Here is a 125,876-nt window from a genome sequence, read left to right as displayed (position 1 = left end):
GGATTTATTATTTTTTTCATTTTTCCCTGTGAGGACTATTTTACTTTATGATTTCCAAAGAAAAAAACAAGTTGTAGTCCTATTAATCCACACAGGATGCCTCTTTACATTAATTACTATACTACTAACAGTTTTTTTTTTTTTTTTGCAATGCATGTTACATTTCAAACAAATCTCAAAGTGCTACAGTCAATAGAAAAACAACTGATAAAATAATAATGACATTAATATGCAATTAAAATACACAAAGTTTTTGAGGCAATTAAATGCAAGAAAACTAAAAGCATAAAGCATTTTAAAGGAGACCATGAAACGTTGGGTAAAAAGGAAGGTGTTAAGGTCTGGTTTAAAATGCGACAGGGTTTGTAGAACCCCCAGATGTGGAAGCAGAATGTTCCACAGCCAAGGAATAAGGCCTGATCTCCTATGGTGTGGGATCAAGTTCTGTGAATGTGTAGAAGGTGTTTTAAATAACATGGCATGTTACCAGAGAGGCACTGGAACGTAAGCAGAGAGATTTTGTAGACGAGATGGGCAGAGATGGGAAGCCTGTGAAGAGAACAAAGAATGGGGAAAATATGTTTGTTTTCTCATCAGGATCCTGAACGTACTGTAATTTCTGTAGGTTCTCACCTGGAATCCCAATGAGAAGTGCATTACAATTGTAAAGTCTGGAGGACTTGGCATGGATGAGCCTTTCTGCATCAGAGAGGGAGACTGAAGGCTGGAGATCAGCAATATTTCAGAGGTGGAAAAATGAAATGTTGCATATGGCTTTTAAATGTGAGCTGTGGATCAAAGATGACACCAAGATTGGTGACCGTACTGGAAAGGAAAATGTTCTGACCAGAGAAGGCAATGCTGAGAATGTTTTGTTTAATCTGATGTGAAGAACCAGTTTGAATCGTTTCAGTTTTTGAGCTGTTAAGGTGGAGAAACTTTTGCTGCATCCATGCGTTTATCACCTCCAGTCAGGCTGTGAGAGTAGAAAGGGAGGAGAATTGGCAAGGTCAAGATGGAAAGGGTGGGCTCTCAGACACATTGCTACCAAGTTTAGGGTACAGTTGGGTATCATCAGCATAGCAATGAAATGAGACCCCATGGCTGCTGATAATATGGTTAAAAAGGTTAAATTAAAAAGGTCCAAGAATTGATCCTTGAGGCACACCACAGGAGACAGACTGCCTCAGTGACCTGAAGGCCAGTGGAGAGAAGATTGTAACCAGTCCAGGGCCAGTGAGTCCTACAAGGTGCTGTAGGCGGTCAAGAAGGACACGGTGGTCCACAGTGTCAAAGGCTGCTGACAGATCCAGAAGAATGAGAAGTGAAGAGGAAAAGCCACGATCAGAAGTCATCAGCCGGTCATTTGTGACCCAGACTACAGCTGGTTCAGTACTACAGTTGGAGCAGAAAGCGATTTAAATTTCTCCAGATTTCTGTTGGCATGTATGTGTTTTCTACTGAACTTTAGCATAAAGAGGGAAGATTGGAAATGGGTCTGTAGTTTGCCAAGTCTTGGGGGTCCAGGGTGTGTTTTTTTAAGGAAAGGTTTGATAATAGCAGATTTCAAAGTGGGGGGAATGTGACCAGATTGGAGGGATCTATTCACTATGGCAGTAATGTGAGGACTGAGGGAGGCAGCATGAACCTTAATCAGGGCAGCAGGGTAGGTATCAATGGCACAAGGAAACATCTTCATAGATAAAATACCATTAATTCATGACCATGGAGTGAATATGGAGAAAGACCAGTCGATTCCAGCCAATCAGCACAAAGATGCCTAGCTTCACCACAGAGGACTTTGACAAGCCTCTGCAGAAAATCGCTGTTATGAGCTGAAAATCCACCGAAGTGAATGTGGAGGTAAACGTTGGATATGGAAATGGAACATCTCTGCCTGTGATTACAAACAGTGACAAAAAACTGACGGAAATGAGAACTAGCCCCCTGGAACGCTCTGGGCGGAACGCCAAAAGATCAAGAAACCCCTCACCTAGACACAGAAAACTGTCCGACATTACAGAGAAATGCCCTCACTGTCCCAGGATAAAAGAACAACAACGTGATATTATCAGGAGTGAACCAGCTGGAAATGCTGGAATTCCACTTCGAAACAGATTTGGAAGCTAATCCATCTCCTGACAACAATCAGAGGTATGGCGACATCTTTGTTCCGTCTAAGCTACCAGAGAAAAAACAAAATCCTGCAGATTTTGTTGGTGCGGCTGGCGGAGCCTCCCTCTCTGGGTGGTTCTTTGGAGAACGGGGGAGCCGACTTCCTGGGAGGGCATGTTGTTCCCCCGTCATTTCCTCGCCATCCCCAGACTCCCCCCCCCCCACCCCCCTCTGCCTGCTCCATCATGCTGCCACACATGCGGGAGCGTTCACAGCCACAATCTGGTGACATCCTTTTATTGTACAACTTAGACACTTTGATTTATAATAATCTCACAGACACACATACGTAGGGGATGAATTGGGGGAGGGGTAAAGACATCTGGTGGGGGGGGGCTGATTGTGTAGGCCTCACCCCTGATGGCTTCCTCTGCCTCTATTTGTATTTTGACATTGAGGGATCTGGGTGGGGTGTGTGTAAGGGGGGTGGGGGGTGCTGGTGCCGGCTGCCTTCTGGAGGGGGGGGGGGGGGGGGCTGGGCACCCCCCTTTTGGCCCTCCCTGTTTCAAATGCACTTGAAAGCAACATGCAACAACACGACATTTGAGCAGGCAGGCGCAGTTTTTTTTGTTTTTACACCCCTGTTCTCCGATTGCTATCTGGATTTTGGGGCCTGGAGGAGGAGCCACAGGGTGGGGGTCAGCGTTGGGTCCTAGCGGTCGGCGTTCTACTCTCCCCCAGAATATGGGTTTGGGCTCACGTATGGAGGGGAGGGTGAGGGGGAGGCAGCGTGTCAGGGTTTGTTTGGTGGGTTCTGATTGGCCCCATCTCCAGGTGGGTCATCCAGCCTTGGGGCGGGGGGGGGGGGGGGGGGGGGGGATTAGGGCCGGTGTATGGACCAGGTAGGTAGGATTGTGGGTACTGTTGGGTTTTTGATGGTGGTGTCCCCCCATCCTGATGATGGGGTTCACCTCCTGGCTCTGGGGGCTGTATTACCCTCTGGGGTGCTGGTACCTGGGAGTGTAGGATGTGTTTGGTTAGTGCGAGTGTTGGTACAGCGTCCCTTATTTTTTATGGGTAGGAGTGTGTGCATGTGTACGTGGTTTGTGTGTGCCTCTTTGTCAGGTTGGGTTTGAACTGCCCCCCCCCCCCCCCCCCCCGGTGACATCTCAGGTCTCCACTGGGTGTGGAGCCCATCCTCCTCATCTGGCTCCCCTCCGCTGGCCGGCACCTTGACCCACTGGTGCCATGGTGGTCCTCGGTTCTGGGGCTGGATGCTCCGGTGTGTGCTGGCTCACTCTAGCCGACTGCTTTGCGGGCTCTGGGCACTGTGGCTCTCCGTCGGGGGCCTCGGGTATCTGGGCCCATGGCTGGACCCCACCCCCCCCCCCTCGTTTCTGGCGTAGCCTGTTGGCTCTTCACCACAGCTCCCGGGGGCTTTGGCACTGTGGCGGTTAGGGGTTTCGTGGGGCGCTCTGCTCTCCCCTGGGATTGAGGAGGGAGCTACCCCTGTGTCGGTCCCTCTTGGGCCCCTTTGCTATTAAGACAGAGATTCTTAACGCCACACTGCCAGACAGGACATGCTAGAAAAAAAAATTCTGGGAGAAAAGATGTCTTTTCAGAGAGGCGGTTTCTCTCTGCAAATTGCTCCGGTGCAAAACGCCCCATTTCCAACATGTTCTGTGAACTGTGCATTTTTATAGATGAGGTTTTTACCACGAGAGCAAATATCTGAGCCTGGCTTGTGAATCTTCCTGCTGGATTCTTTGCTTGTTTAAATAAATCTGAAGCGCTGACTCTGACCGTGCTGCATGACGTAGTCGACCACACCAAGCCCTCAGGTTGTCCCTGTGGTCCTGCCCCCCCCCCTCCCCCTTTACTTCTTTAAGGAGGGTTTCCCCAGTCTGGGGCAGATCATCCTCTCTGCAGCAAACAGCAGCTTGTTGGCAGGCTGTGGTCCAGCCTAACTTGGAACCTCTGGCCTCAACCAAACTGTTAGTTTTAGGCCCATCTCTCAGCTGCCTTTTATTTTCTAAAATCTTAGAGAAAGGCATCCTTTCTTTAAGATTTAGAGAAGGATTAGATGACCATCAAATCCTAGAGGGTTGATCTGTATTAAAACACAGAATCTGTTTTAATATGAGGTTTTAATGGTGAATAATTCTGATCTTCTTGAGCTGACCGCTGCTTTCCATACAGAGGACCACAATATTTTATTATCTTGTTTTCAGCACCAAGTGGGTATCTGTGGTATCGCATTAAACTAGTTTAGGTGTTCTATGACAAAACTATGTGTGTTAGAGTAGCAGATTGTCCTCCTCTGTCTCATGGGGCTCCACAGGGCTCAGTCTTAGGCCCCTTGCCTTTTCCCTTCATCTACTCCCTCTGGTGCAATACTCAGGAAGCCAGAATCTTTTTCCATTGTTACGCTGATGACAGTCAGCAGCACTTCATGCCTTTTTATATTCCGGCTGGACTAATGGGCTTCGCCTTGGAGTCAGCCAGCGTCTCCAGCCGGTCCAGAAGCTGCCCCTCCCCTGGCTGCCTGTCCCTTTTAAGATTCTGTTAGCTGTCTTTAAAAGTTTAGCCGGTGTGGCCCCGTCTTACTTCTCTGAGCTGCTCCACTCTTGCTCCCCTGGTTGATGCCTCAGGTCAGCCGAGCAGACGCTCCTGGAGGCTCCTGGGGTCTGAAGGACGCTCTGAGGGGACAAAGGTTGTAGCGTTGCTGCTCCACAGCCATCAATATGATCTTCCTCTCATAATCAGACCAGCCCCTTCATCGTCCACATTTAAAGCTCTTTTAAAAACACTTTTTAATTTCTTTGACTTTCAACACAGCCTGAGACTTTCTGATTTTACTCTCATTGTTTTATTGATTCTATTAATTTGAAAGTGTTTTCCTTGTTTTACGTTTTAAATGCTTCATCTTTCATATGTGCAGTACTTTGTTGCAGCTGTGCTTTATTAATAAATAAAGTCTGAATTTGCTGCGCGGTAGGTTTGTACAGTCGTTGCAGTTTGTTTAAGCTGTTTCTTTGTTGACGCAGAGACTTGGTTAGCATTGTGTTGCAGTTCTGCGATCATCTCTCACTTCGCTGTACGTCAACTAAGCAAATGTTACTAACCTTCCATGTCTTTGTATTTCTAAGCACTTGCAGCTTCGGCTGATGTCCCCCAGGTGCTGCAGCACGTCGCATACAGCGCTGTCAAAGCTGCTGCACTGTTAAATGCAACCAGCGCTGCTCATTAAAGCACAACCCAAACAAAAGCCTTGCTGCCACTCCACAATCAGAAAACCTTAACATTTGGTGATATATTGTTAAAGCTTGACTCCGCCCACATCTGATCTTTGAAAAATGATCTTAAAGGAGGCGGAGCCTGGTGGACCAGAGAGTTGGACTACTAGAAAAATCTAAATAGATGCTAAATATGCTAACGACTTCTAAGCTAATATATCACTAACCTGAAAATTGATTGAAAAATCACTAAGCTCACTATTCCACCTCCCTGTGGAGGAAAATACGAGACGGAGTCGCTTTTATGCCCCACAGCGGCAGACCTACTGACGCCAGTTTTTCTGGGTGATGTCACAGTATCTTTTGAGCCAATAGGATTACTGATTCACAATTCAATGCAAGACTCTCGTTAAACCTGAGGAGACAGTTTTAGACACAAAAGCAGGATTTAAACAAATGTGCAGTAAATGTGCAGTAAATTATGAAATATTGACCAGAACATGTAATAGTACTACAAGACATTTGCTAATAAACTGTTAACAGTGTATTAGCAAAAAAAGTGGATTTGGGGGTGAGTCCCCCTTTAAATAAAAGGCAGCTGGACTAAAGTAGCCTTTTGGATGATAGGCGAAACATCTTCAATCAGATTTATCAGCTTTAATTACCAAGTTGCAACCAGGAACTTGACTTCAATGCTACTTTGTTCTAACATTTATTTATTTTTGGCCTTTATTTGACCTGCGCAGTCTGCAGTCAAGTTCTCCAGAGTCCTGCTGAGGACCAGATTATTAGACTCAGGTTGAAGCAGAGACACGTGGAAAGGTTGCAGGACACCGGACCTCGAGGGTCCCTGCAGTGGGGCAACAATCCCCCAAAAAAGAAGGTCTTGAAATGGTCTAGTCAAAGCCTTGAATCCCATTGAGATACAGTGACAACCTCAACCAGATCCAACATGCTGGAAACCCTCCAGTGGATAAATTAAAGCAGTTCTGTGTCACAGCCCAGTCCAGGACAACCCAGTCCCACCAATGCTCCCCCCACTGCTAGCAACCCCACCCAGAGCGACCCCCCCCCCTGGACACAGCGGTCCACTGAGCGCTGCCAACCCCTAATTAGGTTTAAATCCGGCAAGAGCTCCACGGTTTTTATTTCACTGTCGGTAAATATTGGACCCAAATAAAGAAAAGATAACGATCTGAGAAACAGCATCTGAACACCTTCAGCTAACCGGTTCTGCTCCTTCGATGCAGCAGCAGGCTAGTTTGATCCGCTTCTGCTCAGCTGGACTCTGTGGTCCGTTAGGTCGGCTCTGTTAGAGACTGGCATATAGAAATATGTGTTCGCATGACAGAAGAAAGTTCAAAATACTCTGGAACAGGGTTCTGGTTCTGACGGAGTAAGGTTTTAAACTTCCACAACCAACATGCAGATACCTAGAGTTAGTTAGTTGTGGTTTATTCATTACTAGAGTTAAAGCTAAACTGTGTCAGGTCTGAAGTTCCTTATTCCAGGCCTTCTCGTTTCCTGCTGTGTAAAGTTTGAAAACTTCACCCTGAATTGTCAGAAAGACACTAAAGCTTATCTCTTTGCAGTGTTTCCTTCTTTGAGCAGGTTGCAGAGAACCGGCGGGCAGACTGCAGAACCACAGCAAAGATGTGCTGGCGTTTACAGTCTGTCAGCTGATCTGCTGGCTGCTGCTGTCACAGAAAAACCCAGAATGAGGAAGTTCTGTGAATCTTTAACCGCCAGAAGAGTTACGACTCTGCATAAATGTGTTGCTGCATGCATTTGGATGTTTGATGCAGAATCTAGGGTAACATTTTAAAGATGAAACTGAGCTGCAGTCTGAGGGGAAACATTGCGGTGCATGTAGACACAGGAAGAGGTCAGGTTTTCTTCAAAGAATATGAAAAATCAGTCCCAGAGTCATTCAAATTCTTTGGCGCACACATGCAAAACACTCAGACCGCAGGAAAATAAATTAAAAACTGTTCTAAAAGCTTCCCACAGGTTGGAAAACGACAACACTAAAGTCTTCTTAAAAAGGTCCTTTCTACAAAGACTGTAGTCAGAAATTGTTAATAATAATAATAATATCCCCTCTCTGGAAACGCTCATGCAGAGGGTGACTGATTCAGTTTATCGATGAGGACAGAGAGCACAACTTCTTCTTTTCAAGCTTCACATTCAAATGATGGATTTCCTGTGCAGTCACTCGACAGCGAGCATTTTACCATATAGGGCTGCCACGGCGTGTCACAGGGCGACAGGAAGAGAAAAGAAGAAGTAAGACAACTCGCTGCTCAAGTCCCAACTTGCTGGCAGCTGAAGAGTTCAGGCTGGTGAGCACTTTAGCTGCCAGAGCCCAGAAATGAGCCGGGCCCGTCTGCACTAGACGTTCCGATATCTGCTTCTGTCTCTGCCTGCTCCACGGAGAACAAATAAAATAAATGCTGCATGATAGGAAGCTCTTTACTGAGGGGTCGTTCTGTTGAATAAAACCTGTTTTAGCTGAATTTTCAGGCAACAAACCAATATTACAGCCACAAACTTCAATGTACCTGGATTTTAGGACAAAGTAGGTCAGAACTGAGAAGTGGACAGAACATGAATGGTGGTTTTAACATTTTTACAGAGAAATATCTGAAAAGTGTGGTGTGCATTTGGACTCTCTGAAGAGAATCCCCTGAGCAGGTCATGAATCAGCAAACAGCTGTGTGGACCTGAATCTGAGCTCAAATGCAGATGTTCTGTTTCTGGCCTCAGAGGAACCAGAACAGAGAAGCTACCAGGACCACGGGACTCTAGAATCAGGGAATGACAACTAGTCACGCAGGTGAGAAGAAATCCAGAAGAAGCCATATAGAAGACAGAGCAAACAGGTGGAAGAATGCGATCTGGTCAGAGGAGACCAGAACGGAGGTGTTTGGGCCGCATGTTGCACCTTATGAAGGAAAGCTAGCAGCACTCATCCCCCACAGCCCGTCCCTACAGGGAGACACGGAGGTGGCCGTATCATGCTGTGAGAACGGAGATCCCAGATGTTCTCCAGCTGGTTCACAAAGAAGAATGAGCAGAAACGTCAGTCTGGAGACCCGCAGCCAGAGGAGGTTCTAGGGAGTTCTGACCCACTCCTGAATTATTTTCTATTTTGTGTTGGTCTGCCATGTAGAATCATAATAAACTACATTAAAACCTGTTGTTGGAAGGAGATGAACGGGATACTGAAGAGTTGCTGCATTTATAACCATCAAACCTGGAGGAGAGAAACATCGTCAGACGTTTTGCTGACGTTCAGTCTGACTCTAACCTGCCCTGCAGAGGATCTGCATCTGACTCACAGTTATCCCTCTGTTTGATGCCTGTAGGCCCGCCTCCTGTTTGGACTGTGAGGACGTCCACTTGTTCTAAACCAGCGGCGTCTTTGGTCTTAATGGCCCGCCTGCAGTGATATCTGACAGCCTTAGGGACAGAAAACAGGGAACAGACGGAATGAGGAGACGAGGATGTTGGTGCTGCTGGAAGTTTACATCCATCACAGACATGAATCTCACATCACTTCTGGACGTTTAATACTTCATTAGCATCAGGATCTTCACGAAGGACCAGGAGCCACCAAGGATCTGGCCTTCCATGACCTGGACGATGATGGAGTATCAAGCATGGAGCGACAGTGGAGAGGAAAACTCCCCTTTAACAGGGAGGAGAACCTCCAGCAGAACCAGAACCAGGCTCAGTGTGAACGCTCATCTGCCTCCACCCACTGGGGCTTAGAGAAGACAGAGCAGAGACACAGAAAGCTCAGAAGCTCACATTGACCCAGGAGTACTTTCTATGTTAGAGAAGACAGAGCAGAGACACAGAAAGCTCAGAAGCTCACATTGACCCAGGAGTACTTTCTATGTTAGAGAAGACAGAGCAGAGACACAGAAAGCACAGAAGCTCACATTGACCCAGGAGTACTTTCTATGTTAGAGAAGACAGAGCAGAGACACAGAAAGCACAGAAGCTCACATTGACCCAGGAGTACTTTCTATGTTAGAGAAGACAGAGCAGAGACACAGAAAGCACAGAAGCTCACATTGACCCAGGAGTACTTTCTATGTTAGAGAAGACAGAGCAGAGACACAGAAAGCTCAGAAGCTCACATTGACCCAGGAGTACTTTCTATGTTAGAGAAGACAGAGCAGAGACACAGAAAGCACAGAAGCTCACATTGACCCAGGAGTACTTTCTATGTTAGAGAAGACAGAGCAGAGACACAGAAAGCACAGAAGCTCACATTGACCCAGGAGTACTTTCTATGTTAGAGAAGACAGAGCAGAGACACAGAAAGCTCAGAAGCTCACATTGACCCAGGAGTACTTTCTATGTTATATTGTGATAGAGGATGATCTGCCTCGTCCCACTGGGGGTCAGAGAAGACAGAGAAACTCAAACTGTAGAACACGGCGGTGGCAACATCATGCTGTGGAGCTGCTTGGTGCAAACATAAAGGAAGGATTACCTCCAAACTCTTCATGTTAAACCAACAACGAGATGTTTGGACGTTAGAACCGGAGTGTCTGGCCCTGCCCCCCCCCACAGGGCTAACCCTTCCCGCTGTGCCGGTGGGCTGCAACCTGCTTTAGAACTGCTGATTTTGGAGCGGCTCCGGCTGAATTACACAGACAGGCAGGTCCGTCTCCTCACAGGGGCGACATAGGCAAATGTCTAGGGTGGAGAAAAGAAAGCGGCCCTGAGGACAGGTAATAACTGGAGCAGCCGGGCGGTGTCTGCTGTGGGGGAGGAGCTGTGGAGGGAGCTAGGGGGAAGTACCTGCAAGGTGTGCTGCTTTCAGGCTAAATGCTCAGAGCTCCGTCTTCTGTTTCAGACAGAAGCAGCCATATCAGTTCCTTCAGTGAACAAACAGCTTGTAGTGAGATTGATTCATGGCAGATCCTTCCTGCAAAGGTCTCTCTCAGGTGGAGATGCAGGGCACCTGAGGAGAATATTATGGAAAGCTGTTTGGGACACAGTCCATAGATGTTCCTGCCTCTAGCTCTCTGCAGAAAGTCCTCCTGGATCAGAGCTCCTGTGTTTTAGTCAGAAAGACTAAATTTAGACTGAAAGTCACGATCCAGTCCTATTTTTAGGTTTGGAGGCTGTGGAGACACACCTAGCATGAAAATGATTATAGATCTAAGTTTACTTTCCTTATTAATCTTTAATCTCAGTGTTCCAGCAGTTATGATTATTGAGGGAATATCCCATAATGCCCAGCAGGATGTGGGAAGAACAACAACAGCCAAGAAGGCTGAGACTGTCCCAGCAAACATCTGGACCTGAGGCAGCGCAGGTCCAGATGTGCAGCCCACCTCCAGAACTGCTGCTTCTTTCTGCACGGCGGTTTGCACAAGTGAGGAGGAGGAATGCGGTTCTTGTTCAAACTGCTCTGCTCTTCCAGGTGAAACAGGCATTGCAACAGTCCTGCTGTCAGATCCTCAGGCTGCTGTTGCCAGACCACCAGGGAGAGGCAGAGAGAGCTAGGCAGGGCGTAGCAAGGCCTGCTTCAAGACGGAAGCAGGTAGCAGGTGGAGGTGGGTGGACCATGTAAAGGATCAACTTTATTGTTAAATGAAACAAAAGCCTAATCCTCACCTGGCATTAAAATGCAACCTCAGCACGTCATGGGAACACGAGGCAGACAGGTGAGACCCTGAGGAACACCTTTATGGATTCTCTCAGACTTCTGAGCAGGAAGTGCTGCAGTTTTAGCGGCCGCTGATGTCAGGCCCTCCAGCCGTCCTGCCTGCTGGATGTGGGCAGATGGCAGCGCGTCACAACCAGCAGCCAGGGCCTCCTGTCCTGAGACAGAGCTGCTGCAGAGCAACACACCCAGTTCAGAGCTTCATGCCCATAAAAGGCATTCTTCAGCTGCAGGTTCTGCTGCTGGTTCTGCCTCCCTGCGCGGCTCCTGGTCTCCATCTCCTGGTGGAAGGCAGGCCATGCATCTCATTCATGCTGCTGCTGGCCTTTCTGTGCAGAGAAGTTAGAATAATGGCACAAGAACTCTGAGTGTTGTTGTTTTAATCAATGTTTGAAGCAGTTTTCTGTTTCATTAACACATTTCTTTTATTTTACTTACCAGGACAGTGCATATTGATGATTATACACCTGTAGAGTTAGCCAAAGGCTAGTTTTCATCTGTAGTCCTGTTTGCCAGTGTTACAGCGGCACCATAAAAAAGCATAAAATATTACAAACAACTGATTAAACAGGACTCAAAGCAACATGTTAGAACAGCAAAAAACAAACAATAATACAAGTAAAATTAGTCAAGAGGAGCAGCAGTTATTTTTAAGCACAAGCATCCGTAACAAAGGGTTTAGTAAAATGATAAAAACGACAATGCAAGAGTCATGGGTTAGTGAGCAGGTTAAAACATTTGATAGAAACAGAATAAAGTGACAAGCATTGTTAGTAAAAAATGTAAACATGCAGTAAATACAGTTACCAAAAGGTCAGAGTTATTCTTCTGGTTATCAATAAAAGAACATTCTAGATGAGAGCAAAATAAAGAATATGTGTTAATGGCTCTGATGTGGTTACTTTTTATGTGCAAAGCTTCATGATTTGTGGCCAGCGTGGGTTATTCTATGTTTAGCAATGTGTCTCTTTAAAGGTTCTATGCATTCTGGCTCTTCGGTGTCATTTATTGTAAAAATGACTCTTAATAGAAGGATAAAAGTGACCAGAGTCCCTGAGCAGAGCTGCAGCCAGGATCTGATGCTCTGCAGGTGAAGCTGCACATTTCCTGCCTCTACGTCATCAGGAAGGCAGACATGAAAATAAAAATTATATTTTCTCTCACTGTAAATAACAAAATAAAGAAATGAGTAAAAACCTCTTTGGTGAATCTGCGGATGACCCATTTTTGGCAGCATGTAACCAAACAACGGGTGTTTGTGAACGTAGCACAGTGGAGGAGGAGTCCTGCTGACCCCGCCCCCAACACCACGGCCCAATCAGAGCAAAGAAGGTGAAAGACGGCGTCCTGTGATTGGCTGCTGCTGCTGTCAGCTGGCCCAGCTCCACCAACGGCCTCCACCTTCATGCAGGATCTGCAAAGCTGAGGATCTGCAGCCCTGAACCAGGTGAGCGACTCTGGCGCCCTTATTTATCTCACTTGGCCCATTTTCAGCCCTGCATGGCGGGCCGGTCCCCCCCCTGGAGGGGGGGGGGGTAACCGACCCGGGGCTCAGCTGGGCTCCGTTGGCTCCAGCTCCGCCATCAACGGACAATGGAGGCGTGGATGCGCGCGCAGCCTGGGCTCACACACACGGCTGGCAGCCACTAAATAATATCAAGTAATATCTGTTGAAAACTGTTTTCATGTCGATGAAAGAAGGCGAAGATAAAACTGACGGCCTGCTGCTGCAGGGCTGGACGCTGCGGATGGTAAACAGGACCGTGTGACGAGTCATGTGACCATCTGACAGTGGCCCCTGCAGACAGTGGCCCCTACAGATAGTGGTCCCTGCAGACAGTGGCCCCTGCAGACAGTGGCCCCTACAGACAGTGGTCCCTGCAGACAGTGGTCCCTGCAGAGTGTGGTCCCTGCAGACAGTGGTACCTGCAGACAGTGACCCCTGCAGACAGTGGTCCCTGCAGATAGTGGCCCCTGCAGAGTGTGACCCCTGCAGATAGTGGCCCCTGCAGACAGTGGTCCCTACAGACAGTGGTCCCTGCAGACAGTGGTCCCTACAGACAGTGGCCCCTACAGACAGTGGTCCCTGCAGACAGTGGTCCCTGCAGACAGTGGCCCCTGCAGATAGTGGCCCCTGCAGAGTGTGACCCCTGCAGATAGTGGCCCCTGCAGACAGTGGTCCCTACAGACAGTGGCCCCTGCAGACAGTGGTCCCTACAGACAGTGGCCCCTGCAGAGTGTGGCCCCTGCAGACAGTGGTCCCTACAGACAGTGGCCCCTGCAGAGTGTGACCCCTGCAGATAGTGGCCCCTGCAGACAGTGGTCCCTGCAGATAGTGGCCCCTGCAGAGTGTGACCCCTGCAGATAGTGGCCCCTGCAGACAGTGGTCCCTACAGACAGTGGTCCCTGCAGACAGTGGTCCCTACAGACAGTGGCCCCTACAGACAGTGGTCCCTGCAGACAGTGGTCCCTGCAGACAGTGGCCCCTGCAGATAGTGGCCCCTGCAGAGTGTGACCCCTGCAGATAGTGGCCCCTGCAGACAGTGGTCCCTACAGACAGTGGCCCCTGCAGACAGTGGTCCCTACAGACAGTGGCCCCTGCAGAGTGTGGCCCCTGCAGACAGTGGTCCCTACAGACAGTGGCCCCTGCAGAGTGTGACCCCTGCAGATAGTGGCCCCTGCAGACAGTGGTCCCTGCAGATAGTGGCCCCTGCAGAGTGTGACCCCTGCAGATAGTGGCCCCTGCAGACAGTGGTCCCTACAGACAGTGGCCCCTGCAGACAGTGGTCCCTACAGACAGTGGCCCCTGCAGAGTGTGGCCCCTGCAGACAGTGGTCCCTACAGACAGTGGCCCCTGCAGAGTGTGACCCCTGCAGATAGTGGCCCCTGCAGACAGTGGTCCCTACAGACAGTGGCCCCTGCAGAGTGTGGCCCCAGGAGCCACTGCAGTTAATATGCACAGAAACACAGATTTAAAAAGCTCCTTATGAACCAACATCAAAAGGCTTTTTATCAGGCGTTTAACGGTCAATGAATGGATTTATTGAGCCAAAGGTTTCATTCATACATACATATATATATATATATATATATATATATATATATATATATATATATATATATATAATTTCCGCTTCTGTGATGGCCAGATTTTGTATGGACTGGAAACTGCTGACTGAATGCTTGAATGCAGTTTATAGTCTAGTCCAGGGGTCACCAACCGTTTTCAAACTGAGCTTCTTGATGGGGACCGTGTCCCATGGCAGGCTGCCAGGACTGACCTTTGGACTAAAGAGTCACCAATAAACATATTTGCAATTCTTTTTATGAAAGATATTTTCATTTTAAATCTAAATAAATGTAAGTGTGATTACAAAAGTAGAGGAACAGACTAAAACAACATTTTAGATGCAGCTCACTGGAGGGTTGTGCTGGTGTTAGAAGAGGCCTGGGGGCCCCACATGGTGGTGACCCCTGGGGGCCCCACATGGTGGTGACCCCTGGGGGCCCCACATGGTGGTGACCCCTGGGGGCCCCACATGGTGGTGACCCCTGGGGGCCCCACATGGTGGTGACCCCTGGGGGCCCCACATGGTGGTGACCCCTGGTCCAGACCAACTCGCTGCTTTTCATTCCTTGGACACTGTGAAAACGACCAAGTGCTGACTTTGCAGTCTGGGCTGTGATGCAATGCTGTCACATGACCCCCCCCCCCCCCCCCCCCCCCCCCCCCCCCTCACAAAGGGCCGCTGGATGGAAACAGAACAAACCAGTTTTATTACTGAGGCCTGTTGCTCCTGGCAGCTACTCCTCACAGTGGGAAAGACAAGAGAACATTCAGGTGAGAAAACGCCTCCTGAGCTGAACTGGCCCTCAGCTGCAGTCCCAGCAGACCTGAGATCTGCTGCAGCGCTGGCAGACCAGGGCCGCCGCTCACCGAGCAGCTCGCTCAGAACCTCTCCAGAACGGGCTGTGGAGACCTGCTGTGTCTCAGAACCTGCACCTTCAGGTCTGCAGCTTCCAGAGGTGTGGCAGACGGTTCCTGCCGGTAAGCAGGTAGAAAGCAGGAAAGTGCGGCGCTGCAGCACCGGAGGTCTCATCACGCTTTGATGAAACCACTGAGGAGACGCACGGTAACTCTGGATCTAATGTCTTTGCTTGGTTCTTAGGAGCAGACTGCAAAGCATCATGGGTAACAGCGATAGCGCGATGGTGCAGAAGCGAATGGCCCGTTTTCGGCCCGAGGAGCGGACCGTGATTGACGGCGTTTTTGACAGACTGCAGGGCGGTTCTGGGACCAGCACCGGAGCAGAGAAGAGCGTGAAGCTGGAGGCGCTGCAGGTCAGTGGTGCAGAAGGTTCTGCTCAGGTTCTGTCCCTGCAGCAGATACCATGAGGTCCGAACGGGCCGGGCTTCCAGCGTACCGACCTAACCCAAAGTGTTCTGGTCCCAAAGCAGCATCGATCCCCCCCCAGTGCTAGTAATGCTGCGCTGCTGCGGTCCGGTCAGCTGGCTGAAAGAAGGCTACACACGCTTGGTTCCTTTCTGGTCCCCCCCCCCCCCCCCCCCCCCCCCCCGCACCATTGTTACGAGGGGAACCGTGGAACTGGATCCTCTGTGACTCGGATCGGACCGCTAACTGGTCCAGTTAGTCCAGCTGTTCTGTTTTTTACTTTTTGGAATAACTGTGCAGCTGTAGAGCAGAGCAGCAAAAAGGCTAAAATCCACAGATCTTTAGCAGATAAAGAGTCTTTGTTGATGAAATAAAAACATTTATGTGCTTATTAGGGTTTTTCTGACAGGACGCCCCCTAATGGACAGGGACTGCATTTAAATAGTGTAAAACAAAGAACATTAACAGCTAAAACATGATCAGTTGTGGAGTCAAATGTACTTTGGAGGGTTTTATCTCCTCTGATGGAGGATTTAACTTTCTATAGAAATCCTGGTAGTTATTCATATTTTTTACTATCTGTCCCTGCCTGGTGCAACATATTAAAGGTTATTTATTTAAAATGATCCTCAGCTGCTTCATCCTCCCTTTGTGTTGGATTTCATTACAGCATCCTTTAATCAACTAGTCGTATGTATGCTGAGAAGATCCATCAGTGTGATGTTGTAATAATCTAGTATAGATTATTAGATGCTCTGCCAGCGGCGCCACACACCGGCTCTGCTGGGCCAGACCGGACCTGGTACTCCTCTAGAGGAGGCGCTGCTCCATGATGGAGGAAGAGCTCCTGCAGGACCTCCCTGGTGGGAGACGGTGGAGGTTCTCTGGGAGGAAACGTGCTTCTCCTCAGGGACAGCGTGTGTCTGATGTTCCTCTCTGGCAGGCCTCCATGGGGGACCTGGCGTCAGACTCCATGGTGAGGAGGATCTATGGGTGCATGTGCAGCATCGACCCGGCCCAGGCGGCTCCGGCAGACCCCGGGTCGACCGAGACGACCGGCGCCGCCTCAGGAGTGGACCGGGAACGGCTGCTTGTGTTCCTGGCAGACACCCTGCGAGGGACCGCAGAGGAGCGGGCGCCACTCGTCGTGGTCATGTCCCACAATGCAGCGGGAGTGCCTGGCGTGGTGACCTGCGAGCAGGTGTCGGCGGTGAGCGGAGGGGGCGTTGAACACGCAACCTGTTGAAGCGTGGGTGTGTGGGTCGACCCAGATTCACGGTTCTGCTTCTCTCCACAGTTCCTGCAGGAGCTGATCTGCGCTGTAGTGCAGATCCTGACCAGCAGGGGGCGCCTGCGGGGCTGGGAGCCCGGCCAGATGGGCGACACGGCGCTGGGGGTCCGACTCCTGGCAGAGCAGCTGTGCTCTGAGCTCAGAGCTTCAGGTGAGCCTCCGGCTGTCAGACGGAACCGCTGCAGAACCGCTGCAGAACCGCTGCAGAACCGCTGCCTCGGGTCAGACCGGAACCGGTTCTGTGATTCTGGTCATTCTGGCTGCAGAGCAACAAAAACCCAAAGTCACATCTCAGAAGTCAGGATCGATAAGAAGGAGGTTTCAAACAGAACTGCCAGGACTCGGTACCAGGTCTGGGTCTGACCTGCTCCTGCATCAATGCAGGAGGAGGTCAGCCTTTGGTTCTGCTCAGGTGTTCTGGATCATCAGAACTCTGCATTGATGGTTCTGGTGTCTCTCGTCTTTCTCTGGGCAGTACTCTGCCTGGTTCTGGTCCGGCCCATTTGTTGCCCAATCAAGCACATTACCACCATGGTCAGTGGACCAGAACCAGCAGGTCACTTCACTCTGGACTTCAACCAGTGTGGATTCTGACTCCGGGTCCTGGTGACTTTGGACACTGAGCAACAGTCCGGTTCTGGTTCTCCTCAGCCCGGGTAGGAAGCTTGTAGCAGAGTGGTTCTTGGTGTGCTGATCCAGTCCACTCCTGGGGAAGCTGAGTCCTCTCGGCTGCAGGTCTCCTTGTTGCAGGTTTTCCTTCCACTCAACTTTCCCGGCGCAGCCTCAGGCAGGGACCTGCTGACCTGCTGACCTTCAGGCCTTCAGACCTGCTGACCTTCAGAGCTTCAGACCTTCTGACCTTCTGACCTTCAGAGCTTTGGGGCTCCCTCCTCTGGGGCCGTCAGTGTCGGGGCTGCTGTGCCGTCAGCAGGCGTCCCCATGGCGCTGGAGGCAGTATTTAACCATTTAGAGGTTAAAAATGACCTTTTTTTTTATCTCATGCAGCATTCTAAATTTCTGAGCCAGAATCATCAGAATGACCAGAAATCAAGCAGGAATGTTTCACTCTAGGCGTGATGGATCTACATAATCCACCAGTGTTACTTTCTGACGCGAGGGAGAAACAATGTTGACCCTTTTCAGCATCTTCTCAGTTTTAGAGCCTGTAACCGGTGCTGCCTTGTGTCCTCAGAGCAAGGCACCTGTGACGTTTCCTGTGTGGAGGAATGGATCTTCAGGGTCCCCCAGGTGTCGCAGTACCTGGAGATCCTGGTGGCCGAGGGCCTCAACGTGTCGCTGAATTCGTGGACGGCGCCGACTCTGCTGCCTCCATGCAAGGACACCCACTGGAAGGACCTGAAGTGTCTGCTGGACCTTCCCACCCTCATGTTCCTGGCACCACAGGTCAGGGGCTCTGGATCCGTTTGGTTTGGGTTTACCAGAACCCAAGCACTCATTAAGCTGGAAGTATCCGTGCTTTTTACAGATCATATGACATAGAAAGTACTCCTGGGTCAATGTGAGCTTCTGAGCTTTCTGTGTCTCTGCTCTGTCTTCTCTAACATAGAAAGTACTCCTGGGTCAATGTGAGCTTCTGTGCTTTCTGTGTCTATGCTCTGTCTTCTCTACCATAGAAAGTACTCCTGGGTCAATGTGAGCTTCTGAGCTTTCTGTGTCTCTGCTCTGTCTTCTCTAACATAGAAAGTACTCCTGGGTCAATGTGAGCTTCTGAGCTTTCTGTGTCTCTGCTCTGTCTTCTCTAACATAGAAAGTACTCCTGGGTCAATGTGAGCTTCTGAGCTTTCTGTGTCTCTGCTCTGTCTTCTCTAACATAGAAAGTACTCCTGGGTCAATGTGAGCTTCTGAGCTTTCTGTGTCTCTGCTCTGTCTTCTCTAACATAGAAAGTACTCCTGGGTGGATGAGAGCTTCTGAGCTTTCTGTGTCTCTGCTCTGTCTTCTCTAACATAGAAAGTACTCCTGGGTCAATGTGAGCTTCTGTGCTTTCTGTGTCTCTGCTCTGTCTTCTCTAACATAGAAAGTACTCCTGGGTCAATGTGAGCTTCTGTGCTTTCTGTGTCTCTGCTCTGTCTTCTCTAACATAGAAAGTACTCCTGGGTCAATGTGAGCTTCTGAGCTTTCTGTGTCTCTGCTCTGTCTTCTCTAACATAGAAAGTACTCCTGGGTCAATGTGAGCTTCTGAGCTTTCTGTGTCTCTGCTCTGTCTTCTCTAACATAGAAAGTACTCCTGGGTCAATGTGAGCTTCTGAGCTTTCTGTGTCTCTGCTCTGTCTTCTCTAACATAGAAAGTACTCCTGGGTGGATGAGAGCTTCTGAGCTTTCTGTGTCTCTGCTCTGTCTTCTCTAACATAGAAAGTACTCCTGGGTCAATGTGAGCTTCTGTGCTTTCTGTGTCTCTGCTCTGTCTTCTCTAACATAGAAAGTACTCCTGGGTCAATGTGAGCTTCTGTGCTTTCTGTGTCTCTGCTCTGTCTTCTCTAACATAGAAAGTACTCCTGGGTCAATGTGAGCTTCTGAGCTTTCTGTGTCTCTGCTCTGTCTTCTCTAACATAGAAAGTACTCCTGGGTCAATGTGAGCTTCTGTGCTTTCTGTGTCTCTGCTCTGTCTTCTCTAACATAGAAAGTACTCCTGGGTCAATGTGAGCTTCTGTGCTTTCTGTGTCTATGCTCTGTCTTCTCTACCATAGAAAGTACTCCTGGGTCAATGTGAGCTTCTGTGCTTTCTGTGTCTATGCTCTGTCTTCTCTACCATAGAAAGTACTCCTGGGTCAATGTGAGCTTCTGAGCTTTCTGTGTCTCTGCTCTGTCTTCTCTAACATAGAAAGTACTCCTGGGTCAATGTGAGCTTCTGAGCTTTCTGTGTCTCTGCTCTGTCTTCTCTAACATAGAAAGTACTCCTGGGTCAATGTGAGCTTCTGAGCTTTCTGTGTCTCTGCTCTGTCTTCTCTAACATAGAAAGTACTCCTGGGTCAATGTGAGCTTCTGAGCTTTCTGTGTCTCTGCTCTGTCTTCTCTAACATAGAAAGTACTCCTGGGTGGATGAGAGCTTCTGAGCTTTCTGTGTCTCTGCTCTGTCTTCTCTAACATAGAAAGTACTCCTGGGTCAATGTGAGCTTCTGTGCTTTCTGTGTCTCTGCTCTGTCTTCTCTAACATAGAAAGTACTCCTGGGTCAATGTGAGCTTCTGTGCTTTCTGTGTCTCTGCTCTGTCTTCTCTAACATAGAAAGTACTCCTGGGTCAATGTGAGCTTCTGAGCTTTCTGTGTCTCTGCTCTGTCTTCTCTAACATAGAAAGTACTCCTGGGTCAATGTGAGCTTCTGTGCTTTCTGTGTCTATGCTCTGTCTTCTCTACCATAGAAAGTACTCCTGGGTCAATGTGAGCTTCTGAGCTTTCTGTGTCTCTGCTCTGTCTTCTCTAACATAGAAAGTACTCCTGGGTCAATGTGAGCTTCTGAGCTTTCTGTGTCTCTGCTCTGTCTTGTCTAACATAGAAAGTACTCCTGGGTCAATGTGAGCTTCTGAGCTTTCTGTGTCTCTGCTCTGTCTTCTCTAACATAGAAAGTACTCCTGGGTCAATGTGAGCTTCTGAGCTTTCTGTGTCTCTGCTCTGTCTTCTCTAACATAGAAAGTACTCCTGGGTGGATGAGAGCTTCTGAGCTTTCTGTGTCTCTGCTCTGTCTTCTCTAACATAGAAAGTACTCCTGGGTCAATGTGAGCTTCTGTGCTTTCTGTGTCTCTGCTCTGTCTTCTCTAACATAGAAAGTACTCCTGGGTCAATGTGAGCTTCTGTGCTTTCTGTGTCTCTGCTCTGTCTTCTCTAACATAGAAAGTACTCCTGGGTCAATGTGAGCTTCTGAGCTTTCTGTGTCTCTGCTCTGTCTTCTCTAACATAGAAAGTACTCCTGGGTCAATGTGAGCTTCTGAGCTTTCTGTGTCTCTGCTCTGTCTTCTCTAAGCCCCAGTGGGTGGAGGCAGATGAGTGTTCACACTGAGCCTGGTTCTGGTTCTGCTGGAGGTTCTCCTCCCTGTTAAAGGGGAGTTTTCCTCTCCACTGTCGCTTCATGCATGCTCAGTATGAGGGATTGCTGCAAAGCCATCAACAATGCAGACGACTGTCCACTGTGGCTCTACGCTCTTTCAGGAGGAGTGAATGCTGCTTGGAGAGACTTGATGCAACCTGCTGGGTTTCCTTAGAGAGGAAACTTTCTCACCAACCTGGAGGATCTGATGGAAGCTGACTTTGGAAAGAACCTTGAGATGATGGGATGTGTGTCATGAATTGGGGCTATATAAATATATATATATAAATAAAATTCAACCCATCCATTTTCTGACCCGCTTAATCCCTCATGGGGTCGCGGGGGGTGCTGGTATCTCCAGCGTTCACCAGGTGAGAGGCGGGGTTCACCTGGACAGGTCGCCAGTCTGTCGCAGGGCAACACAGAGACAGACAACCATTCACACCTAGGGAGAATTTAGAGAAGCCAGGTAACCTAACAGTCAGGTTTTTGGACTGGGAGGAAGCCGGAGTACCCGGAGATGCACAGGGAGCATGCATCTCCATGCAGAAAGACCCAGGGTTGGATTTGAACCCAGAACCTTTTTGCTGCAAGGCAGCAGCACTACTGAAACATTTAATTGAATCTGGATCACCAGGAGTTCTGGTTCTGGTTTGTAGACTAAATATGAATGTGCGGCTGCACTAACATTAATATTTTATTTAAAGCAGCTTGTGGAGCTTCTGCTCCTGTAGTATCACGTTCAGAAGTATTCACACCCCTGATGTTTCTCCTCATGCTTCTCCATCTAACCTCCACCTTCAGGAGTTTTTATGTGCAGGTAGAGGAAGGACAATTATGGGCTGCAGAACATCTCAAGCTCAGTCAGATTAGATGGAGAACATCTCAGAACTTCAGTCTCGCCACAGATTCTCTGTTAGACTAAAGTCTGGACTTTGACTCGGACATTCTAACAGGTAAAACTGCTTTGATCCACCTGAGCCGTGGATCTCTGCAGCGCCTCCAGAGCCACCATCAATGCTCTCCTGGTCCAGCCTGTCAGTCCAGGTGGACGTCCATGTCCTGCTTTTTTCAGCCGGGGATCAACCAGGATCAAAATGAAAGTTGTTTAAATATTTAATTTCTCTGCAGGCTGTGAGGAAGAGCTGAAGACGAGGGAAATTGTCTTCATCAACGCCGGCTGCTAAAACATAGTTTAACAGAACCGCTCGGCGGCTCAGAACCTTCAATTAAAAGTCCAAACTAATTGGGAACAACTCATCAACTGCTTTGCTGCTTTCATGTCTCCCCAGTTACCAGACAGCTACAGCGCCCCCTGGAGGCTGGTGTTCTCCACACATCTGCACGGGGAGAGCTTCACCAAGATGGCGTCGGGTCTGATGCACCATGGTCCCACCGTGCTGCTCATCAAGGACACGAAGGGTCACGTGTTTGGGGGCTTCGCATCACAAGCCTGGGAGATGAAGCCTCAGTTCCAGGGTGAGAGGAACCGCCTCCAGCTGAGCTTCTCTGCCTCTCAACCACTAAAGTTAGACTAGAACTTGGAAGGTTCCTGTTATAGCTGAAGTTCTAGCAACATTATTATCAACCTTCCTCTGAAAAAAACAAAGTCGTGTCTCGTTCTCTAAACCCAAACATAGAACCGACACCGCAGACAGTTCTTAGTTTAATCTAGGGACTAAATTCTTAATTCAGTTTAAATCAACCAGAGAAGCAGAGAAGATGGTTGATGCCTCCTCAGAGGTAAAGGTCTGCAGCAGCGCCCCCTGCAGGCCAGGAGACCTCAGCAGGTAGATTCTGCTCTGACCCGTCCTGTAAACAGCATCAGGACTGGGAGTCCGGTCCAGTTCAGGGTTCTGGTTCTGGTTCTGACGGTGGTGAGCTACACGGTTGCCCAGCTGCCCTGGGTGGACTGACAGAACCGCCGGCCCTCTGCCCTCCCCCAGCAGGCAAGGAGGGTGAGGTGGACTGAGACCACCAATGTGGGATTCAAACTAGCAACCCACCGGTTACGTGATGAACTTAGCATTAGTAGAATAGTAACATTTATATCAGAAATATTTGCTCTTTAAATTATAAAACGTGTTTCTGAAGTTCCTCTACAACAGAAATATATTTTAATATTTATGCATTTAAAATAAAAATAATGTCAAATATAGGGGAATAAAAAAACAACACAGCTGAAATAAAATGACCCGCACCAGCGTGAATATATGAACCTAGAATCTATTTGTCGCATTCTGATGTCGTATTAGAGTCATTTGTGCAGATTTACGGTATGTGGAACATCATGGCTGTGTTGTTGTTAGGGGGGGGGGGGGGTGCAGAGGCAGCAGCCTGGTTCCAGGGTCTCTGCTGGTAACTCTTCATGTGGTTCCTTCAGCAGCTGCAGGCTGACGGCAGATAGGATGACGCAGAGGAAGCAGCCTGGTGCTGTGGACTGTAACCTCATGTTTCTGCCAGATCTGTGTCATTTGTATATTTGTCTGTTTGCAGGTGACTCCAGATGCTTCCTGTTCTCTGTGTTCCCCACGCTGAGAGTCTACACAGCCACAGGATACAACGAGCACTTCATGTACCTCAACCAGCACCAGCAGACAATGCCCAACGGACTGGTGAGAGCCAGCGGCTCAGAGCAGCAGATCTGTGCTGCTTCATGCGCCTCACTGTGATTACATGACAATCCAGCCTCAGCACCACAACCAGCAAACGTTGTGGAGAGGCTCCAGAGACGGCTGCATAGGTTTGGGCAACAGAAAGCTAACAGTTTGGGGAAGCAGCTGTTTACGTAGAAGCAGTTTTTGGTTGTTGGTTGGACTCTGTCTGTCGGCGGCCCACATCTGCACTTGGTAGCACTTTCCCCCCCTTCCTGCCCGTCCCCACATGGGTCAGGCTACAGGTGAGCCGTCAGATCCAACGCTAGAAACGAAGATGCCATTAATGCAGGTGGAGAACACGTGCAGCACGTTCCTGCTGCCTTGCTCCTGGGAGCCTGCCTGACCTCTGTCTGAGACCGGTCTATAGCAAAGCATGAAATAATGTAGGAGGAGGATCAGTTTGGGGATATTTAGCTGTTTTTATTTACATTTGGTCAAATAATATGATGAAAATAATGAGTGATAAATGAAGAATGTTTGCAGCAAAGCCGCTCAGCTAGCTGCTAGCAGCTCTCTGCAGGGGTTCTGATGATTTCTCTCATCGCTAGCTCCCTCCATCTCAGGCTCAGGTCAGGACGGCCGGGCCGCTCCAGAACTTTAGGATAACCTCTGTGGTTTCTGATTTAGACCAGAACCACTAAGGCTGATGGCGGGTGTGAACTGAAGAATCCTGAAATGGGATCAGAGGTGCAGCTTTTTGAGCCATTTGACTTATTTGTCCCCCTAAGCAGTAATTCTACAGAACTTTTAGATGATTTGTGATGGTCTTGGTTTAATAAGACCCTTTAACAGATCTACTGGTGAAACGGCAGCCCTGGCTCCTTCGCTCCACATTGACTTCATGGTATTTCTCCTCTGGTCTCCTCAGGGCATGGGGGGCCAACATGACTACTTCGGTTTGTGGCTCGACTGTGACTTCGGCCGAGGCCACAGCCGTGCACGGCCCAGGTGCACCACCTACGGCAGCCCTCAGCTCTCTGCAGACGAGAACTTCACCCTGGACTCGGTGGAGGTGTGGGCTGTGGGGAACCCACCCCAGCCGGCTGAGGTACTTGTTGTGCTGCTTAATGCCATTATTCCTCTGGGAGGCTAGGGGTCGCTGTAGCGACCGGTCGCTAAATCAGCTAATCCTAAAGTTATATAAAAAACCTTTAAATCAACATTAATATTCCATATTAATGCGGTAATAACGCTCATAGCACTATTGAACGATGGTGGAGCAAAACGAAACAAACTTTATGTTTGAAACGAATCGTAGTCGCGTGTCCGGGAAGAGCAGAAGTTAGCCGGAAGCTAATAGCATTATGCTAGTGGACATTCGCCGCTAACTTTAAAATGCTCCGGCTGTATTTTAGTCAAAATGAGTGGACCAGATAACACAAACATCAATATCCCATCAATGTATAAAACCCCTGTGGAGATAACCTTTGTTATAACCGTAAAAACACACTTGAATTACGTTAGCAATGACCTGGTTCGATGAATGCTAGCGGGAGCTACCCTGTAAGCTCCACAGGTTTTAAAAACACGGTGAAAACACATTAAGTAAATCATTCCATATAAACCTTTTAACTCTTCCTCTTTATTTCTCTGCCAAACCTGTCGGCGTCTCTGTGTCCCTTCAATTCACTCTGGGCGTCCAGATGGAAGCAGTGGAAGTAGAGAGGGTGAACTCCAGGGGAGAGCAGCGTCCATGCGGCTATGAGCTAGTCAGAACGTGGCAATCAGAGCAGGCCCCTCCAGGGTTCTTCATGCGGGTCTGTAACCCGGTAACAACGGCGAGTTCAGCTCAGTTGTAATTTTTACCCAAACAGTACGGCCCAAAGCGGGTCGGATCCGCTGCTTAGATGATTGACCTGCATTAATGCTCCTCAGCTCCCACCTGATGCTCGTCTAGATGTGGCAGAAACGGGAAGATTTCCACCTGATTCAGGTACTTCCATCGTTTTTGGAGGTCATGTTGTATAAAATGAGATTCAGTCTCAACCAGATAAGCTCCGACTGATGAATCAACTCAGCGCCTCCAGAGAAACTGACCTGAGTTTTAGTACCGTTTGGTTTGTTGTTGTCTATTGAAGACGTTTGTGTTGCTGCTGCTTATTTTCAAAGAACGTTTGTTTGGATACATCCTGGGTTGTGGGTTAAACGCCGCAGGGCGGCTCCATGCATGCGGCCCCTGGTCTCAGCTCCTGGCTGAGTGGATGGCTCTGAGGGAGCGCCGTCAGCTGGTTCTCCACATGCGTCCTGAGGAGGATGCAGTCTGAACTGATCTGGACCGTAATATTCAGGCCCATCATAGACACAGAGAACCCAGCTACGCCTCCGCTGCTTTACATTTCCATCTGTTTCCTTTTCAGCGCCTCTGACCGTCTGTTTGCTGTTTCAGGCCGAGGAAGAGGAGGGGAAGAAGAGCGTCCTGAACGTGGATCCAGAAGTTCAGGCCATGATGGAGTTAACAGGGAAGACTCTGCACAGCGAGGGATTCAGTGAGCTGGAGGAGGACTTTGACTAGTTGCTCAGACCCGTCTCCACATGCAGATAGAAAGTGTTCTCCACCTCGGTGGAGTTTAATCCTCACGTTGATGTTGGTGTTTGAAGGGAAGGAAGCGGCTCAGACCTGCAGCAGCTGGTCCTCCAGCCGCCGCCTGCAGCTCCCACCTCTGGCTGGGCTGCAGGCGGCGGCTGGTCGCTGTGAAAACTCTGGCTGTGAGTTCACACTTCAGGTCCGCTGCTCTGCAGAAACAACAACCGTAGCTGCCCCTCGTTTTTAGAAGACGTTCTCTGTTATTGATGATTAGTTTGTGAAAATCTGAACAAAGTGATGTTTTAGTGCTTTAATTGTGGGAAAGTTTAATCAGGAAACGTTTACAGACATTACAAAGCGGATTCCTCCTGAAAGGCCCAGCTGCTGCTCTTCTTCTGCAGACTGATCCATACCTGAGCCCGTTTGGGCCCCATGGAGGTCTGCAGACCAAACTAATACTTTCACCTTTCCTCTTACCCCCATCGGGCTTTTGTGCGTTGGTCCGATCCGACAGAGCACTTCCAGTTTCATGACCCTGATAGGAACACTACAGAACCGAGCCATGTTCTCCTGATGTTTCATTTTAAGCTCTGAGGATCTGCTACAGCGTTTCAAACCCGGCTGCTGGTTCTGGTTCTGAGGATGCAAGAGTCAGAACCTGACAGTCCAGAACTGACACAGAGCCAGAGCTGTGATGTTCAGCAGCAGCTCCTGTGTGTCTCTGATTATTATTATTATTATTATTATTATTATTATGGATCATATAATCAGCTTCTCTGCAATGTTTTCTTAATAAAGCTCTTGAGTCGTCCTCCTACAGCACTTGGGTCCATTCAGGAACCGGTTCTTCAAAGGTCCACACTGAGCTGGGAGTCTAACGAGCTCTGAAGCCGTGTGGACAGTTTGATTGGCCCTTAATTAGTCTGAAGCTGAATCTAGAACCACTCTAGAACCCTGTCTGATGTAGAACCCTGCCTGATGTAGAACCCTGCCTGATGTAGAACCCCGCCTGATCTAGAACCCTGCCTGATCTAGAACCCTACCTGATCTAGAACCCTACCTGATCTAGAACCCTGCCTGATGTAGAACCCAGCCTGATCTAGAACCCATCCTGATGTAGAACCCTGCCTGATGTAGAACCCTGCCTGATGTTAGGAAAACCCTTTAGTGTTTTATTTAGTCTAAACGGACAAATCAGAACATTGGTCAAAAAAGAGCAACTTGTGATTTTTACGATGAAATGATTTTTTTTTTTGCTGATTTATTTCCTCTGCTGCTTTACAAGCTAATGACTGTTAACGGCGAGCGTTCGCTGTTGTGGATGAAACTTGAACACCTTCAGCTGGTTTTCTACCTCAGGTCCTTTTCTCAGTCTGTAAACTCTGTTTAAACTGGATTTTATGGTGATTTTTACCGTGCATGTAGTGAATAATAAACCGTTGTGTGTACTGAGTGTCGCTGTGTGTGCAGTTGCCTATAGTAAACCTTTCTGTGCAGCTTTTTCTCTTTAAACCCAGCTGTTCACATCTGCTGCCGATGGTCCTGGATGTTCTGACCCAACAGCCGACCCACTTTAATCCAGACGGACACACAAACCTTTCCTTCTTTTGGGACGTCTCTGAAAACTCAAAGAAGAAGGAATGTTGTCATTGCAGTTGTCCATACCAATGAAACGTGTCTTCTGCATTGAGCCCGGCCCTCAGGCGGCGGAGGGCGGCGCCCAGTGAGCAGCGGGGGCTGAGGGTCTTGCTCAAGGACTCATGGCGGCGGTCTGCAGGGTTCAAACCGGCCACTTGCAGCCTTCTGAGGACGCAGGCGTGCTGGTCTAACTCTGGGCCACCTCTCCCCTCTAGGCACGAAGTATTCACATCCAGCTACTTAGAGAAGTATTCAACCCCCTGATAAATTTCACCTCACTGCAAATGTGTTTTATTAGGACTTTATGTGATAAACCATTACAAAGTTGTGCAGAACTTAATATTTACTCTGTGGACAATCTTCCTCCTGAGCTGCTGGTCTCTGCAGCTCCTCCAGAGCCACCATGGTCCTCCTGGTTAACCTCCACCTGAGCTGCTGGTCTCTGCAGCTCCTCCAGAGCCACCATGGTCCTCCTGGTTAACCTCCACCTGAGCTGCTGGTCTCTGCAGCTCCTCCAGAGCCACCATGGTCCTCCTGGTTAACCTCCACCTGAGCTGCTGGTCTCTGCAGCTCCTCCAGAGCCACCATGGTCCTCCTGGTTAACCTCCACCTGAGCTGCTGGTCTCTGCAGCTCCTCCAGAGCCACCATGGTCCTCCTGCTTCTCTGATCAATGCTCTCCTGGTCCAGCCTGTCAGTCCAGGTGGACGTCCATGTCCTGGTAGGTCTGCAGGTGGTCCATCCTCTCTCCAGGTCCACATGATGATCAGAGCTCTGGGAGGTTCTGTAGAACCTGACCTGCTGTAAACTGGACCAGAACCTCCTCCCTGACCTGCTGGGTTCCTGGGTCTCCATGATGCTGGATGTTCTCTAGAGAACCTCTGAGCCTAGAACAGCTTAGACTCTGAGGCTTGCTGCTGAAGAGAACTACTGAGGTCCAGTGGTTCCCAGAACTTTATTTAGACTTAGACAACTTTATTTGTAATTGTGTATGCACAGAGTGGGTACAGAACAACATGTTGCATACAGCTTGAAAATTACAGCAAAATTAAATTACAGTATAAGGTGCAGCAGTGATTTAAAAGTAAACAATTTAAATGTAGATAATGCAGGAGAAAGTCACAGTGTACAGGTGAGTATTATTTAAAAACCATTTGTATGTACAGAATTAGATTGTGCAAAGGGCATTTATGCAAGAATGCATTTAAAAACTAAGAGTTCGGCAGCATTTGTGATGCTAGATGGAGATGCAACGATGCAGAATGTGCAAATGTGTGAATGTTGTGCAGAGTTTATGGGTTATAGTTCAGCAGTTCAACAGTCTGATGGCAGCAGGGAAAAAGCTTCTGCAGAACCTGGTGGACCTGCAGCGGATGCTGTGGAACCTCTTCCCAGAGGGCAGCAGGGAGAATAGTCCATGGGGGGGGGTGAGGGGTCTCTGATGATGTTACGGGACATGCAGCGCTGAGATGAAATGTCCTTGATGGAGGGAGGAGGAGCCTCGATGATCCCTTCTGCTGTTCTCACCACTCTCCTCACGTTCTTCCAGTCGGAAGCACTGCAGCCTCCACACCACACAGAGAGACAGCTGGTCAGAATGCTCTCTATGGTGCTTCTGTAGAAGGTCGTGAGGATGGGCGGGGGCAGGCGGGCTCTCCTCATCCTCCGCAGAAAGTACAGTCGTTTCTGTGCCCTCTTCTCCAGTGACGTGGTGTTCTCAGACCAGGTGAGGTTCTCGGTGATGTGCTCCCCCAGGAACTTGGTGCTGCTGACCACCTCCACCGCTGAGCTGTTGATGGGCAGTGGAGCGTGGTCAGGGCTTTCAGAATAAAGGGGCTGATGAATGCCACATTTGGGGGATTTTGATTTGTGACAAATGTGAAAGTTTTGTATTTTTCTTTGTTATTCACTACTTTGTGTCGCTTCAACACATAATATTAAAAGACTTAGTGGATTGAATGGGATTTGTTAAAGGGGGAATCTTTCTGCTGCAGACGCTGTGGAGACGTCTCTAGAAACAACCCCTGCTGCTCCATGCAGACGCTCTGTCTGCACTGGTGAAGATTAGCTCACCTCAGCATGCTGACTGCCTGGAGTGGCTGACAGCAGCTTAACCAAAGTACCGACCTCATGGTGGCGCTCTCAGGCTGTGTCCTGGTACTGGACCTCACTACCCACGGCTGGACTAGGCCACTTCACAAACTAAAAGCTCCTTCTTGGTGTAAATCACCTTTTAGGCGCGCCGGCATGAACGACGCAACAGCAGCTCTGCAGCTCACCTGGTTTCTGACTCTGCTGCTGCAGGTGAGCTGTGAAAAGCTGCAATAAACACAGGAAGGCAAACAGGTGGCGAGCAGCTGAAAGGCAGCCTTGTCTCCAGGCTCCCTCCTCCTCCTCGGCGCCGCTATCATGCAAATATCCGAGTTATTCATGCAAATCTCTCACAGCCCATCTGATCCTCACACGGCAACGTTCTGGTTCCACAGAGAACATCCAGGTCTGTTGCTGCTCCTTTACAGACTTTCATTTTCACACGTCTGCTGCGTTTCAAAGCCGGTTCTGCGGCGCAGCCTACAACTGGAGCCGGGTTCTGGTGCCGTTCATTGACCCAGAACCTTGTGTGAGAATGTGTCATGGTCCAAAGGAACCAGGGGAACCTACTGGGCCTCTCCTGGTGCAGCAGCAACGAGGTCTAAACGCTCCAGTGAAATAAGGAGGCGGCGCCATCATGCTGCGGGCCACCTTCACAAGGGCTCATCAGAATCCAGTTCAGTAGAACGGCTTCATGGCACAAAGGTTCTGGAAGGGAACATCACGAGCCTAGAACCCAGTCCGATACAGATGCTGTGAGACGGCCCGTCCAGCAGGACCTTCATGTAAAGGCAGAGGTTAAGCTGTAGATCCTGGATGCTGAGGCTGGGGGTTCATTTGGGTCATCTGGTTCTGATAGTTTCCTGGACTGAGAAGAGAAAGGCCTGCAGATGATGGATAATTTCTCAGGTTTTAACTCTGGGCCTGTGAATAAAAGCAGCTCCAGGAGGTTCTCCAAGAGGGGCCTCCTGGAGAACCTCCTGGAGCTGCTTGGACCTCCTGCGGGTCAGCAGGCGGCTCTGCGCCGTCTCGTTTGCATAGATACGTCCCTGCTTCCGGGCTGGGTCTGCAGAACTTGCTCGCTGCCTGTAATCCAAGTGAACTCTTACTTCCTCGTCGCTAGCAGCGGATAGAGGAACTGACCGCCCTGCGGCTGCAGCTCTACATCCTCCAGCAGCCGCTTCACCTCCAGCTTCTCGTCTCGACCAGGCCGGCGCAGCGAGGAGCGCTTCACCCGCAGGTAAGCGCCGCTTCTCCGCCGGTAGCGCCACTTGTTGCGGCTTCAGGCGCAGCAGGTCCGCTTTCTGCCGCTCGCTGCCTGGATGGAGCTGCAGGTTCACCGCCGCTGCGTGGTGCGTTCACGGTCCCACCAGGAAGCAGGAAGAAAGCGGCCTCTCATGGCGCCGAGGCGGCTCAGCCTGCCGGGGTTCTGTCTCTAGCTGGTGGAACCAGAAGGCTGGCGGCTCGGTGCTCCTGGAGCAGCTGGAGGAACATCTCCGGAGCTCATGGTAGGAGAGGAGGAGGCCCCTGGGCTCCTGGGAGCCCCCCTGCGCCCCCTGCGCCCCCTGCGCAGCACCGAGGTCACTGGCTTGGTCTGCTTCTGGTTTAGGACTTTCTCATCGCTTTGAGCGCATTTTGCTTCATCAGTATTTCTGGAGGAGTTTCTCTTTTAGCATTTTTGTTGTTTGGTGCCTTTTTAAAAGAATCAGAAGCTTGTTTCCTCACATCACAACAACAAGAACTGGGCATATTTTTATAAAATTCCTTTACAGGATTTCACAAAAAAGTATTTCAGAAGTCCTGCCATGCCATGAAAAATGATGTTAATATCAGACAAACATAACAGGATTAAATGCAGATTTCATTTATTAGGGCAAAAAGCTGGCTGGTGTGAAAAAGAGGCTCCAGAACTGACAGAGACTCCTGGATAGCAGTCAGAAGGTGTTCAGAAAGTCCAGTAGCCTCTGATTTAATCCTGTTTGCTGTTCAGAAGCTGTCCTGACTGTCTTTAGATGGACACATGATGTGTTTCAGCCTGCTTCATGTTGTCAGACAGCTTCTGATATCCTGGCCTGGTGCTGATGTCGTTAATCCCAATAAATTCATGGCGTTATGTTTTCACACAGGTTGGTACTGATAGATTAGGTCCCTACATAAAGGAAGTCTAAGGGGTGTAAATATAGTATTAAACAAGGAGGGAGGATGTCTGTCTTTAGGAAACCAGCAGCTCTAATTTGGTGAATCAAGAACTTTCCTGGTTCCAAACTTTGGTTCTGAAGAAAAGGGCACGTCTGGAGGTCCATATGATGAAGTCTACGTTTCAGTCAGAATCTGACTCCACAAACTGTGATGGAGGCTAACAAGTCATTTTTCAATCCAAGTCCCAAAATACGGGGATAAGGATTTTCTTGCTGGACGGACCATCCAGTCCTGCTGCTGCATCCCTGCAGGCCAGTGATTCACATCAAGCTTATTTCAACTTGGAGAAGGCTTGAAGGCCACTTTAAATAATTTCACATATGATAAATCATGATATTTACAATATTAGAAATATGAATATGCATTAAAACAGATGCTAATGGCAAATCTTTACTTTTCTCTAACATAGAAAGTACTCCTGGGTCAATGTGAGCTTCTGTGCTTTCTGTGTCTCTGCTCTGTCTTCTCTAAGCCCCAGTGGGTGGAGGCAGATGAGCGTTCACACTGAGCCTGGTTCTGGTTCTGCTGGAGGTTCTCCTCCCTGTTAAAGGGGAGTTTTCCTCTCCACTGTGGCTTCATGCATGCTCAGTATGAGGGATTGCTGCAAAGCCATCAACAATGCAGACGACTGTCCACTGTGGCTCTACGCTCTTTCAGGAGGAGTGAATGCTGCTTGGAGAGACTTGATGCAACCTGCTGGGTTTCCTTAGAGAGGAAACTTTCTCACCAACCTGGAGGATCTGATGGAGTCTGACTTTGGAAAGAGACTTGATGATGATGGGATGTTATATAAATCAATCTGATTTGAATTGTGCGCTAGCAGCCATTTCTCTCTGGGTTCATACTTTTCATGTCTTCGCTATAAACGGCATCAGACTGGATTTAACAGCCTATAGAGTGTAAATTCCTGCTTTCCTGCTTTCCTGCTTTCTGTTTTCACGGTTGTGTGAAGCAGGATGTTTCCATTGGTCTGTCCCTTCGCTGCTGGTTCACCTCAGGTTCCCCACAGAGAAACAATAAAGGACATTTCTTTGTTTCTAACTGTACTTTAACCAGAGTTAGAGAGTGAAACGCCGTAGCGTCCCTTGGTTAGCCGTTTCCTCCACAGCTGCTCGGTGTAAATGAACCAAAGACCGACAGGCTGCATAGAACCGCCGTAAGCGACAAACTGGAGCAACAAAAGAGTGAAAAATGTTCTAAAATGATCTGATCTGCATGAAAGAAGATAAATGACCAAATGGAGACAGAAAGAAGCAGAAAGTCAGGACTAGGAGTGTTTTTAGGGAGTCTGCAGACGGCTCCAGGCCCGGTCGGACCTGCTGAATGTTCTGGACGCTGGCTCGGTGCTGGAGTTACTGGCATGTCGTAAAACGCAGCTTTCCCTGATTCTGCTGCTCAGCTCCAGAACTGGGACGAACCGGCTGTGGACATTCATACGGGCCATAAGAGGTTCATCATAGAAGCGATAACTAATGTCCGGTTCCGGTCCGACAGGTTGGGTTGCTCTTCTTATGAACAGTTATTAATGATCCCTGAAAATGGAGCAGGCTCTCAGTGAATTAAACCAAACGCAGCAGAAAACAGAACCAAAGCAGACGTCGGACTAAATCCTGGGTCTGAAATATGAACCCGAGTGTCGGTTCTGTTCGTTTCTGGGATAAAATGACGTTTTACAGCATTTTGCTGAGCTGCAGCCCAGACAGACGTCGGCTCGCTCGCCTTGAATCTGCTAAAAGCTTTAGCTGCTGGGATTGGTGACCATCGTCTCTGACTTCTACTAATCCACTAAGACTCCTGGACCGCTGTGGAAACGGTTCAGAAGAACCGAGCAAAGGTCCGGTTGCCTCTGATTCCAGCCTGGTTGATGTTGCCATGTCCAGCCTTTTCTTTCTCTCCTGAGTTCTGAGCAGAGGTTCCTAGAACCTTCTACTGAGCTCCTTCTGGGAACGTCAGCTCACGGAGACATGGTCCTTCCAGCGCTCTGACCCAGAACCTCCAGTCAGAACGTTTCACTTCAGACAATCCTGAGTCTGGACCGGTTCTGGTACATTTAGACCAAGATGTGACCGCCTGAGCCCAGCGTGTGTTGGAGGAACCTCCTGCTGGTGCTGGTTGGAGCGTTGGTCCAGCAGCAGCAGCAGCTTCATGACTGGGACTGCGTAATATTCTGAGAACATGCAGTTATTGTTGGATTTTGGGGCCACAGAGTCGTCTGCTGCTAACAAACATGTTCCTCTTCATTTCTACCATCACAGGACAGCAGCATCTGGGTCACCAAGGTCTGACTGCTGGGTTTAAATACCTCAGCCCAGCAGTCCTTATAGTCCTATTACACTTATTAATATTTGAATGATGAGCCGCTGCATTGAGCAGCTTCTAGCTGTCTGCAGGTGCTGCACTCATTTGCTTTTGATTTTCCGCTCTGTTAAGAGAGCAACGCAGACGGGTCCAAAGGCTGAGGAAGTCTGAAAATTCAAATATTCAACATTGATTTGGATGATTGTTCAACCAATAACTAAACAGACAGTTTTGGATATTTTCATTTGACCCATATTCACCCCGGTTTGTGACGTTTCCTGATTCCTGATCAATTATTCTAGTGGTGTTATGAGCCAGAACCTGAAACTGAGCCAGAATCAACTCGGATCACGGATCTGCTGCAACTTTGTGGAGGAATAAAGAGAGCCCATTCAGTGCTGGTTCTGCTTACTGCGTTCTAATTGGGTTAAGGTAGTACCGGAGCACGACCAAAAGCCTAAAGGACCAGCATGTAAACAACAGAACCGGGTCTTCTCCTGGTTCTAGCTCCAATAAAGCTTGTAGACGCGTGGCGTCGACTTTCCCTCCATCAGAGCTCTGCTACAGTCGCAGCAACGCTTAGAACCCGCCGGGTTCCTTTGGAACGGGCTTCAGTGACCCGTTTAGCTCTGGGCATCAGGTAACCAGGCGCCGGCCCAGAACCAGGTTCCTGTGTGGCTTTCAGCACGACTGATAGCAGCGATCGGTTGGATGTTTGATCCTCTTCCACAGAGAAATCTGAGATGATTTCATGTTCAGCAGCCTGAGAGCGAAGTGCTCTGTTAGGAACATACGGGGTAATCAGAGCTCTGATATATGATGGAGCTTGATTATTAAGGGCTTTATACGTTAGAAGGAGAATTTTAAATTCTATTCTTGATTTAACAGGAAGCCAATGAAGGGAAGCTAAAATTGGAGAAATATGATCCCTCTTGTTGATTTTCATTAGAACTCTTGCTGCAGCGTTAAACACGCCTGATGTTATACGTCTTAAAAGGTTTGTACTGACCCAACTAACTGACTAACTAGATTTTAGTTAGTCCTTGAGGCCAGACAACATCTGCCGAATATATCGTCCTCCCAGCATCAATGTGAGGAATATCACAACCGACTGGAGCACAATAAATACTGTCTGATATAGTCCAGGGGAAGTTTTCATGCTAATGTAATATTTAGCCGGATGGGCAGAGTCTCCGGGCAGCGGATGCTCCCAGTGGACCCTAATTAGACCCTAACGAGATCCTAACGAGACCCTAATTAAACCCTAAAGAGACCCTAATTAAACCCTAAAGAGACCCTAATGAGACCCTAAAGAGACTCTAATGAGACCCTAAAGAGACCCTAATTAAACCCTAATGAGACCCTAAAGAGACCCTAATTAAACCCTAATGAGACCCTAATTAAACCCTAACGAGACCCTAATGAGACCATAATTAAACCCTAATGAGACCCTAAAGAGACTCTAATGAGACGACCCAAATTAAACCCTAATGAGACCATAATTAAACTCTAACGAGACCCTAATGAGACCATAATTAAACCCTAATGAGACCCTAAAGAGACTCTAATGAGACCCTAAAGAGACCCTAAAGAGACCCTAATTAAACCCTAATGAGACCCTAAAGAGACCCTAAAGAGACCCTAATTAAACCCTAATGAGACCAATGCCAACCCTAACCCAAAGGTCCCAGAGAGATGGAGGAGCAGAGGAGGAGAAAATAAGACCATATGGTCATGGGTGTGTTTTCTAATGTCGTGCCGTCTTGAACTATTTCTGTGCTTGATACTTTAATTATGTGCTCTGTGCATGAAGACCTTCAAGTGAACTATGTTGACCCATAATGGTTTCTGGATGGGGCCCCTGATTTAGCCTCGGGGCCACGCCCTCATGAATCTGGCTGTGTCAGGTCTGGAGACTAAACAGCCGCTGCTCACACTTTCCTTCTGTGACGTACGGTGGTGGCAGCATCATGCTGAGGACTGGGGGACTAGTCTGCATGGAGGGTAAGATGGCAGCTGTAGACAGAGAGACGCGCCACCGAGCCAAGAAGGTTGCTCCTGGGTACAGCCCGGAAAGTTCCCTGCATGTCTTAAATCCAACTAAACTCTCTGACAGAACCTGACCGGGCCAGAGAGGTTCTGTTGAGAGAGGTTCTGTTGAGAGAGGTTCTGTTGAGAAAGGTTCTGTTGAGAGAGGTTCTGTTGAGAAAAACAGAGAAAATACCCAAACGGTGTGGAGACACCATGGCTGTGAATACTTTTTTCACACAGAACCAACTTTCAGTGCTTAAACTTAAATGCCTTGTGATTAGGTAGTCGTGTGTGGTGATCTGGAAGCTAACTAAAAACTATTCTGGAATAAAACCTTTACGCTACTCCAGGTGAGGGTGTGAACACTTTGTGGTGTCTGCTGTATTAGCCCCCCTGGTTCTGGACGGCCCGTCGCACACAGCCTGCATCGGTAGGAGGAAATCTGCAGGGACGGTCCCTCGCTAATGATTGAGCTGAAGACAGACGAGCTTTGTTTAGCAGGAACTCGTTAACGCTAGCATGAACAATTATTAATTACCAAAGAGATTCTCTCTCACTGTTTTAAATGAGATATAATCTGACTTTCTGTAGAAATCTGGCACAGGACTGCTTTATTCAGCATATTTTCAGTAGATTTTAGTCTGAAGGACCACTTGGCTGGAATTAAATGAGGTTTAAAATGTTTTTCTGTTTCCTGCCTCACAAGGCTTAGATTAATGGAAAAACCAGGAAATGAATTATTTACACGTTTCAAAACAATCATCTCTATAAAGTAGCAGGCTGTATAATCTTTTAATCAGAGTTAAGAATAAATGAAGCATTAGGTACTTAGAATGTCTAGTAAAGGATTTAGAAGGGAATAGTAAGAGCATGTTAAATATTAATATGGGTCTATATCTGGTTTGCATTTGGTATCTGGCTGTGGTTCTGTGTGAGGAAGTCTGGAGAAGTTTGTAGAGCGGAGAGGAGAGCTGCAGACGGCGGTGAGGTTTTTAACTGGCATCGTCTCTGGGCTGCAGCCTGAAGTGGTAAAGTGGAGATGTTTCACCTAAAGGTTTTACTCCGGCTTCTACTGCTGGAGCGTTTAATGCTCCGATGCTCAGCAGATCCCTGATTATAGAAGCACAATAAGAGACGATGACATCACGGCCCATCCTGACACAGCAGAACACATCCTTGATTCCAGGATGCACGGCCTCCAGAAGCACCACGGACACCTCATAGATGTTGTGCCTCCGTTTCCTCTTTAAACCCACCTAACAGACTTTCTTTGATAGCTGAGGTCCATTATTAATGCAGCAGCCCTCAGACAGCGGCTGAGCATCTGCTGAGGCCTGCAGGGCCACATGTTAGACACACTTCACTGCCTACATGTTTCTCTCTGGTTCTGGGCCCAGACGAGGCCAACCTGCAGCCTGCAGGAACCGGCTCCCAGCCTGCAGGATTAAAGCTGCAGCTCTCCAGGAGGGAACTCTGGCCGTGTTTCTGCAGAGCATCGTCTGCAACCAATGCAACACTCCCTGTTCTTTTCAGGCCTCGTTTTAAACCAGAACATTTCCTCTTTTAGCTGATCTTCTGCTTACAAAACAATCTGGATCTTTAAGCCAAAGAAGCCTGTTTACTGGACCAGCTGTTGTCACGTCCAAAGAACAAGTAGAAGAGTGTCGGTGCTGGGCTGTATCTAGAGATCAACTTCTGGAGTGTAACCACTTCCTCCATCAGTGAATATAACTCTAGTCAGCGCTGAGACCAGCAGCCCTCAGACACTCAAACTCGTTTTTTGTTTTGCTGTCATTATATTTCTAGATTTTTATCAATTTCAAATAAGTTTTAGGGCAGCACAGTGGCGCAGATGTTAGCACTGTAGTTTGAACCCTGAGCTTTTTCTGCATAGAGTCTGCAGGTTCTCCCTGTGCATGCGTGGGTTCTCTCTGGGTACTCCGGCTTCCTCTCAGTCCAGAAACATGACTGTAGGTTAATTGGTTTGGTTAATTTGCTTTAAACGGCCCTTAGGTGTGAGTGTGCCTGGTTGCTTGTCCTGCGTGTCTCTGTGTTGCCCTGTGAAGGACTGGCAACATGTCCAGGCTGGAGACAGGAACGGTGCTGATCTGCCTGGAAATTACCGCTGAGTTTAAGGAGGATTAATTTGGCCTTACCTCCAGCACCTGGGTGGGGAATTCAAATAAAGTCTTAGTGCTAATTGGCGCAGATCAACAGAAATAACATAAAGATAGGATTTTCTTCATTATAGTTTATAATAAATGAACCATTGTCCGTATTGGGATGTAAGCAGAAAATCCTGCTGTTTTCATTGCATTTCTTTTGAGCCGTTATTGCATGGCTAGAACCCTTTAAACAGAGATGGTTCTGGATTAAAGAGCTGGGCTTTGAGTGACTTCAGCTTCCTGCTGCAGTCTGACGGAGAGGCCGTTATGGGCTTGTCCTGAACATCTTTTTATTATTGCTTTTTACTATTTCCATCATTTAATCTGCTCCTTATCATTTTTTTGTGAAAGCTGCTTTATAAATGAGCCACATAATACTTGCATTCTTACTAGAGTTGAACATTGTTATAGTGATGAAGAATATCAACTAATTGTCTATTGTGATAAATCCCAACATTAAAGCCAGCCCAACTAAGTGGTGAAGGACTTCATGACCTAATTATTATTTTCATATGAATCTGAGCGATAAAGTTCCTGCTGGAGCTTTTAACTTCAGGAAATGGTGGTGAAGTCTGAACGTGAATGAACTGAACCTGGGAGAAGTGAACAGAAGTAGTTCCTGGATTTTAGCGTCTTTGTTCTGGGCAAAGTGGGAAAAGTCCAATTCTCAACGTAGAACTTCTGGTTAAATGAGACAAAAACGGGTTGACTCTAAATAACGGGGAGTTCAGCTAGCTGCTAGCTGCTAGTTCTACTAGCTGCTAGTTCTGCTAGCATGAGCGAGTCCAGCGCTAGCTGCTGTAAAGCAGCAAGATCCGACCTAAAATGTCAGCGTAGGTGAATGAAACTGTGCTGATTCTGATTCAGGTCTGTGTTTGGTGTCACTGAACATCGTTTTGACCCAAAAACCAAAATAAGCATTGTAATTATAGCCCATAGCTCTCAACTCTCACGCATTGACCGTGTGACACACGCATTTCACTAACTTCACACGCTCACACGCAACACAAGACATTTCACACGCAAACATGGAATTTCTCACGCATAAAAATCACAAAGCCCATCTGGGCTGCGGACGACAAAACTCCGCCTTCTGCTGAGCTGTTTCGGCTTCTTTCACAGCTTGTGGCCATCAGTAATTCCTGCTGCAGTTCGTGTTAACAGAGCAGCAGGAAGAGTGATCAGAGTTATGAATAATTTTAGTCTTAACAGTGGTGAAAGTGAGCCGGTAAGGTCCTGTACCGCGTACACAGGAGGGGAGGGGGGGGGGGGGGGGGAGCTGCTGCCAGATGACCGGTCCATTCAGAACCAGTCATGGCTCTCGTCAGTGCGCCCAGAGCGCACTGACGAGAGCACAAGAGATTTGTCTGGTCAGCGCGGCGACTGACTGAGAAACCTGTCGCTGTGAAAGGTGATGAGAATGTTATAAACTGTAACAGTCTAGAAGTGCATTGAGCTGAAAGGAGGGAGACATCAGCAGCAGGATCGTGCGTAAAGACGCAGCGGGAACCTCTGTGTGCTTCAGTGTTGCTGCTGAGGGGAAAATGTTGACCATAAAGGCTTGATGAAACTCAGCCTTATTCACCAATCAGGTTATAGATTTACAATGATAAACAACCCATAGATGAATGTGTAACAGTATAATAATTCGGTCAATAATTAAAATCTACTTAATTTTATTCAGTATTATTTGAACAATTGTGTATTATTTATGTTTTAATCCATTAACTGAACAATAAAGTATTAATATGTCTCTTTCTCTTTTTAACACAATACATGTCTACTTCATTGTCTGGTGGGATAAAAATGAGATGGAGTTGACTCCACCGGCTCTTCCAGGGTCCGGTTAGCCCCGCCCCCAAATTAGCATAATCTCACTCCTAACTTTTGATAAAAGTTTAGAGGTCTGTATAGCCACTAGAGAAAAGTATGCAAAAAATGTTAATTTGCCACTTAGAGTTTCCTAAAATGTCCTCAACACTTTCTGTGAAACATGTTGCAGAACAAACCCTGAACCAAGCGGCTTTTTCCTGTAAATTAGCGTAAATGTGTCAGTAAATAACTGCCTAAAGCCGCTGTTTGTGGCGCATGGAGCTGCTGCTATTTAAGAAGTATTCGGGTTAACTGGCAGCTGGGGGGGCTGCTGGTTTCCCGGTCCTGGGGTCCTCTGGTGTCTGATGTCTGAGGGGGGGTGGCCTTTGCACCCATCACTGAGCACATTTCATGTAAGAGCTGAACCACATGTTTTGCATCTGCACACACATTTATGTCCTCATGCAGTCGCATGAGGACATAAATGTCCCTGCAGTTCTCTCCATCAGACCACCTGCTGTGGTCCGGATCCTTGCTGCTGCTGTTCCTGCTGTCTCTGAGTTTTTCCTGCTGTCTCTGGGTTTTTCTGGTTTTTGTTCTTGTCAGTTTTGTCCCTTTTCAAGCGTGAGTGGTCATCGTTCCCCAGGTTCCCCATGGTGGCAGTTATTTGCAGCACCTGGTTGTTGGGTAGTAATTTCGTCTAAATGTTTTCCTTGTCTCTCTGTCCTTCCTCTCTCCCTCTGTCATGTTCTTCATCAGTTTGCACCTAATACCCTCACAGCAATGACGTTGGTACAGCAGAAGGTAAACATTTGAGACTAGTCGCGTGTAAGTTCATCAGTTTATATGAGCATCAGTTATGTGTGTCTGTTTGGGTTAAAGTGTTTATATTTCCGTGAACGCTCTCCAGAGGCCATTGTCCTTGATGTTATCAGCCGGCCCACAGTTCAGGAAGCATCCACAGGTGTCCGCGGGGGAGGAGGGAGCGGGGGGGGGGGGAGTTCTGAGCTCTACACCATAACAATCCAGGAGTGACTAGATAGGGAAGGCATAGTCCAAATACTTTGTTGTACTTTGTACTTGTTATGAACAAGCTGCTCTGACTTTCCTGTCAGCTTTAAGTGTTTTGCTGGCTCCAAATGGTAAAATCCAATTTTCCAAATTGTTGGGCTTTTCCACGTTTAACTTCCAGATTTTATCCCATCTCCCCTTGAGTTCAACCATAGAAGCCAGTCTGCATTCCAGCACATCCAGCTTTTCAGCTCTGCTCCTCCACCTTCCAGGTCTGTCCGTTCACCGCCATAGTGAGCGCATCATGCAGCCGGCAGACTGATCAAGGCCAAATGGCTACCGACATCCGCTGTATTTGCTGATACATCAAAAATCCACAAAAACCAATAAGTATCCTGAATCCAAACATGCAAACGTTTCAAACGTCCAGGAATGACAAAGTGGAAAGACACACCGTTTTCCATCCAAGAATTTAGGGTGTATCCCACAAAATGAGTCAATCAGGACCGGACGGGTCCCCCTTTGTTGCCTACCCATCTAAAAAAATGTATCAATAGCATTAAGAGAGCAGCTTACCAGATCCATGTTTTTCAGAGTTTGGTTGATATGAAGAAAGTGCTCAGAAAGACAGGACAGCAGCAGGAGAGGGTGGGGGGGTGAAAGCTGGAGAGGAGAGAAACACACGACCGACCTCGAAGAGAGACAGAGACAGATATTAAGATTTAGTTTTCTTCATTTTGATGGTGCAAAAGGTGAGCAGAGACAGCAGTGTTTGGTTTATGCTCATGTTCTCAGCAAGCAAACAAAACTCTTCACATCTCTCAAAAAGCACAAACAGGCAGCGCTGCTGAACCTTTTTTACTTTGTTTTAACGAAGAAAGCTCTTGTTGTCCATCATGACGGTGGTGACTGGAGAACATGGCTGATCCTGTGGTGGTTCTTAGTGGAAACGTTTCACAAGCAGAAGCTCAGTGCAAAGTGAGAGCAGTGAAATTGTTTCTAAAATATCTTTTTGCAGGAACCGGTCCTCAAAAACTGAAGTAGTAATAGCATATTTCAGAAATGTGCTTTGGAACTGACCGGACTCTGACTAGCTGCTAGCACGACTCTCTGGTCAGAACCTGGTTCTGTTTCTCCAAACAGAGACCACTCCTAGTGGTTCTGCAGGGTAGGTTACTGACTGCTGGCAGAGACTCCACAGGACCGCATCAGAAACTTATTAACTGTTGTTTATTAGAGTCTCAGCCTTCCCGGTCTTCTCATTTTACTCCTTTTTTCATTGAATTTGCCGATTTTGTTCTGTTTTAAAATAACTAATGATTCACATAGAGCAGAGCAGCATATCGGACATAAGGCCAGTAAACTGGAAGGTTTGCTTTAGTCTGGTTTTTGGCCAAATGGGTTAGGGTGAGACACGATGATGATCAGTTTGACGGCGGCTCGTTGGGAGGAAGTTGCTGAATGGCTCGTTACGCTACATAAAGGCCTTATTTCTGACGCTGTGGCTCCGTGTTAAAGTTCAGCAGGGAGAGTTAGCAGAGCAGCGCGCTGCAGCCCAGACACAAACTCTTCTGTTGTGCATTAATGATCTCTGTGGGTTCAGCTCACGTCCTGAAATTCTGCCAAAGCTTCATACGGTTCTGATGTGTTTAAAGGGGAAGTAGGCGTCTGAAGCCGGCCTTTATTTCTGCAGACCCGTCTGAAAGCAACTGGACTGTAACGCTATTTCTGTCTGCTCCATGTTCTCAGGAAACAGGAAGTTTAAATATACCGAGTGATAAATAAAAATCTTTTGGTTTTAGAGTCTTTCTCTACAGTAAAAGGTGGGAAACCAATGTTTAATAAGAAGTTACCATCGTTTGTTTCCTAGCTCAGATCAGCTCAGACTCAAAGAAAGGTCTGAAGTTCTGCCTGATTTCTGAAGCCAGAGGTGGAGAACAGCCTAAGAACGGTTCCCTGTCTGGTTGGAGCGATGCTGCTTTAAACCAGTTCCTCTGGGCTAACAACTCCAGCAGATCCATTCCCCACAGTTTTATAAAGTAGTTTGAATATTTTCACTGTCTTCCTGCATAAACGGCTCTATGTTGGGACACAAAAGAGGAAGAAAAGTGGAAAGATGCTTTAAAATGTAAAACTAGACGGTGTAATGGAAACTGGCTGAAGGCATGAATGACGCGCATGAATTAAAGGACTTCCAGTGAATGTTTCCATCCTGTTTTCTCTCACCGGCAGATTCTCTTTCAGGTTATTCACCAACTGAACGGCTCTTTGAAGCCAGCTTCTCACGTCACTGATTGGTTTAGAAGACTCTGGTTATGCAAGAGTTTCTAAAGCGTTTATAAATCTGCTGTTTTTATCAGTCGCCTCCCATTTGGTTCCCTTTTTAGCTGAGAAGTTTCACTGTGGGAACAAACCTTTGGACATAAACCTGTAGTTATAAAGCTAAAGATAAAGATTCATTTATGACAGTAAAAATGTTGAGTACAGCAAGCTGTGGATGGAAAAGAACGTAGAGAACATGGACCCGGTTCTGAAGTCCTCACTAAGACTAAGAACGTAGAGAACATGGACCCGGTTCTGAAGTCCTCACTAACACTAAGAACGTAGAGAACATGGACCCGGTTCTGAAGTCCTCACTAAGACTAAGAACGTAGAGAACATGGACCCGGTTCTGAAGTCCTCACTAAGACTAAGAACGTAGAGAACATGGACCCGGTTCTGAAGTCCTTCCACTAAGACTAAGAACGTAGAGAACATGGACCCGGTTCTGAAGTCCTTCCACTAAGACTAAGAACGTAGAGAACATAGACCCGGTTCTGAAGTCCTTTCACTAAGACTAAGAACGTAGAGAACATGGACCCGGTTCTGAAGTCCTCACTGAGACTAAGAACGTAGAGAACATGGACCCGGTTCTGAAGTCCTCACTAAGACTAAGAACGTAGAGAACATGGACCCGGTTCTGAAGTCCTCACTAAGACTAAGAACGTAGAGAACATGGACCCGGTTCTGAAGTCCTCCACTAAGACTAAGAACGTAGAGAACATGGACCCGGTTCTGAAGTCCTCACTAAGACTAAGAACGTAGAGAACATAGACCCGGTTCTGAAGTCCTTCACTAAGACTAAGAACGTAGAGAACATGGACCCGGTTCTGAAGTTCCTCACTAAGACTAAGAACTAGAGAACATGGACCCGGTTCTGAAGTCCTCACTAAGACTAAGACGTAGAGAACATGGACCGGTTCTGAAGTCCTCACTAAGACTAAGAACGTAGAGAACATGGACCCGGTTCTGAAGTCCTTCCACTAAGACTAAGAACGTAGAGAACATGGACCCGGTTCTGAAGTCCTCACTAAGACTAAGAACGTAGAGAACATGGACCCGGTTCTGAAGTCCTCACTAAGACTAAGAACGTAGAGAACATGGACCCGGTTCTGAAGTCCTCACTAAGACTAAGAACGTAGAGAACATGGACCCGGTTCTGAAGTCCTCACTAAGACTAAGAACGTAGAGAACATAGACCCGGTTCTGAAGTCCTTCCACTAAGACTAAGAACGTAGAGAACATAGACCCCGTTCTGAAGTCCTTCCACTAAGACTAAGAACGTAGAGAACATGGACCCGGTTCTGAAGTCCTTCCACTAAGACTAAGAACGTAGAGAACATGGACCCGACTAAGCACATAGACTGCGTTCCTCACCTCGGTTGCAGTGACACATATAATTCAATGAAACGTTATTTTATCTGTGATTTGTTTAGGAGGACTGGATGAAAAGGAAACATCCGTTGAGCTGGAGCGCTACATGAGCTGACCGTCTGGAGACAATAATCTGTCTCTGTCTCAACCAAACTTTAAATCTGACTGTGCATCATAATATCAGTCTGAAATATTACAGAGAAATGCTCGGTGGCAATATTTGGTTTCTTTACGTGTTTGAGCTGCTCAGTGTTCACTGTCTGCAGAGCAGAAATATAAGTAGATGGACTCTGAGTTCTCCTGATGCTAAAGCGTCCCCTGCTGTGGGAACATCATGGCGGTGACATTAAAGCTGAGCAGCTTTCTTTTGCCTGTCTCAGCTGCAGAAATGGCTCGCTCAGGGTCGCAGGGCGAGATGACCGAGTACAAGAAGATCCTGATCAAACGGGACCTGGAGATGGGGGTGGTCATGACGGTGTTTCGGCAGAAGGCGGAGCGGCTCACGGTGCAGGTCATCATGGAGACCCAGCAGGTGGCCTGGACTCGCACTGCAGATAAAACTGATGGTGTCTGTGAGTATATACTCTATTTAATCATGGATTTTCCTAAATGAATTATTCTTTACTTCAGAATAATTCATATAGGAAGAATGTTTCTCCCTGCTGAAAAGCCTTATAATGAATAAAAGATAAAAAAAAAATCAGAATTAAAGTCTCACACAGGTGAAAACATCTTTTTTAACTCTTTTTTTAACTCTTGCCTGTGAGATTCAGCACCAAGCTGGGTTGTGGTTCTGCTAACTTACGGATAAATTAATCTGTAATGACAGCATTAACATAGAGTATGGGGTTTTTCTGGAAATGCAAGTAAGGGTTAGCCATCTGATTGGCTCTTTGCATTCAGATTGAATGACAGAATTATGTTTACAGGCCTTGTTTAACCTCCTTTTTCTGAATGCATAATGTATTAACTCCTTTCAGGATGGAAGATGTCTATTATTATTACCAGAAATGGTTTCCATATTCAGGGTTAGGGGTTCCATATTCAGGGTTAGGGGTTCCATATTCAGCAGAGACATCTTTAATGTCACCACAGCGATCGGACCTTCTCCTAACACTTGAGCCGCTTCTCCACGGTTCCTCTGATGTTCCGAGGTCTCCTGACCATCAGCTGATCTTTAGCTCCATCCACTGAATCTCCATCAGGTTCAGGTCAGAACTCTGACTGGGCCGCTCCAGAACCTTAATAGTACTTCCCGTCTGAAGAGAGACCCTGGATGATCTGCCAGAGTCTCACCTCAGCGTCCCGGCCCTAAACCGGGCCTGACTTCAGATCCAACCATGAACCGGACCTGAACTCTGCATTTGATCATGAACTGGACCTCAGCACTCCAGTGTCCCACTGCAGGACCGGTCCCGGGCTGCGAGGATCCCTTTGCCAGGGTTGGTGGGCGCTCTGGGTCACCACTGGTTCTGTTTGTTCTTCTCACTAAATCCTGTAAACACACGAGCAGCACTCTGCTGCAGGTCCGGTTCCAGCATTTAGTGGACCAGCACCGGCTGGCTTCTCGTGGTCCCAGCAGGACCTGCTGGCTGAACATGAAACTCTGAGACTGAGAAAACCTTTGGACTGGAAGGTTTTTCTAAAAAGAACCTCAGAACTCATCTTTTCAGCTTGTTTTTCAGCCATTCCTTGTTTCATTTTTCTTTTATTCTGAAGTGTTTTGGGATTTTATTGGGAATAAATCTCCAGTAAAAATAAATTGAAATGAATCAGAAATCTGGAGACGTCGTTAAAACCATAAAAACGAGACGCTATGGACAGCAGGAGCTCAACGGGACGGTTCGTCAGATAAAGGAACACGTTGTGGGGAAAGAAAGGACAGTTCTGTTCTCCGCTGACCCGTTTGTTCTGTTTCAGTGGACCTGTTTGAGATCAGAGAAGTCCGTCCAGGAAGAAACTCCAAAGACTTTGAGCGCTTCAAAGACGGGAAGGACAAGCACAGCGAGAACACCTGCTTCACCATCTTCTACGGCTCCCAGTTTGTCCTCAGCACCCTCAGCCTGGGAGGTGAGGCCTTCTCCATTTGCTCTTGTTTAGGTCCAGATTCTGCTCCACCGGGCCGGTACCGACAGCTGCTCCACCGGGCCGGTACCGACAGCTGCTCCGTGGATCTGGCTGCAGAAACTGGAACTAGGTGACCTTATGAAGAGCAAATGATCTTTGTTACATCTTTGTACCATGGTCCCTGCTTCTGATGCATATTAATCAATTACATTCATAACAGTTGATAGAATAATTCATATTTTTTAATAAAAAGCTGGTTTTGACTCTGAGGCAGGCAGACGTTGGGAATTTACCCGCTGAGCAGGATGCGACGCGCTGCTCTGAGAGGCTATTTGAGTATATTTACCTAAATTATTTGCATATTTGTTTTAAGTTTTGATCAGCTGTTCTGATACAGTATACATTTTGGGACAAATGATGTGCTGTTTTCCTCCAGGAAGTCAGCAGATGATTATCGCTGTAGATTCCCTCATTTCTTGTGCTAATAAAGCCGTTATTCATGTCAATAACTCAATAACTTCTACCATCTTTCCAGCGGATTCTGTGGAGGAGGCTCAGAAATGGCTGATAGGCCTGGAGCTGCTGAGAGAGGAGACTCTGGCCGCTCCGACTCCGGTTCTGATAGAGAGGTAGGCCGGCGTTCTGGTTCTGGTTCCATCTGGACTTGTGCTGCAGCTGCTTGATGCCGTCTCTCTGCCTGTCGCCCTGCAGCTGGCTCAGGAAGCAGATGTACTCCGTCAGCCAGACCAAGAAGAACAGGTACGGCCCGCTGCAGCCCTCACACTGACCCATACGGTACCGCCAGGTTGAACCGGGCCAGAACCATACGGTACCGCCCGCTGCAGCCCTCACACTGACCCATACGGTACCGCCAGGTTGAACCGGGCCAGAACCATAAGGTACCGCCTTGTTTAACTGGGCCAGAACCATAAGGTACCGCCCCGTTTAACCGGCACAGAACCATAAGGTACCGCCCCGTTAAACTGGGCCAGAACCATAAGGTACCGCCCCGTTTAACTAGGCCAGAACCATAAGGTACCGCCCTGTTAAACTGGGACAGAACCATGAGGTACCGCCCTGTTAAACTGGGACAGAACCATAAGGTACCGCCTTGTTGAACTGGGACAGAACCATACGGTACCGCCCCGTTTCACTGGGTCAGAACCATAAGGTACCGCCCGCTCCGTTTAACTGGGACAGAACCATAAGGTACCGCCCCGTTTAACTAGGCCAGAAACATAAGGTACCGCCCCCTTAAACTGGGCCAGAACCGTAAGGTACCGCCCCCTTAAACTGGGACAGAACCATAAGGTACCGCCCCGTTTAACTGGGCCAGAACCATAAGGTACCGCCCCCTTAAACTGGGACAGAACCATAAGGTACCGCCCCGTTTAACTGGGACAGAACCATAAGGTACCGCCTTGTTGAACCGGGCCAGAACCATAAGGTACCGCCCCGTTAAACTGGGACAGAACCATAAGGTACCGCCCGGTTTAACTGGGCCAGAACCATAAGGTACCGCCCGCTCCGTTTAACTGGGACAGAACCATAAGGTACCGCCTTGTTGAACCGGGCCAGAACCATAAGGTACCGCCCCGTTAAACTGGGACAGAACCATAAGGTACCGCCCCGTTGAACTGGGCCAGAACCATAAGGTACCGCCCCGTTTAACTGGGCCAGAACCATAAGGTACCGCCCCGTTTAACTGGGCCAGAACCATAAGGTACCGCCTTGTTGAACCGGGCCAGAACCATAAGGTACCGCCCCGTTAAACTGGGCCAGAACCATAAGGTACCGCCTTGTTGAACTGGGCCAGAACCATAAGGTACCGCCCCGTTAAACTGGGCCAGAACCATAAGGTACGGCCCGCTGCAGCCCTCACACTGACCCATACGGTACCGCCTTGTTGAACCGGGCCAGAACCATAAGGTACCGCCTTGTTGAACTGGGCCAGAACCATAAGGTACCGCCTTGTTTCACTGGGACAGAACCATAAGGTACCGCCCCGTTAAACCGGGCCAGAACCATAAGGTACCGCCTTGTTGAACTGGGCCAGAACCATAAGGTACCGCCCCGTTTAACTGGGACAGACCCATAAGGTACCGCCCCGTTAAACTGGGCCAGAACCATAAGGTACCGCCCCGTTTAACTGGGCCAGAACCATAAGGTACCGCCCCGTTTAGCTGGGACAGAACCATAAGGTACCACCCCGTTTCACTGGGTCAGAACCATAAGGTACCGCCCCGTTTAGCTGGGCCAGAACCATAAGGTACCGCCCCGTTTAGCTGGGACAGAACCATAAGGTACCACCCCGTTTCACTGGGTCAGAACCATAAGGTACCGCCCCGTTGAACTGGGCTGGAACCATAAGGTACCGCCCAGTTTAGCTGGGCCAGAACCATAAGGTACCGCCCCGTTTAACTGGGCCAGAACCATAAGGTACCGCCTTGTTGAACCGGGCCAGAACCATAAGGTACCGCCTTGTTGAACCGGGCCAGAACCATACAGTACCGCCCCGTTAAACTGGGCCAGACCCATAAGGTACCGCCCGGTTAAACTGGGCCAGAACCAGAGCAGATCGCAGCAGAACTGAGAAGGAAAATCATTCATGATTCATATTTTTACAAATCCAAATCTGAAGGTGTTGCATGTGTTTGTTTTCATGTTTTTATGAAGCTGTAATATTTTATCTATATTTGATTAGAAGCACTTGTTCAGTTTCATATTCTATATTATTTATGATCTGCTGAACTCCATTTATTCACGGAATCATCACGTCCCATCATGTCTGCAGACATTTCTCTCTAAGGCTTGTTGCAGCTTATTTAAATCATTTTTCCATCAACCCTCCATAACTCAGAATGTCCTGCTAGACGCTGTTAGGTCCATCTGTGTGGTTCTGCATGGTTCTGCTAACGGTTCCTGCAGGTGATGCATGTTCTTCTGTCTTGCAGCCTCTCTGTGAAGGAGCTGAAGTCTCTTCTGCCCATGATGAACTACAAGGCCCCCAGCTCTCGCACCCTCAAAGACAAATTACAGGTTGACTTCTTCTCTGCTTTGGTTTTCATGTCTGAGAACCTTCATGGTTCTCTGGTCAAAGCTGCTGAGTTTGTCTGAGCCGTTCTCAGCGTTTCTGATCTGTCGTCACAGGAAGTGGGAATAAAGAAAGACCGTCTGGACTTTGAGCAGTTCCATAAGTTTTATAACCTGATGATGTTTGAGCAGAATGAGGTCAGCCTGAATGACTCCTTCCTGGTCTCGTAAATATTTTCTTATCATGCCAGTGCTGCGTTTTAATTATTGCTGTAAATTCTTTGCATTCAGATCCTGGATGAGTTTAAAAAGGAAGCTTGTTCCTTTATTCTGGGGTGAGGTCCAGCTTTGATCCTAGTAAAGCTTTCTGGAGCAGGTCCGTGTTCTGACTGTGTTTGTCTCTGCAGAAACACGGATAAACTGGACGCTTCAGCGGTTCTGCTGCACGATTTCCAACGATTTCTCCTTTATGACCAGCAGGTGAGTCCCGGGGTTCACCTGTTGCGCAACACTTTGGTCGGCCAGGTGTAGAAATAAGCACAGACGCTGATGAAAGCGTTAAAAATACGGGCTGGAGGAGAGGTACATGCAGCAGGAATATTAAAGAAATAATAATTATTCTCTTGACATGAAATAAAAACTTAATCAATCAGAATAAATCAGGCTGAGCGTCCCTCCATCAGAACCAGAACAGGTCCAGGACCAGGAGAAGCTAACATCTCTGCAGAGCCACATCCTGGTTAGACTTTCACCTCCAGGTGGCGCTGCAGAGCGCTGCTTGCTGAGACCAGCCTCCATGGAGACAGGTTCTGCCCCCAGCCTGGTTCTGATGGACCCTGAACAATAAGAACCAGGTCCAGACCAGGCTGAGCGGTACCGATCCAACCAGAACCTCCTCTTTTGAAGAAACATGTATTTATTCATATTTACAAAAAAATTTTCCCCTTTTTTATAGATTTACAGTCAAAAGATCTTCATTGAGAGCAAAGTGGAGCTGAAATCAGATTATTTTCTGTCACAAAGCTGACGATTAAAGCTGCTTCTCATTCTAAATGGGTCAAATTAATTAAAATAAATCATTAGTTGTGTGGGGCGTAGCTGCCTCTACTTTCATTTATTAAATGTCCTAAAATAAATCAGTCTGTTCTTCATGTTGGGTTAAACTTTTAGAAAAATGTTGATTTACTGAGTTGGTAAAAACATCTCATGGTCTTTAGTTTCTAAAGTTCAGTGAGAGTAAAGCTGAGGTGACGCTTTGCAGCGGCTGCCCTCATTGATCCAGCTTACCTGAGCCATCACACACCTGCGTGTTAAAGTGGATGACAGCCAGATTAGTGAAGACGAGCTTTTTCGTTTCCAGCAGCCAAAATAAAGCAGCTTCTTTCCAGAGAACATCTAGAAACAGATCCATGCGTCATCACTGCTCGGCTGGATTACTGTAATGAACTTTATGTGAGCGCCCGGCTCCAGGGAGACCAAAATGCTGCTTCTGTGTCACCATGTTAGCGTTCATTCTAAAGTTCTTTATGTGTTTTAAGTCTCTTCATGCTCCTTCTTGTCTTTCTGAGCTGCTGCAGCTTCATGCGCCTCCCGTTCCCTCAGGTCAGCTGAGCCAAACTAATCGTGACCTTAGAGGAGTCGAGCTTTTTCTGACACAGAAACGTGGAAAAACACAGAAAAAACACCTTCCTCTGTGCTTCTCTCTGGTTTTAATCACTTCTTAAAGCTTTGCTTTGACACTATGTCAGATGTGATTATATGTTTTGCTTTTATTGTCATTTTTATTTTGTCTGTGAGTCTATGTGGTTGTTTTTAGTATTTTTACCCTTTTATTTACTGTACAGCACGTTGGACCTTGGGACATTTTAAAGTGCTTTACAAATAAAGTTGGAGTGGATTGAAAAAAATAATAATTATAATTTATATTCAACCCTACCATAGATGAAACGGAGGAACATTGTTCTGTAATTTATACTTTTATCTAGTAATCCTGACCTCCTATTTACTGGGATGAAAGCATAACATTATGCATTTTTCAAAATGGGAAAAACAAGAGAACATGTTTAAAGCCAGATGTTTAGATGTTTCTGTGGGTTTGTTTGTGGGCAGGAACCCTGGGCCAGTGATCTGAACCAGGTCAGAGAGCTGATGACCATCTTCATCGATGACACCATGAGAAAAACTAACGACCCTGAGTTCACCGTCAGCGAGGTGTTTGTTTAGAGATTGCTGCAGAACATTGAGCCCCTCACGGGGGGGGGGGGGGGGGGTACTACATGCTTCATCTGCCGTTCTCCTCTTTCAGTTCCTCAGCTTTCTGTTCTCCAAAGAGAACTCAGTTTGGGATGAGAAGTTCTCCAAGATCAACAACCTGGACATGAACAACCCGTTGTCCCATTACTGGATCAGCTCCTCTCACAACACGTGAGTTTACTGGAACGCTGCGTAGAAGTAATGCAGCTGCATCACTGCACCTTTTAACCTGATTTATTTCTGTTCAGATGATGTTTCTCAGACTAAATGTCACACTAAAGGTGGAAATGTAACATCTGTTCTAAAGATGTGTGGCTTTAAGGCAGGTGTGTGCAGGTAGTAACTGTCTAATCGTCCCGTTCTCAGCTACCTGACAGGAGATCAGCTTCGCAGCGAGTCGTCCACAGAGGCCTACGTTCGCTGTCTGCGTCTGGGATGCCGCTGCGTTGAATGTGAGTTTAACCTGAGGGCAGTTTGCGCTGTGCTCTGGCCGCGGCTAACAGCGCTGCGTCTCTGCTCTGGGTGCTTGCAGTGGACTGCTGGGAAGGCCCCGGGGAGCCCATCATCTACCACGGCTGGACCAGGACCACCAAGATCAAGTTTGAGGATGTGGTCAAGGCCATAAACGAGCACGCCTTCGTCACGTCAGAGTGAGAATCCTCCCACTGTCAGGACTCAGGAAGCGTAGAGTGGTTCCTTACCTCCGTCTCATGAGCATGTCGGCTTCTCCTCCTCAGCTTCCCGGTCATCCTGTCCATAGAGGAGCACTGCCCCATAGACCAGCAGCGTCAGATGGCTCGCATCTTCAAGGAAGTGCTGGGAGACAAACTTCTGACTGAACCTGTGGAGCAGATGGCCGAGCAGCTGCCCTCGCCCACCCAGCTGAAGGGGAAGATCATCCTGAAGGTGGCTGGATCTGGAGCAGAGGAGGTGTTGGGGGAAGCTCTCCATCAGTGACCGTCTGTCTGTTGTCCTCACAGCACAAAAAGCTCAACGTGGAGGGAGGAGCAACAACCAAAGACTTCAAGAAGGGCCAGAAGCAGGGAGACTTGGAGATCTGGGACCCAGTGGATCAGGTACTGTAGGACATGAAGGCGGGGGGGCTCTGAAGCTCCCATTCCTCCTGCTGGCTGCAGAGCAGGAGACAGATCTCCTCTCTGGAAGCCTCAGCCTCCAGATACGCGTTGCTGCAGAAAGCAGGAATACCGAGGATAACACCTTTAATAGAAAATGAAAAGACTCTTTGTGTTCTTCTGTTTGTCAGCGCTGGAACCGGCACTACTGCGTGATCTCCGATGACAAGCTGTACTACGCTGAGGAGTACGAGGAGGAAGAGGAAGATCCCCAGAAGGTAAACAGCCAGAAATGAACTGAGGAAGACTTTGTGGACCAGGTGAAGATGAAGGTTTGTGTCAGTGAAACCTGAGAGGTTCCTGCTGTTAGGAGCAGGTTTTACAGGTTTTACTGCTTTTTACAGTTTTTTACTGTTTTTACAGTTTTTTACAGGTTTTACTGTTTTTACAGTTTTTACAGTTTTTACAGGTTTTACAGTTTTTACAGTTTTTTACAGTTTCTACAGGTTTTACAGGTGTTACTGCTTATACCGTTTTTTTACTGTTTTTACAGTTTTTTACAGGTTTTACAGTTTTTACAGCTTTTACAGTTTTTACAGTTTTTTTTACAGTTTTTACTGCTTTTACAGTTTTTACATGTTTTACAGTTTTGACAGTGTTTACAGTTTTTACAGTTATTACAGGTTTTACCATTTTTACAGGTTTTTTAACAGGTTTTACAGTTTTTACATTTTTTACAGGTTTTACCGTTTTTAGTTTTTTTTACAGTTTTTACAGGTTTTACCGTTTTTACAGTTTTTTGTACAGCTTTTACAGTTTTTACTGCTTTTTACAGGTTTTACAGTTTTTACAGTTTTTACTGCTTATACAGTTTTTACATATTTTTTTTTTACAGTTTTTACAGCTTTTACTGCTTATACAGTTTTTACTGCTTATACAGTTTTTTTACAGTTTTTACAGTTTTTACAGTTTTTTACAGGTTTTACAGTTCTTACAGTTTTTACAGTTTTTACAGGTTTTACAGTTTTTACAGTTTTTTTCACAGGTTTTACAGTTTTTACAGGTTTTTTTTACAGGTTTTACAGTTCTTACAGTTTTTACAGGTTTTTACAGTTTTTACTGCTTTTACTGCTTCCTGACCCGTCGGTCTCAGCAGCTCCACACGTCTCTGCCTGTTTGTAGCCAAAAGGCTTTTAGTTCTGCTCAGCCAAACACAACTTCTAGTCGGCTTTTTCTGCTACTACAAATATATATTTTTTTACCTTTTGAGATTTTGGCGTACATGTTTTCCTAACGTGAACATAAATGGGCCGGGTCTCTCAGTACCAGGACCTGCACTTAGCAGAACCATGGTTCCACGGTCGCATGAAGGAGGGCAGGCAGATGGCTGAGCGACTGATCCATGACTACTGTGCAGAAACCGGAGGACAGGACGGCACCTTCCTGTTCCGACAGAGTGACACCTACACCAGCGACTTCACCCTCTCCTTCTGGTACCGCCTGCAGCATTAAGGTCCACTTCACGGCCCGCTTTAGATGTGCGTGCTAACGTCCAGCTGCTCTGCAGGCGCAGCGGGAGAGTCCAGCACTGCCGCATCCGCTCCGGCTCAGAGGGAGGCCACACCTACTTCTACCTGACCCCTAACCTGCACTTCCCCAGCATCTTCTCTCTGATCCAGCACTACAGGGAAAACCCGCTGCGCTGCCAGGACTTTGAGCTGCGCCTCACTGAAGCCGTGCCCAAACGTGACCCTCATCTGCAGGAGCGGTTGGTCAAGCAGCACCACAACACGCCGTCAAATCATTCAGACTTTAACACTCACACTGAGCGTCTACAGGTCAGACCGGCCCCACTTCCTGTCCCACTTCCTGTCCCACTGTCCTACTGAGCATGCTCAGAGCAGCTGTGGGCTGACGGGGAGAGAAACAGAAACAACCTTTGGAGCTTTTACTCTCGTAGTCAAAAGACGTCGTTCCACAGGCGGCCGTTCATTATTGAAGCTGCATAAACGTCTTTGAACAAAAAGCTCAACACCTGCATGTTGTTGAGCTTTAAAGAACAGCGCCTACCGCTGGTGTGGCAGGGGAACTGCACCGTTCCTGCCAGTGATTTGAAACGCTGTCATGTTACCAGAAAGGGAAAAGCAATCCCACTTTAATGGCGGCTGTCCTTTACACAGGGTTCCTTAAAGGAACCCTGGTAACACCGGTGAACAGGGAGGCTCAGCGATGTTTTATTTTTCTAACTGATTGTGTGTAGAGATGGCCCAAAGTCTTAACACGCTGGAATCAGAAGTCACCTTAACTCAGTGCTTCTCAAATAGTGGGGCGCGCCCCCTAGGGGGGGCGCGGTGCAATACCTGGGGGGGCGCGTGTGACCCTGGGGAACAGGCTTTTTTTTTTTGGCCGTACTAGTATAAAGTGTAATTGCGCATCCACTACAGTAGGGGCAGTGGCGCTCTCATTGTTACTTTTGTCACGTTTGCGACAGTGCAACATTTTACAACTTGCAGGTTTGCCTTGGTTACCAGTGTTGAGTCAACAGAAAGCTCCGTCTGCGTTCTGTCTACAGCCTCCGTTATTCAACATAACAACCCCCAACATGAAAAAGTTTTTAACAGGGATGAAAAGGAAAGCGGAGATATACAAAGATAATGAGACAAAAGAAAGTCACCCGAAAGCTATGACGAGGAAATACGACGAAGCGTATTTAGCGCTTGGCTTCACGGTGACTACGGTTGGAGAAGAGGAAAGACCGCTGTGTTTGGTGTGTCTAAAAATGCTCGCAGCGGACAGCATGAAGCCAATAAATTAGCGCGTCACCTAAATACGTTACACCCCAATCACGGCGATAAGCCGCTAGAGTTTTTTTAGCAAAAACGTGCTGAATATTGCCAACAGTCATCCCGCGTTGTGAAGGCTACTTCAGTAAACCACCGAGCGCTGTTAGCATCATATAAGGTGGCGTACCAAATTGCGCAGTGCAAAAAGCCCCACACCATAGCAGAGGAGCTGATACTGCCTCCTCATTTTGATCAAAAAAAGAAAGAAAAAATGAGCACAAATTGTTTAATTCATTTTGGTTTTGTAGGTTCAAGTGTTTTATATATTGTGCTCCTGAGTTAATGTTGCTGAACTGAATATATATTGGTTATTTTTTTTTAGTTTTTGTAGTTTATTAGTTATTATAATTATTAAATATTATTTATTGATCTGATTAAATTTTGCAATGGTGCAATTAGTTGGTCAAACATGTTTACAGTTTAAACAAGGATTTATTTATTTTTAATTTCAGGCATTGATGCACTTAAAATCTTTTCTGTTGCAGACTTAAAACACGATTTAATAAAGTTATTCTTTGTAAGTTTGACCATATGTCTTTCTTTTTTTCTTTAATGTTAATAAGGATAAACTGTTATGCAGGGATGGATAGTCACGGTGGGGAGTGGGGGGCGCGAATAGTTTTCTTCTTGCTAGGGGGGGCGTGACAGAAAATAATTGAGAAGCACTGCCTTAACTGATACACGGTTTCTGATCTAGGCTACCCTGAAGAAGTCCTACAACACACGCATAACATTTAGTTGTTACCGTACCATGTTTACTGTTGTTTACCATCCAACATGGATATTTCATTATTTGAATACATTTAGTAGCTTATGACAGAAGTGATGGCAGCGTTCTTCTTTCCGTGCTTTACAGATGGTTCTACAGTAACCTGAGCAGAGGCCAAGCAGAGGATTACCTGCTCAGGATCCCAAGAGACGGAGCTTTCCTCATCCGGCAGAGGGAAGGAGAACCGGACTCCTTTGCCATCACATTCAGGTAGAACAGCCACTGGTGTGCTGCCACGTCCTGTCATACAGGAACTCAGAACCGTTCCTGTCTGCGGTGTTCAAGGACCGGCCGTCCGTCTGGCCTGGGAACCACGGGGTTAGGGTTCTTCAGACCACGACTTCTGCCCACGCTGCAGAAGCTCACCGCTGGGAGGAAACCCAAGAAGATCCAGAACTTACTGCAGAGATCAGGGGCGCCCTAGTCCAGTCCTGGAGAGATGCTATGCTGACATTTTAGGGAAGGAAATGAATCAAAGTGTTGCAAAGTAGGAGCTCTGGAAGACTGGACTACGTGTTCTTTAGAACCAGGGAACACTTTGGGACTCTCCAGAGGGAGCTGGAGAACGCTGTCGGCCAAAAAGATGTCTGGCTTTCCTTCCTGCATCTTTTTTTCATCTCTTTGCTGTGCAACCTGAACTCAGATGAGTGGAGGTTGATGAATGAATGGATAAGCAGCTCCGTCAGGTAACCGGGATCCAGAGTTCTCCATCTCCACAGAAGGTCAGGGAGTCAGTCACACAGTCGTGGTTTTAATGTCTGTCAACGCTACCGGGCTTCTCCTCATGTTTCATCTGTGAACATGGAGTTTATACTCAGAGGAAAACAGGGTTAGGATCTGATCAGCCCAGAGAAGGTCCTACAGAGCTGGTGTCTGAACAGCGTTTACATCGAGCTAATCAGCATTTGGGTTTCTCTGGTGGAGCAGCTGACAAAGTGCTGAAACACTGGAGGAGCAGAGAGAGATTAAAATCAGCCGATGCTAGCACAGATCGTTTTATTATTATAATAATAATAATAAATATGTAGAAAAACCTGCTAACGGGCTGCAGACACCATGTCCTGGATTACTCCATCTGTTGTTGACTAGCGCTGCTAATCCACTTTGCTTTTGCTGATCTGTCTGATTTCAATCCCACTTGGTTTCATCAGAAAGCTGAGGATGTGATCCATGCAGCCATGATGGTGAAACACGTTTGTTTGCCACAGACTTCTCATCGTCCATTATGATGAATGGGAGAGAGGGTTTGAAGCGGCCCTCTGTCCTTTAAAATGCTGCTCCTCATCCTCCGTCACCCTTCCTTAAATCATCTGGTGTCTGAGCTTTAGAGATCTTCACCCTCTGCTCTCATAAATAATAAATAACTAAATACCAGCTGTGCCTCAGTGCTAGACTCTGATTCTTGTCCTGTTCTGTCCTGCAGAGGCGACGGGAAGGTGAAGCACTGCCGCATCCAGAAGGAGGGCAACGTGTACCTGCTGGGCACCACCACAGAGTTCGAGAGTCTGGTGGAGCTGGTCAACTACTTCAAGAAGAAGCCGCTGTATCGCAAGATCAAGCTGCGCTACCCGGTCACCCCGGAGCTGGTGGAGCGCTTCAGCACCGTGAGTTTCTGTGTGAATGTGGGAGGAAACGTTGAGCAAAGACTAACGGCTCATAACCAATGATTCTGGCTCACAGAACGAGAACTGTTCTTCTCTGTATATGGAGACGTATGTGAAACCCAACGAGATCGAGCCGTCGCTGGTACGTCAACAGCTTTGTTCTCTCAGCATTCTCTCTTTTTAATCCTGCTGTTATTAATGCCACATGTCTGTTTAAGCCCCAAAACACGGTGAGGGCTTTATACAACTACCAAGCCAAGAGACCCGATGAGCTCAGTTTCACTAAAGGAGCTTTGATACACAACGTGTCGAAGGAAGTTAGTGGATGGTGAGTACAAAGAAACTAAGATTAATGCTTGGACATTATTTCAAAGCATGTAATTAGACATATTCCTCTCTCTTTGCCTGTTTCCACAGGTAATATTTTTAAAAATAATTTTTAAAAATCAATTCAGTCTGTTCATACAGTGAAATTTCACAACACTTCTCATCTCAAGGCTCTTTCCAAATTCAGTCCAATAAATAATCCAGACAGGCTGTTTAAAGGGGACGAAGCGTGCTTTTCCTGTAGAGCACATTAAATATAGAAATATTGATATAATTGATGTTACAACAATAAGTAACCCAAAAAGTCAGGATTTATTACACGTTTGTTAGAGTCTGATGATGGCGGGGAAATGCACTCCAGAATCACTCAGCAATGTGTTCCAGGCTTCCAGCAGTGTTGCCAGGTCTGCTTATTATCAGTGATTGCTTGTTTCTTTCTCTAGAACTGGCAACACAGGCTTCTAGCCCACAGTCACACCGGGGCGGGAACAGCGGTTACTGCTGTAGAAAAGTCTGGATGTTCAGTGAGATACTGACAATCAGCATCTTGTGAATGTTGTTCATTTACTTACAGGAATCAGAACCCAACATAGTGGAAGCCTTAAGCAAACCGTTTCTGGACTTAGCGAGAACGCTGATGCGCTGAATGAGAAGTTAGTTCTGCGATTTCTCTGCCCTCCACTTCAAATGAGGCATTTCACAGCGCACACACCTCCAGGTTGCAGAGCGTCCCACTGCAGCTCATTTCTGTAGGATGCTGGCCAACGGTGTGATGAACCATAAATGTTCACTAATGTTCACTTATCATCGCCCCTGGGCTTGGAAAGTGTGGCGAAAAAATAAAAGTCGTGGATTCCTGAAACTGGTGAGCTGGTCCATGAGCTTCTTCAGCAGCTCTGCAGCACAAATACTGACATAACTTCAAAAAAAATAATAAAGGACAGAGAAAACCGAACAGTTTAAAAAATATGACCCAAACAGAACATCAAGATGTCTCCGCTGCTCCTGGACAGACTAAATTCAGCTGTTCTGCTCTCATAGAGGCTCCAAGAACACAAATAAAGGTATTTAAGGGCTAAAAAGGTGGAGGTTGCAGGATAATTTCCCTTTAAAAGTTTTCTCTCTAAGGAACCCCGGCGGGTAGCATAGAGTCTCTGACTTGGTGAGCTACCAAATTTCTACAATACCAATGGAAAGTTTAGTGGAAGCAGCAAGTCTGGTAGAAGAAGGGAATCAGCAGGAATGACTGCAGCTTTGTGAAGGCAAGATCATTAAAGTCTGGAAGAGTTAAACGAGGTCAGAACCCCAGAAAACGGCCCAGAGAATCTCTGTTGTCCAGAGGATGAGAGACACCAGAACCATCAAAGCAGACGAGTTGAAGTCGCTATTATCCCACCTGGTCCATGTTTCAAGCCGTTCAGCTTTCTCTCTTCTCTGGTAGGTTCTTTTTAACAATTACGTCACAGTTTTAGCTGCAGAGCTGCAGAACGACGCCATAGACCTACCGCTGTTACCGTCCCCAGGACTACAAAGATGGCCGAACAGTTGGAGTGGAACGCTCTGACCTGCAGGGGGCGGGGCCTAAAGGCCTCCTTTAGATTTAAAGAGACGGCACCAAAACGAGTTGCTGTCAGGCGCAGGTCAGGGGTGAAGGGGGGATGTGGGGCCATAATGAGGAAGTCAGACCAAAGCGTTGCAGTTCCACCTCATATCGACCACAACTGGAGGATTTCAATGTGAAAAGGTGTGATGTGTCCCCTTTAAAGCAACAGAACACCTCAGCAGAAGCGCAGGTGGACCAATGAGCCCAGACCTGCACGGCTGTTCTGAAGCTCCACATTTCTGGGCTAAAATCCTTCATATTACTCTGATGTTGTCTCTTATTCTGTGTTCAATAAACCATTATGAGTTTTAGTGTTACTATAGACATATTTATAGGGTTTTTGAATTATTCGTTGCACAGTAAAGCCAATATAACCTTCCAGCAGAGAAATAAAACTGTTTATAGGAACCCTATGTAGAAATAAACCTTTATATGTGAAACAGAAATCCTGTTTTCCATTCCAGATTGGTAAAGCTCCAACGTTTTACGCTTGTTTCTGCCCCTCTCAGGTGGAAAGGCGACTACGGAGGACGGCTGCAGATGTTCTTTCCTGCAAACTACGTGGAGGAAATCTCCAACAGCGCCCCGACAGAAGCTGCAGCTCAGGTGCAGATCAGAGCTCGGCTTATGGTCTCTGCAGCTCAAAGCATTGTGGGAAATAACTGAAGACGTTGTGTGTGTGTGTGGTGATGCAGGAAATGGAGGACAACCCTCTGGGTGAACTTTGTAAGGGTGTTTTGGAAATATCCAGTTACAACATCCAAAACAGTAAGTGATCTCCTCGCTGCTGTGAGACGAGGCTTCTCACTTTAACTTAGACTTCTCACCAAATGTACAAACAAGGTTCTGCTGGTTTCCACACCGGGTTCCAGGATGCAGTCCCAGGCTGGAATAACGGCTTCCATAAATGTTCAAATCAACAAGCTGCTGCACATGTTTCATATATATACATACCCCCCCCCCCCTTAGAGGGGTTAGCCGTCTCTCAGCAGAACTTTTGTTGCCATCAACGAGCTTCTGGCATCATGGCGCCTGTCTGACCTTCATCAGAAACGCTTTATTTAAACTGCTTGGTTTCCAGGGAATTGCCTGATTCTTAAACACGTTCAGGCGTTTCCAGACGTTCTCCAGAAGCAGCGATCATCAGCGAACACCCGGCCGTGTCCATCAGGAGGAAGACCATCGGTTCAGACGTTTTAAAGCGTCTGAAAGGTGTTGGAATCCAGTGAAGGCCATTTAGCATCAGCCAGAGCGGGTGTTGACCAGGAAGGAAGGCCCTGCCTCCATCTGCAGCCCTCCAGGCTCAGCTGAGGTCTGCAGAGGTCCACCCAGACACCCACATGTCTTCTGCAGAGTTTGATGGTCAGACCAGACCAGGACTGAGCTGATTGGCCTCAGTGGTCTCACACCATCGTAGCAGCTAACATGGTGGTGGCAGCACCCTGCTGTGGTTCTGGTACCGGTGCATTACACACAGTAGATGTAATTATGGAGAAGTCCCATTATCTTCCTCCCTTAAATATAGAAGCTGTTCCATTCAGCTTCTGGTCAGACCTCCGTCTAAGCACTGGGTCGTAAATAAGTGGTCAGAGATCGGGCCAGACTGCTGCCAGGATCTTGCTGATGTCCTCAGAAGGTCTTCAGGTGTTTTACCAGCAGCCTGTTTTCAGCTGATCCAGACGATCAGAGATAATCAGCAGGAAATGGAAGCCAGTGCAGCCAGATGTTTTTCCACCTAGAAGCTCTGAAGTATCCAGACCTCCAGGTTAAGCTGGTCTCCATGTCCACCTCAGGTTGTCTGCACCTCACCGCGTGTCTCTCCCTCTCTGTCCGCAGTGAAGAACGGTAAATACGGGAAGCCGCATGTGCTGACCCTGCAGAACAAGGAGCAGGACAGCGTGCAGTTTGACCTGGCCACCGACTCCTTGGAGGAGCTGTACGAGTGGTACCAGATGGCCTGGGGCATATCGCAGAGGGAGCAGAGCAAGCAGTACAACAGGGAGCAGGAGGTGAGGCTGTGCTGCCGTATCGCTCCTGTAAGGAGGTGAAACCCTGAAGCTGTGACAGGTGAAAAGGAAAACAGGTGTGAGTGTGGAGAAGATCCTGCATGAAGCACCAGGGAGCTTCACAGAGAAAAACGCCTTTAACCAAAACATGAAGAACTGCTGCGGTTCTGCCCAGAAAGTGTAAAGACTCTGGGTCAGCTGGCTCATCATCATTCACAGCCTACTTCCATAGCAGGCCAGGAAACAAACCAGCGCATGGCCGGTAAATTATTTAGTGTGTAAATTAATTAATCATGGAAATACTCTGGTGTGATTTGCTGGAATATTCTGACTTCCTCTTTCTACTGACTGTGGTTCCCAGTTTGGGCCATTTTGAATTTTAAAATATAAGAAGATTATAACCTTTGACCTAACCAGAGTAACTCTGGGGAGACAGAGGGAATGGTAAACGTTAAACAGTAAACGTTAAACGGTAAATGATAAATGATAAACGGTAAACGGTTAATGGTAACTGGTAAACGGCTCATACTAGTATAACTTTAACTAGTTAAAGTCACAGTTCAGTCATCCACAGCCTGACGGTGGTGAGCTGCCAGCAGCCACAGCTGCTCTGGCCCAGACTGACCGAGGCTGCCAGACGTCAGCGCCACCCTCTGAATGCAGGTGCCTTGCCCAAGGGCACAACGACAGGACGACCTCCAGAAGTCCCTGGAGGGACTACGTTTCCCACATGTTCCCCAGATGGGCTGGAGGACGCCGCGGGGCGGAGGGAGGTCTGGGTTTCCCTCCTGGACCCGACCCGGCCCAGCCGGCCCGGCCCAACTAAATATAGGACCAGAGATGGATGCAGAATAAGTCAGAGTGACCCCCTGCTGGTGGATGTGATTTACTGCAGTCACACTATATTTATTCACAGTAATCATGGAGCAGAAAACACTTCTATGTCTTAAAGACCTGAAAACAAATTAAATCTAAGCAGAATTTACTAAAACAAATTAAATCTAAGCAGAATTTACTTTCCAGCTGGAATCTGAACCACTTGGTGTTGAATAAAACATCTGAAAGTTTAAATGGAAGAAAACGTGAGAAGCTCTGCATAAAACAAGAGAAATTCAGACTTAATGGAAGAGTTTAAAGTGACGTGATGATGAGACAAAGATCTGGTTCTCTGACTCTGGGAGAACAAGCTGGATTTTACAGAACCAGCTTGAACCCAGTTCTAGCAATAAGAACTTTGTGCTAAACCTTTATGAAAGAGCACAACGATTGAAAAGTGTCCCGAGTGACTAGGAGACAGAAAGGCTGAAAAAACACGAACAACAAAATAAAACAGAAGATTTTACTGAAACATCTGAAGTGACTAGAATATAGAAAAATATCAGAATATATATTGTAAGAGTTTATGAGATTACAGAGACTGGACTGCAAAGTGGGTTATGATGGAGATTACAGATAAACGGTCTCTGCAGGCTCAGAGTGGAAAGAATGAGTGATTAGGGGAAAATGTGTCAGCAAAGACGCGTCTGCATTACAGCACGATCTCCACCGATGAGATGAACACAACGCTGATATATTATTACAGATGCTTTTTATTTAATGTCTGTGTGAGAGAACAAACGAGGTTCCCTCTGCCGTTTAGATTAAATACGGTAAAATATAGGTGAACCACCACATTATCAGATAAAAGAACCTGGTGAGACCATGAACAGGTCTATTTTATAATATAATATATCACAGATGCTGGCTGTTTGTCTGAAGGGCCCTGCACTTTAACTGAAGATCTTTGTGGTTATGGCGCTGGTGGGCGGTTGGTGTGACTGTACAAACAGGAAGTGGTTGTTCTTTCTGTCCAAACCCAGATGAGACAACAGGAGGAAGTGGAGAAGAAGGCGGAGGTGGCCATGGAGATGTCTGACCTGGTGGTCTACTGTCAGCCTCAGAGCAAGGAGAAGGACCGCTTCGGTAAAAGCACACCATGCAGGACCTGCACACAGCCACGCATTATTCTAGATCCCTCACAGGTTACCTGGCTGAAAGCTGCTCATTAATCAGTCGCATTAAGATCTTTTCAGATAAAACTTCAGAAACTGTGACAGACACCTGAATGCAGCCATTTAACCCGATAACTTAAACCACACATGGGATGATTTCCCCTCAGTATGTTAGGGAGTAAATCAACTTTATTTATATAACACCTCTCACAGGAAACCACAAAGTGCTTCACTAAAAAAACATACAACACAAAATAAAAAGATGAAAAAGATAAAACAGCATAAATGCAACATAAAAGCATTAAACTAGTTAAAAACTAGTTAAAAACTAGTTAAAAGCCGTCAGAACCAGCGGGTCTTCAGCTGCTTCTTAATGAACAGAACCAGGCAGCACCTTCTACTCTGTGCATAAAGTTTGTGTGACACGCGGTGACAATAAAAGTTCTTCATTTTAGTATAATTGCACTTGGAATCGTCTAAGCCCCAGTGGGTGGAGGCAGATGAGCGTTCACACTGAGACACGGTGGTGGCAGCATCATGCTGTGGGTCAGGGAAGCTGGTCAGAGGTGATAGAAGCTAAATCAGGACAATCCTGGAGGAAAACCTGCAGGACCGGTGGAGGTTCACCTACCAGCAGAACCAGCCTGAACCTGCAGCCTAAGGTATTATAGGACAGGTTAGAGTAAAGCAGGTTTATGGGTTAGAACGGCCTAGTTAAAGTCCTGACCTGAATTGTGGGATAATTTAAAAGCGGATGTTCTCAGTTGACTCAGCGGGGTTTAAAACAAATGCCACACAGTCACTTTCCTTCCACTTTATGACGACGACGCCTGCTGGTCTGTCTCACACCGCTGAGCCCAGAAATGTTCACACCGCTGCACATTTAGAGGTAAAACTCCTGTTATTCAACCAAAACGTACCAAAACACGACAAACACATATAAGACTGACAGGCTGCCGCTGCGTCCTCTGCGTCCTCTGCGTCCTCTGCGTCCTCTGCGTCCTCTGCGTCCTCTGCGTCCTCTGCGTCCGCTGCGTCCGCTGCGTCCGCTGCGTCCTCTGCGTCCTTACATCCCAGAAGGCTTTGCTGCCATCGTTTAGTTCAGCTGAACCAGTCGGTCTCTCAGCTCCTAATCCTGATGGATTTGCCTAAAAAGTCAACAGAAACGTGTCGGTCCAGTAAAAAGCCTTAATACAGATTAAATACACTGAAGTTTGGAGTTGTTGTGACCAAATGGCAAAAAGTCCCAGGGGTATGAATACTTTTGGTCATGAAAACCTCTGAATATGATAAATATATATTTTGTCTTCTGAACGGTTCTGTGCTGGAGGCCCGGCAGCTCATCTTTACTGCCGTTTGGACCGCTGAACGCTGCAGGACCTGTTAGGTTCCCCGGTTGGAGAACCCGTCCAGAACTCTAGGAACCATGCAAGTCCAGCCCAGAACCTGCAGCTGCTAACTGGACTTTTGAAAGGAAATCAGAACCTGCTCCCAGTGAAATGCAGAAGTAAATCTTTGGAGGCGTGCTTCTGTTTAAGGTGAAGATAAAGGCAGCAGGGAGCCTAAATGCCTCAAAGAGAACAGACAGAACCGCTGCAGAACCGCTGCACAACCGCTGCAGAACCGCTGCAGAACCCTAAGGCTATTCCCATACAGCTGTGTTCTCTAATAATAAGAGAGTTGTGCCGTATCCTCAGAGCGGGTTCATTTGCAGCAGCCATGTTTGAAGCTCTGAGCGTTTTCCTTCATTCGTCACGGAGCAACTTTTACGTGTTTAAGGTCGCAACAAGCGGCTGAACAAACAGGATGTGACCCAAGGAGAGCCGTCTGAAGACCAGACGACTTCCTGTGCTGCTGCCACTCCAAACCACAACTGTTAACGAAGGGGGGGGGGGGGGGGGGGGGCGTCAAGCTGCACACCAGGCTGAGCCGCACGCCTTTAACCTTTGAGACTTTTATGATGTTAGATTGGCTTAGAGCAGGGGTGTCAAACATACAGCCTGCGGGCCGGATCCGGCCCGCCGAACAATTTAGTCCGGCCCGGTGGCTAAATGCATTATCATTATTAAAAAATATATATATATATATATATATATATATATATATATATATATATATATATATATATATATATATATATATATATATATATATATATATATACTAGGGCTGGGCAAGTTAACGCGTTAATTTCGCGTTAATTCATTAGACTATTAACGGCGATATTTATTTTATCGCGCATTAACGCATGTTGCTCATATGCTTTCAGTCAGTGTCAGTCAGCAGGCGCTGACTGCAGCGCGCTGTCACGGCAGCACTCTCCCGCTCCCCCTCCCCTCTCGTACATGGCTCAGCGGCGCCAGCCAATCAGCACGCAGGCTCAGCCTGGCCCGCCCACTCAGCTCTCACACAAACTTAACACACAAACAGCTGAGAGAGAACGCAGCAGCGAAAAAACATGAACAGAGGAAGTAGCACCGTTTGGCTTTATTTTAATACCGTAAATGAAATCAAGCTGTATGTTTTGTAAAAAGCCGGTTCATTTCAGTGGAAACACAGCAAATTTATCTAAGCACGTGAAAAAACATGAAAACGTCGAGCCCCAGAAACGGAGAGAGGAGACGAAACTTCTCTCATTGCCCCGACAGACCCACAGACTGACGTCTCTGACTGAGGCGTTTCAGTCCTCCAGGGAACATCCAGGTAGATCAGTGGATGGATGGATGGATGGATGGATGGATGGATGGATGTTACTGGAGCCCACACATAACATGTAATTAAGACCTTGAAAGAACCCAGTACATATATTAAAAAGTGTTATTTAAGATAAGATAACATTAGCTAATCCTTTTTTTATCCCACGACGGGGAAATTTATAGGATTAAAGCAACAGGCAGGTGCACACAACACAGACAAAATTACATAAGGATTGAAATATATAAGAGGTGGATTAGCGAAAAAACACTATAATTATTATTATTATTATTATTATTATTATTATTAAATTGTAATAATAAAATAAAAACCACAAAACCCAAAAGGTCAACAGTTTCATGATACATCAAGCTTAGGGACCGGCTAATATACAGCAGGTCAAAAAAGGCCATATTTTGGCTGCAGTGCTTGCTGTTCTCTTATGAAGAAAAGATCAACTAGTGCACTAAATTCAATAGATGGGTTGAAAATATCCAGTATAAAATAAGTGCTACAAATGTTACAACACTTTTGTTCATATGGCAGCAGAACATTAAAATAAAAGTGCTCTTTACACTACTTTTGAATTCATTCTTGGAGTTTGTAAATACAATGCGATTAATCGCGATTAAATATTTTAATCGTTGCCCAGCCATTGTTGTCTTAATGCCAAAAAGAGCTCATCAGATTTGACTTTCACAAGAGGAGCAGAACTGCTTTTGCCATAGTGCTCCGCTTGATTTATGAATGTGAATAGTTTTATTATGATTCATGTGGGGAATATCTCAAATGATATGGACACTACAATGGGAAAGTAGGAGAGGAAAGGAAGAACAAGAAGAAAAAAACAAAAAGTGAAAGAAAGAGGAGATAAAAGGAAGAGAATGATAAAACAATTATTGAAAAAACATGTACTTCGTTTAATTGAAAATCTGCAGTTCCTATATTGTCCACGAGGGGCGCTGTGTTTTAATCAGCAGATTAAGCTTCAGGTGTGGAAAATTTTAAATAATTTCTTAATTTTTATCTGTTTGATGTATTTTGTCATGCAGGACAGTGTTTTTAAGTTCCAAAAAATGTGAATAAATGTTTTTCAACATTGTACAATCACTGTGATCAGTTCTTATGCATAATGCACAAGTAAATGTTTAACTGAGTAAAAGTATTGTTGAAATTGCGCATACTTTTCTTAAAAACGCTGAGGTTATTCATAATATATTGTGTAAAAGTGAATTAATTTAATATAAAAATCAACAACAAGTCCACTTTTATTGGTTCTATTTAATCTTGCAATGAGTTTACTCATGTGGCCCTCTTGAGATCAGATTAAGCTGAATGCGGCCCCTAAACCAAAATGAGTTTGACACCCCTGGCTTAGAACTATGTTTTTAAGTCAAGCATGCCGCCTGGTAAAATTCAGAGTTGAAGGACGTGATAAGCTGAACCAGCAGAGGTTCTGCATGGACCGGGTCGGTTATCTGGAGCTCGCTCTATGTTTTCATTGAGGTTTATGAAGGTTTATAATCTGAGTTCATATTTCCTGAGATGTCTGCAGAGTCTCCATGTGGCTTAGCAGCTCATGCAGAAGCATCTTCTGTGTCTAGAAGCTGCTGCAGCCTCAGCGTTTAGCTCTCAGAGCCTTGTGTTTATTACCCAGACCCTCCAGCTGACGCTTCCTCTCCTTTCTCCGTGCAGACAGCTACAACTACAAGCAGATCCGCTCCTTCGTGGAGAACAAGATCCCCGGAAAGAGCCGCACCAAGGCCTTCCTGCGCTACAACCGCAGCGCTCTGAGCCGGGTCTACCCCAAAGGCCAGCGAGTGGAGTCCTCCAACTACGACCCCTACCCACTGTGGGCCGTGGGCTGCCACATGGTGGCGCTCAACTACCAGACTGCAGGTACCAAGCTTCATGTTCTGCTCCAGTCCAGCCAATAAGAAGCCTAACCCTGACCAACGGGATCCACTTTGGTTGTTTTGCTGCCGATCGTCCTGCTGCTGCATCTGGCGCTGAATTATTTGTTTGCTGCTTTGGATCAAAGGTCCATCAGACCTCTGGATCCAGATGTTACATCATCAGCCATATATGGACTCACTTCCTGCTTTAGAGACGAGCGTTTTGCTGTAAAATGGCTCCTCTGGTTCTGGTTAAGGTTCTGATGTGGAGGAGTTTGAAATCTAGAATAAAAACAGAATGTTTTCAGTCCAGAAGAGAAAGCTGGGCCTGAATCGTGAGACGAGCTCCAGCGTCTGATGAAGGTCCAGAATAGCAGCGGTGGTTTGCAGGAAGCTGACATGCAGCTGTGTTTGCTCCCAGATAAATACACCCAGCTGAACAGCGCCCTCTTCAGCCTGAACGGACACACCGGCTACGTGCTGCAGCCGGAGATGATGCGCACCGACAGCTACGACCCCCACCAGGAGAAGAAGAAAGTCAAGTACAACATTAGAATCAAGGTAATTCCCTGGAACACCATTTCCCAGCATGCCCGGAGCAGCAACACAGCAGCACCTTTCTGCGCTGCAGGTGATCGCCGCCAGGCACCTCCCTAAACCCGGCCGCAGCATCGCCAGCCCGTTTGTGGAGGTGGAGCTGTGTGGACACTCAGAGGAGAAGTTCAAGACCATCGTTTACCGTGAGCAGCAGCTCTTCTGCCATGTCTGAGGGACTTCCTGCCGCTCTGCTGCCTAACATGTCTGTGTCTGCAGGGGACAACGGTCTGAACCCGGTGTGGAAAGCCCCAGCAGAACCCGTGGAGTTCACCGTCTACGAGCCGGAGCTCACCTTCCTCCGCTTTGTGGTCAACGAGGAAGACATGTTCTCAGACCCCAACTTCCTGGCTCAGGCCACGTTTCCTGTCAAAGGCCTGCGCTCAGGTGGGACGGCTCGGTGCACACAGCCTCTGTCTCTAGTTCTGCTGGAGAATCACCTCAGTGACTTCCTCACAAACAAGAAACACACCAGGTTCTGCAGGTTCTGCTTTGTTCTGTCGCATAACACAGACCATCTGGACCTTAAATGCTCGTTCTGCTTAACGAAGGGAAGCATCCCAATAATTACAGGAAGCGGTCTGGTTGGACAAGATGGCAGTTACTGAGCTGACTACAGCTTGTGATGCTGAGAATCAGCGAGCATCGATCCTTCCTGGTAACGCAAAGTCCAGCTAAGAAGAACAAACCTTACAAAATAAAGCAGGAAGTAGATTAGATCAACACAGAACAGAAACGATCTGCTCAAAATCCACCAAATACAAATAATTACACAAAATAGGATCATCACCTTCAGATGGTGGTGGTTAAAAACTCAGAAAAATCACAAAGAATTAAAAAAACAAAATGAGCAGAATAAAAGGAAATAAATGAACAGAAATCTCTGATTTGATCTTTTCCTCTTGTTTAGTTATATATATATATATATATATAGAGAGAGAGAGAGAGAGAGAGAGAGAGAGAGAGAGAGAGAGAGAGAGAGAGAGAGAGAGAGAGAGAGAGAGAGAGAGAGAGAGAGAGAGAGAGAGAGAGAGAGAGATAAAGTCTTAACCTGCAGAACAGAGAGCAGCTGCAGATGATCTAGTATTTCTCCTTTCTCTGCCACAGCAGAGAGGTTCACGTGTTGCTTCTAATGAATTTTTATCAGTTTAAGGGTAAACCCGGAGCTTTGCTCTCTGCTCAGGGTACCGCTCCGTGCCTCTGAAGAACGGCTACAGTGAAAACCTGGAGCTGGCCTCTCTGCTCGTCTACATCAGCGTGCAGCAGGCGGGGGTGAGTGAGCGCGCTCAGTGCGAACCTTCCTGCGTGCCGCTGCCGCCTCCTGACTCTCTGCTCCCGTTTAGAAAGCCGAGGAGGAGCTGTACTCGTCTTCCAGCCAGCTGAGGAAGAAGCAGGCCGAGCACAGCGAGCCCTTCCTGTACGACACGCACAGCAACCTGCAGCGCTCCACGCCTCCTCCTCAGAACCAGCTCATCAGGGAGTCCAGCGAGAGGCACAGGTTCATCACTTGTTTCTGTTCACCAGTGGAGCCTTCCTGCTTTCTCCATAGAGCTCTGCTTGATTTATAAATGCAAGAAGCTTTATTAGAATCTATTCTGGGACTATTTCATGTTCTATGGACACAGAAACAGGTAGAAGAGGAAAAAAGGAGAGAAAGAGACAAAATGCTAAAAGGGTGAAAAGGAGAAAGAGGAGAGGAAAAGGAGAGAGTGATATAACATCCTCTGAGTCTGCTTCTACACCTGCAGAGAGAGATATAAAGAACAGCAGAACCAGCTGATAAAGAATTACAGGAACAACCAACACCTTGAATAATATTCAGGATACAGTATTCCCCAGAGCAAAGGTGCCCATGAGGGACCAACACAGAGAAAACTGCCTCTGCTTTCATCATGTGTTGAAACCAGTGCAACACGTGGTCAAATATTTTATTATTATATTCTATTATTATTCATTATTAACATATAACTCTACGTTCAATCAAAAGTCTCCGATTTCTGTACAGGTAGCACTGATTCAATTCAGTTTTATTCAGATAGCACCAATTAATACACGCCATTAATGATCAATGTCACAGCTAACAGAACGCCAGACCAGGTGTACCTTCTATGAAGAGAAAAATGACAGAGAACAAAAAGTTAAAAGTTGAAATAACAACAAACAATGCAGATTGGAGAGCAGTAGGAGAACTCAGCAGAGAGAGAGAAATAGACCCTGATGTCCTCCAGCAGCCTAAGCCTATAGCAGCATAACTATAGAGATAGCTCAGGGTAACATGAGCCACTCTGACTAGAAGCTTTGAGGTGCTCTGATGTTCTTCAGCGGCTGCAGAACGTTCTGCTGTAGAACTAACTCTTTTCCTCTGATGGTTCCACTGCAGGTCAAAGGAGAAGAAGATAAACAACAGCAAGTTTTACTCCTGAGGACTCGTCTGCCCAGCTGCAGACTGAAGTTCTTCCAGACGGACCAGGATCTGAACGGTTTAAGCTTTTCCTGCCAGGACTGAAATCATTGCAACCAAATGGCAACAATCTGATGTTACCAGCAAATACTATTTATTTAGACTCAAATCCTCTGAAGGATCTTATATTTTTACAGGTATGGAAACATTTCAGGAGTCTGGAGATGTTTGGGGGAATGTTACTGGTGTTGTGGAGCGCGTGGATTCAAACTGCCTGCTGTATTTATTTTGAACGCCAGCGCAGCGTCAGGGAGCTCGTTGTGCCGATGGCCGTTCGTTCTGATGCTTTTCTTCCTTTAGGGTCTGAAATCAGGTCAACTTGAACCAAACCACACAAACAGAATGTTTGCAATGCTAGAATGGATGCAGATGATATTTCTAAAGCCTTCACCATGGCTGAGTTAATAAAGAGTGCTTATTTCACCTTTAGCCATTATTCCTCCTTTCAATGTACTCGTTTTTTACGTTGCTCTGTGGGAAACTTTGGTGTTTTCTGCCTTTCCTAGCTGAATAAATTATTAAAATTCTACCTGACGTGCTGTTTTGTTTCAATACAACAACCAAGTGTGTGTTGGCGTAGATCCATGATCCAGGTTCTGGTTTACGGAGTTAACGCCATTCAGATAATCACAGAATCCACTTTAATCAGAAAGGATCTGGTTCTTATTGTTCAGGGTCCATCAGAACCAGGCTGGGGGCAGAACCTGTCTCCATGGAGGCTGGTCTCAGCAAGCAGCGCTCTGCAGCGCCACCTGGAGGAGAAAGTCTAACCAGGATGTGGCTCTGCAGAGATGTTAGCTTCTCCTGGTCCTGGACCTGTTCTGGTTCTGATGGAGGGACGCTCAGCCTGATGGTCCTCTCTGCAGACCTGGTTGGTCGATGCAGTTTGGACCGGTTCTGTTCTGTGGACCGGCTCTGTTCTGTGGACCGGTTCTGTTCTGTGGGCCGGTTCTGTTCTGTGGACCGGTTCTGTTCTGTGGACCGGTTCTGTTCTGATGATCCGAACCTCTCAGAGATGGAGGAACACAGACTGAATGATGAAGGAGAAGATGAGCAGCAGCTCCTGGGGAAGGCTGGACTTCTGGAGCTGCTGCAGGAGGTCCAGTCTCTGCCGGGCCTTCATCAGAACCGGGTCTGTGTGTCAGGACCAGCCCAGGTCCAGAGACAGGGTGACTACATAAAAATGAGCTTAATTGATGGAGCCTGTGAAAAGGTGCTTGGAGCAGCTGGACCTGCAGGAGAACCTGGTCCTCTGTGGTGGTTCTCATCTCTGACCGTCTAAATGTCACCATGACCAACCGCAGCAGATCAGAACCAGTCCAGGTCAGAACCAGTGAGCCACCATCTCTGTCCTGGTGGTTAGAAGCTGCTGCTTGGTGTGAGTGGAGGACTTGGTCTCCTGAACCATGATGAGATGCTGATGTAATCTCTCTGGAACGTGATGGAGGACCGAGCTGTAAACTCTGAGGAGCTGAAGCTCCATCCTCCTCCTCTGTTCACTGATGGCTTTGCTCTTTGGACCAAGATGGCTTCTTTCAGCCTCTTTCTAACATCTGCTCTCCCTGTCCAACATCTGGACCTCATTGTCCTCAGCAGTGTCTCCTTTGTTCTGGAGGTACCAGAGAACCTCCTGCTGCTCCAGGCGTTCATGTGTCTGTAGTTTAGTTTCTCCTCGCTGCATCAGATCTCATCTCTGTGGACCTGATCCCTGCCTACAAACCCCTGATCTGCAGAACCAGAACCATTCATGTTTGGACTGAAGAAGCTCAGCTTTACACACTTTGAACAGTTTAAAGAGGACGCTGATCTGGAGGACATCATCTGTCCTAGATCCACTGCTGCTGTCCTCCCACAAACACAATCAGAGTCCTGACCAGAACCATGGGAGGACCGCTCGGTTCCTGCTGAAGGTCCAGGATGCAGCGTTCACATCAGGAGACATAGTGGCCTACAGCAGGACTAGAGGTCCAGAAGACAAAGCAGCATGGAGGACCACCTCAGCAGCAGCAATCCAGGTAACGTGTGCAGAAACATCAGAGACTACAAGCACGGCGACCAGCAGTCCACTTACAGTTTGAGAAACAAGACAGATTACAAAATAATAAAGATATCTGAGTCCCAACAGCTTGTTTTTCTCTAATATCCTACGGTGATGCTAAAGTGCTTTCTAAAAGAGAAAGTTTTGATATTAAATCACTGACTAAGGACATCAGAAGCTTTATGGGAGTCTGAGAATCGTCTAGAAGCACCAACGCCCCCCTCCTCTGTAGAGCCAAGATCAATTTTACTGTTAATCCAGAGCGGCTGTCTCTGTTGAGGGGTTGACTCTGCCTTCAAAATAAAAGCTCTAACCATGAAGAGGTTTGCAGCAGAGGGCGCCGTGGCTTCAGTCTTGTGTGGTAGCTGCAGCTGTCAGAGTTTATTTTACCCATTTTACTGCTAGGAGAGGACTTTGATGTAAAGGTGAGGTCTGCTGAGTCGATTAGGTTTAGGGTGAGGCCATAGAGGAATGAATGCAGGCTTAGTTCTCTAGTTTATTTATTTAAAAGGGACACGCATTTACATAGAATACATGCAGATCTGTAGAAATACTGAAAAATACAGCGTTAGCTACTCGCCACTTACAAGCAAGTCAGCTTACAGAGAAAATTTATCATCCTCCGTTATTAAAACGAGGATTAAAATGATCCAGCCTCCAGGCCCCACTCTTAACCCCCCCCCCCCCCCCCCCCCCCCCCTCAGGTACGCCCACCTCATCCAGGATTTTAGACTAATGTGTGCGTTGTTGTCCCTCAATCATTAACGAGTTACCCAGGTGAGTGGCCCCTGGGAGCCATATGGGAGGTGCCTCAGGGAGGGAAAGGTAATAAGAGGCAGAGGCCAGAGCACCTGATGCAACCTGTGTCAGTGTGTGTGTCAGTGTGTGTTACTGTGTTATTGTGTTGTTGTGTTACTGTGATGTTGTGAGTTATTGTGTGAGTGTAAGAAGAGGAGGGACCGTCTCCACGCCACCACTGGACACCTGTCAGAGCAGGTGGAGGACTGACGGATGGAGACCTGAGGCTTCCTGTCGGGTTCTGCCAGCCGTTGGGAATTTGCTCTCATCTTTAGAACCGGGTCGGTTCTGATCCGAACCTCGCGGGCTGCTGCAGGCGGGAGGAGTTTGCTGGCGGTACCTGAAGCAGCGACAGGATCATGGCAGACTTCCCCTCCAAGGTCACCACCGAGACCAGCTCCCCCCACTCCCAGAGCCCCCCCCACGGGGGCACCGGCCTCCGGGGGCTGATGGCCGGCATCACGACCCGGGTGGACGTGTCGTTTGTGCGAAGCGTCCCAGCCATGCTGATGGTGGCTGAAACAGTAAGAACCGTTCTCCCTGCTCTGCTGCTCAGTGACACCTTATCACCGCTAGCTAAAGTCCAGCACCGTCCGCGGTTCTGACTAATTATTCACACACCTGCTGCTGTGGGGGGGGGGGGTTCTAAAGGAAATCACATCTGATTGAAGCAGAAAATGTAGAAAACTCTTTTAGCGTGCCCAGAGCCACAGCTGATGGCTGCCCTAACAGCCAGTCCACTTCCACACCTGCTGAACCATGCAGGGTGGGAGGGGAGGGGCTGGTTCTGCTCCCTGTTGGACCCGGGACAGGTTCAGCTCCCCGGGACAGGTCCATCACAGGACAACACGGAGACCAACGATGACGCAGCCGAGCTCTCACACCTGAGGTGGACGGCGTGAAGCCCTGACTTCTGTCTCATCGAAGCGCTTCAGCTGCTTTCCCTGCAGAGTCAGGAGAGTCTGGGTTGCTTCTCAGCCTCTCAGCCGCTCAGCGAGCATCCATGGCTCTGCAGGGGAACCTTCGTCTCACCTGCAGTGTTCCTGCTTTAAAGTGAGCAGAACCTGTTTAGATCATGGTTCCACGTGTTCCAATAGGGGACATTCTAAAACGCTTAACGTTAAAAACGCTTAACGTGAAAAAGCTTAACGTGGCTTAAGGTAGGAAAACAACGAGGAATCATCACCAAATTTCGCATGGCCATATCTTGTCATGAAGACTTAAGCCTGTCAAAAATAAATAATCCGAAATCCAACGATTATAGAAGATATCTCACATTAACGTTTTCTTCTTCATTGGCGTCTATGGCGAGAAAAAGGCTTAACGTGGTTTAATGAACCTAATCAACGATCACTGATCACCAAATTTCTCTCATATATTGCTCCTCGTAAGCACATGAAACTGTCAAAAAATCAAAACCAAAGTCCAATTATTATGGACGTTATCTGACATTAAGCGTTGCTGCTTCATTTAAGGCCTTTATTAAAAGAAAAAAGCTTAACGTGGGTTCGATATTTTTTATAGTTTTACGTGGACATGATGAGAAATATGAGAGAGACATTTGGTGATCACTGAGCGTTGTTTAGGTAGGCTACATTGAACCACGTTAAGCTTTTTTCTTTTAATATGTCTCTGGACCTCAATGAAGCAGCAATGCTTAATGTCATATAACGTCCATAATAATTGGACTTTGGGTTTATGTGCTTATTAGGAGCAATATATGAAAGAGAAATTTGGTGATGATTCCTCATTGTTTTCCTACCTTAAGCCACGTTAAGCTTTTCCACGTTAAGCTTTTTCACGTTAAGCGTTTTAGAATGTTCCTGCAGATATCTCTAGACGGTCCCTCAAGCCGTTCAGACGCAAGAAGTTGAGAAAACATGTTTTCAGATCTGAGTTTTTAACTTTAAATATAAACCAGCCGCATTTCTGCAGAACGTCTGAGTGAATCTTCTTCAGCTTTATGAAGACACGAGTAAATGGGCGACTACGCTTCATGATTAACCCTTTAAAGTCCTGTTATCTTCACAGAAGCCTGATAAAACGTTTTATATCTACACAGTTCATTCGGTAAGACAGGACTGAAATGTTAACAAGCTCTGGTTTATGCTCTATAAACGGCAGTCGTGGCTCATAAAGCCAGGAAGCGTCACGGTTCTGGTGTGACAATCATATGACCACCCCCCCCCCCCCCCCCCCCCCTGCAGTCCCATCCACATGGAGGACTGAAGGTCTCAGAGATCTTCGTCCCCTGGAGAGCAGCTGATCCGTCTGGGTCCCGTCTGACTACTGTTCTGCTGAAAGGTCCGGTTCAGGGCATCAGAACCTGAACCAGAACCAGCAGAACCAGCAGCCATCTTGATACCTACTGTACAAATAAGAAATCTACCATTTATTAACAATCACTGCAAATTTACCTGAAAAGAACCCAAATATGAGGAATAGATGAATGGCTGAAAACGCTGCATTAGTGAAAAGATCTCCCTTGTTTACCTGGATGATAAAAGTATGGAGGAACAACTCTGACGTATTTAAAACTAAGTACAGAAATAAATAATGCACAATAAATAAATAAGCATAAATAGATACTCAAAAAATACAGCAAATAAATAAATGTATGCAGTAATTAAATTATGCAATGAGTCACAAATGTAAATATCTCTTTTAATCAGCTTCTTCATTTAACTTTGTAATAATTAATTAATTTATTTTTCTTTATAATGTTCAACTGTATTTATTAACTTCTTATCTTTAAATGCATTTATTTATGTGCATGTTTTAATATGTATGTCTGTTTTATTCTTCCTGAGTAATTATTTTCCCCATTTATTTCTTCAACACCATTTATTTCTGCCTCGTTATGGGGGGGGTCGTTAGCAGCACACATGGCAGCTGTCGACAAACAGATAATTTTTGTGGTAATCTTGTGGTAAAATAAACTTGGTGATAGACGTAGCCAGATCTGTGACATACAGAAGATCATCTGCATATAGCGATAACTTGTGGGTGGAGGGGCTGCTAGAGATCCCTTCACTGCAAAAACGGAACTAAAAGCAGGTAAAACATTTTTAAATTATTGTATTTTGCTTTGATTTGAGCAGGTAACTAAGACTAAGTGCCAATGGAATAAGATTTTTGCCCTTGAAATAGTAACAAGGTAAACATTTAGGGGTAAAGAACTCATTCTCATTTGGCAGATTATTTACCTGCTCAAATCAAAGAAAAATACAATAATTTAAAAATGTTTTACTTTCTTTTAGTTCCCTTTTTGCAGCGATGAATCTGAGTGTCAGACCTAGGGGCTGAGAGACCAAACCTGCCTGCTGTGATGGAAAATAGGCAAACCAGAATCAGCCTTTTCTACCAGGTGTGGGGACACGTACCACAATGCTTTCTGTGTGTATTTACACAATAACATAATAATGCAGTAAGAAATCTGTAAAGAAAACACACCTGAACACTAAAAACAAGCGGACAGATCCAGGCAACAATGCAACGGAGCTCTGAGCAGAGTGCAAAGGCTGCAGGAGGAGATCTTATGTCCATTGTTGTTATTATACTCATGTTGGAGGTGGGAGTGATGTAAAGGTGCACAAACACAAACAAACTATATATTTAAGATGTTATGAACATGAGGTAGCTGGATCTGCTATACGGTATATAGACGATATGAAGAGCACTGAGATAGAGAATAATGGATAAATAACATAATAAGATCTGACTAACATCACTGGATGGTGAAGATTTGATTAACGTCACTGGATGGTGAAGATCTAATTAACGTCACTGGGTGGTGAAGATCTAATTAACTGGATGGTGAAGATCTAACTAGCATCACTGGATGGTAAAGATCTAATTAACATCACTGGATGGTGAAGATCTGATTAACGTCACTGGATGGTGAAGATCTGATTAATGTCACTGGATGGTGAAGATCTGATTAATGTCACTGGATGGTGAAGATCTGATTAATGTCACTGGATGGTGAAGATCTGATTAACGTCACTGGATGGTGAAGATCTGATTAATGTCACTGGATGGTGAAGATCTGATTAACGTCACTGGATGGTGAAGATCTGATTAACGTCCCTGGATGGTGCAGATCTGATTAATGTCACTGGATGGTGAAGATCTAATTAACGTCACTGGATGGTGAAGATCTAATTAACGTCACTGGATGGTGAAGATCTAATTAACGTCACTGGATGGTGAAGATCTAATTAACTGGATGGTGAAGATCTAAATAGCATCACTGGATGGTAAAGATCTAATTAACGTCACTGGATGGTGAAGATCTAACTAGCATCACTGGATGGTAAAGATCTAATTAACGTCACTGGATGGTGAAGATCTGATTAACGTCACTGGATGGTGAAGATCTGATTAACGTCACTGGATGGTGCAGATCTGATTAATGTCACTGGATGGTGAAGATCTAATTAACGTCACTGGATGGTGAAGATCTAATTAACGTCACTGGATGGTGAAGATCTAATTAACTGGATGGTGAAGATCTAACTAGCATCACTGGATGGTAAAGATCTAATTAACGTCACTGGATGGTGAAGATCTAACTAGCATCACTGGATGGTAAAGATCTAATTAACGTCACTGGATGGTGAAGATCTGATTAATGTCACTGGATGGTGAAGATCTGATTAACGTCACTGGATGGTGCAGATCTGATTAATGTCACTGGATGGTGAAGATCTAATTAACGTCACTGGATGGTGAAGATCTAATTAACGTCACTGGATGGTGAAGATCTAATTAACGTCACTGGATGGTGAAGATCTAATTAACTGGATGGTGAAGATCTAACTAGCATCACTGGATGGTAAAGATCTAATTAACGTCACTGGATGGTGAAGATCTAACTAGCATCACTGGATGGTAAAGATCTAATTAACGTCACTGGATGGTGAAGATCTGATTAATGTCACTGGATGGTAAAGATCTGATTAATGTCACTGGATGGTGAAGATCTGATTAATGTCACTGGATGGTAAAGATCTAATTAACATCTCTGGATGGTGAAGATCTGATTAACGTCACTGGATGGTGAATATCTAATTAACTGGATGGTGAAGATCTAACTAGCATCACTGGATGGTGAAGATCTAATTAACGTCACTGGATGGTGAAGATCTAAATAATGTCACTGGATAGTGAAGATCTGACTAACGTCACTGGATGGTGAAGATCTAATTAATGTCACTGGATGGTGAAGATCTGATTAACGTCACTGGATGGTGAAGATCTAAATAACGTCACTGGATGGTGAAGATCTAATTAATGTCACTGGATGGTGAAGATCTGATTAACGTCACTGGATGGTGAAGGTCTTATTAATGTCACTGGATGGTGAAGATCTGATTAATGTCACTGGATGGTAAAGATCTGATTAATGTCACTGGATGGTGAAGATCTGATTAACGTCACTGGATGGTGAAGATCTGATTAACGTCACTGGATGGTGAAGATCTAATTAACATCTCTGGATGGTGAAGATGCAATAAACTGGATGGTTTCTTCTGCCTCGAGGGTCTCATCAGGGAGTAGCGCTGAGTCTCATGTTTCAAACGTCCCGCTCCTCATCCTACATTCATCAACGATGAGCCCAAAAAGTCCAGTGGACCATGGGAGCAGAGCTGGACTACAGTGGGCTTCTACTGAGCCTTAAACATGGCTGCCTTTGTGGATTTCATGCACTAATGTCGCCAACTCATCAGAACTCCGCTGTTGCTGAAGATCTGAGGGTAGTGTGGGCTGTTTTAGTCTGAATGTGGAGCTTTTGACCTGAAAGATCAGAAGACTAAGGTGTGGAGAGGTCACCAGGAGAGCCGTGTGGCGTACGAGTGTCAGGTGTAAAAACAGAAACATGATCTCTGCATACTTAATGAAGCGTCCTGTTATGTCTGTTCTCATAGGACAAAGAGAACCCAGGGGAGAGGAGAAGAACTGACATTTTTCCAGAAGGTTTCTTCTTGATGCAGAGACTCTTAGAGGAGACACGTCAGGCTTTAAGGTCCTCCATTTCACGTTGAAATCCCTCCGTTGTGGTCAGTGGAAAGTGGAACTGTAAAAAAAACATCCACATCATTTTAGACAGGAAGCAGCAGCCAGGAATCAAAATGGCTTCACTGATTCATCACCAGAAGGTGAGCAGCTCTGGACTCCACAGTTTGGTGTTAGCACAGCGCCAGGATGGAAAGACATCAGCAAGGACTTCAGAGCTGCAACTCCTGCTGTCCATCAACCTGGGAGGGCTCAAAGGTCATCACCAGACCATCTGAGGTCCATCATCCTGCAGAGAAGAAGATGATCCCAGGAGGAGAACATCTCAGCTCCTGCCAGCCTTCCAGGATGGACGTCCAGCAGGTTCAGCCCAAAGTCAGAGCAGGAAGACCGTGACCCTGGACCAGTCTGGCTGCTTGGAAGGGTTGAAGGAGAACCAAGATGGAGGAACCATGATGGAGGAACCATGATGGAGGAACCAAGATGGAGGAACCATGATGGAGGAACCATGATGGAGGAACCATGAGGGACAGAACCATGATGGAGGAACCATGATGGAGGAACCGTGATGGACAGAACCATGATGGAGGAACCATGATGGAGGAACCATGATGGAGGAACCATGAGGGACAGAACCATGATGGAGGAACCATGATGGAGGAACCGTGATGGACAGAACCATGATGGAGGAACCATGGAGGACAGAACCATGATGGACAGAACCATGATGGAGGAACCATGGAGGACAGAGCCATGATGGAGGAACCATGGAGGAGGAACCATGATGGACAGAACCATGATGGAGGAACCATGGAGGACAGAGCCATGATGGAGGAACCATGAGGGACAGAACCATGATGGAGGAACCATGATGGAGGAACTTGTTCTGCAGTCACAGCACCAGCACAGTTCAGAGGTTGGAACGTCCAACTAATCGGGTCTTTTCCAGGTTCTAAAATAATCCAGATCCCACCAGAGTGTGGGGAACCACAGGTTCCTTTATCTCAGTCTAACAGGGCGCTCTTTCTTTCCTCCATGGACAGATTATTCCATGTTTTGTGAAGGAGCCATGGGGGAACCAGAACCTGTGCTGGGTGAGCAGGGAGGTTCTGGTTCCCCCCGTGGAACCTGTTCTCACTCTGCCCGGTGTTCCTCTGTTCTGCAGGTGGCGGGGGTTCTCCACTGGGCGCTGGTGGCCAGCACGCCTTACCTGGCGGTGAGCGCGGCGTACGGCTGGGTGATGTTTGTGGCCGTCACGCTGTGGATCTTCTCCACCCTCCTCTTCCTCGCCCTGCTGCTCAGCGTCCCGCAGAGACTCCCCGTGGTTCCCTGGGCCGTGACGGTAGGCGGAACCTATGCATGTTCTGTTGGACCCGCCGCGGTACCGCCCTGACCTTCGTCTCTGTCTCCTGACAGGTGATGATGTACAACGGCGTCGCCGCGCTCCTCTACCTCACCGCCTTCATCGCCAACGCAGCCACGGCGGCCAACAGCGCCTACGTAGGACACCTTGGAGCTGCTGCTGTAAGAGCGCCGGCCCGGTTCTGTGGCGCCGGCCCGGTTCTGTGGGGCCGGCCCGGTTCTGTGGTGCTGACCCGGTTCTGTGGCGCCGGCCCGGTTCTGCTGCGTTCTCTCTGCAGCAGCCTCACATGTCCTCCAGAAGGTCTCACATCGGGCTAATAGGCTCAGAACCAGAAGGTCCGGTCTACAGCGGTTCTGAGCAGGTGTCAGGCACTGATGGGTCCAGACTGAGGCGGGCAGAACCCTGAGCTGAGTCCGGTTGACCCAAACGCTCAGAGGCTGGTCTGCAGAGGTTCCTACAGAACATCTCCTGCCTGTAGAAGCTGGAGCTGTGAGGTCATGTCAGGAGGACGTCAGCAGATCCAGAACCTCTCCCTGGACCTCCTGCCGATGGTCTCAGGGTTCTGAGTCTTGGACCCGAGCAGCACACGGAGAACCGCGGCGTTTTACAGCAGCAGACTAAAGTCCGCCTGCTTTTACAGCCGCTCAAAGGTTCAGGAGATCCTCCTATCAGCCGCGGCTCACCACCGTCTTCCTGCAGGTTGTCCTCAGCCACAGACATGGAGATCAGCCAGAAGATCCAACCAGAGGAACATCTAAACGCTAGCTGGTGCCTCCAGAACCGGCCTCACTCCAGAGAGTCAGGGATGGTCAGGTGGACCACTGAGCCCTTCAGGTGGTCCATCAGGTGACTGATGGGTCCAGGAAGGAGACCAGATGTTCTCCTGCTGGTTCTGGAGGAGACCAAGGTGTTCCTGGGCAGAAGGACGAGTTTAGCTCCACTCTCAGCTGATCGTGGAGCTCCTAGCTGTCTCCATGAGGTTCTGGGTCCGCCCCGGGTTCTCCTACCGGGGTCTCCTACCGGGTTCTCTCAGTCATGGTCCGTATCTCATGGGTGAGGGCTGGAACCTAGGAGGAGCAGCTGGTGGCTGTAGATGTGGAGCCAACCATCCTGAAGACGGACATCTGACCCCAGAGAAGTTCTGCTCCGTTCCTGAATTTGGTTGGTTCTCCAGGATGGATCCAGCCAGTTCCTTCAGTGCTGTGTAGCTGGAAGATCTGGTGCCACCATGAAGGCAGCGATGGGTGGAGGCCTGAGACCTCTGCTGATGTTCTGAGATCTTTGCTGACGTTCTGAGACCTCTGCTGATGTTCTGAGACCTCTGCTGATGTCCTGAGACTTCTGCTGATGTTCTGAGATCTCTGCTGATGTCCTGAGACCTCTGCTGAGGTTCTGAGATCTCTGCTGCTGTTCTGAGATCTCTGCTGATGTTCTGAGACATCTGCTGATGTTCTGAGATCTCTGCTGATGTTCTGAGACCTCTGCTGATGTTCTGAGACATCTGCTGAGGTTCTGAGATCTCTGCTGATGTCCTGAGACCTCTGCTGATGTTCTGAGACCTCTGCTGATGTTCTGAAGCGTTCTCTCTGCAGCTCCGTGGGGATCTGCTGATGTTTCTCCTCCTGTCTCCTTGCAGTTCTTCGGGGCGGCGCTGACTCTGCTGTACGGCGCCAGTGCTTACCTGTCCTACCTGGACTGGAGGGGCGATGGAGGAAATGCAGCCAGCAGCACGGTGCCCACCTAGAACCCAGGGAGGTTCTCCTCCAGGCTGAGCCAAGCTTTAGATGATTTCTCCAAATTCACCTTCATCCACTTGTGAACAAAGTTTACCAGGAATTAATCTGAGTCTCATGTTGACTTCCTGTTTCATTGAATCCAGACGAATCTAACCTGAATCAGCCCCCCCCCCCCCCCCTTAAAGGTTACTTTCTGGACAGGAAGTTTGTGGTGCGGTTTTCACAATAAAGGACTCACAGCTGCTAATCGTTTGTAATATTTTAACTGATTGTTGAAAATTTCACATCAATGTGGAAAAATCTTAAAACACATTTTTAAATAATATTAAAATTACCATTATGAGCATAAATTTAAGCAGAGAAAACTATTTAAATGTCATAAGTTAGAGCAATAAGTTCAGCCTGAAGGTTTAGCTTCTTCAGGGACGTCCAGGACGCTTGTTCCCTCCTTCCTTCCCCGGTTCCCCCAGAGCCACAGATAAAGAGGAGATCCATGGAGAAACGACTCGTTCCACAGTTAGAATAAAAATGATTTATTACGTAAACACGTGAGGATTATTCTACAGATCAGGACTCACAGACTAAGTTTATAAAATGTTCGTATCATAGGACCCACAGACGTCAGCCAGGATGTAGACGCAGGAGATGGAGCTCAGCGGTGGCCCCGGGGCCCGGCGGGGCCCCCAGGGCGTAAAGGCGTCACCACCAGACCCGGACTCAGGTCCAAACCTCCACCCTCTTTAGCCTGAAAACACACCGAGCAGTGGTTCAGTGGCTCAACGCCGCCCTCTGGGCTTCCGTAGTCACATGATCAACCCTGATGGTTCTGCCTTATCGCTTTGGTCCGGTTCAGATCCGTTAGAACTGGACCTGAACCGGACCGGTCAGTCTGAAATGAGACCTGCAGAGGATTGTGAGGAAGCCATGGACGATTCTGTGCTTTTGGTCTCTTTTATGACCTTTTGCCTCTGAAACGTTCTTTTCTTCCTCAGATCAGTTTTAAAGGACAGTTTTGGTCATTTTCCATATTTCTGTCATTTTCCAGGTTAAAGTCCAACACAAAGTCTTTTTCTAGCAGTGCAGGAAAATTAATTAAAGCTGTTCATGAATTCAAGTATTTCCACACCAGCTGCATGTCAGCGTGTTAAAATATGTGAAGTGATGAGCTGCAGCGTTAATATAATTATACGGTGATAAATGTCGTCCTTCTCACCGCTCTGTATTCTACAAACATCTCCTTGAAGGCCAGGAAGTCTGTGAAGGTCAGCAGCATGTCAAAGACCACATCTGGGACTTCTTCTCTGTGCTGCCTGCAAAAAAATGAGAAACTCTGTCAGTCGAGTTGCTCCAAGCAGCAATCCGCCACCTGGTGGTCAACTTCAACACTGCAGGGCAACAGGTGCATGGATCTACCTGTCCAGAAGCTCAGAGCGCTTAGAAGCACATTAAGATCTCACAATATCTGTTTCATGATTGAACAATATCACCTCAATGCAAATCACACATCAGGTTAAAACAAAACCATTTTACAGGTTTTAAAACAATGTAAAAAATGTAATAGGCATTTATAGCTGTAGGTAAATATGATTAAAGTCAGATGAGTCTTTGTACCAGACAACCGACAGAACACACTGTAGACACACACGCAGTTAAAACAACCTGCAGCTCAATAGAGTGAAATAAGGGAGAGAAAGTCATAGAAAACATAAAAATATTCACATCTTAAAATTCTATCAAAATAACAGATATTAGGCCAAGATAAAATAAAACCAGATGAAAAGGAAATAAAAGAAAAACTATGTGGGGACCGGTGTTAGTTATGTAAAACAGTAACTATAGTTACTAGTTACTTCTCCCAGTAAGTTACTCAGTTACTGCACTATCAAAGGAACTACACACTTACTCTTTTATTTAAAATGTTAATGAATTTGGAGGATTTTCCAGGTATTGGAAGTTTAAATATTTCTGAGTTCAATTATCAGATATAAAAGTCATAAATAGATGGATTAAATATGTGAAAATATTGAACACTAATCTAAAGTATTTTAGTGTTACTTTAGTGGTGGGAAGACAGATATCAGTTATATTTATGTAGATATTATTATGCTCAGTGTTTATATTAAGAATCAATAAAGCAAACGAGATGTTTTAGACAATTATTATTGCACATCCACAGGCTATAAAATTGGTAAAGAAATGACAAATAATAATTTTTTAATATACCAAAATAAACACACTTTGAAGTAAGTTAAATGTGTGTGACCGTTCTAAACAAAAGTTTGTAAAACTTTGTATCATATCACTTTGTAACATAATACAATAATTATGTCACATTGTAACATAATAATTATGTCACATTGTAACATAATAATTATGTCACATTGTAACATAATAGAATAATTATTATGTCACATTATAACATAATAGAATAATTATTATTGTCACATTGTAACATAATAGAATAATTATTATTGTCACATTGTAACATAATAATTATGTCACATTGTAACATAATAATTATGTCACATTGTAACATAATAGAATAATTATTATGTCACATTATAACATAATAGAATAATTATTATTGTCACATTGTAACATAATAGAATAATTATTATGTCACATTATAACATAATAGAATAATTATTATTGTCACATTGTAACATAATAGAATAATTATTATTGTCACATTATAACATAATAGAATAAAAATTATGTCACATTGTAACATAAAAGCAGCTGTTTGCTTTGCCGGATTGGCCGCTCTGGGCTTCCGTAGCCTGATCTGAAGGCACCGCTCACATGAGAAGCTCTGTGAAGGTGTTCATGTTGAATCCAGGGATCCTCTTCATCAGGTAGCGCTCCAGAGGCTTCTCCAGCAGGTCCACCTGCAGAACAACGAGGTCAGTGATGCAGCTGTTAACCAATCAGGTGGTAATTCACGGCGCCATATCTCCACTGACGTATTCGCTGAAGATCGACATGTAGCTGAGCTTGTTCTCATCAGAGTCATCAAACTCCAGGTAGTGTTGGTCCATGAAGCTCTGCTGAAGGTGCTGGAAGTCCTCCTCTGAAAGAAAGGTAGCATCAGTACAGGACGCCGGGAACGATCAGATATGTTGGTGGTCATGATGATGAGAAGAAGCAGCTGCACATTCAGCAGCTTCACCTCCTCCCAGCTCTCCTTTATTTACCCATGAGGATCTCCAGGATGCAGCCAATCACAGCGTCGAAGGCAGATTCTGCTGCAGAGGAGCTGCAGGGAGACAAGAGACACAGATGCTGGGGTCATAGATCCAAGCTGGGGGGGGGGGGGGGGGGGGATGGAGGGAGGGGAGGGAGGGGGAGGGAGACAAGAGACACAGATGATGGGGTCATAGCTTCAAGCTGGGGGGAGGGGGGGGATGGAGGGAGGGGAGGGAGGGGGAGAGGGAGGGGGAGAGGGAGGGAGAGAAGAGACAAAGATGCTGGGATCATAGCTTCAAGCTGGGGGGGTGTTGGATGGATGAGTGATGGATGGATGATGATGGATGGATGATGGAGGAATGATGGATGGATGGATGGATGGATGGATGGATGGATGGATGGATGGATGGATGGAGTGATGGAGGAATGATGGATGGATGGATGGATGGATGGATGGATGGATGGATGGATGGATGGATGGATGGATGGATGGAGGAATGATGGATGATTGAATCTGTTTTTAGTCTGAAATCTTCGGAGCGAAACTAACTAGGAACCAGAAAGGCCGGTTGGACCGGAACCAGAACTGAGCGGCCGGTTCGGTTCGGTTCGGTTCTGAACCGCTGATCTGTTCTAAAGGCGCGCAGCGAACCCACCATGACACAGCGAGAAGTTCTTCCTCCATGTGGACCGGTTCCTGCGGCGGTACCAGAGAACGGTTCGGTTCCTGAGGATAACACACATAGACGTTATATTATAAACAGACACTAACGAACCGGAAGTGTTTACAGGTTGATCGTCTTTAAGGCGCTAAAGTCCAAATGTTAGCAGAACATGTTCTGATGGATCAAGGCTGTTTAAACCAATGTGGACCCCGCTTCACTCACCTGCTTCCTGAAGGTTCTGGTTCTGGTTCTGCTTAAATCAACGGGAGCCGTTTGATGATCAACAGGTGAGCGCTTGTTGCCAAGGAAACAGGAGCTGCGCGGCGTGTGCGCCGCTAAAACCCGTCCGGTGGAAAGAGCGCTGCTCAGCGTTTGGTTCCTACTTACATTTTACATTTACATCCCGCTCGCTCCCGTAGACATTATGGTATGTAAGATGTCTGTGCTCGCTCCCGTAGACATTATCTACGTATATGATGTCTGTGCTCGCTCCCGCAGACATTATGGTATATATATGAGGTCTGTGCTCGCTCCCGTAGATATTATGGTATATATATGATGTCTGTGCTCACTCCCGTAGACATTATGGTATATATATGATGTCTGTGCTCGCTCCCGTAGACATTATGGTATATATGATGTCTGTGCTCGCTCCCGCCTTGGACGTAAGTCAGGGCGGGGTTAGGGCGGGGGGGCACCATTGGCACTTGGCAGGGTGGGCCGGTACCAGGTGCTGCTGCAGAATACACCAGCAGCTCCATGCAGCTCGTCTGCAGAGGGAACCATGAAGTCCTCCAGAACTTCCTGCTAGGTGGCTGCATTGACTGTGGACTTCAGAAACCCAGTGGACCAGAACCAGCAGATGACATGGCGCCCCAACCATCGCCGGCTGTGGAAACGTCCCTCTGGACTTCCAGCATCGTGGCTTCTGGGCCTCTCCTCTTCCTCCAGACTCTGGACCTTGATCTCCAAAGGAAATGCAGAGTTTGCTTTAATCTGAAAGCAGGACTTTGGACCATGGAGCAGCGGTCCGGTTCCTGTCCTGTTGGGCCCACGTGTCGGGTTCCTCTGTGCGTAGCGGCTCTGGGGGCACCAGTCCAGCTTCAGTCCCCTCCTGGTGAAGCTCCTCCAGGTTCTTGACAATCCTCTGCAGGCTGCAGTTCTCCTGGAGCACTTCTTCCTTCCACTCAACTTTCTGCTCGTCTGCTTGGACCCAGAACTGTGAAGGTCTTCAGCAGGGACCTCCTGCGGTTCCCCTCCTGGTCAACGCTGCTGATGACGTCTTCTGGACCTCTGGCCAGGCAGCAGTCTCCTCCAGGACTGAAACCCCAAATTCACTGCTCCACCCAAATACAGGCCATTTACCATTTAACAGGGAAAACTCCACTGGTTTTATGTGATGCTCCAAGGCTTTTGATCAAGTAAACCACAGAAAACTATTTTCACAACTGTTTCCAGCTGGTTTGTCTAAAAACAGTCATTCAATAAACTAGAAGATGCATTTCTAAAAGCCTTGTTTGCCAGATTAAAAGTACCTTTTGTAAAAGAAAACAACAACCTTTAAGCAGGTATTAAACATACTTTTGATTAAACCCCCATTCCTGCATGAATAAAAAAATTTTTATTGGTCTGATGCAATATTCTGATCTTAAATTGTTTTTATTTGCTGAAGTTGAAAAATAATTTACTGAAATAAAGGCTTTAAAACCTCATCAGTCTGAGTTAATCTATATAACGTGTTTCCCTGAGTGAACCGAGTTACTGAAATAAGTTTTTAATAATGTAATTTACTGAATATGACCGTATAGTGAGACGTTTGCTATTAACCAGGCTGTGCAGGTGAAGAGGCCAACAGCGTGTCGGCACCTTTTCAGGTTGCTAATGGAGTCAGACAAGGAGGCATTTATGCCCTGCTTTGTTTAATTCTTACTTTTTTACACCTATCTAAGCAGTTAAGCTGTGTAAACTGGCTGTGTTGTTAGCGGTGCAGTAAAGCATCTAATGTCTTTAAGCTCAGCTGCTCTGCAGGAGATCCTTCAGGTGTGTTCGGTGTAAAGTGAACGACACAATCCATCTAAAAGTGTAGATCTGTGGAACTAAAGAGAATGAATGTTGGACATTCCCAAACTTTGAGATTTATGATGTCTTGCTGAGTGTCACAGATGAAGTAAACTATCTTGGTCATGTGTTGATAGACCGTCTGTCAGAGGAGGACATTTACCGTCAGTGTTGGATGTTATAGTTAATGGCCTATCTCAGAAATGTGGATATTGTTCTGATGAAGTTGAACTGAACTTGTTTACGTCGTAAAGTTCCTGTACGGCTCATTTATAAAGCAGAAGAAATGAAGCAATCTTTCTCTGTCATTGCACCTACACATTCCAACAAAATGTGTCTTCTGCTGCGTTTAACCCGTCCCTCAGGGAGCAGCGGGGAGCTCACAGCGCCCAGGGAGCAATCCAAAGACCCAGTGGCAGTCTGCAGGGTTTGGACCAGGTGCTTGCAGCCTGTTCTGACCACCAGGCCGCCACGCCCTTCATGGTGGAGTTACAGCTGTCAGAGACTGAGAGTGGCTTATTATGATGCATTAAGAAATGTGTGGTATAAAAGCCCAGATGGGCCAGCACCAGTGAACTGTTTGTTTCTGCTGACGTCAGCTCACTGATGGCGGTTTTAAGAAGCTCTAAGTATAAGTTTATTTCTTAACTGAATGAGTGATTATCATCTTGTTACAGACTAACACTGAATCACTGCTTCCTGAAACATTAGGGGTCTTTTTATGAGTTTGTATGCTTTATGAACTGTGAGTCTGCAATAACATTTATCTATCCATCAACAGGAGATGCTTCAACAGTCATCTGACCCAGGCAGACAGATTAAACAGGCAGTGGTCACAATTTGTGTTGATGAGGAGAAAAATAACACTTTGTTATCTTTAATGGTGACAGATCTCAGCAGGACTATGAAAGGACAAATCAGCTTCACAGTAGCTATAAGCAAATCAGAAGGAAAAAGTAAAATAAAACAAAACTGAAAGAGAAGAAGTGGCAGAAAGAATGGAATGAAGAAAGCACAAAATAGAGCGAGAGAGAAGAAAACTGGAAGGAGAGACAAAAGAGAAGACAAATTATTAAGAAGATTAAGATTTGGGCACACTGGACTCAACAGTTCTCTATTTACAATATTGTCAATATTGTGGTGAGAGAGAAACTGTAGAACATTTAATTTTAGCATGTTGGAGATATGAGAGAGAAAGAGGTATAGGAAAAATTAACAAATATTAAACGTTTAATGTAATAAATATACCACAAAAATCAGCACATGAAGTAATTTAAATACTAGTTTATTTTTTCAGGAGAACGAGGTTGACTGATAGGATTTGATCATTAATAGTAAATACACAGAATAAATATGTTTTGTCCTACATTCCGTACCAGTAGGTGGCGGTGTGCGTACCGTAAGATCTTTTCCAGCCGCCAATGAAACCCACAGGAGGACGAAGAAGAAGAAGAGCTGCCGACGCTACGCGGAACTTACCAAGTAGTTAGCTTAGCTTTGTAGCCTGTCCATTGGTGTGTTATCTGGGAACGTATTTTATATATAACCGAACATTTAGGTGCTGCAGATGAAATCCAGGCCGCGTGAACGTACCGCAGTGCTTCAGTGGAGTTGGGCTTCTGGCTTTCCGTCGCTGTTCCTGGTGCTGTCTGAGGAGAAAAGCGGAGGTTGGTACAGCTAGGCTAGCAGTTAGCAGGTTAGCTCTAGCACAGCGGAGCTTTTAGCTACTTTGTTATGGATTTTCTGCGTTTTAACGCGGTTCATACTACAGCTTTGTGATATTTAAAGTAGAGCACATTAAGAGTTGAAGATATTAGTTAAAGTTTGTTAAACTATGATTTTATTAAATACCGTTAGCCTGCAAGGCTAACTAAAAAGCTATTGTTTGTCAACATGTTTTGATGATAATAAATGTTACTGATCAGCTGTCACTGCTTTATATTGAGTGCTCCCCATAATTAGCACGAACCCCGCAGTTTTCTGGAGGTAAACCACAAATAACGGGAAGAAATTCTTTGATTAATGGGTAAATTTCCTCTTTAAGGAGATTACATGACTTGCATAACATGTTGCTTACGTATCATTTTTGAAATATATGGCTGGGGTTTACAGGCATTGATCCAGTTGGCAGCTTTTTGAGTTGTACTTTTATATTGTCTTTAAATTGGCATACCAGAACACTTTATTGTTACTTATTGGATGTCATAAGAGTCTCTTTAGGTTTTCATTCAATCCATTCTAATCACAATTGACTTAATTTATAAGGAGCCAGTTTCTATCAAGTGACATATCCAGGTCCCCTTACAACGCAAATAGTCGATTACGTACAGAAATACACCATTAAAACAATTTGGTTGTGTATAGGGATCAAAATGAATTTACATATGTATATAATTTCATGTACAGCATTTTAAATCATCCTGTTGCTGAAAAGTGCTATATAAATAAATTTACCTTACATATATCCCGATTTGATTCTAGTTATTATTTAATTTGGTAAAGTTTTCTTTTTAAACAAGTCCAATTGATTTTGAGCAGGCTTTGCAGCAATCCCTCATACTGAGCATGCATGAAGCGACAGTGGAGAGGAAAACTCCCCTTTAACAGGGAGGAGAACCTCCAGCAGAACCAGAACCAGGCTCAGTGTGAACGCTCATCTGCCTCCACCCACTGGGGCTTAGAGAAGACAGAGCAGAGACACAGAAAGCACAGAAGCTCACATTGACCCAGGAGTACTTTCTATGTTAGAGAAGACAGAGCAGAGACACAGAAAGCTCAGAAGCTCACATTGACCCAGGAGTACTTTCTATGTTAGAGAAGACAGAGCAGAGACACAGAAAGCTCAGAAGCTCACATTGACCCAGGAGTACTTTCTATGTTAGAGAAGACAGAGCAGAGACACAGAAAGCTCAGAAGCTCACATTGACCCAGGAGTGCTTTCTATGTTAGAGAAGACAGAGCAGAGACACAGAAAGCTCAGAAGCTCACATTGACCCAGGAGTGCTTTCTATGTTAGAGAAGACAGAGCAGAGACACAGAAAGCTCAGAAGCTCACATTGACCCAGGAGTACTTTCTATGTTAGAGAAGACAGAGCAGAGACACAGAAAGCACAGAAGCTCACATTGACCCAGGAGTACTTTCTATGTTGGTGTAAAATGATGCAGCAGAAGCTCCTTCAGTGGCTTCATGTAGGAGAGAAACTCAGATCAACTCTGGGTGTACAGTTGGTCCCAGCTTCAGGAGCTTCATGCAGGAGAGCTCAGCTGACGGCTTAGAGCCACAGAGGAACCCTGGACTGGAAAAAGCCTTCTCCCGTTTTCTGTAATCTTTTCATGGATCGTAGCTCAGTCGAACATTTCTTAAAGCCGATCCATGTGAAAGAAATTAACTCTGACAATATTATTAAAACTTTAGAGACTGTTTAAAGTTCTTTTTGGCTGCGCTCTTTAGAAAATGATCCAAATTATAGTTTAAACAAAGACTTTAAATCCAACGATTGAACCGCCTAATAAATCTCTTAACTACTGTTGTTTGTCTTTATTTGCTTGTGATTAAAGTTCACATAAAGTGTTAGCCTGGCCGGAGCATAGGTCAGACTGGACCAATCACAGCGCGGGAGGCGGGACTTTACGGTCACTCTGTGGCAGAATTACCCATAATGCAGCAGTGCTTTACTGCCACCATATCAGCTAAGGTACAGACGGAGATTGTTGCCTTGATTAAGGAGTGAGTGTCCGTGGGTTAGGCTTCATCGTTCGCTGGTCGCTCCATGGCGGGACGTGTTTCACCGTCTGCAAATTAAAGAACAGCTTTTAGCGCCACAGCCGTAGTTATCTGGCTGTGAGCGGATGGCGCCGACCCGGTTAGTCCCGCCGTGGAGGTGGAGCTCCAGAGTCTGTCTGGCCAGGAATGGTGTTTAAAAGATCAGTTGAGCTTTTTGTGGTGAATGTTGATTTTTCTGTCTGTTCTCGGCTCTTTTGTTGCGTTCGTTCTGATCACATGAATTAATGGAGGTCCACATGTTCTGATCACATGAATTAATGGAGGTCCACATGTTCTGATCACATGAATTAATGGAGGTCCACATGTTCTGATCACATGAATTAATGGAGGTCCACATGTTCTGATCACATGAATTAATGGAGGTCCACATGTTCTGATCACATGAATTAATGGAGGTCCACATGTTCTGATCACGTGAATTAACGGAGGTCCACATGTTCTGATCACATGAATTAACGGAGGTCCACATGTTCTGATCACATGAATTAACGGAGGTCCACATGTTCTGATCACATGAGTTAATGGAGGTCCACATGTTCTGATCACATGAGTTAATGGAGGTCCACATGTTCTGATCACATGAGTTAATGGAGGTCCACATGTTCTGATCACATGAATTAATGGAGGTCCACATGTTCTGATCACATGAATTAATGGAGGTCCACATGTTCTGATCACATGAATTAACGGAGGTCCACATGTTCTGATCACATGAATTAATGGAGGTCCACATGTTCTGATCACATGAATTAACGGAGGTCCACATGTTCTGATCACATGAATTAATGGAGGTCCACATGTTCTGATCACATGAATTAATGGAGGTCCACATGTTCTGATCACATGAATTAATGGAGGTCCACATGTTCTGATCACATGAATTAATGGAGGTCCACATGTTCTGATCACATGAATTAATGGAGGTCCACATGTTCTGATCACATGAATTAATGGAGGTCCACATGTTCTGATCACATGAATTAACGGAGGTCCACATGTTCTGATCACATGAATTAACGGAGGTCCACATGTTCTGTCTGCTTGTTGTTTTCACAGCTATGCGGGTCTAGATGGAGCACTTCCCTGGATCTGCAGCCGTCGATGATGTGTAGAGCTGTTCTTGCTCCATCATCGGTCCCGAGTCGCTCCGTTTAATCATGTGTTGTTAATCCCAAACGAATCTGATCGTGGCAACAGAATGAGAAGAGACGCCGAGCCCGCCCAGCCTACAGAGACGAGCCAAACAAAGATCTCCAAATGATATGATAGTAGCTGCCTGGATCCTTTTCTGTGCCTGCAGGAGCCTCGCCCAGGTTCTGCTCCTCCTCTCCTCCTCTACCCCGCTGCCTCCGTCCTGGGACAGCCTCGCCAGGGCGGTCTCCGGCCTCGGCACCATGGGTAACAGCTGCGTGTGCAGAGAGGACAGCGACTTGGAGGACCACCATCACGGCTCGGCGTCTAGAGCGACCTCAGCTCAGAGCAGACGGGTGGACCACAGCGCAGCCGTTGGTGCCGACGCCGCAGACAGGAGCAGTCGGCCCAGAGACCCGGTCCGGCCGCCGCGCAGAGGGAGGGGGCCTCATGAGCCGAGACGCAAGAAACAAAACGTGGATGGCCTGGTGCTGGACACGCTGGCTGTCATCAGGACGCTGGTGGACAAGTAAGTCCAGATCAGCGGCGGCTGGAGGCACATCTCTTTCAGAGCTGCTGCTGCTCGCCGTGTCCCTGGAAGCGTCCTTTAAGACAGGCCAAGAGCCGGTGGTGATGAAGATGATGATCATCATCATCTTCATCATCACTTGTTCTTTGTGTAAAACCCCCTCTCTGGTTTTATTGCAGTCTTTGCAGGGAAGATATCCTCAGAAATCACAACTATGGAGCCTCAATCTGTGCTAAATGTGGTTCTTTGGGTTCTAACACCCAGGTTCTCATTAAAACTAACCTTTAATTGTGTTGAGAACGATAAATGCTAAACGTCTGGAGTCTAGTAAACAAGGGTGAGGTTAAAACTTGGGGGGGGGGGCGGCAGTTGAGAGGACAGCTGGGCTGAATGAGCGTAGTGTAGCTAACGAGGCGACGTTCTTCCTCTCCTGCTTCCTTCAGCTGCTGGACTGATTAAATGTTTCTAACCTACAAGTTGACCTGTGTGTGTAACTAGTTAGCCTTGTGTTAGCCTTGTGTTAGCCTTGTGTTAGCCTTGTGTTAGCCTTGTGTTAGCCTTGTGTTAGCCTTGTGTTAGCCTTGTGTTAGCCTTGTGTCTTCTTCCTCACTATGACGGGACACTTTAACTTCTGCTTTGCACATTTAGAACAGAGCTGCTTTAGGGTTAGTTAGCGCCGTCACTTTGAGTTGAGCTCCAGCATCATGACGTTTACTGAGCCGTGCATTTAAGCTCTGCTGGCTCATTTTAGGTGCTGCTGAGCTTGTTATGCTACACCAGAGGAGCTCAGTCCATCCACAGGGTTAGGAACCGCTGGTGGAAATAAAAGCTGAGCTGTGAAGATGTCTGGGTCTCACGGCCGTCTAATTAGTGCTTAGTAATAGTAATTAATAGTAATAATAGTAACAGTGCTTCTCTGACAGGTGCTGTTGAGGTTGTGTTGATTAAAGTCTGACCTGAGCCGTTATATTTACTGAACATTTTGGTTATGGATGCCTCTGAAGGAGCTTAAACAGCCCAGCAGGCATCCAGACCTGTAGGAGGGTCTGTGTTGTCCGTGGCTGGTCCTCGTTTCTAACCAGTGGCTCTCTGCTGGTAGAATAAAGGATTCAGAGAGGAACGCTCTGATTTATGGAGCTTCTCATGCGTTAGAGAAACCTGAGCCCCCAGAAGCAGCTAGCGACGCGCCGCTAACAACAACAGGTCAAATGATTTTAGGTTAAATGATATGAATAAAAAGCTCATTTAAAGTTAAGCTGCAAAGAAGAAGAGAGAGAAGTCCCCCCCCCCCCCCCTGCAGCGGGTCCAGGGGCGTCCAGGACCCGCTGCAGACGTCGTCCTGTAAGGAGCATCTGAGCGAGCGGCACTCGGAGCTCTGAAGCTCCTGAAGCTCCTGAAGCTAAACTAACGTTTGTGTTCAGGTGACGTCAGCCGCTGCATCGTCCATGAAAAGCTGATCTATCCTCTGCTGTCTTTCAGTGACCAGGAGCCGCCCTATTCCATGATCACCCTGCATGAAATGGCAGAAACCGGTAAGAACACCACCAGAAACCCTCAGATATCTGAAGAACCTGGACATTAAAGCAAAGCGTTAAGTTCCTTCCTGACACACCGAGGCTTAGAAAGCTTAGAAAGCTTTGAAAGGATGGAGCCGTTACTGCAGTAAAACCCGTTTCCTCCCTCATGAGCAGAACGCCTGCAGATAAAACCTGGTTTCTCTTCATCCTGAGGAGCCATTCACAGACTCCTCCTCTTCAGGAACCTAGCTTCTTCTAGTATTTTCTAACACTTTGCTGAAATCCTCTGCATTGTTTGACTCGTAGCTGCTTCCTACCTCTCCTGGTCTCTTGGCTCTGCTGCATAAATGGGAGGTGTGACACGTCAGGCAGCGGCTGAAGCTTTTATCGGTCTAAAGAGACACATGAAGTGGACGTCTGCTTCCACATTCCAGATTTCCCTGAGGAGCAGCGTGTCCCTGAGCAGAGAAAGCCGAGCTGCTTTCAGCCGGTGATGACAGACTCACTGAATGCTGATCCATGCGGTTAATACCTGGTTTCTGCTGACTGGAGTCCTTCTTTCCTTCTCAGCCTGTTCAGTGTTGGTTCTGCTGTGTATTTCCAGCCTTTATGCCTTTAACCAACAGAAACTTTCCCTGAAAGTGAGGCGGCCTGATCAGCCAGCCTGATGAGCTGCATTGTTTAATCGTTCATCATCAGGACTGTTAAACGAGGCAGCGGTGGAAACGAGCCTCGTTATCAGGAGGAAACGCCTGTTTCCATAATTAATCTCCATCTGCAGTTATGTTGCTCATTACAATCAAGGAGGAACTAAACAATTAGGGAATCAATTTATGGGAAACTTAAACACAAGAGGAAAAAATAAAAAATGTTATAGTGCTGTTTAAAAACTGATGTTAATAAATAACACTTTTTATCGCTAAAAATATTGTTGATATAAAACATTTGTCAAGCCCCTGTGTCCATGAACGCCTTCAGAAAAGGTTTTTAAAATGTGTGAGACTGATTTTAAGTGATGGAGGGAAAATGAGCGTATTTATGGTCTCAGTGAACTGAATTGCTCCTAATTGTGTCTAATTGTGTCTAATTGCTCCTAATTGTGTCTAATTGTGTCTAATTGTGTCTAATTGTGTGTCCTCTCTCAGACGACGGTTGGCTGGAGGTGGTCCAGTCTCTGATCCGAGTGATCCCCCTGGACGACCCGCTGGGTCCTGCCGTTATCACCCTCCTGCTGGACGAGTGTCCTCTTCCAACCAAGGTCTGGCCTTCATTCACACGCTCACCTCAGTCCGCTGGTTCTGGTTCTGGTTCTGGTAACAGGCCTACAGACTCCAGCTGTGAACAGAAATTATAGTTTTAACACCAGAGCAGGTTCCGTCCCTCCTCGTAGGAACCAACACCTCCTCCTTCCTCTATAAATCAACCGTTGATTGATCTGCTTCCACTGATGAACGTCAGCCGGTTCTCTGTTGGACACTGCAAAAACAGAACTAAAAATAAGTAATATTTTCTTAAAATGAGTGTATCTGTCCTTGATTTCAGCAGCTAAATAAGATGATCTGCCCTTAAAATAGGAACAACTCATCTCCATCATCTTATTTCAAGTGCAGGATGTCTAATTACCTTATTTTAGGGGTCAAACAACTCATAATATTACTTACCTGCTCAAATCTCGGACAAAAACACAAATTTAAAGGAAATTGTAATTATTTTTAGATCATTTTTGCAGTGAATGACTCCGTCTCTGCTCTTCTCATCGTTATCTTGTTCCAGCAGAGCCTTTATGTGCGTCTTCAGACGTCTTCAGACGTCAGAGTAACGGTGTGTTTCCCTCCTCCAGGACGCCCTGCAGAAGCTCTCTGATATGCTGAGCCTGAGCGCTGCCGTCGCCCAGCAGGACGCTCTCAACCCGGCCAAACACAGAAACACCACAGCGGTTCTGGGATGCCTGGCAGAGAAGCTGGCAGGTACCGTCAGCATGTGTCGCTCGGTGACTGCATGAGACGGCCGGGTCTCCAGAACAGCAGCGCAGGAGGCGGCTGGTGGTAGACCAGGAGGGAGACGGCTGCAGTGAAAGTTCTTCCTGCACAGGCAGCTGGGTTACAGCTAGAGGAACTGCAGGTGGAGGAACTGCAGGTGGAGGAACTGCAGGTGGAGGAACTGCAGGTGGAGGAACTGCAGGTGGAGGAACTGCAGGTGGAGGAACTGCAGGTGGAGGAACTGCAGGTAGAGGAACTGTAGGTAGAGGAACTGTAGGTGGAGGAACTGCAGGTGGAGGAACTGCAGGTGGAGGAACTGTAGGTGGAGGAACTGCAGGTGGAGGAACTGCAGGGAGGAACTGCAGGTAGAGGAACTGTAGGTGGAGGAACTGCAGGTGGAGGAACTGCAGGGAGGAACTGCAGGTGGAGGAACTGCAGGTAGAGGAACTGTAGGTGGAGGAACTGCAGGTGGAGGAACTGCAGGTGGAGGAACTGCAGGTGGAGGAACTGCAGGTGGAGGAACTGCAGGTAGAGGAACTGCAGGTAGAGGAACTGCAGGTGGAGGAACTGCAGGTGGAGGAACTGCAGGTGGAGGTTGGTGAGAGAGCTGCCAGGGAGCAGGATGGATGGTGAGGAAGAGGATGAAGGCAGAGGAACTGCAGGTAGAGGAACTGCAGGTGGAGGAACTGCAGGTAGAGGAACTGTAGGTGGAGGAACTGCAGGTAGAGGAACTGCAGGTGGAGGAACTGCAGGTGGAGGAACTGCAGGTGGAGGTTGGTGAGAGAGCTGCCAGGGAGCAGGATGGATGGTGAGGAAGAGGATGAAGGCAGAGGAACTGCAGGTAGAGGAACTGCAGGGAGGAACTGCAGGTAGAGGAACTGTAGGTGGAGGAACTGCAGGTAGAGGAACTGTAGGTGGAGGAACTGCAGGTAGAGGAACTGTAGGTGGAGGAACTGCAGGTGGAGGAACTGCAGGTGGAGGTTGGTGAGAGAGCTGCCAGGGAGCAGGATGGATGGTGAGGAAGAGGATGAAGGCAGAGGAACTGCAGGTAGAGGAACTGCAGGTGGAGGAACTGCAGGTAGAGGAACTGTAGGTGGAGGAACTGCAGGTGGAGGAACTGCAGGTAGAGGAACTGCAGGTGGAGGAACTGCAGGTAGAGGAACTGCAGGTGGAGGTTGGTGAGAGAGCTGCCAGGGAGCAGGATGGATGGTGAGGAAGAGGATGAAGGCAGAGGAACTGCAGGTAGAGGAACTGCAGGGAGGAACTGCAGGTGGAGGAACTGCAGGTAGAGGAACTGTAGGTGGAGGAACTGCAGGTAGAGGAACTGTAGGTGGAGGAACTGCAGGTGGAGGAACTGCAGGTGGAGGAACTGCAGGTGGAGGAACTGTAGGTAGAGGAACTGCAGGTGGAGGAACTGCAGGTGGAGGAACTGCAGGTGGAGGAACTGCAGGTGGAGGAACTGCAGGTGGAGGAACTGCAGGTAGAGGAACTGCAGGTAGAGGAACTGCAGGTGGAGGAACTGCAGGTAGAGGAACTGTAGGTAGAGGAACTGCAGGTAGAGGAACTGTAGGTGGAGGAACTGCAGGTGGAGGAACTGTAGGTGGAGGAACTGCAGGTGGAGGAACTGCAGGGAGGAACTGCAGGTAGAGGAACTGTAGGTGGAGGAACTGCAGGTGGAGGAACTGCAGGGAGGAACTGCAGGTAGAGGAACTGCAGGTAGAGGAACTGCAGGTAGAGGAACTGTAGGTGGAGGAACTGCAGGTGGAGGAACTGCAGGGAGGAACTGCAGGTAGAGGAACTGTAGGTGGAGGAACTGCAGGTGGAGGAACTGCAGGTGGAGGAACTGCAGGTGGAGGTTGGTGAGAGAGCTGCCAGGGAGCAGGATGGATGGTGAGGAAGAGGATGAAGGCAGAGGAACTGCAGGTAGAGGAACTGCAGGTGGAGGAACTGCAGGTAGAGGAACTGCAGGTGGAGGAACTGCAGGTGGAGGAACTGCAGGTGGAGGAACTGCAGGTAGAGGAACTGCAGGTAGAGGAACTGCAGGTAGAGGAACTGTAGGTGGAGGAACTGCAGGTGGAGGAACTGCAGGTGGAGGAACTGCAGGTGGAGGAACTGCAGGTGGAGGTTGGTGAGAGAGCTGCCAGGGAGCAGGATGGATGGTGAGGAAGAGGATGAAGGCAGAGGAACTGCAGGTAGAGGAACTGCAGGTGGAGGAACTGCAGGTAGAGGAACTGTAGGTGGAGGAACTGCAGGTGGAGGAACTGCAGGTAGAGGAACTGCAGGTAGAGGAACTGCAGGTGGAGGAACTGCAGGTGGAGGAACTGCAGGTAGAGGAACTGCAGGTGGAGGTTGGTGAGAGAGCTGCCAGGGAGCAGGATGGATGGTGAGGAAGAGGATGAAGGCAGAGGAACTGCAGGTAGAGGAACTGCAGGTGGAGGAACTGCAGGTAGAGGAACTGTAGGTGGAGGAACTGCAGGTAGAGGAACTGTAGGTGGAGGAACTGCAGGTAGAGGAACTGTAGGTGGAGGAACTGCAGGTAGAGGAACTGTAGGTGGAGGAACTGCAGGTGGAGGAACTGCAGGTGGAGGAACTGCAGGTGGAGGAACTGCAGGTAGAGGAACTGCAGGTGGAGGAACTGCAGGTGGAGGTTGGTGAGAGAGCTGCCAGGGAGCAGGATGGATGGTGAGGAAGAGGATGAAGGCAGAGGAACTGCAGGTAGAGGAACTGCAGGTGGAGGAACTGCAGGTAGAGGAACTGTAGGTGGAGGAACTGCAGGTAGAGGAACTGCAGGTGGAGGAACTGCAGGTGGAGGAACTGCAGGTGGAGGTTGGTGAGAGAGCTGCCAGGGAGCAGGATGGATGGTGAGGAAGAGGATGAAGGCAGAGGAACTGCAGGTAGAGGAACTGCAGGTGGAGGAACTGCAGGTAGAGGAACTGTAGGTGGAGGAACTGCAGGTAGAGGAACTGCAGGTAGAGGAACTGCAGGTGGAGGAACTGCAGGTAGAGGAACTGCAGGTGGAGGTTGGTGAGAGAGCTGCCAGGGAGCAGGATGGATGGTGAGGAAGAGGATGAAGGCAGAGGAACTGCAGGTAGAGGAACTGCAGGGAGGAACTGCAGGTGGAGGAACTGCAGGTAGAGGAACTGTAGGTGGAGGAACTGCAGGTAGAGGAACTGTAGGTGGAGGAACTGCAGGTGGAGGAACTGCAGGTGGAGGAACTGCAGGTGGAGGAACTGCAGGTAGAGGAACTGCAGGTAGAGGAACTGTAGGTGGAGGAACTGCAGGTAGAGGAACTGTAGGTGGAGGAACTGCAGGTAGAGGAACTGCAGGTAGAGGAACTGTAGGTGGAGGAACTGTAGGTGGAGGAACTGCAGGTGGAGGAACTGCAGGTGGAGGAACTGCAGGTAGAGGAACTGTAGGTGGAGGAACTGCAGGTAGAGGAACTGTAGGTGGAGGAACTGCAGGTGGAGGAACTGTAGGTGGAGGAACTGCAGGTAGAGGAACTGTAGGTGGAGGAACTGCAGGTGGAGGAACTGTAGGTGGAGGAACTGCAGGTAGAGGAACTGTAGGTGGAGGAACTGCAGGTGGAGGAACTGCAGGTAGAGGAACTGCAGGTAGAGGAACTGCAGGTGGAGGAACTGCAGGTGGAGGAACTGCAGGTAGAGGAACTGTAGGTGGAGGAACTGCAGGTAGAGGAACTGTAGGTGGAGGAACTGCAGGTGGAGGAACTGTAGGTGGAGGAACTGCAGGTGGAGGAACTGCAGGTGGAGGAACTGCAGGTAGAGGAACTGCAGGTGGAGGAACTGCAGGTGGAGGAACTGCAGGTGGAGGAACTGCAGGTGGAGGAACTGCAGGTGGAGGTTGGTGAGAGAGCTGCCAGGGAGCAGGATGGATGGTGAGGAAGAGGATGAAGGCAGAGGTGGAGGCTGTGTGGCTTTCAGGGAGGAGCTTCCTGACTGGACAGCTAACGCCACCAAGGAGACACTTGGTGTTTCTACTGGAACCAGGAAGTGTGCTCAGAGAAAGAAGAGCTAGGAGGAGGTGGGACAGTGAGGAGTCCCCAGGAGGACAGAGACTAGTGACGGGTTGGACCCTGAGGGAGGAGGCAGAGCTGGGAGGATGTTGAGCAGCTTAGTGATGGAGGTTAGAGATGAAATGTACCGACAGGAAGGAGGACTTTGAAGAGCTGATGAATGAGGAAGATGAGGGAAGAATAAGAGACAGGAGGCATCAGGAAGGAGTCCCTCAGAGGGACAGAGCAGGTTAGATGTTCTGGAGACAGAGAAGGTTTGGACATGTCCAGAGGAGGGAAGGTGAGGACATCAGTAGAAGGATGCTGAGGCTGGAGCTGCCAGGCAGGAGGAGGATGGATGGAGGTGAAGAAGAGGGAGGGAGAAGAAGATACGGTTAGATGGAGACGAGTCTCTGTGGAGACGTCTGGGAGAGAAACGCTGAAGAAGTCGACTGAAGGAGTTCCTCATGAATTCAGGGAAACGTGGGTTACTAAATTCTGACTGCTGTCCTGACATGGTAGCTACGGGGCTCCAGAATAAAATCTGAATCTGAGAAAAATCAAATCTTAAAAGCCTGTAAATCCGATTTAATCAATTAAATAATAAATCTAGCCCTAGTAGCAGCACTTTCTGTTTGAATGTTGGTTCTTCCAACAGTTTGTTCTGCCGTTATTTTCCAGGACCAGCCAGTATTGGGTTGTTGAGTCCTGGAACCCTGGAGTACCTTCTGGAGAGCCTGGTGAGTGGCGCCGTCTCTCGGGTTAATTTCATGCGTCACATTGTGTGATGGTGAGCAGACGCAGCTTTAAAGCTCTTTACATGCATGATGGGTCTTCATGTCAGGATGTCTACGTTAGAAATGCAGTTTAATCAGGAAAAGCTGGCAGATGGTAGTTTTCCACCTTTTATTGTCTGCAGGCTTAAAGCAGACGTTCTGTCAGACTGAACACACTTTTCTGTCTCCATTTAGAGCTCCGACTCCCATCCTACCGTCATGCTGTTTGCTCTCATCGCCCTGGAGAAGTTCTCCCAGACAAGTAGGTCCACTGCCTCAATGTCCAGTGTGTAAATGATGTTCACCAAGATGCTTTTATCTGTTCCTTTTTGAATAATCTGCTCTTTCAGTCATTTGTCTTGTTCTGCCCGCTGCGTTGATTTCAGCGTAACATCTGCTGAGGTCTGATCAGGTTTATCAGGTTGTCAGGGTTTGGTTTCATTACCGGTGCAGACTCCCAGTCCGTTATCACAGGTTATAAAATTCATACCAGTGTAGCAGATTCTGCAGCTCAGCCTCAGTTTAACTGGCTTCTACAGCTGCTATAATCTTCCTGAAACACATCAGCTAAAACACCCGTAGCTTTATAGTTACTTTCCAAACACGCGGCTACAGTCTTCCTCCAGTTTGCTGTAGCGCTAGGCTAACGTTAGCATGTTTAGTCTGTTTTGATATGACTTGTTGATCAGAAGATATTTGGGTGCAGAGTCTCTGAGAGTCTCAGAGAGTCGTACCTGGATACCTGAGCAGAGCAGGTCACATGACACAGTCTCACTTCCTAGAAAAATGCCAAAATAACCAAAATAAGCCCAAGTTTAACCGACAGAAATCCTTTCATCGTCCCACAGTGCAGGACTTTGAGCGTGACGGAGGCAAAAACTACGTCAGTATTATGGATAACGAGCTAAATGAGAGCTGGGGACAACACACCAGAGGTATACATTGGACTAAATAATGTGAATAAAAAGCTACAGTAAAGCTAAGCTATAAAAGAGAATAAACTCATCAGACAGGGAAAAACCACAATGTTACACAGTTATTGGTGATAAAGTGTATTCCAGTTAAATCAAGGAGAGACAGCAGCTGATTCACAGAATCATGCGAGAAAAAGTGCAAAACCTCAGAGTTTCTGAAGCGTGTTCAAAAAGGCATCAGCATGTGAGGAACAGCCTAATGACTCCTGATCGGGTCAGAACCGGTGCCGCCATCAGCGTGACGTAAACACTGGGAGGAAGGAGCTGTGGAGTCAGCCAGAACAACATTAAGGGATATTTCCTAAAGAACTGAACTGAGAAAATCAGGTTTTTGATGAGAAGCTAGAAAGCCTCCATGAAAGTCTCTGTAAATGAGCTGTAGTCGTCCTGCTGAGTCATTTTCAATGTGTGGTGATAATGAGGCTTTCACCATCCAGATTAGCTGCTTTTATTAAGTATTTCTGATAAATGTATTTCTAATCCAAACGTTGACCAGGTTTTTATTTAGCTCCTGCTCGTGTTTTTGCTCATGGTGAAAACATTATCTGAGAGAAGAGCTCGGCTGCAGAGCTCGTCTGTTGGAGCCGTGTTCCTAGTCGTAGTCTGAGCTGCTTCTTGGTCCAGCTCACACCTGAGCTCACACCTGAGCTCACACCTGAGCTCACACCTGAGCTCACACCTGAGTCTTCTTGCTTCCAGGTGAGAACAAACTGACCGTGTCTGAGTCGTCCATCAGCGACCGGCTGGCTGTCCTGGAGGCCTGGGCAGACCATCCGGACTACCTGAAGAGGCAGGTGGGCTTCTGTTCCCAGTGGAGTCTGGACAACCTGTGTGAGTAAAGCTTGTGGAAGGCTGGACTTGGACGGGTGAAGTCCAACAGAACCACAGTGACGTTCTCTTCTGTTTCCTCTGTCCAGTCCTAAAAGATGGCCGCCAGTTCACCTATGAAAAGGTCAACCTCACCAATATCAACGCCATGCTCAACAGCAACGACGTCAGCGAGTACCTGAAGATTTCTCCTACAGGACTGGAGGTTGGTCTGTGTGTTGGCTAGATCCGCACTGGGGGGGGGGGGGGGGGGGTAAAGACTGGTGGTGTTGATCTAAATCAGCCATTACTAGTGGAATATTATCAGCACAGAGACCTGAATGCATGAGTCTGAACTATTATATCAGATCCAAGCAGAACTTAGCCACTGCAGTATTGCATGTTGTGGTATTGCAGTAAGAATTGTGATTATATATTAAGCAACAGCTGCATTTTGTTCTTATTTTCCCAAGAAGATGAAGGAATGTTCACTCTCTGTAATCTTGTGCTCCTCTGCAGGCGCGATGCGACGCCTCGTCTTTTGAGAGTGTGCGTTGTACTTTCTGTGTGGATTCAGGGGTTTGGTACTACGAGGTGACGGTCATCACTTCTGGGGTGATGCAGATTGGATGGGCCACCAAAGACAGCAAGTTCCTCAACCATGTACTGACCAGGGTTTTAAATGATCTTCCCCCCAACTTCTGACTCTTCTCCTGTTAACATGCAACATTTTTTTTCTTTCTCTGCACAGGAGGGTTATGGGATTGGAGATGATGAATATTCGTGTGCATATGATGGCTGCAGGCAGCTCATCTGGTACAACGCTCGCAGTAAACCTCATTCTCATCCCTGCTGGAAGGAGGGTATGTGCTCACATTTCTCTTTTATTTTATTTCTGTAGCTCCAATTCATATCATATCATCTCAGGTCTCTTTCCAAAGTCAGACTCCATCAGATCCTCCAGGTTGGTGAGAAAGTTTCCTCTCTAAGGAAACCCAGCAGGTTACATCAAGTCTCTCCAAGCAGCATTCACTCCTCCTGAAAGAGCGTAGAGCCACAGTGGACAGTCGTCTGCATTGTTGATGGCTTTGCAGCAATCCCTCATACTGAGCATGCATGAAGCGACAGTGGAGAGGAAAACTCCCCTTTAACAGGGAGGAGAACCTCCAGCAGAACCAGAACCAGGCTCAGTGTGAACGCTCATCTGCCTCCACCCACTGGGGCTTAGAAAAGACAGAGCAGAGACACAGAAAGCTCAGAAGCTCACATTGACCCAGGAGTACTTTCTATGTTAGAGAAGACAGAGCAGAGACACAGAAAGCACAGAAGCTCACATTGACCCAGGAGTACTTTCTATGTTAGAGAAGACAGAGCAGAGACACAGAAAGCTCAGAAGCTCACATTGACCCAGGAGTACTTTCTATGTTAGAGAAGACAGAGCAGAGACACAGAAAGCTCAGAAGCTCACATTGACCCAGGAGTACTTTCTATGTTAGAGAAGACAGAGCAGAGATACAGAAAGCTCAGAAGCTCACATTGACCCAGGAGTACTTTCTATGTTAGAGAAGACAGAGCAGAGACACAGAAAGCTCAGAAGCTCACATTGACCCAGGAGTACTTTCTATGTTAGATGGTAATAGAGGATGATCTGCCTCCCCTGATGATGTCACAGTTAACAAAACACCAGACCAGGTGTACCTTCTATGAAGAGAACAAAAAGTTAAAAGCTGAAATAACAGCAAACAATGCAGATTGGAGAGCAGTAGGAGAACTCAGCAGAGTGAGAGAAATAGACCCTGATGTCCTCCAGCAGCCTAAGCCTATAGCAGCATAATTATAGAGGTAGCTCAAGTTTTAATTTAGCGGTTATGTCTAAAAAGGGTTATGAAGAAATGGAACTTATTTAATCACAACCTTCTTCTTCCTGCCGTCCTTAATAACAACAATGTTTCTGATCTCTACTGGTCCATAATACTCCTAAGACAATTAAGTAAACAAATGAATCAAATGTTCTAGATGTGCCTCCACACATCTACATCTAAACACTTTTCCCCTACAGACCCACATGGTGTGGTATGGTAAGTTGTTCTGCAAGTCAGTGACTGGAGGCAACCTGCTGGGTTTCCTCAGACAGAAAATGTTTTAACCAACCTGTTGTCTCTGGATTTAAAATCACCACTGGGTCGCATGCAGGTCCTGGTTTGGTTCGTTAACTGGGTGAAAATATGCTGTGGCTGTGTTCTGATCAAAGTTTAACATGTCCTGTGTAGGAGACGCCATCGGCTTCCTGTTGGATCTCAACAAGAAGCAGATGATCTTTTATCTGAACGGACATCATCTGCCGCCAGAGAAACAAGTCTTCTCCTCAGCCACGTACGTTCTCAGCATCTTTTTCTCTCATTTCATGTTTTACACTGCGAAACGCAACAAGGAAGTGACACCATCAACAAAAGCATCAATTTGTGAATGGGAAGAAACAACATTGCTGCTATCTGCAGGGTATTTCTGCAATACTGACGATATAAAGAGGGGCAGACTCTTTACAGTTTGATGCAGCATTATCTGATAAAGATTTACTATAATGGAACCCTCTTTTGGGGGTGGAGAACTCAGATTGAACTGAATGGTTATTAAAAATGATCAGATAGGACAGGGTTGTGAGGAAATACTGTTAATTCTTCACAATCAATGCCATATGTCAGCACACGGTCTAAAGTATGGAGCCGAGAGTGCGTCGGTTTATGCACATTTTGAGCAAAACCAATTGAATCTAGGATAGTTTTAAAGGCTACGCTAAGGTTATCACATTCTGTGTCAACATGGATGTTAAAATCACCCACTATAATAACCTTGTCAGTATTTAACACCAAATCAGATAAAAAGTCTGATTTTTCTGGGTCTATTAAGTCTATTTTTCTGTTGGAGTCACATTAATCATTTTCCAAGGTGTCAGTAAGTCCAGCAGGTGCAGTTATCTGTGCCTTCAGAGTAAACCTCTGAGTATCTGACTACATATGAATGCTATGCTGCACTAAACCGCTTTACTAATAGCGACATTAATTAGCATTCTTTGTCATGAATCAGAGCTTCACCTCTGTCCCTTTTTCACGTTGGCTTGTGGTTTCTGACCTGAACTCCTGCAGGTCGGGCTTCTTTGCAGCAGCCAGCTTCATGTCCTACCAGCAGTGTGAGTTTAACTTTGGGGCCAAGCCGTTCCGTCATCCTCCCTCTGTAAAGTTCAGCACCTTCAACGACTTTGCCTCCCTGAAGCCCGGCGAGAAGATCATCCTGCCCAGGTAAAGCTCTGCTTCCTGCTGCAGCTGGAACCTGCTGCTGTGGCGCTGCAGTCCTGGTTGCTGCGACGGACAATCCAGCTGATAGCTGACTTATAGTCTTTAGATTTAGTAAAGCTCTTTACATATTTTACTGAATAAAACAGCGATGATGTCACAACGCAGCAGCTGTAGAATCTCTGCAACATCTGTTCTTGTTGCATTGATGGATTCTTAGTTACCTTCAGATAATTATTTTACATCCGTACCGATCCAGTTATAGTTCTGGTCTAGTTATAGTTCTGGTCCAGTTAGGGACGTGCGGTCCCGCCCTCAGGCCTTTAGCACCGGTAGATGCTGTGATGATGTTTGGTCCATGTTGGCCCTCCCTGCTGTGAAAACATTATCCTGACTGTGAGACACGGTGGTGGCAGCATCATGCTGTGGGTACGCAGCAGACACAGGGAAGCTGTCAGAGGCTGAGGTGGAGGTTCTCCTTCCAGCAGGAGAACCAGCCTGAACCTGCAGCCTGACATATTATGGGATGGTTTAGATCAGAGCAGATTCAGGGGTTAGAACGGCCTAGTCAAAGTCCAGACCTAGATAAAATAGAGAATCTGGGAATTCTGGACCCCTGAATAAAATCCAAACATTTTTATGCCAGATCCTCTTTGTTTTTCCACATAAATTTAGTTTATAGTTTCAATGTGACGAAATGTACAAACATTCCAGGGGTGCAAATACTTTTGCAAGGCCTCATAATCTCGCTCTGCACAGTCAGTGGTTGGACCTCCTTGAGTTTGCAGCCAGCCGTGCTGTCATACCCCCACAGCTATGTGCAGATGCTACATATAATATAATATAATATAATATAATATAATATAATAAATATAATATTTAATATTTTCTGCATGAACCTGGTGGCGGCCTGAAGCGGCTGCAGTGCTGCCTGATGATGATCTCCGCTTTTTTCCCCAGACACCGCCGTCTGGCCTTACTGAAGCAGGTGAGCATCCGGGACAACTGCTGCACGCTGTGCTGTGACGTCATGGCGGACACCGAGCTGCGGCCCTGCGGACACGGGTAGGTGCGCCGCCTCCCGCCGCCACGGCAGCAGGTGTGAGCGCGCTAACGCTTCTCTGGTCTGTCTCCTCAGGGGGATGTGCATGGAGTGTGCCTTACAGTTAGAGACGTGCCCCCTGTGCCGCCAGGACATCCAGACCCGAGTCAGACTCATTGCACACGTCTCCTGACAAACTTCCTGCTCCTCCTCCTGCAGGGAGGAGACGCACACGAGGCCCACCTCCTCCTCTTCCTCCTCCTCCTCCTCCTCCGCTCTCATGGCACCCAGCGGGGCGCTGACCAAGGCGCCGCGGCGTTTTACAGACAGCGGTGTGGTGAGGCGGCGGTGGAGGAGGCGGTAGGAAGTCCAGGGAGCTCCTCCTGGTTCTCCTGAATCGTTCCTCAGAGGTTGTTCTCCAGACTGAACGTGGCCTGCATGGATCACAGCTGGCTGAACCTTTAAAACCCTCATTAAAACCCTCATGACTGGTGGAACGCTGAGCTCTGCAGCTCCGTCTGCTCCTATGGACCCGGCAGCACGTTGCACTCTGCAGCAGCAGCAGGCTGGTCAACATGGCCGCCTGCAGCGCAGCGACACGTCTACGGTACAAAGCCACCCATCAGTGTGCTAATTATGTTCTCTGAAGGTAGCATTTCATGGTTCTCTGTCTGACTGAAGGCCTAAAACCCACATTTGGTTGGCTTAATATTGCATTTTGCTTTGGATCAATTCTAATTGACTTTCCAAATTTACTGGTTTAAATCAGTCCTAAAAACTGAGATAATTCCGGTCATACGAGTAAACTGAACCCATTCAGACCCGGAACAAAGCGGGTCGTGTTCTGTAGAGACGAGTGAACTTCAGCTCGATGCTTCCGCCGCTCTGAGGACAGGCTGCGGTCAATAAATACTCTTCATACAAGTTAAACTGCTAGTTTTCCTCCCTTTACTTCAGCCTCAGTCCTCATTTCAGCCAAGAGAAAATAAAAGCCAGGCGTGATTAAAACAGGAAAGCAGCAGCAGCAGCACAGCCGCCGTCAGCCGCCGTCAGCCGCCACGCTGCCACAGACCGAGGGACTTCCTCTGCCTCTCAACCTTTCCTTCACATTTCCTTCTCCTTTCCTTCTCCTTCCCTTCTCCTTTCCTCCTCCTTCCCTTCTCCTTTCCTTCATCTTTCCTTCTCCTTCCCTTCTCCTTTCCTTCATCTTTCCTTCATCTTTCCTTCTCCTTTCCTTCATCTTTCCTTCATCTTTCCTTCTCCTTTCCTTCATCTTTCCTTCATCTTTCCTTCTCCTTCTCCTTTCCTTCATCTTTCCTTCTCCTTTCCTTCATCTTTCCTTCATCTTTCCTTCTCCTTTCCTTCTCCTTTATTTCTCCTTTCCTTCTCCCAGCTCTCTACTTGACGCCTCTGGGTTTCGGCTGTTGTAGAAACGGGTCACTAAGTTATTGGACAACAGAATGTCGTTCAGGAAAAGAGTTGTTAGTGCAACTAAAAGAACCTCAGAGCATTTCAAATCATACCAGATCACCTGAATACTTAGTGAAACAATCCTGTGGAGGCTGATCAAGGAGGATGTCAGGAGACGGGTCGGCGTTTCCTGCAGCACCTTACGAGAAGATGTGAGAGAAAAGCCTCTGGATGGATTGTAAAGATTCCTGTTTGTCTTGTATTTAAAACCTTTATAAAGGATTTAGGGCCCAGAGCTCCCAAAGATGTGATTTATTAAGAAATTGCTGTTTCTTGATTTGTGATATTTGTAATAAATGGATGTTAATGTGCCTGTCTGGTTGTCCCTGAATTCCCATGATTTATATATTTCATCTCAGAGAGAAACATGTGACTGGTAGTAAATTCTGGTGGTTCTGGCTTCCTGTTTAAAGAAAACCCAACATTCAGTTTCTCTCAATATCACAGCAGCATCTGAAAACATTAAAATATGCTGCAAACATGCAGTCATTTTTCCAGATGTCTCTGAAAGTGAAACTCGTGTAACATCTGGAACGGGTCACCAAGATGGCGCCCGGTTCCAAAACGGCTCGACCCGGGAGTGAGCTGCATCTAAAATGTTATTTTATTTAGTTTATCTTCCTTTTTAATCCTACCTGTACTTACATTAAAATGATAAATGCATTACATGATTATGTTACATAAAGTTAAGATGAGCTCTGACTGGCAGCGCTGCGTATGACAGAACCAGTGATGCAGCGCTCAGCGTCTAAAGGGATGGAGAACCCTGATCTAGAACCTTGGTAGAGGGATTTGTTCCCGGCCGCTGAAGACGTCATCAGCAGCGTTGACCAGGAGGGGAACCGCAGGAGGTCCCTGCTGAAGACCTTCACAGTTCTGGGTCCAAGCAGACCAGCAGAAAGTTGAGTGGAAGGAAGAAGTGCTCCAGTCATCTGCTGGTTCTGGTCCACTGGGTTTCTGAAGTCCACAGTCAATGCAGCCATCTAGCAGGAAGTTCTGGAGGACTTCATGGTTCCCTCTGCAGACAAGCTGCATGGAGCTGCTGGTGTATTCTGCAGCAGCGTCTGGTACCAGAAAGCGGTCCGATGACCATGGTGGTCCTGATCCAAACTATCCTGACCAGAACCCCGTAGAGAACCTCTGGGCTGATGTTCAGAGGAAGGTGAGAGACACCAGAACCTGAAGGCAGCTACAGCAGTCTGGACCTCCAGAACCTCAGCAGAACCGCAGGCTGATGGCCTCTATGCCAGGGAGCTCTGCGGGTCCAGACCCGGTACTGAGAGCAGAGAAATGGACTTTTAAGAAGCCTGACTTTTGTTCTGATTGGTCCCGTGTGATTCTGACTGAGACCCAGAATGTTGGGTTTTCTTTACCGTTAAGCCATAATTATCACAACTACAAGAAAAAAAGGCGTGAAACGTTTTACTCTGATGAATCTGAGAAATAACCACATAATTTCTGAAATGACATTTTTATGGTATATATTCTCTAACCATGCCACCATATTGGATTTTCAGGATGGAGTTGGTGAAAATGTTCTGTTTTGTAATTTTCACAAACTTCTTTTCTGAGAACAAATCATGTGGATAATTTAGCAGCAGTCTGGTGTGTTTTTAACATTTTTATTTATGTGCACACGGTCCAGGCAGGGCTGTGTGAGGGAGGAGAGCAGCACCCTCTGAGCTCCATTAGGCTGACCCGGCGTGAGGTTCTGGTAGATCAGCGCATCCAGAGGGACGGCCCAGCAGGCTCAGATGGTGTGGAGTAATCTGGGACGGCTTTGGTCAAGCCACGTATTAAAGGAGGTGTCCTGAAACCTTCCTGCACGGCTCAGCTCTTTAGAGAAGCTCAGGGACTGAGGATGGTAGGAACAGGGTAAGATGTCAGAGGTAGGAGGCAGACGGCCGTAGTCACCAGACGTGGTTCTGTACAGAACATTCTGGGGCTTAATGGCAGCACATTCCCCTCCTTTCTCCACCGGGTTCATCATGCAGGAGAAAACTGGGTTTCCAGGGTTGTTGCATGGTTTCTTCTGCTCCTGAGAGAAGGACATCACTGCTGTGTCTGTAAAACAACCAGATTAACAAACTCTGCTTTAAACAACACGCAGAACTTCTCTCAATTAACCTAGAACATGTGCAAGTTCTATTATTCTGATTAACGTTTATTCAGTCTTCGTCTTGTTTGACCCGATCTGCATAACATCCTGCATTAGAATAAGTTTTAGCTTCTTTGGTAAAATACATATAATAATATAGAAAATATGTTAACAGCAGAACCAAACAGTCCTTCTGGGCCTCTCAGCCAGATGGAGTTTAGTCTGAAGCTGATCGACTGTTCATTGATGGATGTTTGACATCACAAATAATAAAAGAGATTTTCTTCTCTCCAGTTTCTAGCAGTGGTCCAGCTGCAGCAGCTCATTTGATGCTGATTTAAAGCTGATTTAAAACCGATTAATGCTGATTTAAAGCTGCTTTTAAAGCTGATTTACAGCTGCTTTTACAGCTGATTAAATGCTGGTTAAAGCTGATTTTTAAAACTGATTTAATGCTGTTTTAAACTTGATTTAACCCTCTATGGCATGATTTTTTATTTTGGGATAAAAAAATATTTCACCCATTTTATTTTGGGAGCTTGGGCATCCCTTATAACATATCAGTCACAACATGCATTAGAAGAAGTTTTATTTCAACAAGCGTCAGCAACAAATGGTTTATGAATCAGTGGGTTAGAGATTAGCTGCAGTGTGTGTTTATGAATATATGTTCCTGTGGGGAACTTAGACTTAGACTTTCTTTATTGTCATTTTGTATACACAGAGTGCATACAGAGATTCAAACTTTGAATCAGTTTCTCTTTTCTTCTACCTTATTTAATTGCGGTTCAGTGCAATGAGAGACTCCAGCAGGTGCATCCCACCCATATTCTTATTGTACTCTCTCACCACAGCAGGACAGGGGACTCTGATTATTTTATTTTGTTTACCGTCCCACCAATTAACCTCGCTGACTGGGTGTGCTCCATTGAATTTACTGAGCAGACTGACTGAACGCATGCAAGGATGTTTCTCCAAGCATGGTCATCTTCACTTTAAAACATCCCCGTCCAGCTCTCTTCACCTGAGCGTCACACATCCAGTTCACACCTGGTGATCTATGAACAGAACCAGAACAGTGAATTCCCCGCTGAGCAGGTGTGAGTATGAGAAGAACACGCGTGATCAAGTCGGCTGGGCCAGGCGGAGGACAACGTTGCCACTTCCTCCTACATCAGTTCAGGGAGATGCACACCTTTACCTGTGTAGATCTCACACCATCAGAACTGACCAAGACAAGCATCTTGTAGCCCTATTTCTTTACTTTTGATGGCAGGTATTGGTTCAGTCTATTTTCTGTGAGTAATAGTAGATAGTACAGCAAAAACATTGATTATGGTGATGACTGTGCATTTCTGCACTTACAATAACTTTAATAACAATAACTTTCAAAAGTGGTCTGACTGCACAATGTTGCCCTGAGGCAACGAATGAAAAACTACAATTTTAGTAAATAAATAAAGACAAAAAGTGTCTTTGCTCAATCAGATATGCTTCTTCAAATATTAATGCACATCACAGATATTATTTATACAAAGCTATATAAATTTAAAAATGTTAAACTTCTGCTAGCAGTATGTCCAAAAAGGACTGTTTGACCCCCAGAGGAAAGGTCAAAGCCACGCCCACCTCAAATTTCATTGGTCACAGACTTATCACCACACTTATAAAGTAACGTTTTATTTAAAAAAAATAAAGGGGTTGTGTGAGGGCAACAATAGTGGTTTGTTGCCTGAGGGTAACACCATGCCATAGTGGTACTGAATAAAGCTGATTTAATTCTGATTTAATGTTGTTTTAATTCTGATTTAATGCTGATTAATGCTGTTTTAAAGCTGATTTAATTCTGATTTAAAGCTTATTTAATTCTGATTTAATGTTGTTTTAATTTTGATTTAATGCTGATTTAATTCTGATTTAAAGCTGATTTAAAGCTTATTTAATTCTGATTTAATGTTGTTTTAATTCTGATTTAAAGCTGATTTAATTCTGATTTAAAGATAATTTAATTCTGATTTAAAGCTGATTTAATGCCACACAGCGGATCAGAGGAAACCAAACCCAGCAGATCAACTCAAAGAAAAACAAAAGTGAATAATCTAAATTCCTCTTGCGGTAGATTTTATCCTCAAAGCCATTTACCTGGTTAACTAAAGGTTGAAGTCTCGGTGATTCTGCGCAGTCCAAAGCGGAAGTGTTGCTCCCTGTTCTCCTGTCTGTCGACGTTAAATTCTACTTCGTAAAACACCTGAGCGGCTTTCTTTGGGTGCAGCCAGGTGACCTGACTCACCTGAAGACTTCGTGTTTCTGTTTGCGTGTTTCGCGCAGGTTGGGGAACCGAAGCGTCTGGTTTCCACGGAAACGGCGCCTTACAAGGCCATTTCCGGTGTTGTGCGAAATAGTTCCCGCTGTGTCGGGAGCGCGCATTGCAGCCAGAGAGGCGGTCTGACCGTTTTCACGGCGCTTCTGGTTGATTTCTCGGTAAATAACTCATTTAATCATGTCAAGGTTGTAACATTCAGTTTAATGTTTACAAAATTGTAAAATTAGATCCATCCATTTTCTGACCCGCTTAATCCCTCATGGGGTCGTGGGGGGTGCTGGTATCTCCAGCGTTCACCGGGCGAGAGGCGGGGTTCACCTGGACAGGTCGCCAGTCTGTCGCAGGGCAACACAGAGACAGACAGGACAAACCACCATTCACACCTAGGGAGAATTTGGAGAAGCCAATTAACCTAACAGTGATGTTTTTGGACTGTGGGAGGAAGCCGGAGTACCCGGAGAGAACCCACGCATGCACAGGGAGAACATGCAGACTCCATGCAGAAAGACCCAGGGGTGTACTCAAACCCAGGACCTTCTTGCTGCAAGGCAACACTGCGCCACTGTGCAGCCAATAAAACTAAAATAAATAATTAAATAAATATTTTATTTTATTCCAAGGTTATTGTTGCACAAACAAAGCACTGAAAAAGTAGCCCACTGGGTTTTGCTTTGGATCCAGCTCAGCACCAGCAAAGGAATAACAAAGTAGCGCTTTATTTTGAAGCGGCGGCCTGTGGTGACGTCACCGGCTGAAATTAAAACTTATATTATCTGCGAAACCAAAACAGCACAAACGCTAATTTCAACGGCACAAACGTGCACAAACGAAGCACTAACCATTCCATCTATTTAACTGAGTTTTTTCTGTGGGTGGGGTGTCAGCTTCACGCAGCTCGCCTCTCTGGCTGCAACGCGCGCTCCCGACACAGCTTCTCTAAAATTGTATCTATGTAGCGCCAATTCATGAAGCTTGTCATCTCAAGGCACTTTACAGAGTCAAATTTAATCAGATTATACAGATTTGGGTCAGATTATACAGGTTGGTCAAAAAAGTTTCCTCCGTCCGTCCGTCCGTCTTCTTCCGCTTATCCGGGGTCGGGTCGCGGGGGCAGCAGCTTCAGTAGGGAGGCCCAGACGTCCCTCTCCCCAGCCACTTGGGCCAGCTCCTCAGGAGGAATCCCAAGGCGTTCCCAGCAGAGAGACATAGTCCCTCCAGCGTGGGACCAAAAAAGTTTCCTCTCTAAGGAAACCCAGCAGGCTGCATCAAGTCTCTCCAAGCAGCATTCACTCCTCCTGAAAGAGCGTAGAGCCACAGTGGACAGTCGTCTGCATTGTTGATGGCTTTGCAGCAATCCCTCATACTGAGCATGCATGAAGCGACAGTGGAGAGGAAAACTCCCCTTTAACAGGGAGGAGAACCTCCAGCAGAACCAGAACCAGGCTCAGTGTGAACGCTCATCTGCCTCCCATTCTACTTAGAGACTCTAGGAACCACCAGTAGACCTGCAGTCTGAAAGGAAGAAAGAAACACAGTTAGGCCCAGAAATATTTGGACAGGGACACTGACAGGTCTTCATGATTAAACATCTACAATGTAACTGAAGTGCAGACTTTAAGGTTTGATTCAAGGGGTTGAACAGAAATATCTGATTAAACATGCAGGAATAATAGCTATTTTTATACAAGCACTCCTCATTTAAGGGGCTCAAAAGTAACTGGACAAAAAAACATAACCCTAAGTAAAATGTTACTCTTCAGTATTTAGTAGAGAATCCTGTGCAGGCAATGGCTGTCTGAGGTCAGGAAGCCATGGGCCTCATCAGACGCTGGTTTCCTCCTCAGTGACGCTTTGTCAGGCCTTTACTGCAGCCGTCCTCAGTGGCTGCTTGTTTCTGGGTCTTTCTGCTTTAAGTTTTGTCTTCAGCCACTGAGATGCATTCCGATTGGTTGAGGGCTGGTGATTGATTATAGAATATTCCACTTCTTTGCTTTAAAAAGCTCCTGGGTTGCTTTTGCAGGATGTTTTGGATCATTGTCCATCTGTACTGTAAGCACCGTCCAATCAGCTTTGCTGCATTTGGCTGAATCTGAGCAGAAAGTTTATCTCTATTCACTTCAGAATTCATCTGTTGTCACATCATTAATAAACAGAAGTGACCCAGAGCCACAGGAAGCCATGCAGGCCCACACCATCACACTGCCTCCACCATGTTTACAGAAGATCTGCTTTGGATCATGAGCTGTTCCAGTTCTTCTCCAGACTTTCTTCTTCATCATTCTGGTCCAGGTTGGTCTCGTCTGTCCAAAGAATGCTCTTCCAGAACCGGGCCGGCTTCTTTAGCTGTTTTTTTCTTCTGGCCTTTCTGTTTCTGAGGCTGATTAATGGTTTCAACCTTGTGGTGAATCCTTTGTATTTAATCTCATGAAGTTTTCTTTTTATGGCAGACTTAGTTACTGATACATCTACTTCCTGGAGAGTCTTCTTCACTGAGTGGATGTTGTGAAGGTATTTCTTCACCATGGAAAGGATTCTGCGATCACCACTGTTGTCTTCCGTGGACGTCCAGGCCTCTGTGAGTTCCCAAGCTCACCACTCCTCTTTTTTTTTCTTTGGATTGAACCAAAATGTTGATTTGGCCCCTCCTAACATTTCTGCTTTCTCTCTGGTGGATTCCTTCTTTCTCCTCAGGATGATCTGTTTCACCTCCATGGAGAGCTCCTCTGACCACATGTCGTGTGTTCACAGCAACAGCTTCCAAATGCAAATGGCTGGAATCACCTCCAGACCTTTAAACTGCTTAATTGATTGTTATTGTTATTGTTATTTATTTTGCAGTCTTCTGAGTGAATGGTCCAGTTACTTTTGGTCCCTTGAAAAAGAGGTGGCTACATATTAAAGAGCTGTAATTCCTAAACTCTTGCTCTGGTTTTGATGTGACTACTTCCAAATTACAGCTGAGAGTCTGCACCTTGAGACCATGTTGATTATATAATTGTATCCCGAATATGTTTTCATAAAAAATAAATGTTTCTGGGCCTGACTGTATATCTAGATTATGTTTTGTTCATATAGGATTAAATACTGCTTTGTTTAAAATGGGAAACATCAAACAGCAAAATGTGACCTGTGTTTTGAATAAGATAAAGTTAAACACGTTTTATGGTTCAGTTGACAGGAAGCAGTTGGTGACAAATGTACAGGGTAACAAAGTGCATCTTAATATAAGACCTTTTAGACACATTTTCTGCTGAAGCATCTTAAGAAGAGCAAATTATAGACAATATAGTGGTTTTTATTTACTTATTTTCTTTTTTAAATTTTGGTTTAGTTTCTGCTTTGTTTATAAATCTAAGTTACGTAGAATTAGCACCAGGCTACACTCCACTCCAGTAGGTGGCGGTAATGCTCACATAAACATTGCGTGCCAACCGCCATTAACAGAAGAAGAAGAATTCAGTATTTTAGATAACACTCCCGTCCAGGTGGTGGCGCTGGTGCTGCGGACGGGGCTTTAAAACCAAGAGGAAGCGCAGCGCTCCGTGCAGCTTGTGAGGTACCGCGGCTCTCTGGGCTCCTGTACTGGGTCAGCAGAACCTGCGGGCGGTTCTGGTTCGGGATGGACAGTGAAATCCAGCGGGACGGGAGAGTCCTGGACCTGACCGACGACGCCTGGAGAGAAGACCGGCTGCCGTATGAAGACGTCTCCATTCCTCTGGTAAACTGCTGCCGGCGGGTTCGGTCCAGTTCCCCGGTTCTAACCGTGATTATTAGCAGTTTCTGCCGGCTGGACGGGAAGCATAACATTATGACCACCCACGGGCAACGGTTGCTGGTTCGAACCCTGCTCCGGCCGTCTCAGCCAGCAGGTCAGAGGGTTCGGTGCCGGTTCTGCTGCACCAGTCTGGGTCAGTCTGGCTGGAGGCTGGTGCTGCTCAGCGGTCCGGTCCAGCACCGAGGATCCGCTCTGTACGGCCCAGTCAGAACGGCCCACCGGAACCGGTCATGCTGCGGTTCTGCCAGGCTGCAGACCCAAAGACCTGCTGCCGTGCGTCACGTGGCGGGCCGCCAGGTTCTGGGTGGACCGGACCGAGCCTTTCATCATGCCTCCAGCCAATCCAGGACCAGGAAGATCAGAGGACACCACGGCAGGATCAAAGGGAACCTGGGTTAACCGTGTTTCATTAATAATCTGGTACAGAGCAGAAGTTCTGGGTTCAAATCCCAGCCTGAGGGCTTCCTGCGTGGACTTGGTCACTTTGCTCATGGGTCACCCTCCATGGGTCTCAGGATCGCTGCTAGGTGTGTGTACCTGGCTACCTGTCCAGGGGCTACCTGTGCTGGGGTTACCTGTCCAGGCTGAACCAGCCTCTCATTCAGTGAGCGCTGCATTAATTATGCTGATATCTGCTCACCTTTAATTGTGTTTTACTGGATTATCTCCCGTAGCGTTCGCTCTCCTCCTGGTTTCTTCTTCTTTGCATGTTTGTCAGACTTCAGTCAGGAGCAGAGATCTGGGCTGAGGAACCAGCTCTGAGGTGTTCCTGAGGATCAGTGGAGCAGATGTTCTCCATCCTCACCTGCTGGGTCTGATGGTGAGGAGAAGCTGTTGAAGGAGTCATGGAGAGGCGGTCATTATCAGCCTGGTAGTCCCTGATGTTTCTGATGTTTCTCCACATGTTAGCTGGATTGTTGCTGCTGAGGTGGTCCTCCATGCTGCTTGGCCTTCTGGACCTTTAAGTTCACCTGTAGCTCTGCTGGAGGCCAGTCTGTCTCCTGGTCTGAACGCTGCAGCAGAGCCGTGGTTCTGGTTAAACTCTGATGGTGTTCATGGGGAGGACAGCATCAGAGCAGGAGTGGATATTTTAGTTCTCTGTGATTAACGTTCACCTGGCTGCAGGTGAAGCAGCAGAGCTCCTCCAGGCTAGCTTAGCGTTAGCAGCTATGATGATAACAGAGCGTTCTGCAGGTCGGCCTCATGTTGTCCTCGTGTGTCCGTCTCTGAGACCTCCTCTTCCAGAGACGGTCGTGCAGCGGTCCCAGCTGCTGGTGGTCCGTCTGAAGGTCAGAGCGGGTTCTGCTTTGGATCATTGGGTCAGCAGAACATGGAAGCCCTGCACCTTTAATCAGCTTCCTGCTCCTGTTAATGTCGTCACTGAGGAGGAAGACGTCTCTGTTCTCTCCCCTTTGGTTAAATCTTCGTTTCTTTTCCAGAGCGAGCTTCCAGAGGCCGAGCAGGACAACGGAGGGTCCACAGAGTCTGTTAAGGAGCAGGAGATGAAGTGGACCGACCTGGCCCTGCAGAGCCTGCATGAAAACACACCGAGCTGTGGAAGCTGAGGCCGACCCAACCAGAACCGGACTGAACATCTGAACATGAATACCGCAGCAAGACTTTCAGTTTGTTCGCTTTGTAAGAACAAATAAATGTTGGTTCTGCTTCTATCAGACGCTCAGAGTCTTCCTGCCTGAAGCAAACCCAGCTGCTGCTTCTGCTTCTTCCTGGTTTCAGCCACTAGAGGTCGCTGTAGGATATTTGGTGACGCGCTCTCGCTGCTAAATTATCACAATATTAAATCAGCTGTAAAGCTATAAAACAAAATAAATAAACGCTGTCAGCACATAATCACACGCAATGACGTGTTAGGCTGATAATCTGAAGAAGCTTCTTCATTTGTGAGAGAAAAGCTGCTTTTTACTCTGTTGGTCCTGGTTTTAATGCTGCTGTGACCCAGTTCTGGCCAGAATCTCCCAGAACCTTGTGTCAGAACATGCTATGGCCTGAGGGAGCAGAACTGGATAAAAACATGTGATTAAAATACTGAACATCACCTAAACAGGCTGTGGATGTAACTCAGTCAGAGGGAAGGTTGATAAAGTTCTGAACAGTTTAAACCCAAAACCTTCAGGTGTGTCGCCCTAACAGAACCAAACTTTGATAATAATGGGAAATGGCTGAGCTGAAGAGGCCTGTGGACCGACCTCTACATGCAGTGAGCCGGTAAATGTGACCGGACCGGACCGGTACCGACCCACCACAGGAGACAGGAGAAATAAAAGGTCTGAAAATGGTTTATATTGTGTTTCTAAGCTTCATAAAGCATTTTAATAGGATTCTGTAAACTTTTAGCTGAGCTGTATATTAAAAATTAAACTTAATTAAAGAGTCAAAGTATTTATAATCGGTGAGGATTGTTTAATATTATTTGTTTAAACACGTTGAACTGATATTAAAGGATAGAACAATCTTATTTGTGCCACTGGTTGACATATGAATAAAAACACCTTGGATGGTGAACAAGCTGCACCAGGACCGGTCCAGTTCTCCATCCGAACCGACACCAGAACCTTCCTGGGCCTCTCGGGGTTTTTGGCGCACATTGTGTTGTTAGTGTTTGCGGTCATGCTCGGTGCTGAGGAGTCCAGCAGCGCGGTGCTGAGCGCAGAGCCAGGAGCAGTGGTGCGTTCAGGAGCAGTGGTGCGTTCAGGGACAGCACCGGGGGGTTCAAACAGCTGAGGACGTGTTCAGTAAATGGAAAATTAAAAATACTGAATAGATATAGAATACATAGACATTTATGTAAACAACGTGTTCAATCACGTCCTCCAGAACATTCATCATGTTTATGTAGAATAATTTTTATTTAAAAGTCCGGATTTCTTTTACAGGAGCAATAAACGGTCTGAAACGGGTTGGGTTCAAATAATTACACATTACACATTTTAAAAGTCATTTTCATTAAAAATGACTTTTATACAACTTAGTGGGAACTGGGGGATGTGGAGCGGATATCCCACGGTCCGTGAATGCAGCACTGCGCAGCGGGCTGGAGTGCAGAGCAGCACACGGTACATCTCTGGTTTACTGGAAGACAGTGGAGATTCATCAGAGTTTAGGAATGTTGTTGACAAGTTTCACTTAAAATGTTCATAGAGAACGCAAAGCTGCATCTAAATTAATTCCGCCTTCCTTAACTGAGCTGATCCAAAACATTTTGGTCAACGGTGACTGCTAAACTATCTGCGTTAAAAATAAAACGGTGTCATAATAAAGTTATCAGAAACCCTTTGAAACTGAAACTTTTTACCAACTTCCACAAAGGGTGTGGCGGCTAAACCATCCTGTCCCAAAAATGCTTGAAGTGGCCAATCTCACCCAAAGTGAAGGGAACTCAATTTAAAATAATAATTACTGTCCTGCTGCTGAAACTTTGAAATAGTGATTTAAGTTATCACCTGGTTTAATATTGAGTTTAAAAAAAACTCTTTAACCAACCTGCTCATTGAGGCTGAGAATTGTTTTGGGCTCTGAAACGTCTTTGGCACAAAAGCCTTACATTGTGACGTCACTGTAACCCCCTTGTTGTTAGTGCTGTCTTTACTTTCTTTGTTTCTGGGTTTATCTGGGTTTGCTGTCACTGATGTCGCTCTTAATTTCACATGTTCTGTACCATTGTTGTCAATAAAAAAAAAGTTCAGCACACGGACCATGAATGCAGCACGGCACACGGACCGTGAATGCAGCACGGCGCAGCGGGCAGGAAGCAGAGTGCAGAGCAGCACACGGACCGTGAATGCAGCACGGCACAGCGGGCAGAGTGCAGAGCAGCACACGGACCGTGAATGCAGCACGGCACAGCGGGCAGAGTGCAGAGCAGCACACGGACCGTGAATGCAGCACGGCACACGGACCGTGAATGCAGCACGGCTCAGCGGGCAGGAAGCAGAGTAGCACACGGACCGTGAATGCAGCACGGCGCAGCGGGCAGAGTGCAGAGCAGCACACGGACCGTGAATGCAGCACGGCACACGGACCGTGAATGCAGCACGGCGCAGCGGGCAGGAAGCAGGGTGCAGAGCAGCAGACAGCCAACATGCATGTTTGTCTGCGCCGTGTGCACACAGCTGGAGACACAATCTGTTCCTGGGAACTGATGAGTGAGTGCTCACTCATCAGTCTGGTAAAAAAACAAAAAAAACAAAAAAAAAAACAACAAAAGTACTATTATAAACATTTTAGGCTCGCATTTAATAAAAATACTGACATCGGTTATTTAGACATTTTTTTATTAGATAAGTTTATTATTTATATAGCACATTTACAACAACTTCAACTGACCAAGGTGCTTCACAAAAATTACATCAAAGACGGGAAATTAATAAAACAATAAATAAAACAAAAAACTATTTTAATTTTTTTAAAGTCTCAGGTCACGTGACTGCGCTTGTTTTGATGCAGATCTTAAAGCCAGAGATAGATGTAGTAAAACCAGAAACAAGCAGATTATTTCTTGTTTAAATAAAAAGCTGAAGCGTTTGGAATATTGGCCACAATAAAGCTAAATATGAAATTATCATCCATAAATATTCGGTCATTGTGAGACAGAAACCTGGAATAGTTTATTTCTACAGCCTTGATGAAGTTATAAAGCAGCATTAATAAAGCTGAGAGCAGCTCTACCAACAACACGCTGAGGTTCTGCTGGTTCTGCTGGCCCAGTAGAACCGGGACGCTCCGTATTGTTACGTAATGTTCAGACACCAGGCCGTCTGTTCCCGTCCATTGTGTCCAATCCGTGTGCAAACTGCTGAGCGTGCGCAGTTCATGCGTCTTTTTGCACGCGGCTCTGAAGGTCCAGCTGGGCTATAAAAGAACCGCAGCGGAGCGTCAGAACCTCAGAAACACATCAGCTGATCGACCTCTGCAGACCGACAAGCTCCTGCTGAACCATGGATCCCTGCGAGTGCGCTAAGAGTGAGTACCGGTACCGGTTCTGGTTCTGAACGTTTGCGTAGTGTGAAGCCTGCTGGAGGTGGCTCGTTTCTGCGTCGCAGCCTTTAAGCTGCTCTGGTCTCTGTCTCCAGCTGGAAAGTGTAGCTGCGGAGGCTCCTGCTCCTGCACGAACTGCTCCTGCAAGTCCTGCAAGAAGAGTAAGTGACCATCTTCATCTGAACCGTGGTCCTTTGTTTCTGCTGAAGGGCCTCAGGTGCCTCTTTACCTGACGGCAGAGCTGCACAGGTGGCTGTAATTGGCTTAAACGTTGCTGGGCTTCAGTGGGTAGTGTTGTCCCTCCACACTGGCCGTCTAACGCTGTCCCTCCTCCGGACTGCCCGTCTAACGCTGTCCCTCCTCCCGCAGGCTGCTGCCCGTGCTGCCCGTCAGGCTGCAGTAAATGCGCCTCTGGCTGCGTGTGCAAAGGGAAGACCTGCGACAAGAGCTGCTGTCAGTGAGGAGCCTGGCCTGCAGCCCTCCTCCCTACGCTGAGCCTTTCTTTGTTTTGCACGTTGCAGACTTGTAGAAAATGTGTTTTGTACTCTTCTTGCAATAAACATGTCTAACGTACACGCTGCTGTGGTGTTTTCTGCTCTGACCAGAGGTCAACTAGTTGGTCAAACATTGCAACATGGTGAGACTCACCAGAGCAGCAGAACTGTCACCTGAAGCTTAAAGGAGAACCTGCAGCAGAACTGGAGGCTGGTTCTGACAAATGTGGACCAAAGAGCAGCACTAGTGTCCTTATGGCGTAAAGCATCACTGCCAGTCAACTTTTTTTTTTTTTTTTTTTTTTTTTAAGTGTGTGTCGGGGGGATTCAGGTGGAACTCAACAAAAAACATGTAGAACCACTGGCTTAACCCTATTTTTGGGTGAAATTTACTTTCAATGCTGAGGCTATATCTAAAAATGGTTGAAGCCAGATTCAATATGGCTTCACATCCCTAAAAATGTCAAAATTTGGACTGAACTTGCTAATGTGTGATTTTTGAGATTTCCAAACTGCCTTTTAAAATGAGTACCATAAACAGGTTTTAGAGTTACTGGGAGATAGCCATTTCGCCACCTTGTGGAATAATAGAGCAATTGTAATCAAAGTCGTGGTTTAATCATATTCTGATACTTTAAATACAAATGGTGACGTTTTACAGCGCCACTAATTCAGAAGTTCAGTATTTAATGCTCTCAATGGGATTATAGGAAAATAGGTAAAGCTGTCCCTCCAGTCCTGATACAACTGATAAAGTTTTTCTAATGTTCAAACTAAACTTCCAACCCTGATCGGAACCTTGAAGATTACAAACAGAATATAAAATACTAAATCTGACAGAATAAAAAAACTAAATCACTGGAAATGTTTGAAACGGGCAATTGCACCCAAGGTTAAAGTGATAATTAAAATGTCTTAATAGCTGTTAT

At 46.9% G+C, this 125,876-nt stretch overlaps 7 protein-coding genes and 2 long non-coding RNA genes across 12 annotated transcripts; 7 read left to right on the top strand and 2 right to left on the bottom strand.

Annotated features, from left to right (window-relative positions):
• Nucleotides 1-6,918: 6,918 nt before the first annotated feature.
• LOC110369022 lies at nucleotides 6,919-12,323 on the bottom strand. 2 transcript variants are annotated; one of them, XR_004927804.1, is made up of 5 exons: nucleotides 12,238-12,323; nucleotides 12,086-12,153; nucleotides 11,479-11,545; nucleotides 10,992-11,369; nucleotides 6,919-8,813 (listed from the first exon to the last, which is right to left on the bottom strand). It is a non-coding gene; the product is annotated as an uncharacterized LOC110369022 (long non-coding RNA). The 2 variants fall into 2 exon arrangements; XR_004927803.1 differs by lacking the exon at nucleotides 12,086-12,153 and having other exon boundaries at nucleotides 12,238-12,301.
• Nucleotides 12,324-12,363: 40 nt separating this feature from the next.
• On the top strand, nucleotides 12,364-27,396 carry meak7 (MTOR associated protein, eak-7 homolog). Of its 2 annotated transcripts, XM_012870386.3 has the most exons (9): nucleotides 12,364-12,487; nucleotides 15,210-15,381; nucleotides 16,377-16,643; nucleotides 16,731-16,875; nucleotides 17,917-18,128; nucleotides 22,055-22,241; nucleotides 23,259-23,377; nucleotides 24,288-24,467; nucleotides 25,806-27,396. In XM_012870386.3, the coding sequence occupies exons 2-9, from the start codon at nucleotides 15,229-15,231 to the stop codon at nucleotides 25,929-25,931; spliced, it is 1,389 nt and encodes a 462-aa protein (XP_012725840.2). In that variant the 5' UTR covers nucleotides 12,364-12,487; nucleotides 15,210-15,228; the 3' UTR covers nucleotides 25,932-27,396. The 2 variants fall into 2 exon arrangements, with proteins under 2 accessions (XP_012725840.2, XP_021176168.2); XM_021320493.2 differs by lacking the exon at nucleotides 16,377-16,643.
• A 2,944-nt stretch (nucleotides 27,397-30,340) lies between these two features.
• On the top strand, nucleotides 30,341-72,626 carry plcg2 (phospholipase C, gamma 2). Of its 2 annotated transcripts, none has more exons than XM_036126942.1 (33): nucleotides 30,341-30,910; nucleotides 45,260-45,451; nucleotides 46,800-46,949; nucleotides 47,482-47,575; nucleotides 47,658-47,705; nucleotides 49,901-49,985; nucleotides 50,097-50,177; nucleotides 50,271-50,314; nucleotides 50,387-50,459; nucleotides 52,089-52,190; nucleotides 52,285-52,403; nucleotides 52,599-52,684; nucleotides 52,765-52,882; nucleotides 52,970-53,138; nucleotides 53,213-53,308; nucleotides 53,497-53,583; nucleotides 54,629-54,798; nucleotides 54,873-55,073; nucleotides 57,005-57,127; nucleotides 58,341-58,521; nucleotides 58,598-58,663; nucleotides 58,740-58,849; nucleotides 60,961-61,057; nucleotides 61,147-61,219; nucleotides 62,288-62,460; nucleotides 64,317-64,419; nucleotides 68,838-69,041; nucleotides 69,459-69,598; nucleotides 69,669-69,777; nucleotides 69,851-70,018; nucleotides 70,815-70,903; nucleotides 70,975-71,129; nucleotides 72,012-72,626. In XM_036126942.1, exons 2-33 carry the CDS (start codon nucleotides 45,268-45,270, stop codon nucleotides 72,052-72,054), a joined length of 3,741 nt encoding a protein of 1,246 aa, XP_035982835.1. In that variant the 5' UTR covers nucleotides 30,341-30,910; nucleotides 45,260-45,267; the 3' UTR covers nucleotides 72,055-72,626. The 2 variants fall into 2 exon arrangements, with proteins under 2 accessions (XP_035982835.1, XP_035982838.1); XM_036126945.1 differs by lacking the exon at nucleotides 30,341-30,910 and adding an exon at nucleotides 30,986-31,178.
• A 2,387-nt stretch (nucleotides 72,627-75,013) lies between these two features.
• LOC105931402 (plasmolipin) lies at nucleotides 75,014-84,292 on the top strand. Its single transcript, XM_012870071.3, has 4 exons — nucleotides 75,014-75,452; nucleotides 82,112-82,288; nucleotides 82,363-82,470; nucleotides 83,946-84,292. Exons 1-4 carry the CDS (start codon nucleotides 75,288-75,290, stop codon nucleotides 84,051-84,053), a joined length of 558 nt encoding a protein of 185 aa, XP_012725525.2. The 5' UTR covers nucleotides 75,014-75,287; the 3' UTR covers nucleotides 84,054-84,292.
• Nucleotides 84,293-84,562: 270 nt separating this feature from the next.
• On the bottom strand, nucleotides 84,563-88,256 carry LOC105931613 (ADP-ribosylation factor-like 2 binding protein). Its single transcript, XM_021320555.2, has 7 exons — nucleotides 88,119-88,256; nucleotides 87,888-87,958; nucleotides 87,240-87,301; nucleotides 87,009-87,115; nucleotides 86,848-86,933; nucleotides 85,259-85,355; nucleotides 84,563-84,790 (listed from the first exon to the last, which is right to left on the bottom strand). The coding sequence occupies exons 2-7, from the start codon at nucleotides 87,914-87,916 to the stop codon at nucleotides 84,698-84,700; spliced, it is 474 nt and encodes a 157-aa protein (XP_021176230.2). The 5' UTR covers nucleotides 87,917-87,958; nucleotides 88,119-88,256; the 3' UTR covers nucleotides 84,563-84,697.
• Nucleotides 88,257-91,380: 3,124 nt separating this feature from the next.
• Nucleotides 91,381-110,844, top strand: rspry1 (ring finger and SPRY domain containing 1). The gene is made up of 15 exons (XM_036127045.1): nucleotides 91,381-91,621; nucleotides 94,795-95,398; nucleotides 96,878-96,930; nucleotides 98,061-98,173; nucleotides 98,756-98,882; nucleotides 103,585-103,643; nucleotides 103,875-103,941; nucleotides 105,353-105,484; nucleotides 105,571-105,686; nucleotides 105,980-106,123; nucleotides 106,212-106,323; nucleotides 107,731-107,833; nucleotides 108,604-108,756; nucleotides 109,711-109,815; nucleotides 109,889-110,844. The coding sequence occupies exons 2-15, from the start codon at nucleotides 95,001-95,003 to the stop codon at nucleotides 109,983-109,985; spliced, it is 1,779 nt and encodes a 592-aa protein (XP_035982938.1). The 5' UTR covers nucleotides 91,381-91,621; nucleotides 94,795-95,000; the 3' UTR covers nucleotides 109,986-110,844.
• A 7,178-nt stretch (nucleotides 110,845-118,022) lies between these two features.
• Nucleotides 118,023-118,726, top strand: LOC110369005. The gene is made up of 2 exons (XR_002428610.2): nucleotides 118,023-118,258; nucleotides 118,375-118,726. It is a non-coding gene; the product is annotated as an uncharacterized LOC110369005 (long non-coding RNA).
• A 445-nt stretch (nucleotides 118,727-119,171) lies between these two features.
• On the top strand, nucleotides 119,172-121,133 carry anapc13 (anaphase promoting complex subunit 13). The gene is made up of 2 exons (XM_012870338.3): nucleotides 119,172-119,401; nucleotides 120,898-121,133. The coding sequence occupies exons 1-2, from the start codon at nucleotides 119,303-119,305 to the stop codon at nucleotides 121,021-121,023; spliced, it is 225 nt and encodes a 74-aa protein (XP_012725792.1). The 5' UTR covers nucleotides 119,172-119,302; the 3' UTR covers nucleotides 121,024-121,133.
• Nucleotides 121,134-124,293: 3,160 nt separating this feature from the next.
• On the top strand, nucleotides 124,294-125,026 carry mt2 (metallothionein 2). Its single transcript, XM_012870358.3, has 3 exons — nucleotides 124,294-124,438; nucleotides 124,549-124,614; nucleotides 124,823-125,026. The coding sequence occupies exons 1-3, from the start codon at nucleotides 124,414-124,416 to the stop codon at nucleotides 124,912-124,914; spliced, it is 183 nt and encodes a 60-aa protein (XP_012725812.1). The 5' UTR covers nucleotides 124,294-124,413; the 3' UTR covers nucleotides 124,915-125,026.
• The last annotated feature ends 850 nt before the right edge of the window (nucleotides 125,027-125,876 follow it).

The sequence above is a fragment of the Fundulus heteroclitus genome, chromosome 2, assembly GCF_011125445.2.
Source record: "Fundulus heteroclitus isolate FHET01 chromosome 2, MU-UCD_Fhet_4.1, whole genome shotgun sequence".
NCBI classification, from domain to species: Eukaryota; Metazoa; Chordata; class Actinopteri; order Cyprinodontiformes; family Fundulidae; genus Fundulus; species Fundulus heteroclitus.
Note: the sequence above shows the minus strand (reverse complement) of the source record. Positions and strands in the feature narration are given on the sequence as shown.

Excerpts from the sequence above, each read along its gene's own strand:
- meak7 (XM_012870386.3), top strand. The coding sequence starts at position 15,229 with ATGGGTAACAGCGATAGCGCGATGGTGCAGAAGCGAATGGCCCGTTTT. Across the intron at positions 16,644-16,730 it reads CCTGCGAGCAGGTGTCGGCG|TTCCTGCAGGAGCTGATCTG; the intron begins GTGAGCGGAGGG and ends TTCTCTCCACAG. Across the intron at positions 23,378-24,287 it reads AGACAATGCCCAACGGACTG|GGCATGGGGGGCCAACATGA; the intron begins GTGAGAGCCAGC and ends TGGTCTCCTCAG.
- plcg2 (XM_036126942.1), top strand. The coding sequence starts at position 45,268 with ATGGCTCGCTCAGGGTCGCAGGGCGAGATGACCGAGTACAAGAAGATC. Across the intron at positions 55,074-57,004 it reads GACCCTCATCTGCAGGAGCG|ATGGTTCTACAGTAACCTGA; the intron begins GTTGGTCAAGCA and ends CGTGCTTTACAG. Across the intron at positions 69,599-69,668 it reads AGTACAACATTAGAATCAAG|GTGATCGCCGCCAGGCACCT; the intron begins GTAATTCCCTGG and ends TCTGCGCTGCAG.
- LOC105931402 (XM_012870071.3), top strand. The coding sequence starts at position 75,288 with ATGGCAGACTTCCCCTCCAAGGTCACCACCGAGACCAGCTCCCCCCAC. Across the intron at positions 75,453-82,111 it reads TGCTGATGGTGGCTGAAACA|GTGGCGGGGGTTCTCCACTG; the intron begins GTAAGAACCGTT and ends TCTGTTCTGCAG. Across the intron at positions 82,289-82,362 it reads TGGTTCCCTGGGCCGTGACG|GTGATGATGTACAACGGCGT; the intron begins GTAGGCGGAACC and ends GTCTCCTGACAG.
- LOC105931613 (XM_021320555.2), bottom strand. The coding sequence starts at position 87,916 with ATGGAGGAAGAACTTCTCGCTGTGTCATG. Across the intron at positions 85,356-86,847 it reads ACCTTCACAGAGCTTCTCAT|GCAGCACAGAGAAGAAGTCC; the intron begins GTGAGCGGTGCC and ends ATTTTTTTGCAG. Across the intron at positions 84,791-85,258 it reads TGTTTGTAGAATACAGAGCG|GCTAAAGAGGGTGGAGGTTT; the intron begins GTGAGAAGGACG and ends GTGTGTTTTCAG.
- rspry1 (XM_036127045.1), top strand. The coding sequence starts at position 95,001 with ATGATAGTAGCTGCCTGGATCCTTTTCTGTGCCTGCAGGAGCCTCGCC. Across the intron at positions 103,644-103,874 it reads AGTACCTTCTGGAGAGCCTG|AGCTCCGACTCCCATCCTAC; the intron begins GTGAGTGGCGCC and ends GTCTCCATTTAG. Across the intron at positions 109,816-109,888 it reads CTGCGGCCCTGCGGACACGG|GGGGATGTGCATGGAGTGTG; the intron begins GTAGGTGCGCCG and ends CTGTCTCCTCAG.
- anapc13 (XM_012870338.3), top strand. The coding sequence starts at position 119,303 with ATGGACAGTGAAATCCAGCGGGACGGGAGAGTCCTGGACCTGACCGAC. Across the intron at positions 119,402-120,897 it reads AAGACGTCTCCATTCCTCTG|AGCGAGCTTCCAGAGGCCGA; the intron begins GTAAACTGCTGC and ends TTTCTTTTCCAG.
- mt2 (XM_012870358.3), top strand. The coding sequence starts at position 124,414 with ATGGATCCCTGCGAGTGCGCTAAGA. Across the intron at positions 124,439-124,548 it reads TCCCTGCGAGTGCGCTAAGA|CTGGAAAGTGTAGCTGCGGA; the intron begins GTGAGTACCGGT and ends CTCTGTCTCCAG. Across the intron at positions 124,615-124,822 it reads CTGCAAGTCCTGCAAGAAGA|GCTGCTGCCCGTGCTGCCCG; the intron begins GTAAGTGACCAT and ends CTCCTCCCGCAG.